We start from the raw sequence: 120,292 nt of genomic DNA, 5'->3' as shown, positions 1-120,292 counted from the left end.
CGTGCTGACATTGTGGCAGATGGGGGCCGTTTCCCTCAAGGCTAACACGACATCTTCGCCCCATTGACTGCATAAGCGCAATCTAAGAAATGGCTGTATTATCGCCCCTGCTGACCGCAGACCTGCGGTAGGGTCAGCAGTAGCCTTTAAGTCGCATCTATGCCCCCTACGTGTCGCACCCATCGTCGCATCTGTTCTTTCGCTTCTAGTACTGTACCAATCAACGCGCCGTCGTCACCATCAACATTGCCTTTGGGAGATGTTGAGGTTCCTCGTGTATCTTGTCGCCTTGAGCTCCGTGGAACCTGTTCGTGGCCGTTTTGCACCCCTAGGACCACGTGCAACACAGCAAGCATCTCACGCCCAGGAACAGATTTTCAGACGACAAGACGATGCATCTGCTTCTATCTGTGGATACACCGATGGCAATCCCAGTAAACCTCGAGGGGCTGGCCCTGGTTTCGTCTGCCTGGCGGATTCCGCCAACGGCTTATGGGGCTTTTGTCACCCTGGCGATTCAGCCGAACTTTGTCTTTTAGTCGGTATATGCGCTGATCAAGGCTCTTGTGCGTCTGGATGCGGCCAACTGTCTGATCAAACGGTTCGCCGTATTTCATGGTCGGTCTCTCTATAGCTTCAGACATACTGAGGGGCTCTTCTAATTAAAGTTTCCAGTGCATCCGACCAGTTCTGTTCCACTGCGCTCTTAATTGAGTCGGATCAGTCATTGTCATACATTGCCTGCGGAAGGGAGCCGAAAACCGAAAGCATCTTCGTGACACCGAACGACGCGGTCGCAACAACGACATCCACTGAACGCAGCGGACCTTTGGACAGTTCGACCCCAGATACACAGACTTCGATACCTCCATCTTCTACTACTACTGCACCTTCAAGCGCCAATGTCCTGTCCGGGGCTTCGTTGCCGCCGTCAACGTCAAATCCGACGCCCGATTCTTCCGAACACAAACCAAATAACATTGGGCCTATCGTGGGAGGAGTTTTAGGAGGGCTTACAGTGATCTGCTTGACCATTCTTGGCGTCTTCTTCATTCGACGAAAGCGTGGCGCTTCAAAAGAGAAAGTACAGCCATCTGGATACAGCTACGGTCCCCGGGATGAATTCGCACAGGAATCTGAATTGAGCATGGGAAACATGCGACACACGCGGAAGGCATATCAATGGGATAGCAGCCGTGGACCGGTTGAGATGTCTGGAGGTCATCATGTAAACATGGAGCCTGCCGAGCTTCCAGGAAGGGTCCACTGATGCCTACGTGCCCGATGGTAGAAGCAGGATGATGCATCGAGTCGCGGTGCGGTGCGATAGTAATGTTGGAGGCTGGTATATATTTTCTTATCGGTAGAGACGTAATGTAAAGAATGTGATGAGACCACGCGCGTGCTTAAAAGATACCACAGATGCATTTAGCTCTCCCGCCAAAAAAGGACCTCAACGTTCCACGACAACACCTGCTTGTTCATGCCCGATGCAATCAGTACCTAGCATACCGAATTTGCACTGACTTGAGGTGATATACGAATGCTGTCGGCGGGTCTGCGGGTGGCGGTGGGTCCTGACGCTAGTTGATTTCCCCGCCACCTCCAGCAGGCAGGCCTCAACAGACCCAGTCATTAGCTCCTGACAATCGCGTTTGCGAGAACATTGCACCTATGAAAGCGCCTACTCTTGTTACTTTCTCTGCAGTTGCGGTTAGTGATGAAAGACTTCGCAATGCGGATGGATTTGTTGTCTCGATCAACTCTTCATCGACGGTTCCGCTCGACTCATCGCTTCGCCTGCAACATATCTGCTAATTCACACACGACGTCTCGCAACCCAGTAAGAGAGTACACATCATCTGGCAGTTATACAAAACCGATGTCAGATTGCAAGCCTGAGAACCCAGAGTCTTCCTTCCCGATGTACAAGCCGATGGAAGATATCGAACCCTTCGAGCGTTACACTGTTGGAGACTACTATCCGGTACGAATCGGCGAGCGCTTCTGCTCGGCTCGCTATCACATTGTACATAAACTGGGTCATGGTTCTTATTCAACTATATGGCTAGCGCGTGACGAGATCCTAGCAAAGTATGTTGCTATCAAATTCTGTGTATCAGGGCTAGACCGTCCGTCCGAAAGTACCATCTTGAAGGCTTTGTGGGACGAGGGAAGACGCGGTGGCGAAGAACATATCGGTACTACGCTGTTTCCTGAACTTTTGGATGAATTCGAAGTGGAAGGTCCAGAGATACGTGGTACGAAGAGAAAGCACCGCTGTCTCGTCACGACACCTGCAATGATGAGCATTGCCGAAGCGCGAGACGCGTCCCCTTACCGTTATTTTCAGCTCCCAGTAGCTCGAGCGATAGCTGCTCAGATTATTCAGGCAGTCGCATTCATGCACTCTCGTGGGATAGTTCATGGAGGTGTGTGATGGAATAGTTAATGTGGGTAGATTATCAATTCGCTGACAGTGAATCTAGATCTACATGAAGCAAATATCCTTCTGCGCCTTCCCAATACCATCGATGATCTTCCCTCAGACCAACTATACGAAAGGTATGGACAACCCACGCTCGAAGAGGTAGAAAGGGTAGATGGACGCCCTCTGGATCATTGGGTGCCCGACAATGGTGTCGTACCAATCTGGCTTGGGGGCCGCGGTGACAAGCTCTCACTCGCCGACTCCCAGATCTTTTTAAACGACTTTGGCGAATCCTTCCAGCCAGGATCTCATGTGCGAAAATCTTCCCACACGCCCTTGATGCTAAGGCCTCCAGAGATACTGTTGGACCCAGTCTCGCAATTCTCGTTCCCTGCGGAATTATGGAGTCTCGGATGCGCAGTGTTCAGTATCATGGGTCAACGTCTCTTGTTTTATGAATGGTTCCCGAGTAACGACCAAGTCTTAGAGTATCAAGTCGCTGCTTTGGGACAGTTACCTCAAGACTTGTGGCTGAGATGGGCGAATCGCAGCCAGTATTTTGACGATCAACTGCGAAGCCTTAGAGGATTGGATTATCAGTCGTTGGAAGATCTTCTGGAGAAGTCAATACAAGAACCAAGAAACAAAAACAAGGTGGACGTGATGGACGAGGAGGAGAAGCAGTCATTTGTCAAGCTCATGAGATTGATGTTGGCATTTCGACCAGACGAACGACCTTCAGCGCAACAGGTTCTTGAGTCTCACTGGGTGCAAAATTGGGCTATACCAGCAATGGGCTTGATGGATGATGGCCTTGTGCACTGACAATCTCCATGGCCCGCCCGCCCTCTTGTTCAAACGATCTTCAGCTAAGAGAACTACTGGAAGCACCTGGTTTATCACCGATTGAAACATCAGGATTGCTATGTTTGTTTGGTATCTTGAACAAACACAGAAGCAGCTCATATATCATTGACACATCGGGCATTCAAGCTGCTGCACTTGCTTCCACTATACAACAGCATCTCAACATGACGAATACTAGTAGACCTAATCTTACAAACCAAGCCCTTCTCGACAAGATAGACAAGCTCCGAGAACTCAATGTCCGAGATCTTGAGTTACCCCAGCTTGTAGTAGTCGGAGACCAATCTTCCGGTAAAAGCTCAGTTCTAGAGAGTCTTACAGGTTTCGCATTCCCGCAAGGTGCCGGACTTTGCACACGATATGCGACGCAGATCTCTTGTCGCCGTCGGCCTGAGCAGAGCGTTTCGGTATCAATCATCCCCCGACCAAACGCAGATCCGGAACTCGTCGAGCGACTACGGAAGTTCCACGTTGAAGGAGATACGGTTACCGCCGATGTACTCGAAGAATGCTTCTCAGAGGCTAACCGACATATGGGGATCAGGATGTCTTCTGATGCCGGCGACTCTCAACTACAAGCGTTCAGCGAAGACATTCTCAAGATCGAGATCAACGGCCCGGACCAAGAGCACTTTACTGTGATTGATGTGCCTGGTATCTTCCGCGTCCCCAATCCTCCACTGACCACCGACAGTGACGTTACCTTGGTCCGCAACATGGTTGAGTCGTATATGCGAAATAGCCGGACTATCATCCTAGCGGTCTTGCCATGCAATGTCGACATCTCAACCCAAGAGATCCTCAAGATGGCCGAAGTTGCAGATCCAGAAGGTGTTCGAACAATGGGTGTGCTCACTAAGCCTGATCTAGTGCTGGAGACCGCAACTCGCGATACCATCAAAGAACTTGTTTTGGGTGGGCGGAACAGGCTGCGTCTGGGCTACTGCATGGTCAAGAATCGCGGCGCCGACGATCGCGCATCTACCCTCACAGATCGACTGGAGCAAGAGAAGCGCTTCTTCTCCAAGCCGGAGTGGAGGTCTTTGTTGACTACAGAAAGGTGTGGCGTGGGCTCGCTCAAGACCCGTCTTAGCAACCTACTAACAAACATCACAAAACGAGAACTACCAAACGTCAGATCTGATGTTCTCGGCCAACTGGCAGCCTTCCGAGAGCAACTGGATGGGTTAGGGCCTGCACGTACTGACGAGACATCTCAGCGTACGTACCTAGGAAATCTCTCGACGAAATTCCAAACCATCACTCAAAATGCCCTGAATGGCTCCTACGACGGCAACCATGTCTTCACAGCACAGCCAAGTCTGAAGCTCATAACTGCCGTGACAAAGATGAATGAGGCCTTCTCCAACGAATTCTGGCATAAGGGTCACAAACGAACGACATCCTCCACATCTGGTGTAGATGAGGAAGAGAAGGCTTACGAGCTTGGAAAGAGAGAGGAAGACGCCGCGCTAGTGCAAGCTACACTTGAAGACTATCCTGAGCTATGCGACATAGTTGAGATGGAGGATTACGAGTGCCCAGAGCCGATCGCTTCTGACGAAGACCCCATTGCCAAGCATATTGAGCGCGTCTATCAAGAGAACCGAGGACCAGAGCTGGGCACGTTCTCAGGTACCATACTGGCTATGATCTTCAAGGAACAGTCGGAGAAGTGGCCGCAACTCGTCCAGGCTCATGTCAGCAAATCCATCATTCTGGTGCACGACTACATAGCCAAGCTCCTTGCCCACGTCTGTCCCGACAAGGAGATCTGTGACCTGCTATGGGATCATCTCATCATGGATGCAGTACGCAAAGCATATGTACGAGCTATGAAGCAGGCTCAATTTCTGCTGCGAATCGAGCGAGAAGGGAAGCCATCAACGTACAACCATTACTTTAGCTCAGAGGTGCAAAAGAAGCGGTTAGCTCGTTTAGACGCTGATATCGAAGAGAAGTTCCCTCACGAGGATGGCGCCGAACCTCAGCTCGTATCGACCACTAACCTGCGAAATCTGGTCATAGACAAAGACAACGTGCAGCAAGTGCGCGAAGACATTCTTGACGTCCTTACTAGCTACTACAAGGTCTCACGAAAGCGCTTTGTTGACGTGATTTGTCGGCAAGCTATCGGTCACTTTCTTCTTGAGGGTGAAGAGAGCCCCCTCAGGGTCTTCTCTCCTGAGATGGTGTTTGGTTTGGGAGTCGAGCAGCTGGAGTTGATAGCTGGGGAAGATGCGGGTACGAGGGAACGGCGATCGATGCTAGAGTCTGAGGTCAGAAGCTTGGAGGCTGCGATGAAATTGCTAAGAATTTGAGGACTCCTCATCTACGGGGAAAGTGGACTGCCACCTCCACGAAATACATGCAAAAAAAGCTGATAGGACTACATTGTCTTTAAACTCTCTCAAACTTGTGTTGTTGTAGTAATGTAGACTTCAGCGTACCTGTTCAACTTTTCCGTTGTATAAGATGAGTAGGCGAATATGATGGTTGGCTTATAGACGCAGGAGAGGGCAGACGATCAACCGTAAGTGCCGATTTGCCATCGCCACCAGAGATCGCAGCGCTCACCAGGGCTATCAAGACACATACGCGGAATGCGCCACCTCTCTACATCCCTGGGATATTGGAGTCGCCATCAACATGGCCGGCTACGAATGCCATCGTCGACGCCCTGTGGGCAGAGGCGTCACATGATGAATGCAGAATCACCTTACCGTCGACCCCTACAGTAGGACTAGATATGCGCCCGGATTACCTGGTGAAGCCGTTCGGGTCGCCGGAAGATCCGCTGATGGTCATGAGCTCTTACCCGACAAGCGACCCGACAAGTTCACTTCACATGTCGTATGGGACACTGAACGACATGTCTAACAAGTCCATCGCTGTGCTATTGATCAAACTCGGATACAACGTCGCCAATGTTCGCACAACCGGCGTGTTCATGGTGGACGTCTTCTCCCGACGCCTCGACAGAAAGCGGATGATTGGTCTCTCTGAAAAGGTCCTAGACAGCGTACCCAGCCAGCTTCGCCTTTATTGGCAGACTTTCGCGTTTATCTGTCTCGACAAATCCACCGCTCCAGTTCTCTTGTTAGCAGGAGGGACAGCGTTCCGGGACTACTGCCAGTATCTAAAAGAGCGAGGCAGGACAGCAAAGGTCCTATATCTGTCCGGCACCCAACGCTACAAAGCAGAAATCCCGGCAGCAATGCTAGAGTACTACGACAACAGCCCAACTACAGTTCGTCGTATCGCCATCATCACGTTCCACCCCGAGCGCTTCGCAAGAGAAAAGAGTAATACAAAGTCAAGCCGAGACGACGACATGGCGATCCGCGAACGCCTAATTGATTATGCCCTAATCATTCTATACGGGCAGCCCAACGTCCAGGGATTCCTCTCCACATGCGCATATCACTTCAACCTCCGTTCAGGAGCGCTCGTACGAAAGGACATCATCGCCAAAGGAGGGAGCGCCCTGTCCTCATATCTCAAGCTACCCCTAGTGCTTTATGATCCGCTGGACACATTCCGTATCTCCATGAAGACGCTTCAGAGGCCATTGTCGAAAGACGCCATTGCGAGGATAAGTGTGCTTATCATGGATGCCGATGAGGCACTCAATTGGCTCGACCGCCCAGAACTCCAAGCCATCTATGGGCCATACGTCGCAACCTACAAGGCGTCTGTCATCCAGACAGAGGATATGAGAGTAAGGCGGGGTCTGAACCAGGTAGAGAGAGTCGAAGGCAGGCACAAGAGTGAAGATCGGCGTAAGAGTCTAAGAAAGGCCTTGGACGACGAATTTGGACCGCCAGCTAAGCGGCACCAGAGCGTTTTCGAGCAAGACCAACGGCGACGACTGTACACTCAGACATTCTGAGATTAGCAACATTTTTGGGGGAAATAGAAAGACCAACACACGGGGATGTACAGGACCGCAAGCACCAATTCGAACGAGAAGGTGTGCTTCGTATTGGGGTATCATAGTAGAATGTGAAATGGCAAGACTGCGGCTCACGCAGCTTCTTTGCCCTCATCTGCGACGGTCGAATTGTCCTCCACTTCAGTCCCTCCGTCCTTGAACAGCTCCTGGCCCAGCTCTTCCAGAAACTTCTCCGCCTGCCCTTTGCTCCTCTTCTCCTGTATGGCCCTCTTCTTTTCTCTGACCATGGCTTTTCTCTTCTCCACGGCCTCTTTGCGCTCCTGCCTTACGCGCTCAGTATCTTCCCTGTCCTTCTCAATCCGTCTCATCTGTTCTTGCCGTTCCTCCTCGTCCTTGGAAAAGTTGAAGAAGCCCATGCCGCGCTGCCTGACCTCGGCTCTGCCGTCAAAGTGTACCTCGGGTGGCGGCGTAAGTTCTTTGTCGCGCTTGGCGGCTAGGTCAGCCATTTGCTGGGCGATGGTCTCGTCGGGGTTGAAGGCATGTGTTTGTACGGTGTCGCCGAAGATGATGTTGGTGGGCATGCTGGGCCGCGCGGTGAAGCGGTCGGGTTCGTCGGCGGCGAGGGTGCGCTTTCGACGCTCTTCGCGGGCAGCTTCTGCACGTGTGCCCTTTCGCGTTCGCCCAAACTCGTCCGTATATTCTACAAGTTCCTCCTCTTCGTCCTCTTCCGACTCGGATGAGCTGGCGTGTTCCGCCTCGCCCTTTTCCTGTTGCTCAGCCCATTTGCGGTCAAAGTCGACGCCGTATTTGTCGTCGAGATCTTCCACATCGCCGCGCTTCAAGGCATCATACAAGCGCGCCTTCTCTTCCATGCGCCGCTTCGTGCGCTTCCATGCGACTTCATCTTCGCCCTTCTCCTCGGTTGTGCGCCCGCGGTGCTTCTGTGTGAAGTCGGTGTCTTCCAGGTCCTTCAGTGCGCGCTTCTTGACGTTCTTGTTGTGTGTCTTGAAGATGTCTTCCTTCTGTGGCCGTGCGCGGCCCGCGGTGGGCTTGTTCGGTTCCGTCGAAGAGTTCTTGATGAGGTTGGAGAGGGTCGAGGAGAAGGCGAGGCTGCTCGAGCTGGAGATTTCTTTCGCCTTTGCGCGTCCCTTGGGCCGCACGCCATAGAGATGGGCGTCTTTGGAGGACATGGTGGGGTTGGGGATGAAAGTCGGTTTGGGTGATGACAGTCGCGTGCTGAGCGCGTAGGCGCGGCGGCGATGTTCGGAGCTCTGAGCTTGTTGCGTCACTAACCTCAGGAGCTACCCCACCTGGCTAACATTTGATTCACCAACCCCACATCGCAGTACCTTTGAGAGCCGCACCGTGATTTCCGCGAGCCGCAGTCTTTCTCTTTTCAAGTCTGGATATCCTCCCATTGTGTCCTGAGAGCTGACACAAACGTCACGTCCTCAGCATCAAGATTCGCACAATCAATTGACTACAACAAACAAACATGCCTCTACCTCGTCAAGTATTCATCGCCGTTATCGGTACGCGCAACAATCTTCCCACATACATGCTTCATACTAACAATTACAGGTGCTGGTGGCGTAGGCAAAGCCTTCCTCTCCCAACTATCTGCCCTCTCTAAACGTCTCTCCCAATCGCCCTCGTCGCCGTATTACCTCTCCCTCATCTGGCTCAGCACCTCGAAGAAAGCTGTCTACCACGCCGACTACAAATCCCTTTCCAACTGGGAATCCGAGCTCCAAAACACTTCCAACCCCACATTGCCGCTCCCACAACTCTGCGAGTATCTACAGAAAGCGCCTGGCAAGGTGGTTCTCGTCGACAACACCAGCAACCAGGACGTTGCGGATAGCTACCCTGCTTTCTTGAAGAAGGGAATCAGCATTGTTACGCCAAACAAGAAAGCTTTCTCAGGAAGCTATGGCCTGTGGACACAGATCTTTGATGCCGCGAGCAACGGAAATGGTGCTGGTGGCTACGTCTTCCACGAGTCGTCCGTCGGCGCGGGACTGCCTGTTATCTCCACACTGAAGGATCTGGTCGAGACCGGAGACGAAGTCACAAAGATTGAGGGCGTTTTCAGCGGAACCATGAGTTTCCTCTTCAACTCTTTCCAGCCTCTCGGCGGTGGAGGTGGAAACTTCTCAGCTGAGGTAACATCAGCCAAAGAGAAGGGTTACACTGAGCCCGACGCTCGCGACGATTTGAATGGACTAGACGTCGCTCGAAAGCTTACCATTCTCGCCCGTCTCGCTGGCCTAAAGGTCGAATCGCCAACATCATTCCCCGTTCAGTCTCTCATCCCCAAGGAGCTCGAGTCGTGCTCATCCGGCGACGAGTTCCTCGAGAAACTCCCACAATACGACGACCAAATGGAGAAGCTTAAGGCAGAGGCAGAGAAGGAAGGCAAGGTCATCCGATTTGTAGGAAGCGTCGACGTACCAAACAACAAGGTCAAGGTCGGATTGGAGAAGTTCGACACAAGCCACCCTATTGCGGCACTCAAGGGAAGCGACAACATCATCGCATTCTACACAAAGCGATATGGCGACAACCCGCTCATCATCCAGGGTGCCGGTGCTGGCGGCGAGGTCACTGCCATGGGTGTAACAGCGGACCTGGTCAAGGTACTTCGGTTACTACACTGAGTAGTCTTCACATAAACTAAAAAACGAATACAATGATCCGTTACTACCACAAAGCTTGTCTATCCAGAGCGGCTACAGTAACATCGTACACTAGCAATCGTCTTGCCGGTTGTACGTTAAAATCACAGTCTTTGGTTTCATATGCTTTTGCGTTGCACCGAGCGTCATGATCGTCGCTCCCCGTTGATGCCGAACTGTATTTCTCTGCCGATCAAAACCCAACCGACAAAATCCCTTGATGCGAACCCCTCACTCGGCGAGAGTGATGTGCAGTGATGGAACCTTCCAGCTGGCAGGTTGATCTCTGCGCTTCAATTGCTTGGTCTGCCAAATTGCTTGTTTCGCGACACTGGTGCGAAGCTTATGTGTTGATATTGAAGGCTTGTCAATGTGTGACGTTGGCGTAGAGGCTGTGCACATTGTCCCTGCGTGTCGTGCGTCGAATATAGGTACTGTTGTCTCTCCTTACTCGTGAGGCAAAGCTGTCGAAATTGATCAGGTGCGATGCGACATTTCTTTGGCTCTGTCGTTACGGCTCTGCTGATCTCCACGCCTGATACTTTCCACTCACTATAGTGCTTGATCAAAATTGTAGTCATATGATCGCAAGTGTACCACAATGTCGAGACATATGACTTGGTCTGTGAAGTAAGGTACAAACTTGAGTAGCAGCAGATCTTCAAGCGCGATGATGATATTTATCACCCAAACCATCGATGCCCTGCAGCACGAGAAGATCAAGCACGCTGATCTCAGGCTTGGTGTGCTTGTTCCTCTTGGGGCAGGTTTATTTCCCCTTCACATCACTTAGGGTTCATGGACTTCTCCGGCAGCTGAAGATCTGCAGACGTTACTCATGGCGCAAACCAGATTTCGAGTAAGCAACAAACTTTGTGACATTGTCCATGCACTTGTCACGAGAGCTTGGACACGACATTCGGCGAGAAAGGGATCCTTCACCGACGGCAAACTGAGATTTTGGCCACGACAACGAAAAGCTCGCTTTTTCTCCATCTTGGTGGGGAGAAAATGGCTAGCTTGGCGGACAGAGCGGAATATACGGTGTAATAGTATATGCCTGCATGGCTTGGCGGGGTGGAAAGGGTGTCATGGTGCACTTAGTGTACATGCCTGCATGCGCTGGTGGGTATCGATATCGCGTAGCTCCAAGCAGCGGTGACGCGTCTGTACGTGCCAGAGCGCAAGGTCTAGATTGCTTTGCGAAGCACCTGCATGGGAGCGGAAGTGTGGCACGCAGGTGTGGCACAGATTCGTAACCATGCATGGGTGTGGCAGGCAATCTGGTAACATCCGTCAGTAAGGGTGCTTGAAACACTTGCAACACTCGAGAGATGGGTAAATGCGCGATGCACGTAATTGTTTGCAAACATATGTGAATTTTGTAACAAACTAGCTTCTAGAACACTCTTGAGTCATTCGTAAGTCATAGCAACAGCAAGCGAGAAAGAAAGCGACGAAGCGCCTGCCGCTTATGACGCACAAACGTTTTGCTGCCCAACGCCAGACAACCCCGGTAATTCCAAACCAAAATGGAAGCAAACGCAGGTTGCCCTTGCCCTCTTCGTGTTCGCCTGAAGTACTCCCTGTCGTTTTTACGTGAGAACGCCGCGGCCGAAATGAGTGCGCAAGAGTACCCGTCGCCGGGGCACGTTCGCGTGCGCAGAATGCAAGAGCAGAGTGGGTATCCGAAGTAAGAGAGAGATGAGAGAAACAGGCCAAAACGCGCTAGGCGAGGTTGAGGAAAACAGATACATGAAGTGAAGAGTGGAGTTTCGGCAGTCGTCGTGAGGAGCTGAGAAGTTCGGCTCCAGAGACCAGACAGGTGTGGCTGATGGCCTGCACGGTCCGCGGAGTGCATGATCATGGCATGTGATTGCCGTTCGGGCCGAGGAAAACGTGGCTAAGTGGATCAATGGGGAAGCGACTCCTCACTTCAGCCACAGCCTAGACTCGGACGCGATGCGGACTACCAAGAGCTGAGGTGGGTTGTGTAGGTACTGACGTGGCTAAGGAAAGCGCAATATTGACGGTCCGTTCATCTGAAGATGGTGGAGATGCGCTTGGTGCGTTGCCGGACACGCGAGAGCATGTTGGCTTTGTAGGGCTCAGCCGACATGGAGATGGACGAGTGTCGCATGCTTGCGCGGTCGTTGCTTGATGTGTCGCTTGGGCTGGTCGCGCTGCTGCTCTCGGCGTCGTCTTCTCGTACAGCGGGGTAGGGCTGGTCAGCCGAGGGGAAGAAGTAGGCGTCGAGTCGGGAGTTCATTGCGCGGTTCTTCTCAGAGGCGGCTGTGACCAAGCTGCTCTTGCTGCCTACGCTGGTCGCACTGTCGGTTCGGGTGATGTTGTCGAGGCGGATGTCCCGGCGGGCTGCGTTCAGAGACGTCGAGTGTGCGCGTGCGAGGCCTGAGAGGGATCCGACAGGTGGTGCTGGTCCGTCGCCGATGAGCTTGTACTCAAACTCGGAGACGTGGCCGTGGCAGTAGGGACAGTGGTCGCACTTGACTTCCCAGCCGGAGATTCCCAACTTCTTGCCGCATGTGGAGAGGTTGCTGGAGGGGCTGCATGGGCGCACCAAGTGGTACCAGCGGTGCTGGCACGGAAGGACCGTGACGCAGAGTTCGGCGACGCACATTGTATTGTTTTCAAGTGATGTCGAGGTAGATTCGTTTTCGGGGTGTGGTTCCGGGAAACGTTGCGGGTGATGGCGACGTCGTGGTGGGAGACGTGGTGTCGGTCTTGGAGGTGACGGGCGGGATGCAGTCACGAGGTCAAAACGGGTGGCAATCTGGGGTAGACGCTAGTGGCCACTAGTGAATAGGTGGTAGTGAAGCGGTAGTGGTAGAGTGCTGGCGTAGATGGAGTCTGCGGTGATGTCCAGAGAAGCGGCGGGTCCGATTATAAGGGCAGGAGGGCCGTGGAGTGGAGATTGACAGTGTAGGATGCCGTGCGCCAAGGTTTGATGGCTGATTGGGACGCGCGTGGTCGATCACCCCTTACCTACTTGTTTAGGGAATGGCGGGCGGGGAACGACAAGTGCGGCGGAGTTTAGAGCGGGCAAGCGCGATGGGGGACGACAGGTGCGGCGAAAAGCAACGGTGTTATGTAGACTCAGCCCAGGCCGGAACTTGGTGGAATGACGATGGGGTCGGTGCCGGCGGCTTGGTAAGGTTGCTTACTGCAGCGAGGAGACGGACGAGCAAGGCAGCCGGGCGATGAGTCAGGACAGCTGCGGCAGGGTGGTGATCAGGTCAGGCTGATCTAGCTGGTAGCTGGCACTGGTGTTTCTGAGTAAACCTTGGAATGGTACGACGACGTGGACTGCTAGGGAGACGCCATAGTATTTAACACAACGGACCACTCTGCTGGGCGGCGGAGGCGGCAGGGGTCGAGGGTTCCAGCTTCTAGCGCGCAGAGGATTGACCAGGTGTGCCCAAGCCCAGCAACGCCCGTGATGCCAAACAAGGCGACTCCTTCATGTCCGTCGCGGCACCGGGACACAAACGCGGGCTCTGGCACTAACGGCGGACCAAGAGAGTTTGCAAGCAGATCCGTGCCAGCCTGCTGGATCCGTGTGCTATCGACTCTCACCGCTCTCAGATAACGAGGTGCGCCGTCCGCCATGAGAGCCCTTCCAGTGCCTTCACCACGCAGCGTGTCGGAACCCATTGGCGCTGGACCCCTGTGCCACCCTTTGCGACAATGACAATCATAGAAATCTGCCCTGACACGACGGCGCTCAGACGCTCTGCTAATCAGCGCCGCGACAAGGGGGTTGCTATTTTGCCAAAAGCCATCTCCTGCCCTCCATGCCCAAACTTTCGCTGCACTGTGCTACACTATGGAGACTTCCAAGGCTATCGGACCGGTAGCGAGCGGAACATATTGAATCCCAGGTCAGCGCTGGCGGGTGAGCATGCGCATCGCCCGTACAGGCATGGCCGGAATGCGCTTCAGATGAAGTCATGCCTCGTGGTCTCTCATGTACTCCACTTTCCGCTGCCATTTTTCACCCGTCATCACCAGATCGCAATCAAAATGGTAAAAGTCAACACTGTGCTTTGCGAAGCAAAAGTCCCCTCGCTCCGCTTGAGCAGGTGCCGTTTTCTCCCGCCCTGCAGCCCGAAATCAGCTGTTTATGCGAAGAAGCAACCAAAAAGTACACGGCACTTATCTCGGACTCTTACCACGGTGTGTAACACAGACGTCAACAGTGGCCCCATGCTGGGATGCCGCTCGCGTGCATCGTGATTGACTAGAAAGGCGGCTACACATGCACCTCTCCGGTAAGACATGCTCTATCACAGGCTGCACAGCAGTACCCTGGCCGTGGGTGCATAGTAGCAAGCCTCCGATAGTGCCATCAATCAGACAAGTCCCGTATGCAGCAGGATACCCGTTACGCAGCGCAGCGCGCTAGCACATCAGCCCTGTCGGTTGATCTTCATCCCTTCATCTATCCTCCCGCCCACGGGCCTGCGAAAACTTCTGCTACCCGAATCAATTCAGGCACTCATATTACATGCCGCCCAAAGGGGTGGGAATTCACAGGAACGCCAGATCAGAGCTAAATTGTCAGTGTGTCAGAACCCATGACAGGAGCGCCCTAATCGAATCGGCCCACCAGCACAGCCTCAACGCCTTTATGCATCAGCTCGCCTCGCGATTCGCTCCGCTCCTCTCACGCGTCTCTCACGCCCCTTGGCACCAACTAGTCCTCTTGGCCCCGGCTTGGCTCAGGTTCGATCTTCGTCCACACACGACCCCGCTTCATGACCAACTCCAACATCCGCCTAGTATCACGCGGTCTGGTATTATCGTAGGCCCATACAAAAGCTACCAAGATTGCGCCACACGTTCTGCTTAGCCAAATAGTGCTTCCGCAACTGCGAGGCATTTCTTGACCTATCGCAAATGCTTGACAAGCGTCTGCCCAGGCTATCGTGTAACTCTCACAGGCCCAGCAAGACAACAATGGTTCCAACCCCGTGGTTATGACACCTTTCCAAGCTTTCAGCACGACTCCATGGTGCCGGCGATCCTGTTGGCGGTTCCAGCGCATGGCACTGGTGCCAGCACAGATACACAAGCCACGCGACACAGATAGTATGGCTTGAGTCTGATCGTGATGGAGTCCGATGCGCCTCTGCTCGGCGCTGTCGCAGTGCCAGTTTGACTTTGAATGACGATTCCTAGGGTTGACAACGTCCCATGCATTCTAAGCATGACTGAGACCGGCAGTGTTCCCTTCTCCTCTGACCCGCTCTACGGAGCGATCCGGAAGCGCGTCAGGTTAGCAATCATTGTAAGTAACAAAAGGAACACCATGAGATTCAAGTCTATTTCCGCATGTATTCACAATTCTTTGAAGTGGTCAATGACAAGCTCAATGACTGAATATTCCCCATACCCACAAAATGCGGCAGATCCACTAATGCTAGGCACACCCCTCCTGCGTGCTCTGCTCGCCTTACTGAACCCTGTGTCCTGGAAAAATCATCAATTGTGAGTACAGGGTACTTTCGCTCCGGCAAGTCTCGCGAACCCTTTCACACTGAGTACCTACTCACACTTCCTAGCGGCCTCCAGTGTGACGTATCTCCAATGACGCACATAGAGAGCGCTAGCACACCAGACTACGATGCCACTACATTGATGAAGTCTCGTCACGTAACTGGGAAGCCGTGCTCTCTATTCTTACGGTTTCTTCTTTCACTATAAACAAGGGCATTCGGCAATAACGTGGCTGTCAAGCCACAATCACATGCCGGTTCAGATCCGTAAAGAGTAAGCTCATTGCTTGGCTGTGCTTTAGCGCCACTCTCCAGCTGTGGTGTGGTTGCTTCGTCCGGTGTCTGTGGAGAAGCAGTGAGGGGCTTAGTCCAAGAGTGGAGTTTTGCTTGCGCAGTGGGCCACAGTTCTATATGATCATCATTCCCGATCCTTCCGGTATTGTTGCACACCGATCGATGACGGTCGAAACTGGACATGCTTCTTTCTCGGGCATACGCTGCATCAACTAAAGCGTTTGGGTACTCTACAGACCGAGCCAGACTCCAACAATCGTGCCAACCATTGATGCGAACACAGCCCTGCCACTCCATCCAATGGCTCTCTCGGCACTAGACTCGTCATCCTGAGCATCATCCCCATCCTGAGAGTCTTCTCCATCCTGTGGACCGAATTTCTCGTCAAGCACCGCTTTGGCACTTCTCGGAGCCCGACTTCCGTCCTGCACCTTCCCAGGTTTCAAACATACGACTTTTGCATGAACGCTGCGACCGGTCATACGGTTGGTGACGGGAGTGGTGGGATAGAAGTGTAGGATGTCCACAATAGGAAAGTTCAGTGCCACGTCGTAGTCGGTGTGAATAGGGAACCTATTACCCCAACCACTGCTCAGATTGCGGTCGTCGCAGGTAGGTACGGTAAAATCCTCAGTGTAGGTTTCGTTGTCATACTTGGCCCATTCCCGTATGCGGACGTGGTCAGAGGCGTTGAATGGTGCAGTGTCTATAAGCGCCATTAGTTAGATCTCTGCCCTCTTTGTTGCCACGAATTCAGGACTTACCAACTGTCACAGCTTCGGCCAACATGCCTTCACATTCGGAAGGTATTTTGTGGGTGATAGTGTTGCAATCCTGAGATCCCCACACCATCCCTGTACTTGAGTACCAAGCCTGGAGAGCTTGCACACATTCTTCTCCAAGCATCGTCTTACAATCCCCATTGTCATCTTGCGCCCTCTCCAAAACTTGTCTGCTAAACGTCAGATTCGAGCTGGTGAAGTCCTGCAACGGGACAACGTTGTGGCAGAAACCCATCCGATTGCCCAAACGTTCTGTATCCGATTCACCAACGTCGAACCATAGAACGGATTGAGTGTCGTTCTCGCTGATTCCACCTCCAGGCCAGATGTAAGGCCCGATATAAGATGAGATCTGCCAATTGATCCCGTTGTCTTCGGAGAACAACGGCACTAATTCGCTTCCGAGCCAGGACATGCTTAGAGCAGTTGTGTTGTGGGTGACGGAGGCATTGTATGCGAGGCCATCGGAGAGATCATCGCATGTCAAGGACTCGGGGTCAGAATCAGAAGACGATTGTGCGTACGCTGTCGTGCCTAGCACAGAAGCAAGGACTAGGTGTTTCATACGAGGAAGCATGTTGGATGGACGTCGTGGAGAACTCGTTAGGGGTTTTTTTCTTCTCAGGCTGTAGAGCCATAGCAGTCGGGGTGACCGCCTCTTTCTTTATACCGCTCCAGTCATCATCACCCTGCCACATTCAGTCAACTCACAGTATAGAACCATGACATCACATCCGATTTGCCGTGGTGGCGGTTAGGCATCCTACATACCGACGACAGAGTCCTTGGCAAATGAAACCACAACACCAGACATACACATTGATCCGCGAATTCGGCATCGTTTGTAAAATGTACTACACGAGTCAGCCATACAGAGCATGCGATGCCTCCTTCCGAAGCCAATATAGGCAGGATACTGCATTAGTGTTCCTGCTTAAAATACACCACAAAAGAACGCCTGAGCCGAGATCCGAAACATGCGGCACCCGGGCGTGTGATCAACAACCACCACGAAAGACGGGGAAAGACCTGGAGGTGCTATAGCGTGTAATCTTCCTCAGCCTTCCTAATGGAGTGTCAAGGTGCGAACTGAATAGTAGTTATATATCTATCATATGGTGTGGTATCAGAGCATATACCTCAGCAAGTCTGCTCCTTCTGTAATCATGCATGCGATCCTATATAATGTACAATGAACTAGCCGATATGTTCAGCGCATGCGATTATACTCGCACTCAGGATGGTATAGACAAGCGTTTCTCCGACCGCTTCCAAAAAAAGTCTATTTCTTCGATGCTTTGCCCTGATATTCGATGTCGTACTGAAAGAACGAATCCCATATGCTTCCCTTCCTTGCGAGCGGCGACTTTCGAGAGTCACTAAGAGGACTTCTCAGATCGCCTTGACTTCCTAGTCTGCTTTTGACGGGAGATGTATCCGATCGTGTATTCGATGGGCCTGATATGGAGGTCTTGCGGAGGGATTGGAGCTGGGCGATGGATGACTGCGTAGTGTTAGCGATGTAAGCAAAGGTCATGGTTCGGGGAGCTTAGATTTACAGAAAGCGAAAACCTAAGGTCCCCATAGTAGGTCGCGCACATTGCCCCCATTTCCATCGTCCGCAGACTTGTCTACGCCGTTCGTTGACGACTCCCTGAGATGGCTAGGACCATGTGTGCCAGCTGGGCTCGCGCCCCGTGTTGCTGTCGCAGAGTTTGGGTTCGAGTCGGGTCGTTCAGCTGGCGAGAGCGCTTCAGCCGAATTGTGACGGCCAACTAGGGGCGCGCTCTTCTTGCTTGTCCCACTGCTGCGGCGACTGTCGAGTGATTTCCCAAGTTGAGTTGCCGGGTCCATGGAGGACTTCTTCTTGGCTTTCTGCATCTCGCCCAGTCCGGTTTCTAGGCTGCTCTTCACCGTGACTGCACCTTTAATACCTGGGGTGCCTGGAGCCATCGCCTTCTCTTCGGTCGCCTCCAGCAGGTACCATCGTAATCCGTCGGATAGATCGAAAGGATTGTCGTCTTCGAATGAAATGGCATTGCTAGAGGCGACAGATCGACCATCTAACGATGCTCGAGTTGCACCATCCATCGTCTTGGAAAGGTCGACAACGCGCTCCTCCACCTTCGAAATGCGCGCCACAAGCCACTCTTTCCCTCCCAATCTATGCGTGTCCTGCTCGCGGAGGAAGAAATGTGGTGCGCCAACGTTGAAGGCAGCCCAAGGGCGATGGGCATTGTTGCGGGTCGGCAAGAAGAGTGCAAGGTCGCCTTCCTTGAAGGAGCGATAGGCGATCTTGTCGTGCGAGTCAGCCTGGAAGCGATGGGCCTTGTCGCGATATGCCCGGGCTTCTTTCTGCCACTTTCGTGCAGTGTGCTCCATATCACGCATCCGCTTCGCAACAGCGTCGCTAAAGATTTCAGTGTTGAAGAGCTCGAGCTTCTGAATAAGTTCCTGATATCGCTGATCTTCTTCCTCTGGGCTTGTAGATTCGGTCCACTGAAGGAAGTGAAGATCTCCGACGTCTTCCAAGAAACGCTTGAGTGGAGTGGGCGAGGGCGTTGTTGTACTTCGACTAAGTCCTGCACTAGTGTCTGTCATAATGGTGCTATTCCCAAGTCTAGACGCTCGCTGGAGGATCATTTCACCGTGCTCATGAGTGATGACGAATCCAAGTGTCTCGACTAGACGGATCAGACGCTCATGCTGCGTGTATAGCCGTTCACTAAGGTCCTTCGCCCGATGCATACGCTGGTGGGTACGGGACGAGTCCGCTTCCTCAAGCTTGCGGAGTTTTTTCTCTACGCGCATAAGCTCGACATCGAGGCTGTTGGCGTGCGAGCTCTTTTCTGCGAGCTCGGTTTGAAGACGACCAACCTTGGCCTCTTCCTCCTCAACGCGCTTCCTGAGAGCTTCGGAGCCGGTCTCGCCTTCAGCAAACTTGGCGCGGAGGCTATGTAGATGCTCTCGTTCCTCCTCAAGTTCTGCAGTGATAGAAGTGACACGGGCCTTCTCCACGTCAAGCTCTTCGCGGACAGCTGCAACTTCCTTCTCGTGTTCGGCAAGCTTGGTGTTGAAGTCTTGTTCTTGCTCTTCGATCCTAGCATGGGCATTTTCGTTGTCTGACTTTGCCATCGCCACAGCCTGTTCTAGCTCTTTTTGGTGGTTGAGTGATCGCGCTGCAAGATCTTCAAGTTGTGCGACAAGCATAGCGTGATCGTCCGGTACGTTGGTACCTGGCGACAGGTGGTTGAAGGTTGCTGTCAACGAGTCAAACTCCTGCGTCTTGACTGCTGAGCGCTCACGGAGCTCCGCTTGAAGAGCTTCGATGCGCTTATCTGCTTGTTTACTCTGTTCGGCAGCATCTTTGCGGGTTGTTTCGAGTTGCGAAACCAGCTCCTGGACTCTGGCATCTACACCTGTTCGCTCATTATCCCGACTGCCTAGGACGCGATCAAGTTCATCTTCGGCTTCTTCGATCTTGGCCTTGCATGCGCGGATCTCGTCTTCGAGCGATTTGCGTTCGTCGGCAAATTCTTTTTGTTGCGCTCGCATGTTTTCCATGATGTTGTTCTTGGTTGACATGGCCTCCTCAAACTGGCGTTGCTGATCTGCATCATCGTCTCTCCGTGCTTGCGCATCGCTCTCAAGTTTGGCACGAGCCTCTTTCTCCGCCGCGAGCTGTTGTTCAAGGCGAAGAATACGACGCTTGTCTTCTTGTCCTGTATTCGCCGAGTAGCGCCTGGAAGAGATCGAAGAGCGACGGGATAGCTCTTCTTGGGGTCTCGGTGAAGCGACTTCTGCTGTTGGCGTCGCGGGGTCGGTTGGGTCAGGTATACCGAATGAGGGAGGCGCGCCACCTATTGAGAGTCTGTTGGCCGTACTCTGGCGATGTACCAGATCCTCCAATCGTCGCACCCGGCTCCTGTAGCCTTTCAGCTCCTCCTCGAGCTTTGCATTGCCCTCTTTGAGTACACGTAACTCATCATCGCCTCGCATCATAAGCTGAGAGCCTCTGCCGAAAGCTGGCTCATGAACACTACCCATCTTGAAGTTCTTCGCGCGTTTGATCTGCTGCTTTGTAGGTCGGTCAAGATCTTTGATAGCTTGGGCAAATAATTCGGCTTCCGATTGCTGTCCATCCAGTCTCTGCAAGTCCTGGAGGTAATCTTGGAGCTCTTCTCGAGTGACCATCGGCCAGACGGTCTTTTCAGGTTGCACATTCAGCTCGAATCCTAATGAGCCACCTTGCAAGGCTTCGAGGTTTACAACATCTGATATTGGCTTCAGCCATCGCTTGCGCCGACGCTCTTCCTCTTCCTGAAAAGTTGCCATTTCCTCAGCAAGCGAGGATGTATCCTTCTCCATCCTTTCGGTCCACTCCCGTCTTCGGACGGCTTCGACTAGCAGTGTACCGTATACATAAGGCAGCCGACCGACGAGGGAAATGAGCTCAAAGGCAGCGACACCATCGTCTGGGATACTGATTTGCTCAAGTTGCGCACCGACGCTCGCAATGACCGATTCGATGTTTGCGATACCCTGCATGCTCTCGACCGAGTTCCTGATGGCAGCGTTCTTCTGCTCCACCGCCCGTCGCACGAGATCGCTCATCTCCACGCTGTATTCTTGTATGGCCGGTAGAAAGTTTCGCGTATGAAGCAAGGCCATTTTGGACACCTGCGCGACCGACTTCGGGTTTGCTTCTAGCCCCATGACGTGTTCAAAGTCCGACTCGACCTTCTTAACGACGGCATCGATCTCGTTGTACAGGCGCGTGGGCTCTTCGGAATCATCAGCCATGGAACGGCTCTGGCTTTGGCCGACGGCGCTCAGGAGTTGGTTGTAATCTGTCTCGATATTCTCTAGCTGCATGCGCATCTTATCCATGTGTTTGCCAAATGCCTCCCGAACGCGCTTGCTTGTTGATGTAGCCTTTTTGATCGCTTCGACGTCGAGGAACTCTTGGAGGGTCTTGCGGACAAGAGTACTACTGGGAATGCTCTGGGGAGATCTCATCTCCTTGGCCAAGAAGCGCGCGAAGTTCAAGGTAGCAGGCACCGTTCCCAGCTGCTCAAAGTCGGCGTCAAGCCGCCGGATGTTGTCCCCGGCTTCCTTCTCGACCCCATCGTACCATTCCCTTGCTGCCTTGTACTTCTGGTCCAAGCCCTTGATGTGCGCATCGTGGTTCCCGACGGCGACCTGGGTTGCTCTCTCGATGGTGGCTTGTTCGGCAAAGTGCTTCGAGGCGATCTGGGACATGGAGAGCGACCTTTCGAGCAGGCCAAAAGCCCAGTCGCGGCGGGCCTGGAAGAGGGCCTGCCATGCTCCGAGGTCGGTGTTCTTCGCAAGGTGGTTCGGCGCATCGTTGGGTTGGAAGGCATCGGGCAGTGGTGTGGAGGATATGGCAGCCTGCGGGTTGTTGGAGAGTTCGCGACTGAAGACGAATATCTCTTTCTGTGGCACAAGTATTAGTGTGTGTCCTACAAATCCCACAGTAGACGCGTACCTCAGTTAAGAGCGCTTGGAGCTTGACGTGTTTGCCCTGTGTTGTGAGTAAGACCTGTTGCTCGGGCGCTATCTCCGTTGCCTTCGAGATCCAGTGCTTGAGCGCATCGACTGTAGTAAAGGCGACGGGATCAGCGTCGAGGCGCTGGCCCGTATGAGCTACAGCGATCTGTAGCGACATTCGGCCTTGCCCTCCGCTTGGTGGAGTTGTGTCGAAACTGTGCGAGAGCGGATTCGAGGCTTGGAAAGTTGAGGCGTGAGCACATGCGTACCAGATACCGCCAAGGAGGGTTAATGCAGGGATCGGCGCATGGGCCCCGCGAGGCTGCATCATAGCAGTCACCTAGAGGAACCATCGCGTGCCGTCAGGTGAACACGGTCTCGGTCGCAAACTTGAATCTACGTCAACACCGTCTGCTAGCATTATGGCCGCCCAAGGGGATGTTGACATGGCAGACGCGACGACAAAAACACAAGATCCAAGCGACTACGCGGACTTGCTACAAACGAACCATAGCGACGCGTTCGCGTTTTCAGATACCGAGGAGCTAGCCCTACAGCTCTACGATCAGCTCAAGGAACTTGAGCTGCAGCAAAGCCTGCTACAAGCACAACAATCAGGCACGTCTCGCACATGGTATGGCACAGCATCTTCGTATATTAATCGCCTTCTGTAGTACACGCGCATGACTTTGCATCACTTCCAGATGACCTGCTGGAGGAGCGCCTGACTATTGCGCAGCGCGAGGCTATGGAAGCGAGGGCAGAGTACGAGATAAGAAACAAAATCACACACAATGTTCTAGTAATGGATCCCGTTCTGAAAGCCGTTCATGGCGGCGAACAGACTCCATTCGCCGAGAAGTGAGTTCCTGGGCAGATCGCTCTGAATCATGGTCTGATGTTGTGTAGGCGCATACTGCCGCTGGTGACCGAGAACGATGCTGTTTCCATGATCCATGGCTCACTGACGTCGAAGCTTGCTTCTACGAATAAATCTCTGAGTGTGGCCGAACAGAACAACATTGTCGCAAATCAAAAGAACCGAGAGCTTGCGCAGACCATGCTTGCTCTGGCCGAAGAAATGAAGGCGCAGTCGGTGCAGGACATTGAAGATCCGCAATTACGTCAACGCGTCGATGCGGTCGATAAGGAGCTCAAGGACTCGCGACGGAGGGTGAGGACGTTGAAAGGTATATTGTCAGCCATGATCGTGGGTAGCGGGATCAACTGGGCTGCGGACGAGGGTCTGACAGAGCTCGTCATGGAGGATGAGGACGATTGAGTGCCATCCATCCATTCGTCTGCTGCTGCGACTGTGGATGGATGCGAGCTGTATCTGAGAGCAGCCGTATGTACACATTTAATGACTTGTTGAGGCGGTTGCATGCTGCTGCACGATCTTGCGCTTCGTGATGTTTGTTGATGATAAACGTCATGGCTGATGCGAGAGCGGTGATGCCCAACGTCGTGCGTCCTATTTACATAGATGCAGATGGAACTTCTTCAGTAAGATGAGGGCCTGACAGCTATGGGTCACGTCGGGAGGGTACGCGAAAGTCTGTAGCCCTCGGTGGCTTTTGAAAGGGCGAGTCTGAGCGTCTGCTCCGCTGTTAGGGGCTTGAGAGGCCGATGGCCGAACACGTCCGCCACGATTCCAACGTGATAAGCAGCCAGGGGGAACAAAGAGTGTTTCTTGAGGCAAGTGGACGAGCAGTATTGTAGCAGTGTCTCGCATTAGCCTAGCGACCGCTTCCGTGCTCGGTCGGGCGAAAGTGCAGAGCCAGACCGCTGTGGCCGGAAGCGGGTGCAGAGGCCGCCGCCCATCACCATAGCGTGCCCAGCTATGACAGAAGGCCAGAGTCACGGCTTGTGCGGCAGAGTCTGCGACCAGACGTAGGCTGACATGTAACTCTGCTGCACTGGGCTTGCTCAGAACACCAAACGGGCTGCAGGCGGATGCTCTGAGGGGTGGGCAGGTTGGGCGACGGGGACTGGATGCTGGGTGCTCTGGTGCTCGGGGAAGAACATCAGCCAGCCGCGCTATGAATGATAACGTCAAGGGCCGCTTCTGATGGATGCGTCCAACGAATGGTAGACCGTGTGCTTCTGCGTGCAATCTAACCAAACTTGAAACTCGCCAGGAAAGAACGAAGGGCAGCGCCTCCGCGCCCAGGGATGCGCCGTGTAGCCCGCAGCAGTGCGAGCACCTCGGAGCATACCTGGGCGACACCGACACGTCTGCTAGAGACTGGACGGCAGTGCGAGTAGCAAAAAAGCGACAATGGAGCTGTCCACAATCGCTGGCATCTGCATCGGCGCATGCGGTGAGGGAGCGCAGCATCGGCTGGGTGGAGGAGGGGTCGTGGTCCGGGTGCGTGTGCTATGGCAGTAGCAAAACAAGCGTGCCTGCCTCGTTCGCACCTTAGGTAAGCGGGCCTTGTTTGTTGGGGGAGGGCGCGCCTTCCCTCTCACAAAATGTGCTGCTGAGCCCTCACCCAATTCCTCCCCTAACAAATCCGCCGCCCATACAACTTTCGCCCGCAAAGACGTTTGGTGAGTCCGCCTGCATTTTGACGAAGTCGCAACATCACCAGCACCACTTTTCGCAACCACACCCTTTTTCCACGCGTTTCCCCGGTCCAATTGGCCCAACCAGGACTCTCCCAGCCTTCTTTCTTCCGTCTTCTGAACGTCATTGCCTTCAGTCGATTCTTCATCGCCGTCGCCAGCACCCACTGCCACGCGCATACTGACCGCAAAACAGACCTCAGTCAACACTTCCAATTTACTCCCATCTAGCTGCTTCTGTAAGTACCCACACCTTCTCTTACCCGAAAATCGCGCATCATCGCGTTGTGTTGTGGTGTTTTGCGACCGCGTCACCTCACGCGCATAGCAGCGCTGCACCACCATTACCCACTCACCACAACACTACTCCGTTTGCAGGCGAAGACACTAGCTGTGGCCTATACTCGCATTCTCAATCTCACCAGCAGCCATTGTGCCTTCCTGCCACGCTACTCTTACCTACTCGCTGCTTGCAACCCCAACAGCAGCTAACAAGGAACCACAGCCATATACACCACTCAACCACCACTATGCCCAAGGAGAAGACCACCCGCAAGGCCGCGCCTAAGTCCAAGGCTGACGGCGGCAAGAAGAAGAAGGGTAAGCAGCTCACGTGCATCTGCAGACGCGGGTACTGACTCCAGCAGACCCCAACGCGCCCAAGCGTGGTCTTTCCGCATACATGTTCTTCGCCAACGAGCAGCGCGAGAAGGTCCGTGAGGACAACCCCGGTATCAAGTTCGGTACGTTTGCGCTCTTTCTCCATCTTTGACTCCCCTCTAACATTGAACAGGCGAGGTCGGCAAGGTTCTTGGCGAGAAGTGGAAGGCCCTGAACGAGAAGCAGCGCACTCCCTACGAGGCCAAGGCTGCCGCCGATAAGAAGCGGTACGAGGAGGAGAAGGCCGCCTACCAGGTATGTTCATGCATGTACTTCGAATTGATGATAAGTTGACTAACCATCACCAGAACGCCGAGGAAGAAGAGGAGGAGTCCGAGTAGAGGCAATCGCCTCATTCGTGCTTCCACCAACAGCGTTGAAGATGTCTTGTCATGGGCGGCTCGGGCTACCAAGCCTGTCTCGATTTCATTTGTGATCTTCCTACTTCTTAATGGGTTCGTTATCTCTCGCGGAGGAAGGTCTTCGGCTAGCCAATCTGTGGTTCATTTCGAAAAGGACGCTGGCGGTCAGTGCAAACCACGCTGATGGCGGGCGGTCATGATGTTTGGGCGTCTTCCCCTCGACGTCGTGAAAGGAACATCACGAAGCTCATGACCAAGTCTATGTACACTAGCAATTGCGGTATGGAAAGTCTTTGCTGCTTCTACAATGTTCCTTCTGTTGTGTGACCGTGATGTCGATGCGATCAGGCTTGGGCGTAGCACTACGCATGCTGATGGTAGCTCAGGTCCCAGCTCAGCCCCTGACGTTGAAGTTTGTGTCTTGCCTGCTGTCAAAAGTAGGCCATGACGGCGTGATAGAGACCCTTCCGTTCGTAGCAACCGGAAGTTGGCCCTCTAGCGACAGGTCTTTGACGTTTACTCACACCGCCGAACCGGGTGCCCGCATCCACGGTAGGGGTTGTTTCCCTGGCTTCACAACCACACTTTCACGAACCCCACCCCTTCAATCCACTCACTCTATCTCAAGTCGCCTATATAATGTCTCTAACTCGTTCCTAGTCCATCAATCGATCATTGCATCAAAGCGCCGTTGGGCTAGTGGTATGCTATCGCCTTCCCATCGTACATCGGACGACGGACCAGGCGGGGATCACGGGTGTAGGATGCCAAACCATTCATCAATTCGAATCTTACCGCTAACATTGAACAGTCAAACCCCGTACGGCGCATTGCTTTCTTTTTGCCGCTCCCCTACGGAAGGTGGGGTGTGTTTTTTGCTGGGGTGTCGCGTGGCAGTGAAGGTTTAGTGATGCAGAAGGAAGGTAGGTGATGTCATTCTGGGAGGCATTGGGAAGGTGCAGGCGATTACTCTCTTGTTGGGAAACAAAGCCCTGAAGTGTGCTCAGGTATGCTCACTGGTGAATGCAAGATGCGCGTGAGGCCCTGGTCTACGGTCTAGAGAACGTAGCTGGATGAAACTGGAGGCTGGTATAACTCTTCGACTTTAGTAAATAATGGACATTGTCTGGGTATGATTTGAACGCCTAGCTTTGCCGCCTCCTGACAGCAGAAACACATAGATCAGGGTAGGTACGGAGCAGTCCAACCACATCGTTACCACCCATCTCTTTCTCCCACCTTTTGAAAAGATCTCCATTGACGTGAAAAGCACTCTATGCGAATGCGCAAGGACTACTCTCTTTGTAAAACCACCATCACACCCATCATGCCTAACATGACCTGCTTCAGCCATGGATGCTCGCTCAACAGGATGGTAACGTATCCAACGAATGGTATGAAGCCGACGACGCTTCCGATGACATCTTCTTTGCGGTTCAGGAAGGATTGGCCGGCGGCGTAGAGTTCGGTGTCGTCCGCGAGGTTGTTGTCGCCCTTGGTCAGGAGGCGGAGCGGTGTTTTGCTAGTAGTTGGGTCAGCATGAGCTTTGTGGTAACGTCTGAAAACCTGCGAGCTGATCTTGACTCGTACGACCCTCATGGAGAACCTCAGTCACAGCGAAAGGAAAAGAGCGCGACTCACCCTCCTCCATATCTCCTCACAACGCGATGCACGATCGGGATGTCTTTGCCCTTGACGTTGTACACCACAATTTCGCCCACTTGTGTATCTGCCCCCCGGTTCCACAGGAACAGCAGATCTCCTCGTTGGAATGCAGGCTCCATGGATCCTGACAGAACGACGACAATGGGCGAGGGCGAGTCGGAGACCACGGACAGTCCTTTCCACATCATGAAGGCGGTTGACAGGACGAGCGCGAAGTTCAGGACTTGTGCGGCGAGTTGCCGCGGCTGCATATTCGCAAGGCCCAACATAGCTGCGGATCGGGAATGCTGATGCGAAGGTTGGAGGTAGAGGTGCGCTCGTTGATCGTGGAGTGGGACGTGGGGCGCGCGACCGGGTCGTAAACTCGCGTCTTGAGAATATGAATTCACCGCAGGCGTATTCGGGGATATGTGTAGGGGTGGGCGGCGCGGCGACTTGCGCGTCGGGGAATTCGTGGTCGAGATGTTGAAGCCAGATGTCCTTGGCTTCGCTGTTGCGGGCAGCTTAGTCAACCTCCGAGATGTGAGCTATGAACTCCGCATCCCTCTCTGCTACTTGACCATAACAACACACGACACTTTCAAATAGCGGCACACGACTCATAAGCCCTAGCCTCATCATGTTTCGGTCTGATAATGGTTATGAGGGACTTGTCGCGCGTGAGGGTCTGTTTTCGTCTTTCACCTGGCATGATGGCCCTCACCGAAGCCCACCTTTACCCTGGGAACGTATCCACACGATGTCTAGTTATGTCAGGCTTCGTTTTGACGCTCACATACAACACTGCTCAATTCTTCCTCCTCCCAATAGGTTGAAATTCGATCTACAGCTGTCACACAACTGTCGCTCACCAGCTCTCATTCCTATCTGTCACTCCCCAAACAAACGACCCCACATCACATAATCAAGGCCATCACGATGCGGCTATCGCCAGGCGATATGGTGCAGTATAGGACTCCTGGTTTATTCTTCCCGCTATGGCCGGCGGTCATTTGCGACGACAATATGGCACCGGGGGACGTGTTGGGAACTCGTCCACATGGGAAATCAACTCTGGTCTTACTGATGGGCGAGGATCTGGTCTTGTAAGAAACTTGAAGCTTGAACAATGTCTTGACCCTGCTAACTCGACAAGTCGCTGGGCGCATGCCGCAGACATGAGGGAGTACGACCCTTTCACGCCCTACACGCACGAAGAGGTTATCGAAATCACGCCAGGACTTGGTGATGCATATGAGATGGCGAGCAAAGCACTTGATGAGCATATGGGCATTGATCAATGGCGAAAGCAACTGATGAATCTAGCCAACGAGGCTTCGGGCTCGGACACTAACATGAACGACTCGGGCGATGATTCAGACTCAGATCCAGAAATGAGACAGGCTCTCCGGCAGAGCCGCAAAGAATTCTATGGTAATCGGTCGAAAGGGCGAATTGCGAACAGCTTCTCACATCCACCGACTTCATCACAGTCGCCATCAAAACCTGCGCGGTTCCCAGCCAATCGTCGCGTTTCTGTCGTCTCCGGCTCCAGCAGAGCTCCAGATACGATCTTGAATGCATGGGAAGCACCGTCGAGACCTGCCGCCAGCTCATCGCAGCCCTCAAGAGACCATGGACAACTTCAGGCCGTACCATCCCCACAAGATCGGTTGAATATGCGCAGAGACACGCCAATAGACCTAACGGACGACAGCAGCGCCCATAACTCGACTGAGGTAAGAACGGCCGAATCGAGACAGAGACACTTTCAACAGATAGGCTTCCTCGACCATCAGCTCGGTGGCGTGGGACGTGGTCGGAAAGAACCAATCAGCGATACCATTGAGGGTGAGCTGTGAGTTTCCTATCAATCTCTCATACCCTCTCAGCTAACAGAATCTAGTTCCGAAAGCAAGGAATTCGTACAAGTATTGGTCGGGCCTGACCAAGAAGTCTACAACCTGCAAATATCGTGTCTGTGGGACCGTCCATACTTCAGAGACTCCAAGCAGGGCCTCCTCCTGATCGACCACAATGACGCCGGGATGTGGGAGCTCAAACACCCTGCTCTTGTCGACATCAACCCGGAAGATTTCACATTCATCGCAGAATATCTAGAAAGTGATGGATTTGGTCATCGGAACCCGCAAGAGGGTGAGGAAACGAACGAAGCCTTTGCACAATGTGTTGCAGCATGGATCACCGCGGAAAAGTTAGGCATGTGGGACATGCTGGAACATGTCGCTGAGAAGCTGAAGGGCATACAACCAGGGATGTTGGAAGTCTTGGTATTCTGTCGACATGTTTATGCAGAAGACGCAACCTCCCTTTCCCAGGACGATGTCAGGGACTACTTGGCCGTATACATTGTGGAGCATTGGTGGACATATTGGGGGGACGATCACCTGAGACCAAACTTCATGGAGCTGCTGCAACAGTTCCCACAGCTGGATAGAGACGTTAACGAGCGAAGGGGACCGGTGTTGGAAGAACGCATTGATCAGAGTCAAGATTACAGCGATGCTGACATGGACTGAATATGTCATGGCTCATCTGGTTGTTCTTCCGGTGTACTTATTTTGCTTTCAAAAAGTTCAGTTATGTTTTTTCTTCTAGGTTGAGAGGGCGAGGAACAAGTCCCTTATTATCTTCATCATTGTACTTGGAAAAGCTATTCCAGTCCTGAGAATGTCTCGCCAGAAGCCTCTTTTACATCCTTTATCCAACAGACAAGTCGAATGATAGCCCAGCTTCAATCGCAGCATCTGAACAGTGCAAAGAACAACTCAGTCGGAGTCGCTTTCGAACTCCGGAACATTTGGATCTAGGCGAATGTGGTCAGTATGCCGTCTTGTTTGTCGCCTGCTCATCGCGCAGATACATACCTCGAAGCGCCATGTACTCCAACGTACCACCAGCCTTCTCCGCAAGATTATCCCTCACCAGCGTCAAATCCTCTTCCGAGAGCAGCGTATCTGTGTCTGCCATATCTATCGAGAGGCGAATGGCCTGATTACCCGGGCCGAGTCTCGATACAAAATCCAGGAGACCATCCATGGTGAATTTGGATATGCCGGAAATAGTAACGGTGCGCAAGTTTGGCAAGCTGGCTAGGTGAGGAAGCACGATGTCGTTGAGCTCCAGGCCGCTTACGTACAAATCCTCCAGCATTGTGAGCTCAGCGAGAATGGTGACGAGATGTTCATCCCGCAGCACCTCCGGAAGGATGAGGTGCAGATCTCGCAGCTCTGTCAATTGCTTTAAAGAGTCCACAAGAGTATCTAGATCGTCTCGAAACATGCCATCGGTATCGCCACTCAGAAAGAGCACCCGCAGAGAAGACTGCTGGTGTACAAGAGCCTGATGGAAGGTCTTGTGATCTTTTAGTGTGTACGAGTCTATCTCCAAGCTGCTGAGTTGTATCTTCTCTTCCAGCAGTACGGGCGTGATGAGTGCGGCTCCGGATTGCATTTTCGAGAAGCTGAGGCGTTGTAGATCTGAACATTTGCGTAACCAGGCAGTCGTCTCGAGGAAGACGTCATGTTCTGTCGCTTCCAAGTCTACAGTACCATGGATGTCCTCAATGCGCAGCGTTCTTAAAGCTGTACATCCTTGTAGTAGCGACAGATGCGGTATCGACTCGTTCGAAACGCACAGTCTCAGATCCTCTAATGAACTTCCATGGTGATTGAGAGCTAGTAGTGACTCGGCGCCGGCTTTGACGTCGCTGATGGTTTGGAGTGTTTGGAGCGTGTTCGGTCGCATGGAGGAGAGGAATTTGGCGAACTTGTGATCATTGTCTTCTGAGACCCAGGTATAGATCATAAGAGATTTGAACTGCGGACAGTGGTCGTAGATAGATGCATGAACCAGTTCGTCTTCTAGCGGCTTTCCGTCCCACAGCTCAAGGCTCTGTAGTCGAGGAAGCCGGGGCGTCCATCGTACCAGAGCACCAGGCTGGACTAGTATAGTTAGCTCATATCCGAATGTTGAGAGGAAGGATGTACTTACGTTCACCGCTGATGATCTCCAGGGTTGGGGTATGCTGTGTGACCACTGCACCACGTTAGTATCGTACTGAACAGCTTCGCGCATTTATCAAACCTTCACCAATCGCGTCGATGATATCCGCTGTCTTTATCCGAGTATACTTTCTGCCTTTGATGTTCGTCCCTGTCTCAGTCTTCTCGAACTGCTTCAACGGCCCGGAGAAGAATTGCCTATATTACAATCAGAGTTGGTGGTGTCTGACATCGAAGCTGTACTGACTTGGAAACTTTCGCACGGAATTGGTCGTCATCGAGGAGATATCCCAGATCCCGAAAGTCTAGCGATTTGATATAACGGCAGTATGGGAACAGTGTGACATCGAGTGCAGATGCGACAATTGATCGCCAAAGAATGGACCTAAATATGGGTGTACGGAGTCAATGTTTGCCTCATACAGTTCGCACGATAAAGGTTGCGTACCATTTTTGGATCGTGAGAAGCTTGGTGGCAGCTGGTAAGCCATAGAGATCTTCTCCTCCACCTCGAACAGGGGCGAGATGATGAGATCTAACGATTGTGTCAGTTAATTGACGATAAAGTAGCGAGGCCACTGCGACATACTTGTACAGATGAGTTAATGCAGGTACGGCGAGAGCACGGCTGGCGCAAGCACAGTTGAAGAGTGTGTCGAACTGTTCTTGATTCGCAAGCTCTTCGCATAGGAGATGCAGAATATCATCAGGCAGCGCTGACTGAGTCATTTTGTTTGCACTAACGAGGGCTGATATCGTGCTCCTAAGAAAGGTGAATAGATGGGCGCCCATGAGAGTAGGCGCGATGATGTCAATGCGCTAGCGCGTGTTTGACGCGCTCTTCCCGCTTTCGGTCGCCGGGGCTCGTCGCGATTCCACACAAACATCCTGCGACAATGCGAGCAGTCGCGCGAAGACAAAATGGTTGTCCTCAACTTCACCCTGACGCCCGAGGCAGCGTCTAAGGTTCACGATCTACTTGTTTGCCTCGGCAAGTTCAGCGAGACTGTAGCCATTGAAGCGCGTCGCGAAAAGGTAGGTTTGCCGCTCTTCCTTCTAGTCAGTCCGGCATCTCATACCTCCTGCGTCAGTTCACGTTTACCGCTCTCAACTCTTCCAAATCCGCATACGCCGCCATAACATTAGACGGTCGACAATTTTTCGCCAGCTATGAATGTGTGCCGACTTATGGCGGTCCTGACGGCCGCTTCACGTGCAGTATGTACACCAAAGCGCTCTTGTCGGTCTTCAAAAGTCGCTTGTACGACCCGCTAGGGCGTGATGGTGCGATCGATCGCTGTGAAGTCAGCGTGCAAGAGCGAGAAACTGAGGCGCAATGTCGATTCATCGTCAAGATGATCTGCAACCAGGGCGTCATCAAGACCTACAAGCTCACATATGAAGCCGTGGACGTCATGCATGCACTGTTCGATCGCAACGCGGCGAAAAACAGGTGGAGCATGCACTCCGGGGCTATGAAGGAGTACGCTGAATATTTTGGTACCAAGACCGAAATGCTCGATATCTTTGCGAGTGAAGACGGACGCTGCGTATTTAAGAGCTACACAGAAAAGATCTCGAACGGGAAGGAAATCCTGAAGCATCCACTTGTCACAGCCGTCGCAGTCAATACTTCCGACTTCGAGGAATTTACTGTGCAGGCGGGTATGCACATCATCATCAACGTCAAGGATTTCAAGGCAATAGTCGTCCATGCAGACACAATGAAGACAAGCTTAAAGGCCTTTTACTCCCAGCCAGCGCGACCACTCCAGTTCAGCTATGGAAGCGATGGGCTGCTCTGCGAGTTTACGCTAATGACTTCTGGCAACCACACCGCCGCTCCATCTGCGCCAACACCTGCGACGCACGCAATGAGCAGCAGACAAACCTCTCGCACGACCTCAACCACAGCTGCGGAGCGTGGACATAGTCGCAGCTTCCGATCTAATATGCCACCGCCTGTGCAACCAGCATCGCGACGCGATGCCTCTGGCCGAGTGCGGAATCCAGGATCTCGTCAAGTCTCGGCACTGCAAGCACAACCTGTCCGTGACGATTCGGAAAGCCTCTTCGTACCGGAGGATGAGGACGCAGCCTGGGCGCCGGTAGACTATGATAAGGAAGAGACTCTGGGATGGGACGCGAATGCCAACAACGATGCTGCAGCTTTTCCAACATTCACGGACAGTGGTGGTGTGTCGAAGACGAACAAGGCGGACAGCAATGAAGTGTTTGAGCCTACGCAACGTGTATCGCAGATCAAAGGACTGTGGTAGTCGCCTGACACTGACGACCGCATATTGCACGAAGTGGCTGTTCAAGGCCCAAAGCAAGTTCCAGCTGTCGCAATGGGTATACATTCGCATCTCCGATGCCAGCGGCTTATCAGATCTTATGCACCGTCTCAACTAGTGTATCTCCTGTCTTTCCGCAAGATCATGGAGGCTATCAACTCTGAGACTTGTGGCAAGGTTGCAATGGAGCCGTTAAGATTAAACTGCCGGAAGTGTGGTACTCCGAGGGAGGAAATGTTTGTTAACCTTCGCGCACACATCACAGCATTATTGCTGTTTCGCACATAATGTCACAAATGAGAGAAGTCGCAAGTATAATGTACTAGTTCACTAGACTGGTCGATTGAACGGGACGCTGAACATCCTGAAGAACACGTGCATGAACTACAGCTATCCAACTGCATCATACACAGATGTGTAGTACGCTTTAGAAGAGGCAAAGAAGAAAGATGCATCGAAATGGTTTCCTCTGTTGCGCGATGAGGCACATGGTACTCTTGGGGTTCGTGATGGCGATGGTGGCTTGATACCTGCGGGTCGGCGTGGCCGGTCCATGAGATGCTTGCTTGTTTACAGAAGCGACTCAATGTGCTCAGACTTTTACGTTACTGAAGATGCCTGGCAAGGCTTCTTCTGCTTACGCTGATCTACCGAATTGTCAATATTAGGAAATGGATTCCTTCAAAGCTGACCTAGGTATAATTGATAGAACACTGGATATCATCCAGGATGTCAAAGGCAGCACGCGCACAGGTGTACGAATTTGTGCAACCTTCCACAGCGTCGGCTGCGCAGCTTCCACGGCCTGCGACAGCATCAAAGGTGCGAGTCGATGACGTGGATCTCGCGTACGCGTATTTGCGGATGGTGGGGCTCCAGGGTTGTCTAGAGAAAACGATGTAGGGGATCTTACCATGTTATATCCAGACGATAGTGAAGCAACGCCTGCATACTCTTCTCGACCGACAATGGCACCCAGACGCATTCTAGTAATCGCTGGCTCGGACAGTTCGGGTGGGGCGTACGTACGCGTGCATGCATCCGCCCTTCATCAGCCACACACCACTAACCATGCTGCCACGCCAACAGCGGACTAGAAGCAGATCAGAAGGTCATTGCAGCGCATGGCTGTTATGCTATGACGGCTACGACTGCTTTGACAGCCCAGAACACACTAGGCGTCCAGGACATCCACCATACCCCGCCGGACTTTGTGCGGAAGCAGATCGATGCTGTCTGTGAAGATGTGGGCGTGGATGTGGTCAAGACAGGTATGATGACATTCAGAGAGACACCATTCTTTGGTGAATGTGCTGATAAGATACAGGCATGCTTGCATCTGCTGAGACCATTATGGTCGCTGCGGATGCTTTGAAGAGACATGAGATCAACACCAGTATCGTTGATCCTGTACGTCTCAGATTTCATTCTAGATCCCTTTATATGAACCAAAACGAGCTCCGTGCTGTGCTGACTACTTGAACAGGTAATGGTGTCAACATCTGGCTCACAGCTCCTTCCCGAATCAGCCATCGAAACCCTGATTCAACACCTTCTGCCTCACACGACGCTTCTCACACCAAACCTTCCTGAGGCTCGCTTGCTTCTCCAAACGGCCGGGTACGATATTCCTGATCCGAAGAATGTTGATGACATCGTCTCGATGGCGCAGCATGTCCGGTCACTAGGACCCAAATGGGTGTTACTGAAGGGGGGCCATTTACCATTGACCCACGGCCGGGTAGTCAGCACGCACGACAGCGAGAGGGAAGTCGTCTTGAACATCCTCGTGGGTGAGACTGGAGTCACAATGCTAGAGAGCCCGTATCTGCAGTCGAGGAACACGCATGGGACAGGGTGTTCATTAGCATCCGCTATTGCGTGTAATCTGGCGGAGGGAATGTCGATGGCCAAGGCGGTCAAGAAGGCCAATCTGTACGTTGAAGCAGGCATCAAGACAGCTGTCGATATGGGAGGGGGAAGCGGCCCCATCAACCATTTCCACTCGATGTACATGCTGCCTTTCACGCCAGGCAACTTTATTAGCTATCTGCTCGACCGAGAAGACGTGCAGAAGCCGTGGAAGGAATATACCCAACACGAGTTCGTGCAGAGTATGGGCGCTGGGACATTGCCAGTGGAGAAGTTCATGTACTACCTTGTGCAGGACTACCTCTTCTTAGTAAGTATATGTTGAAACATATTCATTTCCCGTGTAGAAGAGAGTAACTGACTAGTAGGAAGGTCCAATTTGCAAGAGCGAACGCGCTGTCTGCATACAAATCTAGCAATCTGAGAGACATTGGGTACTCCGTGCAACAAGTCGTCACCCTCCAGGAAGAGATCAAGCTGCACATCGACTTCTGTAAAGAGTACGGACTATCGGAGGCCGACATCATCGAAGAAGAAGAGGACCAGGCCACCACGGCATACACCCGTTATGTGCTCGACATCGGCCTGTCGCAAGACTATCTTGCTCTGCAGATTGCGCTTTTGCCTTGTCTCATCGGTTACGGCATTATTGCCAAACGTCTCTACGAAGATCCCAGCACCGTGAGGGTGGGAAGCAAGTACTGGAAGTGGATTGAGCAGTATGTGGCAGAAGAGTACAGGGAAGCGATGATGAGGGGCAGTGAGCTGGTAGAGAAGCATGCCGAGGGACTGAGTCCGAGCCGGGTGGAAGAGCTGGCCAAAATCTTCATACACGCTACAAATGTGAGTGCTAGGCTGAATATGACAGTCGGTAACATGCTAATGCTGTATAGATGGAGAAGGGGTTCTGGGACATGGGCCTCAGAGCTGGTGATGGGCCAAGGTGAGAACCAGGGCACAGGACTGTATCCTATCTGATGGGAAAGCATCGGGTTGTCTCGTCATCGGTATACTTTCACATTGTCGCATTGCTTCGAGAAGTAGGCACTAGGCGTGCAATATGCGGGTCGCAATGGAAAATGCTTCGCAATCACCCAGATGCAAGGCCCACAGTGGCGACATAGTCTTCGGTTTTCGTGGTGGCTTCCCCGGGCTGATAACGGCAAGCTCCGCCCTTACCCAACTGGGCGAGACCCTGGTGCTAGCGGCGCTAGCGTCTCAAAAAATGTGCAAGCGCAACAGAGGCAAGGCAACTTTTCCTGTCGCGCTCTGCCCTCTGACTTCCTCTCACCCCAACTCGCAACTCTACAATTTGTGCTTCTTTTATCGCACAACACGCGACACTTTTACAGTCGCTCTACTGCAACTAATATCTTCTCGTAGTCTCCAGACTTCGACCCACGCTCCCTTACTCGATCGGTTCCCCCTTGACGCCAGTCTCTACAACACACTCTCACATCATGTCTTCCTACGGCGGCGGTTACGGCGGCGGCGGCGGTGGATACGGCGGCGGCGGTCGCGGTGGTGACCGTGGCTACTCGAACGGGTACGAAAACAGCAACGCTGGATATGGGTCTTACAACAACTCGACAAGCCATTATGCATCGTACGGGTAGGACGATACACCCCCTTCACACGGGAACGGCATCACAGTCGTGGTTCTTGGACAGCCCTCCATCTGCTACCATTCTTTCTCTCCATTCTGCGCGCAGTCTGAGTTCGATCGTCCTGTCAGGCTGTCTCACAGTCGAAGCGGGCGGTCGCTTACTCGATGCGACAACGTAGAAGCCCCCTTCTGTCACTCATCTCATCTCAGCGACATCTGCTAACATCTATCTAGTGGCGGCGGCTACGGCGGCGGTGGTGGTGGCTACTCCGGCGGCGGTGGTGGCTACGGTGGAGGAGGTGGTGGTTATGGCGGTGGCGGCGGCGGCTTTGGCGGTGGTCGCGACGGCGGCGACCGCATGTCGCAACTCGGCCAGGGCCTGAAGCAGCAATCATGGGGTATGTTCCATTGTCTCGTATAGGCTCCGCGCAACACTAACGCTTTCCAGATCTCGACACGATGCCCAAGTTCGAGAAGTCCTTCTACAAGGAGGATCCCGCTGTTACTGCTCGCTCAGCAGCCGAGGTTGCCGAATACCGCAAGGAGCACCAGATGACCGTCAAGGGCGAGAACATTCCCAAGCCCGTCACAACCTTCGACGAGGCTGGCTTCCCATCATACGTGATGAACGAGGTCAAGGCCCAGGGTTTCGCCAAGCCCACCGCTATCCAGGCTCAGGGTTGGCCCATGGCTCTCTCTGGTCGCGACGTTGTTGGTGTTGCCGAGACCGGTTCCGGAAAGACGTTGACCTACTGTCTTCCTGCCATCGTTCACATCAACGCTCAGCCTCTCCTCGCCCCCGGCGATGGCCCCATCGTCCTCATTCTCGCGCCCACTCGTGAGCTTGCTGTCCAGATTCAGCAAGAGATCAGCAAGTTCGGAAAGTCCTCGCGCATCCGAAACACCTGCGTCTACGGAGGTGTTCCAAAGGGTCCCCAGATCCGTGACCTTGCGCGCGGTGTTGAGGTGTGCATTGCCACCCCTGGACGTCTCATCGACATGTTGGAGGCTGGAAAGACCAACCTTCGCCGTGTTACCTACCTGGTTCTCGACGAGGCCGACCGCATGCTTGACATGGGTTTCGAGCCTCAAATCCGCAAGATCATCGGACAGATTCGCCCTGACCGTCAAACCTGCATGTGGTCCGCTACATGGCCCAAGGAAGTTCGCCAGCTTGCTGCCGACTACCAGAAGGACTGGATCCAGGTCAACATTGGTTCCATGGATCTCTCTGCCAACCACCGCATTCAACAGATCGTCGAGGTCTGCACAGAGTTCGAGAAGCGTGACCGCATGGCCAAGCACCTCGAGACCATCATGAGCGACAAGGACAACAAGATCCTCATCTTCACAGGTACCAAGCGCGTTGCTGACGAGATCACCCGATTCCTTCGTCAGGACGGCTGGCCGGCGCTTTGTAAGTTAAACCGCATGTCATGAACTGATCACCGCTAACTCATCTCCAGCTATTCACGGCGACAAGCAGCAGAACGAGCGTGATTGGGTCTTGAACGAATTCAAGACGGGCAAGAGCCCCATCATGGTTGCCACCGACGTGGCTTCCCGTGGTATCGGTATGATTGCAAACCCCCAACACTCCCCCCTCCTCACCTCCCCAACTATTATTATGCGTGAACTGCCATTGTGCTCTGCTTAGGTCGTCTTGTGCGCTCGTTACACTCGCTCCCATGACATCGTCCAGGGCTTGCCTCTCTCGAATCTGATCCCCAGGGATCCTTGGTTACGCTGGCGAAGCTTTCAGTCTTCGCTATCTTCTGTTTCTGGTATTACCAAGGTATTACTGAAGCAAGCTGCTTGAGATATCTGACTTACACAAGTCGCACTCTCTTCCAAGGGTTTCTGGACCAGGAGACATCCACAGCCTTCCCACTGGACTTGATGCCGTGACATTCGTTGTAGCGCACAGAGACGGTTGCATGCAACATACTGCAGCTTCACGCGATCCAATCATGATCGTCGTTTGCTCGTTCCTTTCATCAGTCACTAACCTTTGCTCTTCAAGATGTCCGCAACATTACTCACGTGTTCAACTATGACTACCCGAACAACTCGGAGGACTATGTCCACCGCATTGGTCGTACTGGTCGTGCTGGCGCTAACGGTACTGCCATCACCCTCTTCACCACAGACAGTATGTATCTTCGACCCTACTCTGCACACCATTCACTAACTGATTCATCAGACTCCAAGCAAGCTCGTGATCTCGTCCAGATTCTCACAGAGTCCAAGCAGCAGATTGATCCTCGTCTGCACGAGATGGCCCGCTACGGTGGCGGCGGTGGTGGTGGTGGTCGCTGGGGAGGTGGCCGCGGCCGTGGTGGAGGCCGTGGCGGAGGCCGTGGTGGTAGGTGGTAGAAGTCCCTTCGACACCGAGCGAGATCTAACGCCCATCTCAGGCTGGACCGGAGGTAACAGCGATCCCATCCGCAACAGCCGCTGGTGATCACTTTATCCATCGCACTTGCTTATTCACATTGTCAGAACGATGAGCACCCTTTCTCCAACCTGCTATCGGCGTTGGAGGCAATCGTTTCGGACTTGCTTCATCTTTCATCCCATTTCTCGTGCGACGGAAAGCCGCTGTACCTGCTCAGGTTCTGTCGTACCCTGATACCCCATGGACAGAGCTTTGATCTTCATGCATGGACACGATTTCAGTATGGTAGCATGGTTCTTCTACATTAGACTGGCATTGTTTTGTTTTCCTCTATTGAGGTTGCGCCTATTCAGCAATCCCTTGCATGATGGCGCTGGTGGCGTTTATGTCCAGAAAAAGTTTCTGTAACTGTAATAGCGATATAGAATACACGTACTGCGTTTTTTACTATGATATCCGCTTCATCTGACTGTCTTGCCTTGCCTTGTGCTGGATCCATAATGTAATCCTGTAGTTGACTGATGAGCTGTTATAGCCAGACGACTCGACACGTCGCTTATACCTCTCGCTATCGACGCGCAAACGCTGAACATTACCTACACCCTTTAAACAAGTCCGCCGCCTAATTAAGGCTGTTTGTTTTCATCAGCATAATGGCGGCTGCAACATCCTGTTTGTCAAAGTGGCCGCATGTGATCTGGACGCAGGATCTGTCGGTCACATCTAATGTCTGGTGGAACCTCTGCGAAGAGGTGAGTACAGGCCGATCCATCAGCAGTCTCATGTCGATCTCGTAAGAGAGGAGATAAGGTATAATTCTATTGCAACAGCGAATTGAAGTTCTTCTAGAGGAAGACAAGGACTACATGTTATCAGAATAAAGGGAAATAGATAGAGCACGATTGTCAAGAGCGCAACATGCACATAGAGAACGACTATGTATTCCGACTAGATATGTTAGCTACACAGAAGGGTGGATAGCGCGACTCGGGGGTGTCTGCCTTCGCGCCATCCTGTGTGTTCGTTTTTGCCATTCGATGTCATTGCAGGCTGGTATCGTAGGGGTACATATTGATGTGGTGCTATCAAAGTATATGGATTCAGGTAGCTGTTATAACAATACGGTTGAGCACAATGTCTTGATTGTTTTTATGACTTTGTCGTATAATCTAATAAAGATTGAGACGGTACATTGTATCAGGCATACACTGGAGACATCGTCGGTCTATCATTGTAAACAAGAACTCATACATATTGCTGTTGTGCTCATATACAGAAGCTTGTGCCTTACAGGCATACATATGCTTTAGAGCATCCAAGAAGACGGGTATGTATGCAGCGGCATCTGATTCTGTATCATCCTTCATGAAAAAAGAACATGAAAACTTCATCTAGAGAGGCGATATATGTCTGTTACCTTGACATGATATGAAACCAAATGTTCGCATCGTCAACTACTCCAGATTCTATCAAAACAATGTTTGGTCGCAGTATTACTAAGGCGTTATTCATGTTATATATGTCCTTTCTCACAGTGCGATCTTCCGCCTGAGGACTGTATTCTCACCGGCTTTTTATGCCGATAAGCAGTGTCTATCCGGAACACGAGCAGACCCGTTGCCCTCTTTAAGCCATCACCGTGAACCCTTCGACTGCGCTCGAAAAGATTTGGAATTGCGTCCACGGTTCATGACGCGGCAGCTGCTGCGGGAATGAGGTTCATGGTGAAATACATGCGCACTCCTCACTGTTCCCTTGGGACACTGGTCATTATCTTCGGCTCGGGGTTGCCTTCGGATACGGGGTCGTGAACAGCGATGCACAGCCTCAACGTGGCCTTAGCCCCACTGCGACTGCCTGATACCTCTACTCATTAGTCGTCGGTGTCTGGTACGCATCACTTTATTGTGGAGCTACAAAGAAGTTTCTGGACTCATGTGTCGTGCTTCAGGATGTAGAAGTAAGGACTTCTGGTCGTTTGATGAGCAAGACACAATAAAGTGGTAGCGAGAAAACACGACTGACGTACCAGAACATCGTTCACCCAACACACCACCTTGTGGCCAGAGGGTGAAGGCTAGAACAACATCTCTTGCTTGAGCGCTCGTGAAGACCGGAATGAATATTGCGAATGGAAAGAATAGCCACGATAGACAACGAAGCTTGAGGAGGCTGGGAGGTGCCACTGTCTGCATCATAAACTCATATGTATGCAGGGTCTAAGGCAGAACCGCTCACTCACTCACGCTGACGATTACACCAAATCCCTGGAAGTACTACATTTTGGATGCCCGTGGGCAGACTTAACCCCCTGAATTGCCCATAGGAAGGCGTTGATGATAGACATTCCTGGGCCTTCAAGCGACGCATGCGATCTTTGATCCGAGCCGCACGCATTTTCCAGTAAAAACAATCGATCGTATAGTAAGTATAGTTGTGAGATTTGAAACGTATACATGACGAAAGTTTCTGGGAAGAGTGAACACGGTGGGACAGATAATGATGAGTACGCGTGTACGTACATAACATAACTGTCGGTTCGAGCTGCCCAACAATCATATCGACCGAACTAGTCGCTTGGTAAGAGAGACCACGGTAGTACTATCGAGAGATAATATAGAGCTAATATGGAAACGCTCAGGTGGATGAAAGAAAGACGGAACGCTCGGTGCTTCCTCGCTGTAGGATAGACGCCTTCCCGGGGCGTCCCGAATGACGACTACCTAAAGACTGGATCCGCACTATCTAGGCAACCGTGTCGATACATGATATGACGATACATCTATTCCAACTTGTACCTTGGGCTAGGTGAGGAAAGAATAATCAGGACACTTGAGTGGTTTCGACCTCTATGGACTGGTCCATAGCACCGTACCTGATGATACCCCAAGTGAGAGATGTCGTAAAGAATAGAGCCGAGACAGAGTAGAAGCCAAGATCGCGACGAGGCAGATTGCGCATGAAGATGATGGCAGGGAGCAGCCGCTGACCGGACAGTGATCGCTGCGATGGCGCAAGACGCGATCATTTTCAAGGAGCGGATGATCCGCTCATGCGGGAGGAACGCGACGGACGGACTACAAGTGTAGACGTCTTTCTAGGTGATCGATATGATCCATGGAAGCGAAAGCAAATCTTGAGAAGCGGTTGCCCATACCCCACATCTGACTGTGAGTCGCGGTCTAAGTTCGGTGTCGTGCAGTAGCGGGATCGATTGCAACGTCAGAGTGCAGTAAATTACTCGCTGTCTGACACTGGGGCGTCACGCACCAGATGTTACAACGCCAAGAAAGCAATCTGACTAACACGCCTTCGCCCAGCAGGTGTCTCCCGGTGCAGCCGGGTATGGACATCATCATCGTCGTCGTATTGGTGACAAGACTTCCAGGTTTTCCGCGGAAACAGCTACCCACGGAAGGTAGCCCGACTGCAGATGACCGTCACGAGGCGAGCACGGCGATGTCCATTGAGGGTTTCGTTGGATTGTTCGAGATTGCTGTGGATGTGCCCTGCAATAATTACCGCAAGGTAGGACTGTCCCGAGGTTCACCAGATCTGGAATGTGTCTTATGGCTGATCTTTTCGTTTGAACTCCGCACAATCGAGGCCCATGAAGATCAGCAAGGCCATAGGGAGTAAAGGTTGGGCATCCCTGCCACCGAGACCAAGACTCAAGCGCCGCAAGAGACGGCTGCTGCTACGATGGCAACACCAACAGCAGGGAATATGTGGCTCAACAAAGCCAAAGGCCCATGACGCAGCTCGCTTTCGTGTTCTTTCATGCAAAAGGCATTTGCACGAACTGTAGTTCGGGCAGTGGGTGACAGGTCGCCGGCCACTAACTACGTACTGGAACGCATGAGCCTTGTGCTGAACCAGAAAATTGCATCTTGGAACTAGATCGCGCTATTGCCCGGCGAATTGGCGGCCCAGCTTTAGACTCCGTTTCATCGTGCACATTTGTAAACTAACACACAACAAGCTTTATCGATTTTCGACGGGGACTCGACATGTTCCAAGTACGGGGGGCTGGGGACAGTCGTCAGAAACCTTCGCGCCAACTTGTAGCGGGTAGATGCCGACAGACATGCATCTCATGACTGCGTTTTCATGGGTTGGAAAGGACCGACCCTGTGGCCTGGCCATCGGATACAGTGCTCCCACAAAGTGTGTCGGATGCCTTTCTTGACTCGGGGTCGGGAAGATTTGCAGAGAGCGGAATGTGGAGAAAGTCGGAACAGTCGAACAGTGAACATGTCCGTTCGAAGCAGCGCTCAGATCCGCTAACGCATCGTAGTCATGGGCGGAGGAGGTAGGGAAAGAACAGACGAGCAAGAGAGACCTGGAGCAAATGCAGGTGACGACTGGGATGAGGCACAGCGTGCAGGCCAAGCTCACGCCATGTCGCATCGAGACAAGGAGGCAGAGACGATCTGCGGGCTCCAACGTCGGCCATTCTTCGGTGGCTCTGGGTGCAGCTCCCGCGGGCAACTAAGTAGGGTTGTTGAAGAAGCATTATTTGTCAAGGAAGATCGTGATTCGGGTGCACCTACATTACCAAACGGGGTGGGCCATGATTCCGCAGAAACCGGAGTGCTGGCATGCGCATGGCCGTTGTCAATGCCGTAGATGGTGTGTCGGGTAATACGGCCAATGGTTTAGTATGGGCCTTCCAAACAAAAGTGGGTTGGGAAATGCAGAACTATGTCATGACCAAGGTTTCGATGTTGCAGACGAGGAGCATCGCGAAGAACAGTGGACGTGGTCCAGAGCAGGCCAAGGCGAATCGGGGAGATTAGGGGACATGTTTACAGTTGTGATGAGAGGAAGTTGCAAAAGCGCGGGTTACTGAAGAAGGAAGGAGCTACAGGGCGTTGTGCGACCCCGGGAGCAGCGTGATCCGGAGTTCGCACCGACGTCGCACACAGCATCATACACACGCCTAGCTATTGACGTGCATGTGTGCATTTCACCACCACCACCATGGCCACGCACGTCTACTTCGCCATAGTACCTTAGCACCTGGCAGACTGAAATCACCTGATGATCAGGCTAGTGCAAGCTCATGGAAGCCGACCCCTAGACTGCTGGTGGGTTGCAGTGGGGAGAGACTGTGCAGAATTGCAGAAGTCCAAGGTTTCTGTAACAAGGGTATCATGCATCCAGGCCCATGACTACAGCGCTGCAGGTGGCATGTGGAAGTCGCCTCCGCTACCTCAATTTATGGACGGAAGGTATCCCGCTGGGCTGCGCGCAATGCCGCGTGTCAGTTAACGAGAGATGCGAAGATTTTCGGACACGGGCAGTTGATGCGTGTGTGTATGTGTGTATGTGTGTATGTGTGTGCATCAAGATGCAGCAGTGACATTGGTTTGACAGTTACCAAGATTCCTGGCCGGCCTTGAAGTCGGCCAGTATGGTACCCGCCCGCATACTGTGACCTGTGGTTTGGGTAGACTCTGTGCTTTCGCCAACCTCCTCCGCCATGACTGAAAAAATATCGCTCACCTGGCTTGAACATCTCCGTACTGTTCCAGCCACGTGAGAGCAGTGCGGCGGATCTATTCAACCGAAGACGTGGAACAGCCACAGACCCACTTCGTGTTGTGGGCAGGGGCGCCCTTGTAGTGTCACCCGCTCGCCCAACTTCCACCAGCAGATGAGAGCGTTCCTGGATACGAGGAGTGCCAGACATTAGCCGTCGCTAAGAATACGTCCTCTATCACACTTGCAAGCGGCTGAGTACTGCGCGGCATGTAGTGTCCTCACCGTCATCTTTTGACACGGCGAATCCCGGTTCTGTTTCAAGGGCATCGGCTGGGGCACTTTGACGGTGGTGCTGGGATGGACTCGAGAAACGCCTTAATGCTGCAGTTATCACGCTAGAACATTGTGTATGGAGGTAGAAGCACCAAGAGTCTGAAGTCGACATAGTCTACTCGCGGCGTGGTGTTCGCGCTGTGATCGAGATTACCTCCCGCTCCCGTTCGACGGCGTGTGTGCGATAGTTAGCGGCTTCTGCTCGTATGATCCTGGGTCCGATCACTCTTGGTTGTGTATGTCCAATCACGTCAAATGTGGACGAGCAGCGCATATTCTATTGGGGGCACAGAACAATCCGCATTGTAACCGCCATTTCCACAACAATCATGTTGAAAACATCGATGACGAGCACACGGAGCGGGCGATTGCAGGGAGGGCCGTGGGCATGCGAGAAGTGGCTGGGGCCAGGGCTCATCGGATGCGGACAACCGAATCAGGCATACAGCGTTCAAGATTGAATAGGACATGTCTCGGAGATGTTCATTGTTGTTCACGGGGCGCACGACTGTTTTTGATGAGTAGTGGAGATGCGGTAGGCCACGTCGCTGATGCAATGCGATGTGATGGACATGACGAGGACGGCGGCAGTCGACAGTGCTGCACGGCTGCCGAGACTCGCACACTGCAGCGTGCAGAAGCAAAGATACACGAAGAGCCAGGGCCCACTTTTCGCAAGCTGACAGCAGCGAGATACAGTGCTAGCCGACGTTTTCGTGCGCTCGAGGCCAAGCAGACGCAAGAAAATAGTAAGGTCGGAATATACGCCCGATAACGTGGGTAGACGCAGCAATCTTGGGTCTGCTGACGGACGTGCAAGGGTCAAACATCATCATGGAAAAAGTCACGCTCCCAGATGCACTGATGTGCTGAGATTTGATGCTGCGAAAGCGGAAATAAGAGCGAGAGCAGAGGGGGGGGCATTTCAAACAGCTGCAGCGTCGTGCCTATCATGGCAGCCGCGGCGCGAGGATAAACTCTCGGGCTGATACCGCTGGTGTGGGCAATCGTGTCAGTTGATGACGACTATCCGTGACGGACAAGTCAGCTCGCCGTCAGCGAAAAGGCGGGATGGACGGAAGCCAGGGATTGGCTGCGTGTATTGCTGGACCCGCGATGCGATGCTCGTCAAGATTGCGAGAGGCATGGCAGAGCTCTCATTTTCGCAGCAGGCCATACGAGAGACAGCGATGACGGCCACGGACCGAAGAGTCGGCGGCGGGTAATCGAGGCAAGTTGCTTTTCACCCTCACACACCGCACTGGAGACGTCGGTTGGGGGTTCGCTCTCGTTGACGCATTGGGCATTATTGCCGCTCCTCGAGGTCTGTGCCGTGTCCAATATTCGCATGCAGACAGACGTTTTGCAGGCCGCTCTTGCCGAGGCCCGCAATTGCCCGGCCGTGTGGTGAGGGTGTCGTGGGCAGAACTTTTGGGCGGCGGCGGCGATGCTGGAGAGAGCAGCTGCGCAGGTGTTATGTGAAGTGTCGTGTATAGCTCGAGGCTCCCCTAACGTGGTTTGGGTACTAGGCCTTGCGCGACTGTACCATGCCGCCATTAGCGCGGCGGGCTAGCTTTCAGCCTCAAGACATGGCCGCCTCTTCTTTGCACGTCTCGCGACAGCACCACGAGGACGCGCGCGGCGGCGACGACATGGGCAGAAGCCGAGGCTGGCTGCCGGGGCTGCTGAGGCCTGCAGCGCGCAAACGGGTGCAAAGGGCGGTCAGTACGTCAGGTTAGTCAGCGGCGAAGGGCCCGTGCCCATGCTGTCGGACTATTTTTCTCACTAGTGGCTGCCACTCTGGTGTCTAACCAGCTTCTGCGTTAGCCCTCACTCTAGCCTACATCGCGAATCTCACCCAGCTCATCCATCATCACCAGCGCGACCGGTACCTGGCTCTAACGCTGCCGTCACCGGCGATAGCTCGCGACCCCAGGCACACCAAGTCGCACGCCTCAGCGCTGCTACACGTGCAACTGCCACCAGCAAGACGATCGCCGCTCTCCCGGCGCGTTCGTCACTAAGGCACCCCACAGCGCTGCCCATACGCACCAGCTGTCCTGCCTGTCCTGCCACGCCGCGAGTCACTTGGGCCCGTAAGAGACGGCACCAGATCGCCCACCCTTGACGGTCCACTTCCGTGGAGCAGGTGCGCGCGCTTCCGACAACATCCTCTGCTCTCGTGCCGGGACTGCGCTGCCTCGACTGTAGACTTGCACGGAAGCCCGCTGTCCGGCCAGGAGGTGATCGCTCGGCTCGCTCGGCCTAGTTGAGCTTTCTGGGAATCGAGAGTGCTGCGAGAACCAGAGTCTGAGCGAAACCTTCAGTCATCGATTTCCCAACGGGCCGACTGTGTTTCTTGCCCCATCAGTGGCTGCGGAGCCAGTCAGCGACGCGCATCCACCGCAGCCCTTTCTGTGGCCGCCTACGCACCCTTTCACCCTCGGCGAACAAGCTCACCCCAACCCGGTTTCTTCGTCACTAGCGCCACTTCTACACGGACCCGCACGCCCCTCCTGCCCACCCTCGAGCGCTCAGCGTCCCACACTCTGCTGCGAGCGCCATCCCAACCTTGTCCTAGCCACTCAACCCAGAACAGTAACCATTCCCATTGTCACGGCTCGGCTTTACCGACTAGACTGGCCCCCCTGTATTCGCCGCTACGGCCGTCCGTTACCTCATCTGGTGTGCTAAGGCCTCCTGGGTAAGCCGTCAGTCCCTCCAGGCCGATCCATTGGTGGCCAATCCACGTCGCGCGCCACCCAGTCTAAAAGGCCTTTAGGTCGCGCTGTCACTAGCTGTGTTCCAAATTCACTCTCGCCCCAGCAGACCCGCAGCGCAAGCTCGTCAACCACTAGCACCGATTGTGTAACCTTTGCGTTGCACTTCACTCTGCACCGCGCCAACTGCTCCGCGATTCGAGAGATCTCTGCCCGCTAACCTGCTCCCCTGCCCCGGTGTCCTCGAGCTTGCGCCTTCCGTGCGTTATCTTTTCGACGGTGCATATTTGCCGAACTGCTTGTCCTCCATCTGGGCGTCGTGGAAACCACACCGTCTGCAAATCATCCGCGTTTAACTTCCACGCTACCCACGGCCTGACCACATTGCTTCTCCGGTTTTCTGGCTGTGCTTCTCTTGGCTCGACTGAGGCTACGTCTTTATACGCCCTAGCTGCCTGTCTTCCACAGACCGCGGCAAATCATCCGAAGACGGTTTGCGACGGACATATCTCTGCAGCCATCCCTCCTCGTGGGCGCACGCATCCAACCATCCAACCTCAGCTTAGAGCCTAGCTACCTTCGACACCTCGCCAATCTACACAGTCTATGGACGCACGGCAAGCAGACTACCCGCAGTCAGGTTTGAGCTCGCCCTACCCAACCTTTCCTGAATCAGCTTCTGAGGGAACCTCTGCAGATCAAGCATCTGCTGCGCAATACCCTCCCCCGGGACCAGATCCTCGCTCCTCCAACCTCACCCCCAATTCAGACTACAGTCTGAATCCTTCGTCGGCTCGATCAGGGTCGTTTCCGGATTACATTCAACGTTCGTATCAACCCGGCGCTCAAGGGCAAGCACCCGGTGGTATGGCGCAACAACAGAGTCCGTCAATGCCTCTCCCAGATGGTCAAGCAAATGGCCATCAATCACCACAACAACTCAAGTCTGACTCGGATGTTCCTATAGATCCATCAATCGCCGCGCAGACGAGCCCAACATATGCAAGCCACCAGCAGCAGTACTCGCCTTACACACCTCACCACGACATGCAGCATTACCCAGGGCAGCCCCAAACTCCCATGGGGTACCCTTCGCGACCTGAATGGGCAGGCCACTACCCTCAGCCAGGTATGCACTACGGGCATCCTGCGACTTCTGGGCCACCTGCGCCTGCAATGGTCTCTCCAGTTCAGCGACCACCCACTGTAAGTAAATCTAGCTTCGCATTTCAACCAGCTAGCCGGCACGCGTCGCATGCGCTTGTTGTCGCGCTACTCGTTTGTCACAACGTGGTCGAACCCTTAAACTGACCATCACAATTAGGGCGGACATCCGCTATCCACAGTATACTCATTTGTACCCATTCCTGGCGCACAACAACATAAGCGACCACGTCGGCGCTATGAAGAAATTGAACGCATGTACAAATGCGGTTGGAATGGTTGCGAGAAAGCATATGGTACTCTGAATCATTTGAATGCGCACGTCACAATGCAATCGCACGGCGCAAAGCGCACTCCTGAAGGTATGTTCTTTCCATTTCATGGTACATCAATTGCTGTTGTAGTTGTGGCCCTTGCAAAACTAGTGCGCTAGGTTGGCCCTTGGGATCGTGCTGGCGCAGCGCCATAATGGTCGTGTCCCCGCTGCACTGGGTAGCTTCTCATGACGGAAGCTAATAGCTGTCGACCCATGCCTAATTCTCTTGGCGTCTTAACACTCCTGATATACGATGCTAACTTCACCTTACAGAGTTCAAAGAAATCCGAAAAGAATGGAAAGCAAAGAAGAAGGAGGAAGAGGCTGCACGCAAAGCCGACGAAGAGCGACACCGCGCCGACGTGCAGCAGCGCGCTCACGAAGGAGGCGCTCCTGAAGCGCCTGTCTATGGACAGATGCGACAGGCGGTCGGCGTCCCTGGTCAACCTCCTCAACATCCCCAACTTCCTCCCATCGGGTACCAACCTGCAGCCTCTGGCAACAGCACTGCTCCTCAGTACGGCACGCAGAGTCCAGGTCTCCCCGAGGGCATGGCTCAGTATGCCACCCCCAACAGCAATGCGTACAACAGTCCAAATAGTAACAACAGCAGTTACCCCCAGTCGCCCTACGGACAAAACCCGCAAATGTACCAGCAGAACCACTAGGAACGTCCTGCCAGTCCAGAAGCCGACCCCTTCGATGACCTGTTTAAAGACGATTAAGATGGTCAAGATTCAGGTATACCAAAAGCGCACTCGCTTGCTCCGTCGCATAGAGCAAGCGAGTCTTGACGACTCTCCTTACGGTGGTTCTTTGCCTATATGTTGCGAGCCTATGCAACAGTTTCAGCATCTTTCCTATGGGGCGGTGCTTGCATTTCCATTTGGTGGCGGCTGTATGTTTCTAATTGGTTGTGTTCACAACGGAGGTTACTTCAGCACCGATGCTCGGTCTGAAAATGGTCTAACGATCGATGTCGGGGAGTTGCTACAATGTCTCGAGAGATACCATGAAAGTGAGGGCGAGGATAGCTGTTCGAACATACGTTATGCAGGTTGCGTTATCGGTTTTCCTCTCATCTTCCATCACTTCAAGAGGCTTTCCAAAATCCCGAAGACAGACCTGTTCATATTGGGGGCTAGAACCATTGCATGCAAAAAGGCGTTTGAAACAAGAAACAATCTACCTATTACTCTTCATCTGATCGCTCATTTGCTCTCATGTTTCGCTTATCGTGTGATCTTCTTGGGAACATCGCTGGGCATCATTGGAGCCTCTGTTTCCGCTTTCGTGTCCTCGCACAGGCAACGTGGAACAAACCAATGTGAAGTTGACTCTGGGTCACCATGATACTACCCGTCGGCTTTTGCCTCCAACTCCGGTATCGTGTACTTCACACGATGTATAGTCGCATGATCAGACGGTTCCGCTTGAAGCTAATCAAAGGGTGCGGAAAGATGACGCTGTGACTGAAGCGTACCGTTCCCCAACCAAGACATTGCCGTGTACGTCTATATCACGTCGTGCCTTGTACTGCACTGTCGCCGTACTTGCCCGACTGTCTGCATGTCTCGTTTAGTTCATGATTGATGCGAAGGCGCTCCATGGCCAGACCAGATTGTTTTGGACGTATTCAAGACATCTCAGCGTCTGTGCGTGTTTCAAGGCTCAGCATAGATAGATGGGACTTACAGGACGTGCCTCGCTTCTCTACACTCCAAGGCTCTAGCACCACATGCATGTCCATGCCCTCGCAGCGGTGATCAGCTCCTCACTCTATCACTCGCATGCCTGCCGCCACGTACGCACACACACTGCAAGACCACTGAACTGCCCGAGCATCCCTCCGTCTCGGATTCAGATCGCATCGAGGCATCAGACCACAAATGCTCAAAAACTGACCGCGAATTTCTCAAGTGTCACCTCACTCGAGTACACGACTTATTCTGCTGGCTCCGACCTGCGTGCTGATTCGCCCGGGGCAGGGGTGTCATGTAGAATAATCTGAACGCGAGCAGCCAATCGATTGCACATGGCCATGTCGCAACATAGTTGGAGGCAGGTTGTATTACGCCGGTGATGACGCATAGCACACATACCACAATGAGGAGGGCAGGCTCGTATTCAGGGTCAATGGAAAGTACCGCCTGGGTTCGACTGAGTTCTGAGGCACACTCTTCGTATCGAATAGGGAAGGAGCGGAATGTGGGTGGGAATGGCACAAGGAATTATGGCTGCATGATGGTTGTATAGTCAAAATATATTAATTGCATGCCGATATGACACTCGACATTTGCATGCGAGAATAGCGACACAAGCGGAAGCTCGGTGTGTCGATGGGAAGTGTATGCGTGTGGTCGTCTCGCGTGCAGTAAGTGTGCCTGTGGGTGATTTTGTGTAACGAGAGACAGCCGCCGTGAGCGCTGATAGGACGGCGAGAGTGCATATTCGCTGTTCAATATTACCGAGAATAAGAGGGGAGGGGCGTATGGCCTGTTACTCCGTGTCATCGATTACGATTGCACGAAGCAATCCTCGGATCACTTTTGCTTGGTCATGCGAGCGTTCGCGCCCTGACGAACGGTCCGCTGGGGGCAGGAGAGATGCATTCGATGAATGGCTGGCGAAGTTTCCCACACACTCTTCTCCACTCATGAAAAAAGCAAGCTCTATCTTGGAGAACGGTGGCGCATGGACTGTTTCCTGCCGCGGCACGCTGGGTCAAAGATTCCGATGGTGATCGTGTTGGGCAATGTCATCCGAATGCGCATGAGTGATGACGCCTCTGTCTGGGTCCCTCACCGGCAAACCGCCGCGCCAAAGGAAAGAAAATTCTGCAGCAAATTGCCAGGATGAGCGACTCAACAAAGAAGCTGGGCATAGGCGACGTCGATGATTATCGCAGCGACTTCCGCAGACGATGCACATCGAGATGCGTACATTGAACGCGAAGCCGACTAGGAATTACCATCGACACGCTAGCATCTTGCAAAGGCGCATCTGCACGATCGCCGTCTAGTGGCACATCAGACCGTTGTCCGATCAAACTACGCTGATGCTCCGAGCGCTGGCCCTTGGGTTGCTTTCTGGGCGCGCCGTTGCAAAGGGCACTGGGGTAGCGGGCTTGCAAGCTAGCCAGGGGAGTGGCAGGCGCTGGCTGGCGTGGCAGACATTAACGGCGCCGCCAGTCCATGACTGACGGCGGAAACTAGCAGGATGGTGTGCATGCGCTCGCTGTGCTACTGTCGCTGGTTAAGGCATGGACGTGTCAAGGGCTGGGTAGCACATGTTACACAGCAGTAGCCTGGGCTGAAGGATTCGGTCCCGATGCCACGAGGGGACGAGGGTCCTGGATGTGGGCGTGCATCTACTGGCGCTGTGCCACCGTTGGATCTTTGTTCGTCAGACAACGCGTCAAGGCAAATGAGCATGCCGGTCTACCAATCGTGAGGTTGCAGATGCACACGATAGACCGTTCAGGTCATAAACGGTGGCCGCAGACGGATCTGTCTTGTGCACCGCTTCCAAGCACCCACAACAACAGCAACCACCTCACACGCAGCACAGGCACAGCAGTCTCGCCTCGTACAGGACACAAGCAACAGCGGCGCAGATTCCCGTCCATACAATGCCAGCGTCGCCTCACACGAAACTAATCACGCAATCCTCCCTGCAACAGATGCCAGACGTACGGGCCCTGTAGCACCTAAACAGCCGACTACCAGGCTTACCTACATGATGGCCCTTTTGAACCCTGATCCCGCCACGTCGGGCTCTGCTGTGAAAGGGCAAATTCTCTGGTGCTCGGTGTGCATGTTCATCTCACCGATGATGATGCTGGACGAGCATTACTTGTGTATGATATCGACGAACGTCTGATGTTGCCAGATTTCAGCAGTGTTAGTAAACAAAGCGAAAACATCGGCCGAGACGCATGTGTATTCAATGGGCGGTATTGCGCTAGCACCAGACCCTGCCGTACGCCAGACATTATGCGACAGTGTTAGTTTGCTTGCTTGCTAGGTCGCTGGGGTTAGAAGGGAAGGATCAAAGTAAGCCCTATGATGGTGGTGCGCCTGGCTGGCTCTGGCTCCCGCGATATAGCGTTGATTCGGCTCCAGAGGCTCGGAGGCGCGTAGTGTAGGTTCAGCCTTGTTGGCGGTAGGCATGGTTTGCTGCTAGAGGGGCGCGGGAAGTCTGACCTAGGCTGGGTTGCTTCTTCGCGTGCGGAGTGGACGTGCTGGAGGCGGCGCGGTTCATAGCGGCATACCAGACCTGCTAATGTGCTAACGCCGTCTTGAGTAGCACGCGAGTACACAGATGAGGCTCCTCTTCGGTACGGGCGATCCGGTCTCGGGTCATCACGTGCTGGCGTGTTCGGCCCGGAGATGGGGCGCTACCGAGTGGGCAACTTTTCCAGACTAGAACATGCCACGCCATTTGTCCATAACGAACCGCTCTCTCGACCTGATGCTGAACTGCCGTGCCTGTCTTTGGCGATGCATACAGGCGCTCGATGTCCCGGCCACCAATGCGCACCGCCTCCGTCGTAGCGGAAATTTACTCCTCCACCCGAACCAGCAACGGCTGCTATCCTCCCACGGTGCCACCAACGCGGAGAGTGAGGGGTTGACCGTTTCGCGCGAAACAGGGGGATTCAACCGGGATGGAGAGGACCACTTCAAGAAGTCGGCCTTCGCGGCGAACCGGAAGAGGAGGGAAACTACAGCGCTGCGACAGTCGTCGGCACGCCAGCCAGACGACGAGACACCCAATCTAGCGAGGCTCGGCCGGCGAGACCCGTCCATGTCTGATAGCGACTGGAACAGGAGGAAAAGAGAGCTGCGTCACTTGCAGGATCCGCTGGAGCTGGCGACGTTTGTGAGGAACGAATTGAAGAAAGACAGAGTGGAAGAGATGCTGCAGTTGGTGCGCATGGCGAGCCACTCCATGCAGTGCATTGTCAGCTGGAACCACATCATTGACCACTACCTGGCCAAAGAGAGGGTCAATGATGCGATCAAGGTCTACAACGATGTACGCATAGCCTGCGCGAAGACATGAGGGGTAATGCTGACTTGCCACAGATGAAGAAGCGCGCGCAATTCCCAGACTCCTACACGTACACGATTCTTCTCAGAGGCCTCTCGTGGAATGCGCATACATCCGGCGTTCTTAGCAAAGCCCTCTCCATCTACCACTCGCTCTCCGCACCGAATTCCCGAGTCGAGCCATCGATCATGCACACGAATGCTGCGCTGAGAGTGTGTGCAAGAGCAGGAGATATGGATGCCTTGTGGGGTGTGGCTGGGAAGATACCAGAGAACGGGCCAGCAGCAGCCAATGCCATCACATACATCACCATACTCAACGCTATACGGCAAAATCTGCTGATAGATGCGCCCAAAGGAGAGAGCGAGGAGGAGACGGCGGCAAGGAAAGAGCGCGGCATCATGGAGGGGCGGCGCATGTGGGAAGATATCGTTGGGAGATGGCGACGTGCAGATCTGGCTATTGATGAAGAGCTCGTCTGTGCGATGGGAAGATTGCTATTGATCGGCAGTCGACCGCGAGACTGGGACGACGTGCTCTCCTTAGTGGAGCAGACAATGGACATACCTCGACTTGTTCCTCGATTAGGCTCAGTCGAGCGACAAAGTGCTGGCCTTCCACGCGTGCGAGCACCAAACGTACCGAAACAATACCGTATCGATGACGACCATCTCTCTCCAGATAACGCCCCAACGCGTGGTGACGAGTTCCTTGCTCTGACGCCTCAAGGCGTCGGCAGTGCAGTATCAAATCCTCTCATCTACGTTCGACCGGGCAACAACACGCTTTCCTTGGTCCAAGAAGCATGCCAAAAGATTGTGGCGAACAAGGCCGCGCAGGAATACTGGGACCTCTTGACCGACCCAACAACGTACAAGATCACTGCTGATGTGAACAACCTCAACATGCGTCTGCGCAATCTCCGTCAGAATCGTGCCTCTAGTGCTGCAGTGCTGCTCTTGCAACAAGACATGATGGACAAGGGTATCACGCCCCCGCCTGGTACATTCAGAATCGCAATGAGTACATGCGTTCGCGACAAGAACAACCACAACTCGCTCAAAAATGGAGGTCAGATCTTGCAGATGATGTCCAAGATCTTGGAAGACGCAGATCCCAAGACCGTCACCATGTATGCTGGACTTGCAGTCTCATTTCCATTGGCTACAGGCGCGGATTTTATCGATGCACTCACTCTACTTGACCCCCTCGTGAAGAACATCCGTCTTCAACTGACCATTGGTGCTGGACAGACGAACTATGGGCGTCGCGGCCCGCAATACTTGAAGGGCGAAGCGAGACAAGACGCCATTGATGCGCTGAAGAAAATACAGGGCGTATACGATAAGCTACTGTTTTCGAAACTTATTGCTGAGGAGTCAAAGAGTCCGTTTGAAAAAGAGAGAGCCAGGCTCTCCGCGTTCATCCAGAGGGTTATGTTCAAGGGTGGGCAGGCGAATGCAGTGCGTGGAGAGCCACCTGAAGAGGCCGATCCACACGGATATCTGCAAAATGAAGACGGGCAAAGCGAGCAAGGCGATGAACGACCGTCGTGGAAGAAGGAATGGACAAGGCCACTAGAGAGACCTTCGCGGCCAGCCATGCCAGCAAAGCCATTCGAGCGAAAGAGGAGACCCCGGTCATTTAAGGTTGATGAAACGGGAGAGCTACGGGATATGTAGGCTACGACAATAACGAGGCGTTTCCTCTTAGCAAGAGCATTCTACACTTTTCTTGTACAGTATCATTGTATCCTCTAGTTGAAATACATAGCTCCTAAGACACTGCGGCTTTCTCATCGCTTCAGGACCATTCTTTTGTACTAGGGAGTTGCTTTCTTCTAACATTGATCTCTCCCACAATACCTAGGTATGATTAAGCTGGCACGTGCACGTCCCAAAACTACTCGAACCTCCGCGCTTCGCCGCACGCCCTCGGCTTCTCACCACCATCGCTCGCACACCAGTCCACACCCGATCACCTACTTTTGAAGCCAAGCCCTACAAAATGGGTAACGACGGTGGCTCGATTCCCAAGCGCAGCGAACTCGTTAAAGAAGCCGCCAAAGCGCTCACAACCGCTCAAATCAAGGAGGCGCAAACCGAACACCAAGAATACGCCTGGTCCACCGATCCTCTTACGCGCAAACCTCTCGCTCGTCCTGTGGTTTCAGATGCAGCTGGCGTTTTGTACAACAAGGACTCCATTATTGAGTTTCTTCTGAAGGACGACGAGGATGCAGAGAAGGCGGAGATGAAGAAGGTTGGGGGTGTGAAAGATTCAGAACTGGGCACGTTCGGGGATAGAGTTAAGGGGCTGAAAGATGTCGTGGAGGTGAAGTTTGAAATCGAGGAGAAAGATGGTGGTGAGGTGCAGAAGACTTTGGGAGAGAAGTGGAAGTGCCCGATCACAGGCGAGAGGCTAGGACCGGGGAGCAAAGCCGTCTATGTTGTTCCTTGCGGACATGCATTTGCGGGAAGTGTCGTCAAGGAAGTTGCTGAGAGGGCGTGTTTGGCAGTACGTACCAATTGGACTTTTGAACCTGAGGCGCGATGACTGACCTACTTCCAGTGTAACGAACCGTACGCAGAGAACGACATCATACCTATCCTACCTACCGCGGCGACCGATATCGCACGATTGAACCTGCGTATGAAGACCTTGAAGGAAAAAAGCCTGACACATGCGCTCAAGAAAGCACCCGGCAGCAAGAAGAAGCGGAAACACGGCGATGCATCTGCCGCCGAGAACGGCACTGCGAAACCAACATTATCAGACGAAGATAAAAAGGCAAAGAAGGAGGCTGCAGCAAAATCTACAACAACGGCGAATGACGGCATCAAGAACTCTGCCACAGCCTCATTGACGCGAAAAGTCCTTGAAGAGCAGGAAGAGCGCAACAAAAAGAGGAAGATGGCTCAGAATGACAACGTGAACAGTCTGTTCAACAAGAAGGAGCACAAGGCATCGGCAGGAAATAGTGCGGATTATATGACGAGGGGGTTCAGCATTGGGAAGAAGTGAGCTGATCATCGTGGAGAGGCAGACATCCAGGGTGCTTTTGGCAGGCACATGATGGCACTGAGGGTGTGTCGATAGAACAACAGTAAATACATGATACCCTGCGATGAAAAATCGCAACCTTTACATCTGGTCCTTGACCACGGAAGCTGATCCTGTTTTGGCTGAAGCGAGAAGACGGGCACATCAACTCAAGGTTCTCAAGGTGATGTGCAGTAATGAAGCCAAATATCTACGGTTACGAGTCGTTTAAACCCATGACGGAGTGTTTATTACAACGAAGTGTTTTTAATAATATGTCTTATGAAGCTATTACTAGAACCCCTTTCATTCTTGTGGCGATTCTTTTGTGCTCACTGGTGGCAGAAAGAACGCTTCACGATAGTACCTCGCCTCCTCAATGCTCTCCAGAATGTCTGCACGTGCTTCATGCAACATCTTCTTTCGTGGTATCTTCTTCAAAGTAGCTTTGGGTGCCCATCTACGAGCAGCCTCCTTGATGCTGCTGACGTCCATGATCCGGTAATGAAGGTAGTCGGTGACAACCTTGTAGGGCTGCTTGACGAGGAAAGACTTGTCGGCGTGTACAGAGCTCCCAGAAAGCAAAGCAGTGCGGCGTTCAGGTACGAATTTCTTGATGTAGGCAAGTAGCCCTTCTGCTGCTTCTTCGGCAGTGGTGGTGGAATCGATGCAGGCTTGAGTCAGACCCGACTGACCGTGATGGCTAGTACACCATTCGCCCATAATATCGAGCTGCTCCTTGTCGTGATGTATTACGGCTTCATAGCCAGTTTCGTCAAGGATGTTGAGGTCTGCATCAGTGACGAATGCGGCGAGAGACATGATGGTGTCATTGTCAGTGTTCAGGCCGGTCATCTAACAGGGTCAACGAAATACTGCAACAAATCTCGATCAAGCCTACCTCACAGTCTATCCAGACCAGAGGGGCTTTAGAGACTGTCGCCATGATGATGGTGGGGTGTTGAAGGGGCATTGTAGCGGGCAAGTAATAGATTGTACGAATTCGGGTAGTGGCTTGGCGCGCTTAATTGACTGTCCGTCGCGTCGCGTGCACGGTACTAGCGCGTCGCTCCTGCACTTTAACCTGTCGTCCCGCCAGCCCTCCAAACACGCCCACGAAAGCACCCGATACCCCAATTTCTTCACTTCGCCTTTTGCTCGCATACCCTATACGTTATAATTCATCATGTCGCGTGTAGGGAAGAAGACTGGCGCTGCCCTACTAGCCGAATTGCGAGCGAACCGCGCGGCGGGCAAGACGCGTTTGTCCACATACGAAGTCGCCGAAGAGGAGCAATTGTACGACGAGGTCGACGAAGAGGGGTACAAGAAGATTGTGCGGGGAAGACTGGATAAAGATGACTTCGTCGTCGGCGACGAGGGCGAGGGATACGTTGATGACGGCAGAGAAGAGTGGGATGACGGACAGGGTCAATACCACTATGCTGCCACGGATAGCGAAGAAGACGACGAGCGGCCCGCCAAGGGCAAGGCTGGTATGGTGTCAATCATCAAGCGTACGCACGACTTACAGCTAACGCGTGATAGCCAAGCGGAAACGCGAAGAAGACGAGGAGAAGCGAAAAAAGATCGACAATGGCATCAGCAAGTACTTCAGTGCGAAGAACGCTGCAAAGGCACCTAAAGCAAAGGTATAATACTGTAATACATCACCCCACCCAATCTCAATGCTAATGCACCCAGCCTGTTGCCACCGCCGCCGACAAGGACTTCATGGAGGACCTGTTAGGCGAGATGAACACAAACCCCGTCCGCTTATCCACGAACCGAATGCGACCCGTCAAAACAGAGGCACGCCGAAAAACACGCGTACTTTCACCTCCTATCTCGGAGAACCGACCGGCTCCGACTACAAGGCGAAGCAATGATTCAGACGCACACATGCCAGATACACCACCGGCAACGAATGCATACGTCGACGATGACGACCTCCCCGTACTCGACGATGATCAGCCTATGAGCGACCTCCCACTACAATCGTCACCTGTCGCCAAAGCCGTAGAACGAAGAGCACAGCCTGCGATCAAACAAGAAGAAGACGAAGATGACCTCATGGAGGTTGCTCAACCCACGACACATCTTGGTGTGCCAATCACCAGTGTCAACATGGCGGGTAGGCGACCGATAGCAAAGCTCAAGAAAGAAGACTATCCCACACCCGCCAGCTCGTCGCCCGTTGCACCTTCTTCAGCACCTGTCGATGCTTCTTCCTGGAACGACGTTACAAGCAAGCTCAACGTTATGAGCAGCCCCGCTCCAGCGACCACTGGCATGGGCAAGATACAACCACAGGACGCGGTGGAAGAGGATGGTAGCTTACGCATGTTCTGGATTGACTACACCGAAATCAACGGTAGCTTGTGTCTATTCGGCAAGGTCAAGGACAAGAAGTCGGGCAACTACGTCAGTTGCTTTGTGAAGGTCGATAACATCCTCCGAAAGCTATATTTCCTACCCCGTGAATACCGTCACATCAGAGGGGTAACCACCGACGAAGAGGTTGGCCTGAGCGATGTATCAGACGAGGTTGACTCTATTATGAGCAAGCACCGCGTAAATCTACACAAGATTAAGCCGTGTACTAGGAAGTACGCCTTCGAGTTGCCCGACATACCAAAGGAAGCCGACTACCTGAAGCTCCTTTATGGATACGACAAAATGCCACTATCCTCTGATCTAAAGGGTGAAACATTTTCTCACGTCTTCGGAACCAACACATCCCTTTTCGAGCAGTTCGTGCTCTGGAAGAACGTCATGGGACCGTGCTGGCTCAAGATTGATGCTCCCGACTTTGGTTCTGTTGCAAACGCTTCTTGGTGTAAGCTTGAAGTTGCAGTCAGCAAGCCCAACAACATAACAGTCGTCAGTGCGTCGGACAATCTTGACGCACCCCCAATGACACTCATGAGTCTCTCCCTACGGACTACTTTCAACGCGAAGGACAACAAGCAAGAGATCTTGGTCGCCAGTGCTATGATCTACGACAACTTCTCCTTGACCGACACGACACCCGTGGACCAGATGCAGTGCAAGAGCTTCACCATTATGCGGCCGAACGGCGCAGCTTTCCCAGTAGGCTTTGACAAAGAAGTGGAGAAGGTTAAGGGCAACATGTACATGAAGAAGACTGAGCAGGAACTTCTGAGCCTGCTGATGGCGATGTTCCAGCGGCACGACCCGGACGTCCTCGTCGGACATCGCTTGGACGACGTGGATTACAGCGTTTTGCTAAGCCGTCTGCGTGAAAAGAAGACACCGGGATGGCACCGCATTGGGCGACTCAAGAGAAGCGACTGGCCCAAGAGCATGGGCAAGGGCGGCGGAAGTTTCTTCGCTGAGAAGCAACTAGCTTCTGGCCGCTTGCTGTGTGACCTGGCTAATGATCTCGGAAAGTCTCTGATGCCCAAGTGTCAATCGTGGAGTCTTGAGGAGATGGTCCAGCTTGGGCTCAACAAGCGACGTGAAGAGCTCGACAACGAGGCCGCGCTCAAGACTTGGGCGACGACGAAGGAGGGTCTCCTCAACTACATCAAGCACTGCCAAGCCGACGCCTACTTCATCGCTGCGATCTCGATAAAGGTGCAAATGCTTCCACTCACCAAGGTTCTCACCAACTTGGCGGGTAACTCCTGGGCCCGAACACTGAGTGGAACTCGTGCCGAACGTAACGAGTACATTTTGCTCCACGAGTTCCACAAGAACAAGTACATTTGCCCGGATAAACAGTGGGGCAAGAGCAAAGTAAAGGCCGAGGAAGAAGCAGCCGAGGGCGAAGAAGGTGCGGATGCCAAAAAGAAGGACAAGTTTAAAGGTGGTCTTGTCTTCGAGCCCGAGAAGGGTCTCTACGACAAGTTTATTCTGGTCATGGACTTCAACTCCCTTTACCCCAGTATCATCCAGGAGTTCAACATTTGCTTCACCACCGTCGAACGATCAGATCTCTCGGAAGATGACGACAAGGTGCCCGAAGTCCCCACAAACCAAGACCAAGGTATCCTACCGCGCCTTATTGCTACACTCGTCTCACGACGTCGCGAGGTGAAGAAGCTCATGAAGGCCAAGGATGCCACTCCAGATGAGTTGGCAACTTGGGACATCAAGCAAATGGCTCTGAAGCTCACTGCCAACTCTATGTACGGATGTTTGGGATACACCAAGTCTCGATTCTACGCTCGACCACTCGCTATGCTCACGACATACAAGGGTCGTGAGATTCTCCGCAAAACCAAGGACATGGCCGAGGAGAAGGCATTGCGCGTCATCTATGGTGACACTGATTCCGTCATGATCAACACAAACGTCGATAACATTCAGGATGCGCTGAAGCTGGGCAACGAGTTCAAGAAAGAGGTCAACGACAGCTACAAGCTTTTGGAGATCGACATCGACAACGTCTTCCGCCGTATCCTGCTGCATGCGAAGAAGAAATATGCTGCCATTAACATGGTCCCTGTCGATGGCAAGTACATCGAGAAACTCGAAGTCAAAGGTCTCGACATGAGGCGCAGGGAGTACTGTGCTCTGTCCAAGGAGACATCAACGTAAGTTCTCCAGCCTACGGAGGTATATATAACGGCGTACTAACAATGCTATAGGGAATTGCTCAACTTCCTACTTAGTGGTGAAGATCCTGAAGTAGTCGTTGAGAAGATCCACAACCACCTTCGCGAGCTGAGCAAACAGATGCGCGAGTACGCCGTTCCAGCTCGCAAGTACACCATCTACACGCAGCTCGGAAAGAACCCCAAGGAGTACCCCAACGGTAACTCGATGCCCTCTGTCCAAGTCGCACTTCGCCTTCAAGCCAAGGGTAAACACGTCAAGGCCAAAGATGTCATGAGCTTCATCATCACAGGTGAATCATCTGGCTCGGCCGAGAGCGCAGCAAAGAACGCATATCCCGTTGACGAAGTTTTGAAAACCGACAGTGAGCTGAAGCCCGACATTGACTACTACCTCCACAAGCAAATTCTGCCACCAGTGGAGCGTCTCTGCGCGCCCATCAGCGGAACAAACATCACTCTCCTCGCAGCGTGTCTTGGCCTTGACACATCCAAATACCGTGTGAGTACCGTTTCAGGAGGCGCACAACAAGACACCGAAATCCACCCTCTGGAGTCACAGATCCCAGACTCTGTGCGCTTCCAATCATGTTCGCCGCTTTGGCTCCGCTGCCGAGGATGTACGACAGTATTCCCATTCCAAGGCCTCTCTTCGACATCACCAACGTCGGTATCGTTGCAGACCATCTCGCACAGTGGTATACAATGTCCTGCTGAAGGCTGTGGGAAGATACTACAGAACATCAGTGTAGTGGCTCAGCTCGAATCCTCCATCCGCCAAGTTCTCGCTTCCTACTACGCAGGTCACGTTGTATGCGACGATCCCCAGTGCTCAAACCGGACGCGAAGTATATCCGTCTATGGACACCGGTGTCTTGGTCCAAAGGGACTCGCTCGAGATTGCTTGGGCAAAATGACCTACGAGATCAAGGAGCGCGACGTCTGGAACCAGCTGTTATACTACCAATCCTTGTTCGACGTCGACCGTGTTGGTAAAATGGATGGTGGTGTCAAGACGGAAGACATGGAGAGGAAGGAGAAGATCAAGGTACTGGCTGAAGTCAACAGAGAGAGATTTGGCACGCTGAAAGGTGTGGTGGAGCGGTGGTTGGAGAGGAATGGAAGGCAGTGGGTGCAGATGGATAGCCTGTTTTCTTTTGCGCTTAAGGCATAGGCGGTTTGGTTTCGCAAAGGCGTAGCATAGGCGATGCATGATCGTCCGGGCGCGCCGTGGGGTTCATCTGGTTCTGGATCATGACGGTGTTTTGCATATAGTGTTGACGTTCTTGAATGTAGCTTTTGAACATGATATCTGGAAAATGCTGTATTGCTTGGGTATATGTATTACTTGTATTATAAATTACATCGCTTTTCGTTCACGATCAGATGTCGCTTGAACCAACGCACTGAAAGGTACTGATCATACAGTGGCAATGCCTTGGGGTACTCCGTCGTTATGCGCACCCTTCTGCCCAGCGCCCTTCAGGGCCTCGCGACAAGCTTCGTGGAAGACAGTAATGAATCGATGAATGTCGTGGAATGAGTTGTATAGTGGGGCAGGCGCAACGCGCAGAACGTCAGGCTTCCTTTCGTCAACAACGACACCACGCTCTTCGATGTAGTGTTGGACTTGATCCAATAACCCCGGGTTAAGAAGTACACTCAGCTGCGCGCCTCGTTCAGCCGGGTTTGCGGGTGTGATTATCTTATATGGTGGCTCTCCTCCATCGTACTTCAGGAGGCGTGCCTCGAGGTATGCGGTCAGTTTAAGGCTACGTTGACGTAGCGCATCCATGTTTGTCAACGCAAAGACGTCTGTCGATGCCATGACGGAAGTCATATCCAGTGCGCTGGGATTGCTGAGTTGAAATCCGCTTGCACCAGCAATGGGAACAAATTTGTTTTCCATTCGAAATCGACTGCTCTTATCGCTTCCCCACCAGCCGCTCAGCCGTGGTCGATAGGCGAGCTCGGTATCGTTACTGACTACGCCGTTTGTGCCGTCTGTTCGAGATGTAGACACTTGCTCCACCCTTCCGTGCCTCTCGTGTACGAAGAGTCCACCGATGACTCCTGGACCACCATTCATGTATTTGTAGTTACACCACGCTGCGAAGTCTACGTTCCAGTCGTGTAGCTTCAGCGGGACGTTTCCAGCTGCATGCGCTAGATCCCAGCCCACTGTAATACCCAGTGATCGGCAGTGACGCGTTATGAGTTCTATATCGAAGAACTGGCCCGAGTAGAACTGAATACCAGGTAACAACACTAGTGCGGTTGTAGGCGCGTGGTGTGATATGACGGAGAGGATGTGTTCGTTGGAGAGGTAGGGTGAGGAGGCCGAGGGCGGGTCGATGGTAACAAGCGCAGATGGATCGAGGTTGTGGTGGGCGATCTGAGAAAGAGCTGCGTACTACAAGAAGTCATTAATTACCAAGCGCTGATAGCATGTATGCATCAACCTACATGATCGCTGGGAAACGCCTTGCCCTCGATGATGATCTTGTATCTGTCCTTGGTCGGTCGATAGAAACTTGCCATAAGCAAATGCAGGTTTGCAGTCAATGTCTCCATTACGACGACTTCGGTAGGCAGTGCACCGACTATTTTCGCGGTTTCTTGTTTTATCGCATCATCAATGTGTAGCCATGGCGGCAGGCCTCCTTCGTAATCGGTAAAGTGACCGAATACGCCCTTAGATGCCCAAGTATCAAGGTAGCGATTCACATATTCCTTGGTCCTCCGAGGCTGCAGTCCCAAGGAGTTGCCGCAGAAGTATATGGACTCTTCACCGTCGTCTTCGCGCGTGTTCGCAGGTTTTCCGTTCTGCTGAAACCCGAACTTCCTGTTCCTTAGGTCGCCCTTTGTCGGAATCACGAATTCGTCCCTCAACTTGCTCAGGTCATCTTTCTTATCTTCCTTTTTCGCAAAGTCGTCGGTGCACAGTTCCGCCTGTGGAATAGCGAGATAAGGGTTGTGGTGTTTGGGCATGGCAGCTGGTGATGAAAGAAGAGTTAGCGGGATTCGGACAAGACAAAGCTTGTGCAGAGATGCTGTAGCACTATCATTGAGGCTTCAGGGACGATAAGTAGATAGCTTGAGCGGGTAAGGCTGGAACAGTCTGGTGCTCGTACGATGGATGGTGGCGGCGGCACAAGGTGGGGTTTGTGCCTGACTCAGCGGGTCTAGAACCCCGAGTGTGAGGGCACGTCTGATTGGATCCCGTCGGGCGTGACATTCCTAGCTATGACCTCAGACTCGCGGTCCTTCATCGCGACAGCGCCATCCACATCCTCGATATCGCGATAATGGCCTCCCCTTCAACCATGTGCGCGTCGTGCCTGCGGATAGCAAGACAAACAACGACACGGCGGCCGGCCCAACCTATCGCCGCCGCAGCTCAATCAATGCGAGCGTACAGCAGAGCAGCACCGCACGCCACTTCGCCATCGCTATTCCTCGACTTTCTTGCGCCATCATCTCCACGAGGGACTTCAAGACTTGTCCCAGTACAAGGTTTAGCATTCTCACAACCACAACACATACCACGACGAGCCCTCGCCACATCATCCGACGCCTCCACCGCAAAGCCCGCCCGCGCGATCCAAAACCCACGCACCGACGATTCCGGCAACCCCATGCTGATCTCGATAGCACCCCGTGCATCGAACCGGCTTCAGAAGATCTCCTCGGGCGATAACAATCCGAACCTCGCATTGCGCGTAAGCATCGAGAGCGGCGGATGCCACGGCTTCCAGTACCTCATGGACTTGACCGACCTATCCAAGAACCCGGCGACAGAGGAAGATACCATATTTGAGGGAGAGAAGGGAGAGAAGATCGTTATCGATGAGTCGAGTCTGGAGCTGTTGAATGGAAGCACGGTGGACTATACCATGGAGTTGATCGGGAGCCAGTTCAAGATCACTGGCATACCAGGGGCGACGAGTAGTTGTGGGTGCGGGACGAGCTTTGATATCAAGATGTAGATTATACCCAGGCAGTTAGATTTACACTGGTCAGTGTTTTACATGGAACTGGTCTCGTAATATGCATGGAGTAACCCGGTTTCTCCGTAGGTAACCTATCTTGACTACCTTCTGCACGCTCCCCATGCAGCGATCGTCCTTCACACAAATTGCGGAGTCAAAACGCCCCGCGTTTCTTTCGGTCGTTCGAAGTGGTCGCTCGCAGGGTCAGATTCAAAGTCACGTACGTGATAGGCTGCGGGCGCGGTGGTTTCGCCCGTGCGTTTGTTGGTCCAGCGGCAATGTGGTTGGTGGTGTTTGCATGGGGCACGAATACCAAACGCGTTGGGCAGACCTCGCGACTTCCTTTACTCGAAACCTTTCTCCTCCGTCTTCTTGCTCCGTCCTCCACGTGCGTTCTCTGTGGAATTACATTATGCGAGACCCCGCCCCTCTCAAGACGACGATGTCAATACAGTCAGCACTGCCTTTGCTGGAGCTTGATCATTTCGACACCTCCGACATTCGGCTCGAAGAAGAGATAGCGATTCGTGTCAATGACGTTGATTTCGTCTTGATTGAGCATTGTCAAGTAATCACAGCATTCTCTTCCTTGCCGCAATCGCGCGCTAAACATCACAGAACTTCCTTAGTTTCGATCACAACACTCTAACGTTGGTTCTCGTTTGTGTCGTCGAACCAGGACATGTTATATCGAAATCCACTCTCGAGAGGCTGCGAACCGAAAGGCTCCAAAAAGACGATGTCTTTCAGCCGGTTTTTACCAACACTGTTGTCTTCTATGGCGCGAATCAGGATGAGGTAGAGTTTAAGGAAGATGCTTTGGAGGCACTAGCTACATGGGGTACCAAAACGTGGAGCTTCGTTCCAGGAACAAACCATGGGCTTGTGCGGACCGGCCCGTACGTATACGTTCATGGGCGAACATGGCAGCCTTGGAGAGTATACAGCGACTTTAACGGTACATTCATGTGTACATTCAAGCCAGGGTCTGAGAGTACTGGAAGATAAGCGCTTCTCACATCTTCTATCATCAAAAACTAACTGCGCTTACTCTAGTCAAAGTCGACGAACCAAAGGCTGGACTCAATGGAAGAGTCCTGGTACCATCACGATGCTACTTCAATCCGAGCAGTGCCCGCCCTCTTGATGGTGCAAGAATCAGCGTCAAGGACAACATTGATATCGCTGGCCACAAGACCACCCTATGCAATCGTGCCTGGGAAGATTTATACCCACCCAGATCCAAACACGCAGATTGCGTCCAGACTCTGGTGGACGCTGGGGCTATCATCGTTGGGAAAACCAAGCTGCAAGCAATGATCATGCGGGAGGAGCCACTAGAGTGTGTGGAGTTCGCAGCACCGTTTAATCCTCGGGGCGACGGCTACCAAGTCCCTTCCGGAAGCAGTCATGGGAGCGCTGCAGGCATAGCATCATATGACTGGCTGGACTTTTCGCTTGGTTCGGACAGTAAGTGGTTCGCAGTCGCTACATCTTCTCGCGCCGCTATAATATATGGCTGCTATCACCCTATCGGTAAACTGACATTGATGTAGCAAACGGAAGTGGACGGAAGCCAGCGTCATACAATGGATGCTTCTCGATCCGACCCTCCACAGGCATTCTAAGTACCAACGGAGTCATCGGACAGTTCAAGTAAGTTAGCAAGACTAATGACTGCTTGCACCGACTGACAGACGTCCTTGTCTTTTAGCAAGTTCGATATGCCCGTATTCTTTGGTCGAGATGTATCAAAGTTCGCAGACTTCATATCAGTATGGTATGGGAGTTCACCCGTGCTTCGACAACCTTCAAATGTCAGTCCTAGTTACATATCTTCTACTCAAACATACTTTGCTGATGCAAGGCTAGACGAGGTTCAGGATTCTGTATTCCCGAGACTACCTTCCCACTTCCAACATGGCGCAATCTTCGCTTATCGACAATTTCGTCACGGGCTTAGAGTACGCTTTGGGAACTACAAGGACCATCATCTCCTTAGCAGATCAGTGGAGGCTAGAGTGCCCAGATGGAAACGATAATGCCGATCTAGCGGAATATCTTCGACTTGTACGTACTCTTCGTACCTCAACACCAAAACTAGCTTTACTAAATCATTAGCAGACCGGAAGTTACCCGTACTACCATGATTCGTATCACAATCTACACGATTTCCGTAAGCTCTACGAGGAAAAACACGGAAAGCCGCCTTTCGTACACAGAGCGATGCATTGGCAATGGTAGGTGATATCTTATTCGACACATAGCTTTGCTTCACACTAACCGTCGACTGACAGGGATGTGTCGAAGAAGATTACAGTAGAAGAGCGAGACTTCTACTGGCGACGCTCTGAGCTTTACCGAAAGTGGCTTCTAGACAGGGTCTTTGATACAGATAACAAAGACTGCATCACCATCATGGTATTTCCGATCGAAGAGGGAAGACCCAACTATCGCGACGCGGTGCTGCCGTAAGTAAGACAGATATGCTGCCAGGACTCCACTCACTTACGTACAAATAGACCTTACGCCATTCTCAGCGGGTATTCGTCGTTGAACATGTCTCCTATGCTACGCGCTCCGGAACTCACTGCAATAGGTAATGCGTCGCCGAGCACGTGTGTTACATGTACTGATACTACTGCAGTGGGCGAGATCACGTATCATTCGACCGTTACTCAACGTGAAGAGCCTATGCCGGTGGCGGCATCGATCATAGGAGCTCCAGGTAAGCTATCGATAGAGCACCAAATTGTCCGCATGCCCGGTCTCTGACTCTGCAAGGAACCGATCTCGTCCTGGCCCGATTAGTGCAGAAAGGCTTGGAAGCCAGAAATTTGCCGATCAGAGTGAAGACGGGCCGGTCAGTATATTGAAAAGGGTAGCTATGTGGATGGAAAAGTGGAAAAATTGTTTCCGTCGAGAGAAAGTGCACACATTGGAAACTTCTTATTGATCGAAAATTGTAGTAAACTCCGTGCTTCTCTACTGAGAAAGTACCAGGACAGCAAACCTTCAAGACCATGTGCCAAATCTCAGGATCACTTCAGGCTTACAACCACCTTCCTTGCCGAAACACCCTTCTTCTGTATCTCCAAAGCTCCTTGGATGGCTTCTAGACCCTCTCCAGCAATGCTAGGTTCGGGAGCTGCTCTGAATCGGCCAGTCGCGAGTGCCTCAGGCAGGAAGTCAGCATACACGGCTTCGCCGACAGGGGAATGCGCCACCGATCCGTACACGAAACTTGTCTTGATACCTCGCAACTGTGACTTGATGATGATAGAGATCATCGAAGTGGTGAAGCTCCAGACAATCTGCAGTGCGACAAATCGCTTCGGTTGAGCCGGGATTGGATAGGTCGCCATCGCAATACGCTTATTGCCTTTACATTTACCCATGACGTCTAGACAATGGAAAACTGCGTTCTCTCCAATAGACATGGCTCCCGCGCATTCTTTCCCTTCCATGGCCCCGACGATCTTGTCGACTGTAGAGGGGTCGTTGTAGTCGAAGACTTTGCTAGCACCGAGGGATCTCATGAGATCGAAGTTCTTTGGCGAAGATGTTGTTATGACTTCGTATCCAGCGGAAACAGCGAGTTGGATAGCGTTGCAGCCTACGCTAGTCGAGCCTCCCCAGACAAGGACCGTCTTTCTGGTCGGTTTCGGGTGAAGTTGAGGATATTGCAGACCGAGCTGATCCTTCTCGAACAGCCCTGCTGCAGCGGTAGTGCAAGCCAGAGGTATCACTGCAGCAGATTCAAATGACAAGCTGTCTGGAATAGACGATGTGTTCCTTTCCAGGAGAACGGGAAACAGCTGGAATGCTCCGTATGCCGCGCTGTTGATCTTCTTGTCTGTACTGTGCGCCTGACCTAGAACACGGTCTCCTACTTTGAACCGTACCACTTTGCTGCCGATCTGAACCACTTCGCCAGCGACATCAAAGCCGAAAACAAAAGGATATTTGATCCAACCGAACGCCATACTGGTGCCCTGGTCTTGCAAAACCCAATCCACGGGATTGATCGCCACTGCACGATTCTTGACGATAACTTCATCGGGCCCAGGAGTAGAAAATGGCGCTTCCGAGACTTCCATGCGTTGCTTCGGTGCTGGCATCCATGCTGCGAGATTGGTAGGCATCGTGTAGAAGATGAGGACTCGGAGAAGTGACTAGATGTGCGTTCTCAAGATATTGAATGATGATAAAGTTTGAAGTATCTTTCTTTGCAGCATTCTCAACATCTAGATTCCTTTCCATCTTATACTTCTACCAGCTCCTGGACTTGATGCCTGCTTGCAATGCAATCTCGTGGACGCGGAGCATTGCACCAATCAGAGGCCAGCGGACGTCCGTTTGGGCCCACATTTAAGCCACCTGCCGTCCGTAGGCTTACTTCGATTACTCTGACGCACACGACCCCAATAGGAAGAATGTGCGATTTAGTGTAAACGCTCTGGTAAGATACGGCCCATGTATATAGCCGCCGACCAAAGTTCCTCCGTGCGTATCGTGCTTATGTTGCCACCAAGATCACTACCTATGGTCAGCATGTCCTAAACACTTCATCATCTCCTAAGTACGCCTGAAGCAAACCAGAGAGATGACAAATTCGCCTATTTCCTCGGAACGACTGTTAGAGAGAATGAGAGGTCGGGAGAAGGCCCAGCTATCCTGTGATTTCTGCAGGAAGAGAAAGTAAGGAAGTGATTTACCTTATTACCAAGACACCTAACAAGAAATGTCTAGACTTCGATGTGATCGAAATAAGCCTTGCGGGAGCTGCATTCGACTAGGGAAAGTGGCAGGGTGCAGCTTCCCTCTACCCCAACTTCCGCGAGCTCCACAAAAAGACAGACCGATAGAGAGCGCCACGCGAAAGGCGTTCGAGGAACGAATTGATCAGCTGGAGTCGCTCGTCCGGTCTTTGCTTGACAAACAAGAAAAACTCCCTGATGCTCGGATGCCGGGGAATCTGGCGACCCACGAGACTACAGAAACCGTCGCCGCGGTGGATCCTCTCGTCTATGAAGCTGGACGGATAAACCTCAACGACCATCAGTCTTCATACGTCGAGAGTGACCACTGGAAAGCCATCCTGGATGAGATCAGTGACCTGAAAGACATGGTACAGGAACAAGTTGAAGAACCACAACATACTGAGCCAACACTCCCTGGAAACGACCTGTTTCTTCTCCAAACATACCCAGTTACAAAAATGGATATCGTCGCTGCGATTCCGCCCCGCATAATTGTCGATAGCATGATCTCGAAATACTTCAAATGGGCGGACATGCCCGTCTCACTTGTCATTCACCGCAAGGTCTTTATCAAACAATACGAAGCGTTTTGGGAAGATCCGCTTTCGACGTCAACCATGTGGCTGACTATATTATACGGCATGATGTATACAGTAGCCTATTGTACGCTATTCATGAACGGCGGTGCGGCCTCGTTGGACGAGACGACAGCAGCCGAATATCACAGACTGATCATCATCTCACGAGAGAAGATGATACAATGTCTTAGGCTAGGTACCTACATGAAGGGCGTACCGCATACCATCGAGGCCTTACTGGCTTTCCTTCAGACCGAATACGTTCAAGGCGAAGACACACAACAAAGCTGTTGGCAATTGACGGGCGTCATAATACGCGTAGCGCTCAAGATGGGCTACCACCGCGATGGCTCGCATTTCCCGCAAATGAGTGTCTACGAGGCCGAAATGCGCAGGCGTACTTGGTATATCCTCACACAATTTGACATTGCTTCAGCTTCTGAGGTCGGTCTTCCGCGAATCATTAAAGAAACTCAATGCGACACCGCTGAGCCGCGCAATCTCCTGGATGATGACTTTGACGATACCTCCACCGTCTTACCGACTGCAAGGTCGCAGAGCGAGCACACACTGTCTCAGTTCCTAGTATACAAGAGCAGGATCGTCTCCGTCTACGGAATGATCTGCGATTTTACGACGTCATCGAAGCAGCGAGATTACGCCGAGGCAATGCGCTTAGATACGCTACTCAACAAAGCGTATGCCCAGAAGCCTTCCATACTAAAGTTGAAGCCTATGCAACAATCCATCTTAGACGGCGCAGAACTCATCACTCGTCGTCTATATATAGCGATGTCGTACCACCACGCGCAGATTACCCTCCACCGCAAGTTCATCATCCTTGCAAAGACGAATAGCAAATACCAGCTGTCCCATTCGACATGCATAAGCGCAGCATTGACAATGTTGCGGCTGCAAGCAGAATTATTCGAACAGTGCCAGCCAGGCCGTATGCTAAATACTGATCGATGGAAGATCCTTTCCTTGATCCAATCCGAGTTCCTGCTGGCCACAACAGTCCTGTGTCTCAATTTGAATGATGATATGAAGAAAGGGCTGGTCGGGGAAGAAGTGGCGCAGAAAAGCGTGGAAGCACTCAAGAGTTCGAGAAGTGTGTGTGAACAGCAACAGGGCTTCTCGAAAGAAGCGCAAACGGCCGTGAGAGCGGTAAATGCTGTTCTGGGTAAATTGGGGAGGGACCCGAAAACAGACACCGATGAAGGTGATCTGGCAGGTGGAGAACATGGACAGTCTTTCTTTTCATTCTCGGGAGACATCACTTCTGGCCCTAATCCGCTGGCATTTGAGGATGCCTCGCAAACGCAGCTTTCTCACAACATACCGGATGAACTTTTTGGCACAGCTTTTGACGAATTCTTGGTGATGGATCAAGAATTAGACGGATGGCTTCAGGTTTGAGATGAGGTTGATACATTACAAAGTCGGTCATCGCCTATCTCATAACTTCGGTAATATAGTATAGTCTTTTCCAGCTCTTCGAGAGCCCTACATCATATCTGTCGAATCGATGTACACCTAATCTTACACTGCATTCGCTTGGCTGCCTTGTTCGTCCTTCGGTTCTTCGTCAACGCCAAGACTTTCCATGGTGCCTTTTGGAGCGTCTTCAGGTTTTGGCTCAGACTGGGCGGGCGGCTGCTCTACAACTTCGTCAAAGATTCCACCTTCGGGCTCTGTGCCTTGGCCAATGGCCTTTAGTATTCTCCATGCCCTCCTGAACTCGTCTCTGATAGCAACGATACCACGGTGAGTGACGGTCCTTGCGACATTGTGATCGGTCTCGAACGGATCTTCGATTGCGAACAGATACCGATTCGTAACCTTTTTTTCCGCCGTGATTTTGGTTGTCGCGCTCACCCAGCCCTTGCTTTGCTTCGACAAGATTCCGCCAGGCGTCCGAAGGGACAGGACTTCGTTGGTCCAGTAGAATTGCGGGGGCTTGGGTCCATAGCCGTACCCGGATAGAGAAGCGTAGTACTGGAAGAATCCGCGTAGCAATTCACCGACAGACTGTGTGTTCTGTGAAAGGCGACCGGCTTGCGCGGCCTGGATGATCTCCGGCTCGTTGCGCCAAAAGCGGACCTGATAACCTGCTATAGTCGTGTTCTTGAAGAACTGCTCTAGAGCTACTGTGTCGCTCGGGAGCGGGACGGCGAGTTGGAGATTTGGACACACCGGTGGTTGGGCGACATTGACCAGATAATGCAGTACCATAAGTACCCATCCGTATGAAGAGAGAGTGCCAGAGTATGCGCTGTTGACTTTTCGTCGCTTGGCCCATGACTTAACGAAGAGAACCATTGGCCGTACACGAGGGTCAGTTAGGGAGTAGCATCGAAGCATATGAGTGTTATGGATACCGAGTGGGTTTTCGAAGTTGATGTCACACTGAATACCGCAGCCCGTCTTTGGAAAGTCGAGGGGACCGACTACCTTCTCTCGCATCCAATGTTTCTCAGGGCGGTGATGCTGATCTTTCTTAGCCTTTTCATCGGTTCCGTTGCTGACACTGTCTTCTGACTTGGTGGCCGACGTAATGGAGGTTTCCTGGGCGGTCTCAACTTTTGCAGGAGCTTTTTGCCGTTTCTTGGTAGTTGCCGCAGCACCTAGTGTAGGGAAGTCGTCACCAAAGTTAGGGCTGTCTGACTGCGCAGTAAGCTCTGAAGCTTTTGCTCCATCAACATCTACCAGCGGCTTTGGCGGTGGGGTAGCCTCTTGTGGCTTGTCTGAAGGGTACATCTCCTCTTTCGGAAGCTCTTCCCACTTCTGGCGTTCCTCGGCGAGAGCATTATACAAGGTCTCGGTTGGCGTCTGGCATATCTTTAGAATTGGTACTCTCGTCCTTGTGAGTAGACGGCCACCCAGCTTGGCGTCGAGAACTGCCCGTTCCAGCAAACGCGGGATGCCACGATCAATGGCAATATCACTAGCCCTCGCTGGATCTTTCCATGTTGGCACTACTGCCAGATCCATGTCTGAGCCGGGCATACCAAAGCCGGAAGCTAAGCTGCCAAAGCCTACCAAGGAGATAGTCGAGATATCACCAGAGTAGCCGCTGGCAAAAGCTTCTTGCATGATGGTTTCCAGGTGCTTTCGGAAGTCTTCTTTGGCCTCCGACTCGGATCTGGACATCTCCACCTTCGGAATCTCGGCTGCTGCAATTGCGTCCAAGTGTTTGACTTGGGCCATGGAGTTCTCTCGTGGTTGATTCATCGGTGGTCGAGGAGGATATTGACCTTGTGGACGGGGACGCTGTGTCGATGCTGGACCTACCGGGATTTGGCCTGGCAGTGCGAAATGATCATGAGGCCGTTGCATGATTCTAGGGGGCTGTGTGCGTGATGTACCATCAGCGTTCAGATTTTGTTGTTGATGGGGCCGCCCTCGCCCCCGTGAGTGATACTGTCGATTGTCTACCTGTGGGCCGTTTTGAGAGACATTTGGGCCTTGCTGGTCTGGGAAGTTTCGCGGAGGTTGTTGATATCGCTGGTTGGAAGCAAACCCTCTTCCACCCCCTCGGACTGGCGCCGTGTTGGCAGAGGCGTGGGCGCGCCATCCTTGAGCTTGATCTGGAGTAGGACCTGGAGTTGTGTGGTTCTGACCGTTGCTGTTGAAATTGTTGACGGTATCGTGTAAACCTCCACGACCTCGGCCACGACCTCTTCCTTGGCCTCGTCCGCGTCCACGGTGTGCTGACGGGGCGTCTTGACCAGACTGTCCACCGGCCATGCTAACGTTGCCGAGGATCATATTGCGCAATTGATTCTCGAGCCCAGTGGGCTGTGATGCATTTTCCTGCTCCATGATGTCGGATTAGTTTGAAACCGTTGGCGGTGTAAGCAAGTAGTGGAGTGTGTATCCGGTTTGACGAAGTCCGGCAGTGAAAGAGGGGCAGGGAAGAGATCTTATTAGGCCAAACTCGTATTCAGAGGAAGTGATTCTGGCTTTTTAAGTTGTGGATGTTTCCTATGACTTTGGTTGGTGTGGCGCGTGGCAGTTCTGGCGATTACTATGGGAGGAAGCGATTGGAGGCCCCAGTTGATGGATCTTATAGGAAGACTATTCACACCAGGCAACCATGGGTGAATGTCTTGTCTAGTCAAAGCGATCAGGCCTCGGAAGGATTTGGATTAAACGTCCACGGTGGCTCTTGTGCAAGGGATTGCTGGAAGTGCGCGATTCCTATGGTGGCTCATTCCTGGCGCAGCAACCGTGGAAGCGATGACGAACTGGATCGGGCAGTCGCTGAGTGGTGGCACTGTTTGGGAAGGCGGAGACGGCCTTCGCTGGAAACGGGCTTGGCGCGCTAAGACACTAGCGTGGAGCTGTGACGTTCGCGCGCGACACAGGCCGAAGTTGAAGGAACTCCCTGGGACAAAGGTGACTGCGTCTCCCCACCCTCACTATCGTCTGCCCATCGCCTCTCGCTCGTGCCCCCATCCCACCGCTGCCTCCGACATGAACGGCAACATGAACGGGAACCCGCCGCCCGCCAGCGCGCCCGCTGCGCCCGTCGCCGCCAATGGCCAGCAGCCGCCTGTTCGTCGCCGTCGCCCACGTCCGCAGGCCGATGTCCTGCGCAAGCCCCGCCGCCCACTACAGAACATCACGAGGCCCATGGTCTCGTTGTCGCAAATGAACGAGGCCAAGAAGCCCGTCGCCGGGCCCGCAAGCGATGGCACGCAGTCCAAAGACGCGTTGCGACATGAGTTCATTGCTCAAGGCGCCAGCAGCTTCCCACTTATCGTAAGCCGCAAGGACTTGAAAGAGCTGCGACACCATGTCATGCGTCTGCAGAGCAAGACGCACGTCGACATCACCGACGACAACCAGTTCAAGACGCCCATCAAGCTCCACCGCCGAGATCCCCGCGCGCCTCCAAGCGGCATGGGCTCCACGTACGAAGAGGAAGACACGAAGGAGGACATGGAAGAAATGAAGGAGCGGGAGCGCATCGAGCTGCAGAAGGAGGAGCGTCGCAAGGTTCGCGAGGAGAACCAAGCCAAGATCGCCCCTACTGGCATGAAGAAGCCACCTGCCTTCCACAAGAAGACGGAGCAGAAGTACCGGCCCGATGATACTCCAGAGGCAAAGAAGCGACAACTTCTGCGCTACGAGGAGACACTGCCATGGCACTTGGAGGACTTCGAGAACAAACAGACGTGGGTCGGCACCTACGAGTCGGAGCTGTCAGAAACACATGTCATGCTGTCGACCACCCGCCCCGGCGACCCCAGTACAGCAATCCAGATGGCCCCTATGGAGCGCTGGTATCGGTTCAACGTCAAGGGCAAGGTCAAGACTGGCGGCGATGATCTCGATAAGATCCTGGCTAAGGTTGAGAGAGGCGGCGGACCCAAGTTTTTCGCCGAACTCGAAGAGCGTCAGAAGCAGCGTGTCAACGCAGAGAACAATGCGAAGATGTGGAGTGGAGTCCGTACCCGTGTCGGCGGCGGTGCAGACGACGAAGGCAGGATCAAGCGCGAGCGCCCCGACGACGACGCAACCGGATTTGTTAAGCGCGAAGCTGACGCGGACGACATCGACTTTAACCTTGAGGAAGACTTTGCCGACGACGAAGAGGGTCTGAATGGTCTCTTTGAAGGTGAAGAGCAGGACGTCAAAGAAGCCGCAGAAAAGCTCAAGCGAGACCAACTGCAGGCTGCTCTATGGGATCGCCCCGATGAACTTGCCATTGCGATCAAGGAAGAACAAGAGCGGAAGGAGGCTGAGGAGAGGAGGATCCAGGAAAAGGGCACCCGAAAAGCCCTAGTCAAACGCGAAAAACAATATGACTACCTCGACAGCGATCCAGAGAACCCGTACATCACCGAAAGTGAGTCCGACACCGACTCCGAGACGGAGCGTCAACAGGCCAAGGAAGAGGCAGAGAAGAAGGCAGCCGAGCAGAATGGCAAGGCACCGGAAGCTGGTAACGTCCCCTCTGGTGCATCTACCAAGGGCACCAATACCCCCTCGGGGAACCACAAGTCTGGCGAGAGCAAGAGCAAGAAGAGGCCAGGCTCACCCAACCTCTCAGAAGCTAGCGGCAACGAGTCCTCGCGCAAGAAGCACAAGAAGAAGCATGACAAGCTGGCTGATGGATCCCGGAAGTCGTCCCTTGCTAATCTCAAGGGCGCAGGGTCTGGTAGCGACAGCGAGATGACTGACGCCGGCAAGAAGCGGAAGAAGGACAAGAAGGACAAAAACCGCATCATGATTGGCGCTTCTCCGAGCGGCACTCCTGGTGCTAGCCGTGCAGGCAGTCCTACAGCCAGTGGCAGCCGCGCAGGTAGTCCCTCTGCAGCCTCATCACGGCCTTCCCTACCATCTGCCAAGGAGATTTACGAATCGTTGCCACCCCAAGGCATGAACATTCAGAATCTCATTGTCAAGTTCAAGGGTCGTGTTGACAAGACCAACACGCAGGTCTTCATCAAGCTCGTCAAGGCGGTGTCTAGCTTCGACAAGGCCAAGAGCTGGCTTACCCCTCTGGAGAAGATGCCCTCCGAGGAGCACATTAACGCATTCATGAATGCGTCAAACGCACCGAAACCTGCGTAGTCTGAGACCGCATGTGGTCAACACGAGAGCGAATGCGATATCCAGCCGGTCCCTTGGTAAATTGCATTAGCGTAGGGGACGAGGGCAAAGGCCAGTAATGAGGAGATACTCGGGCACTACTTGCTCGGGTTTATCAGTACATAATACATGAATCGCAGAACATGGATTATTCTATGCATGTAGCGTTCTGTGATACGCCGTTGAGGCTATACTATCATTAGGCATAAACTCAAATCCTCTACCAAAACTCATGCTTTTGACTCTCTAACCCCACCTTCTTCAATACACTTCTCACTGCCATCGCCGTCTCTCAACGGACTCTCGTGCCCCTCTTCTGCAGCAACTTCCGCTAATACCTTCTCATTAGCATGAACGCCCACTTCTTCATCTTTCGCCACATTTCTCCCATGCATTTCTTTATCCGCCGTCTTGCCATCAGCACTATCCTTGTCCTTCTTGATCATGCTCCAGCCACCCCTCCACCCAACCCACCTCTCTTCCCATGGACCCCTAGCAATGATGACAAGAAGCGCTGCGGAGATAAAACCTACGCTAGCACTCCCGCTCCCAATCCAACCCGCAGCAGCATAAATATGGTTCCCGGCCGCCGTACCGATGAGTTGACCGCAAAACGTAGCAACCATGAAAGCAGTGTTCACTCCGTTGCGCCGCTTAGGCTCGACGGAGTAGATGCTAGAACGATTCGCGATCTGCGCAGTCTGGTTGCCGAAATCCATCAATAGGGCTTGAAGGACGGGACCTGCGACCGTAAAGGTTCCAGTATAGGTGCCGAGACATATACCAATGAGAGAGCATGTGAGGCCAAAAAGCACGGAGAAATGTGGTACGAAGCGGTCGGTAACTGTACGCGCGTAGATGGGGGAGATGAGCATGCCTGCTATGCCTATCAGACCGAAGAGACCGATTGTCAGGGATGAGTAGTTGTATGGGTCGCCGGCGAGGAGGAATGTCAGCGTTGTCCAAAACGATGTAAATGGCGCTGAGCAGAAGAGACCTGCTAGACATGCCTGGACGAGAACGGGGTGGCGGAACAGCATTTTGACAATGTCGAGTAGGATTCTGAAGTAATTCATGCCGGGGTTGGTCGCTGGGTAATCTGGCATGAAGAGCCAGAGCAGGACGAAAATGATGTACTGGAGGGCAAACGCCATCCAGTATACTGCGCGCCAGGTAACAAAGTTTGAGATCGTTCCAGAGAGGACGCGGGCAACGAGCACGCCGAGCATGAGGCCGGAGACGACGATGGACAGGGCTGCTGCGCGGCGTGATGGAGGAGCTAGGTCGCCCACGAGCGGGAGCATGAGTTGTGGCGTCACTGTTGTTACCGCCACGATGAAGGATATGGCCGTGAACGTGCCGAGGTCGGATGTCAGACATAGTCCTAGCCTGTTCCATTGTCAGCAATCTTCTTTCAGCATGCCTCGGATTTCAACGTGACATACCACAATGTCGCAGTGAATCCTACTAAACCACATACGAAAGGTCGTCGAGGCAACAAGTCTCCCAACGGACACAGAAAGAGTAGTCCAGCGGCATAGCCAGCTTGCATGACAGTAGGAATCTGTGCGACTTGCTCATAGCGCACGCCGAAGTCTGCAGCTAGTAGATTGAGGATGGGGTGGTTGTAGTAAAGGTTTGCGACTGTAAAGCCCGCGGCAAAGGCGAATAGAACGTTCACTGGGATGATGGTAATCAGCTGGAATCCTGCATGGTGTTCATCGAGGAGAGCTCTGAGGAGCTGCATCGTGAGGTAGGCTTTGTTCAAACCGAACTATGATATGAAATTTCGCATAAAGACGTACTGCTCATAGAGAATTGCGGTGGTTTATCCGGATCCCAGCGACAGTTCGGCGGCGTCCACGTCAAGATTGTGTAAATTCTTCTCCATATTGACTGCTTCTCTTCTTCCTGCTCTATTATGCCTGTATTCCGCTCTATTCCTTTTCGTGGTGGACGACCCGTTGGTGATGAGGCTGCTGTCTGCACTGCACTTTTGTCGGTGGCTGGTACCATACCTCGGCCCCCACCATCTTTTAAGTCGACCGTTGACATAATTCGGCTTACGTCACACACATGATATACTTCCAATAAGCTATCCAACAAGAAACGACGATACAAGCAGTAGCGGCGCGAAGCGTAGTACAGAAATAAGGATGTAGAAGTAAAGCAGATAAGATGCAGAAGAATCGAGGTACTGAGAATCGATGACGGGATCCTTCCTATTTCGACCAAGTTTGGCAAAGATCCATAATTGAGGAGCCGAGAATAGTTTTGAGCGAGGCTGTTATCCCCGGTATCACCGCCAATCAGATCTACCACGCTATCTGGATGTAGGGCATGACTACGGTTTTGCGACTTGAGAATATTGTTGGCATTGCGTCGCATATGCATCTCCCGTCTAGACAATGTCAACAATCTTCTCGTCTTCATCGTCTTCGGCATTTTCCAATTCCATCAGCTTCCCGCTACCACCTGCACTAGCCATGTCTGGTATATCCTCCTCTTCGCCTTCTTCTTTGCGCATGATGACCTGGACCACACGGTCACATGCTTCTTGGACTGATTCGTCATCGACATGCATGTGGCACTCTCTGACAATCGGGTAGACTTTGACGCGCCTCAGCACCTCTCTGCTTTCTTGCGTTGTACTCAGTAAAAGCAGCGTCTCAAGATGAGTCTTGATGATTTCGTGATCCTTCTCGCGCTCCTTGTCCGGCTCAAGGAGTTGTAGCTCATCCAGCATGCCCTCTGTGTCGTCATCTGCGTACTCTTCTGGGCCCATGAGGGGTAGAAGGATGTATGGAAGTAGGTTTGCACCGATAGATGGAGGTGGGAGATTCGGGTCGGGCGATAGATTCGATAGTAGCACGGGATGCGAAGGGACGTGGAAAGCGACGTTCTTAATCGCCGAAGCTACGCCAAGGCGGCGGATGTGCGAGGCGTGGTCTGTGAAGACCTGGATCTTGGTGATAGGGATTACGTTATCGTCGTGCTCTTGCGGTGTGGTGAGGTATTCGCGACCCTTGGGAAACTTGGCTAGATCGGCGAAGAAGTACGAAAGGTAGTCAAAATCTGCGTTCTTGTTATACGCGCCCTCTGCGCCCTTGACGAAGCAGTCCATGAGCTGATCCATAGCCCACGTTGACTTGGACAGTTCTTTTGGTATGTCGCGCTTCAACTCTAAGACGCGCTGTAGCGAGTCGTCCTTTGCCATGTTGGCGAGGAGCATTGCGATCTCGTTGGCGTTGGGCTCTTTTGAGTTCTGCAGCAAGTCAGCCCTTGACAGTCCTTGGCTGTATACAGGGGGAACTGACATACGGTTATCCGCGATAAGAGCGTCTCGAGGAAGTCGTCGTCCTTTGCCAGCGCCTTCTGGACCTCGGCGTCGGCGGAGACATTGATGAGGATGGTCAGGGCGTTCTTCGCTATGGGCGCATAGTCCTTGACGAGTAGCTTCAGGTCCCTAATAGGCTCTAGTTGGTTGCGCTTCCATAGGGAGACGTTCGCCTGTGAGTATCCGACAAGGTGGTCGGCCGCTGCATAGTGTGAGCTGTGTTCGGTGGTGGGGTGGAGGGGCTCGTCTGACCAGTCTGCCTGATCTGCGTGTTGCCGTGGTGCAGAAATTCCACAAGCTGGAAGCGGAGTATTAGCTGACGATGAACCCGAAAGTCTCGAGTACTTGGCTTCTTACCTCTTCTAATTCTGACGGCATCGTGGCTATGGCTGGCTTCGCGTGACTGTCGTGCGCCATGACGAAGGCCCAACTTTTTCTCGGCTGCACATCTCGCTTATCGATAAGCCTAGCGCGCGTCCCGCATCTTCGCTGCGCGTTGTCGCGAGCTGCATGCCCGGCCACTGCAGCGACGTGATACCCGCTGATTGCTTCATCTAATGCATATTGCCCTGCCTATTCTTAACAAGAATGACCTGACCCCGTCATCGTCTTTCGATCCCCAAGCCCTTGGACGCTTACCACCACAGCCACAGCTCCGTTGGAAGCTCGGCCTTAGTTCGGGTAACTCAGCACATTACCCAGCGACCAAGTCTTGTAATCAGGCCATCTTGCACAGTGTGCGTCCTGGTAAATTGTGCGATAAGCTGCCAGTGCGATGCCTGAGCCAGAATTGTCTTGGTGCTAGGGCGGCTGCGTGCACCGCGACTCTGCAGCGTGCGAGCCCTCTTACCGCCGAAAGCTTGGTGGCTTCAAGCCCCATCCCCACCAAACGCTGTTACGCCAGAACAGACCTTCATCCGCCAGCGCTGCATGATCAAAGCCCGCGACACTATGAAAATATATTCATGAGTTCAATTCCGGCTACAAGAATAATGAAGAATCACGCCCTGACTTTCGTGCTGTCAAAGGGCAGGTACGACAACAGACATCCCTCCCACAGCATTCATGATGCACACCGAAAGTGGCATGTTGGCAAAGGTTTTGAGCGCTCGAAATAGATCGACGACTCGCAGCGGGCCGCCGGACTGGCCACTTGTCACATGCATATGCTACCCCGACGCAGGGCAGGCACATACCGTCTACCAATCATCGCCAGATAGGCATTCTCACATCGCAAGCTAGTGCGGCGGGGAGTGTAGCGAGTGAACAGCGTTGGCGCTTACAGCAACCAGCAGCCAACCACCCAAAATATAACCGCCGCTCATCAATTCTGAGTAGCGCCGAGCCTTACACACATCTTGATTGGGCCCATCTGACCACCACCTGGCTGAGAAGAGGGTTTTCCTGCATGGGAAGTCGTCTTTGTACCGCTATTGCCCTGGCTGCATGCCACGGCTCTTCCGATGGCTCGGAGTGCCTCGCAGAATGCTCGTCTTATAGTCGTTATCCCCAGATTACCCGAGACGTCGTACTCCCGGTGTTGCTGTTCTCAGTCTTTGTTCTCTTCTCTACACAGCCGGTATCTGTTGTTTGGTCCCGCCAGTTATTTCGGGGTACCATTTATCAAAAGAGTAGGATATCAAGCACTCATTATGGCTGGACCAGCATTCCAATTATTTCCTCCTCCTCGTGCTCCAAGACAGACGAGTCCCAGTCCGCGACCATCTCCTCACCCAAAGCCAGCCAGTCAAGAACCATTAGCAACAGAGAGTGCCGTAAGCGCCAAAACACCTGTTGATCTCCACGGACTTCTCATCCAAGTCAACTCTGTGCCAGTATCACCCTCCAACCCAATGGCGCCCCCGCCGGCCATCGCGGCCCCGCCAAGAGCACATATCCCCAGTCCACAGGCTACGACAACGCCAATGTCAAATACAACGAGTCGGCCATACTTTGAACCACCGCCTCAGCAAACTGCGTCCCCACAACTTGGACGGCAAGAAAGCTTTTACCGTGTACAAGAACGTCATGGCCATGATCAAATCGACGACCAGCAACGCACCGCCAGCCCAGATCCTGCTCGCGCGATTTCACCAGCTTTCTCCGAGGCTCAGACTCTGGTCCGAGCAAATAGCTCTGCTACAAGATGCATGTCACCGCAAGAAGAGATTCCGATGCGGTCAATGTTCCCAGTTTATGATCCCACAGTCCCTCTTGGACGTCAACCATATCAGCCAACCCAAGCGTCGCCCACACAGATACCTCGAACCCAGATCAGTCGTTCACCCTACTCTTCCGAGTCGTATATTCCTCACAACAACGTTCGCTCGAGCGGCTCGACAGCTCCTCCACCACCAAAGCCCTTCTTCACGCCATCCAACCTTCTTGACAATCTCTGGCTAGCCACTAATGGACAAGAACAGCCCAGTGTGCAGATGTATACCCTGCGAATGCATCGAGCAACAGCCTCAAACCCGACGGTCACCTTTGGTACAACGCCATCGTTACCGTTTTACTCTGTAGCACAGTCAAACCTTGCAGGTAACCACGAAGTACCCAGCATCATGAACGAGCTGCTCATTCAACGACATCACCCCACCCAGCCGCGAGTCTTACCTATTGCTCATCTCGATCTTATCGCGCCTCCGTCACTAGACAATGGAGCGTTTAGCCCACAACAGCAAGAGGATACCACCCTTCTTACTAGCATATACCCAAAGCTGGCCGCTCTTCAGGCGCTTGATGCTGCTGCTAACTCTCCTGCTGCCTCGCGTATTGCGCTTTCAGACCCGGGCGCTCAGTCGCCCGCTGCACAGCGTCTGGCTGAAGATGTTCTAGCTGGTACTGCGCAACGTGAGTGCTGCGCTCTTGCCTGGACGAGGGACAACCCTCAACAACAAGCAAATCCTTGGGCGCAACATATGCCATCGGAGGGTTCATATCAGCTCCATCATCCAACATTGGGCACTTTCCCCATCTCCCTGGAAGGTGACTGTTCTGTCATCAATGCTCCTTCGACGAGACCCATCACGGCGTTTTACGGGCACAACATGCCCATGACACCACAAAGTACCGGACGCAAGCCAGCCTGCATCACTGTGCTAAACCCATACGTTCTCTCTCCAACGACCCCCCGGACAAACGCGTTCTCTCCGCTACCACCACCTCCGCGATTCGATGGCACGAGACCAGTATCTATGACACCTTCTGAGATGTCTGTTGGCCAACTTCCTACGACCACCGACGCTACTGCCGATGATGCCATGCTCGCACGTCTTGACTTCGCAAACGACGCTCTCATTCTCAACCTTGGTGCCCTGACACGTTTTGGCAATCCCTTCTTGGTTGATGTTCTTACATCAACGCTTCTCGCAGTCGCAGTAGCGGAAGCTACACGCGGCCGCAAAACACGCAATCGAAGCCAAGAAAACTTCGAGCCACCACCACCAAGCTTCACCCTGAACCACCAGAAGGAAGACACAGCAAAAGCCTTCAAAGACTCTTTTGTCGAGGGCTTCCAGGGCATCGGTGGGAAGTCGCGCCCGCCACTCTCGGGTAAAGGACTGAAGAAGTTTGCTTCTAGCCTGAAGAGTACAACAACTCGTAGCGATAGTGCGATGGGAAGTTTCGACAAGGACATTGAGTTGGGCGAGTGGTACGGACAAGACAAGCACACGAAAGCGAAAGCCACAAAATCGGAGAAGAAGGCGAAGAAAGCGAATGCTGATGACGAAAGCAAACTACCGCTGGTCGCACGTACAGTCATAACTGTGTTGACGTTTGCGTTCAAGGCCGTGGTGTTCATACTGAAGATTGCGTTCAAGATTGTTGCGGGTGTCGTCGTCATGATCACGCGGAATTTCAGCAAATTATAGGCGTCGGCAAAAGGGCGGGCTGTTTCTCACGACTGATGGCTTCGGGATCTTTTTCTTACTGCATGATACCATTCTTACTACATTCGCTGGATACCACTTAGGCCGCGCTGCACGCGTGGCGCATAGTAAATTAATTTCACACGCACGATTATCACGTAACGTCAATTGCTTGAGCTGGTCATCGAAAAACCAATGTGAAGTTGTGATCTGTTGACTATGGGTTTGATGGTGGTTCTGACATGTGGACCAAAGCCCTGGTTGGACGAACTTAAGAAGAAGAAACCAAGTCCAGAGCCCGCATCGTATCTACCAGCGCAGTTATGCAGCACCGACCATCATGTACTCCTCGCTCTCCGCCTCGTCCATGAGATCGTCCAGGATGTTGTCAGCATTCCGGTGTATATAGCTCATGGGACCTTCACCACCCTTCAAGTGCAAAACGCTTCCGGGCAACAGGTCTCTGGCCTTGTGAGCCATGGCGACGGGACAGTTCTGGTCGTCCTGACCATGCCACAAGGTAAGCGGTACTCCATTCTCTCCAACGTATAGATGTCCAAGCTCAAAGCCCCAGTCGCTGCCGCTCAATTTGGCTTCCCAGCTTGCGCCTTCGCTTCCCTGGTGGAACGATTCTCTAGTCATGGCTACGTAGATGGGCCAGTTGGTGGTGTCGTGGATAGCTTCTTGGTCGGCGGGGTGACGGCTCCGGATCTCCTTGGCAATGATGTCCTCGAGGACTTTCGGGTCGTCATCGCGACTTGGCTTACCGATGGTGCTCTCGAACAGCGTGGTGGTCAGCCCGTTGACCCACGGCGCTGCCCAGAGGACGATGCGCGAAGGCAGCAACATGCCAGCTGTGCCGAACTTGACTGGATAGAGACCGCTGACGATGCTGGCTCCCAGCAGACGGTCCCTCGACACCTCCTTGACGCAAGCCAGTGCATAGGGCGCGCCTCCCGATACGCCCAGTACGTAGAAGTTGTGGATCTTGAGGTGATCTGCCAGGGCGAGCACGTCGTTAGGCCAGTCGAGGATGCGACGATTGATCTGGAAGGTCGACTGGCCGCTGCCAGGACGGTCGGGCGCGATAATACGGACGTTGTGTAGGGCGCAGGCCGAGTGCCATAGCTTGCCTTCGTAGCGCGAGGATTGGCAGCCATGCATGAAGACTATCGTCTTCTGTGGCATCGGGCTGCCGTAGATGGCGTAGGAGAGGGTCCGGCCATCTTTGAGCTTCATGCGCTCATTCTCCTGCTGCATCGTATGCGTTGGGCTTCGTGTTTGGTCGCGAGGGTTGCTGAGTTGTTCGTTGCAACTTCTACGGGGGATGGAGGGGCGCGCAAGGCCACATTGCCTTCGCCGCCTGGGGTAAGCGCGACCGGCAGCGCATGGTGAAGGTTGTTTGCCTTGAGGGATATACCAGCAGATCGACGATACGGGTGAGTTGTGCAGAGCGGGGGATACCACGGGGTGAGCTTTGTTTAGGCCTCGCTAAGCTGCACTACGGCTGTGACGGGCAAGGCCTCCGAACATCTCGCCTACTAGTCCTGACTTCACATGCGTCTCCAAACATATTACACCAACATCGTTTAGATCAGCGACTCTAACTACTGCGTGGACGTGTAATCCCATCAAGGATGGTGTCCAGGTCACCTGCGCCCTCGCAGCCGGATAGCCGCGCCTTTGCTTACATCCCCACTCACGCCACGCAGACGAAAACGAGTCAAGAAAGAAGCATTACAAGGCCACCAAGAACTCCATCCAACAATCCAAATACCCATTGCATCCCAATTTCCTGAAGCGCCAATGCTGCTACTACTTCCTCTTCATGTAGAGGGGGCGAAGCAGAGCCTTGACAAAGCCGTCCTCCTTAGCCAGATCCAGAGGGAAGATGCGGCTCTTCAGCGTATATGCACGGAAGAGCTTGTAGTTCTTGAAGACAATGACATCGTAGCGCTCGGGATTGTCTAGATGGTCCAGGATGTTGAAGATGTTGACATAGACGCGTGAAAGAGCCTACGAGGATACGTCAGCAGAGCTATGCGACTGTGGAAAAAAAGCGTAACCTTTTTGCACTGTGTTATAGAAGGCGGTACAGGTTCGATCTTGACATCACGACACAGCTTCTGCCAATTTTCTAGTTTCGACTTGTCAGGGCCGTAGTGTCGAGACACCTCGAAGTCAACGACCTCCGCGCGACGACGCTTCGCCTCGCTCTTGGACCAACCTTGGTGGATCGAAAGCTTGCTGAGTTTCGCTATGAGATCGTCCTCAGGGTCTGGGACAAATCCATTAAACTTTTCTTGCGAGAAATAGTCACGAACTTCATCAGAGGAACCGTCGTCGCTTGGAGGAGGAGTGCTACGGTCGCTCGAGGAAGGAGAAGCAGTTGTCCCAGCTTCAGGTACAATGGAGACGCCTCCCTCTGTTCAATGTGAGCACATCGCTATTGCTTGTTTATGTACGCTACTCACTAGCGCGACTTCCGCGAACCATCTTGCAGGGTCAGTAGTGCGCGGAACTGCGGCAGTCGCCAATAGTGCCCAGGTGGTTTCCGGAGTACGCGCTACACTAACCAAGAGCGACGTTGGGACTGTTGTGCACACCAAGAAAAGAAACGGCTGGAAAGTGTAAATACAATGTTTACGTGTCGCCAAGCGGCGGCTGACTCATACAAATAAGCAACTATCTTTTAGTCCCATTTTCCCGTTGCACGGATCTGGTGTTGTAACCCCTGATATTGCTTCTGTTTGCAAGTGCAATTACGGCCCACGCGGATTACTCCGGCCTCCATCACAACTTCCTTAACAACGCCTTGATGAAACCATCTTCCTTCGCCTTCTTCAAAGGAAACACCCTTTTCGGACATGTGTACGCTCGGAACTTGGAGTAGTTTTGGAATCGGATCACTTCCACGCCGATATTACGATGGTCGATAAGGTTGATCAAATTCACCAGGACGCCTCGGCTGCCAAGCACCTACCCACGGTTAGCAGCAGACTTTGTATCGCTCACAACTCTCCTTACCTGTCTACACTGTGTTATACTGTCTGGTGGATCGCTGATGTGCACCTCACGACATAGCCTCTGCCAGATCTCTAGCTTTGTTGTATTCGTTCCATATGCATAGCCGAATTCCTCCTCCTGGCATTCAGCCCAACGCCTCTGTTTCAGTCTGTTGCCCCAGCTGCGTTGTGCTGCTAGACGCTCGAAATTGCTTCTGATTCCGACCGTTGGATCGTGTACGAAATTTTCGAATTGCTGGAACCATGCGCCGCCCTGGTTTGGGGTATCGGTATGAGCATTAACGTCCGCGTCAGTATGGTTTGGCGCCGCTGAGACCGCCTGCAAACTGGTCCACTGCTTCCTTCGAAGCTTATCACCCCAGTTGCGCTGTGAGGTGAGACGATCAAAGTTACTTCTGGTGCTGGCACTTGTGTCGTATACGAAGGGTGCAAACTTCTGGAACCATACGGCGACCTGATTTGTGTCCTGGGCAGTCGAACTGTTTGGGTTCGCCGCAGAGGCTGCGGTGTCTAAACAGGTCAGTTAGAGTTTGTAGCGTAAGATTTCGAAAGAGTCTACTCACGGGCGCGGCCGGTATGATGACCGGACATGTTGGATAGTCTAGTAAGTGAGGTTCTAGGGCGGTGGAAATAACCCAGGACTCCTTAAATCGATACGTGGGTGCATATGGGAAGCTGCAGCAAACCGAGATGAGCAGACAATCGGACCATTGAGGACGTGGAAGACCCGAGATCCCTGGCGCCACGTCGGCAACGAGCTGGAGTATTCTACTGACATACTCTACATGCATTGTCTTATCGATTTCGACCATACTGGTCGTGGCCCAGAGCTGTCACTATCGAATGGATTTCGATTGCATTGAGTGCCCAGGTGGTTGCTGCACGGTGGAGCAACTGCGCCGCATGCAAGCATATGCACGACGGAGAGTGAAGGCAAGGAGAAGCGCTGAATTACCGTGAGCAGCTACTGACTACTACCTAGTAACAAATGTCTTTGAGCAAACTCGGCATCGCACGGCACTATACAGCCACACGAGACGCTCCAATTTACTCCTGAAAGAAAAGAGCTATCCAATGCGTCTTGAACGCACATGACATCACACCAAGCCATACCAAAACGCCAGCGTGACTAGCTAGCTACCCTCATGTTGAAGGTTGCGGATGGTCCGACTCATTGCGCTGGGTCAATATCTCCTTGAGGAATATAGGCAAGAAGGTATCCGCCATCGCCTTCTCGGTTGGATACGTACGACCCTTTAGGGTATACTTTTTGAAGTCGTCGAAATCGTCGAAGACATTGACTTTGGCGCCAGTCCTCTGTGAGTCAAGCAGATCGTATATGTTGACCAAGACTTCTGCAAGTACCTGGATATGTGTCAGTAATTGAGTGTTTTGACAATGAGGAGAGTAACATACTTCCATGCAGCCAGGAATAGTAGTGGGGATCGGGTTCATGCTGCAAAGACGACAAAACTCCTGCCAATGTTCTAGGTTGTCCAGTTCACTACCAATGTGCGCCTCCCAATCAGCATTGAAGATCTCAATGCGATGGCTGCGACTCTCCTCGCGAGTCCAGTTCATGTGTTTGGAGAGGCGCCAGAACTCGCGATTGAAGCTCGCCTTAGGTTTGGGCACAAAACCATCGAATTGGGACCAGATAGATACCTCGCGGAGACCGGCTTCATCATCGCCGCCAGCGTTCGGAATCGATGAAGGGGTACCTGCACTACCAGGGATGATAACCGAAGGTGTAATAGCAGTAGTGGCTAGGTTCTCGTGGATGGTATCAGCAACGGTGATAGCAAGAGTGCTTAGGCCCTTAAGAACGACATCAGAAGCGGTGCTAGCGGAAGCGGTTGCGTCTTCGTCGTTGAGATCGGAGGCGGTATCAGCAGCGGAAGCGTCAATAGCTAAGAGCCATTAGTACTGTGTATAAACATACGCAACGAACTTACCAGGAGACCTCGATGTGTATTCTTCTCCGAAGCACTCCTCCCAACGGGTACACCAGGTCTGCTCTCCTTCAACCCAATTAAGCAACTTTGCAAGTACGCGGAACTGGCTCTTGGGTGCATCGTGAATGTTGAGCATGAAGACGCTGCCGGCGGCCCATGTACGGAACAGTGCCTGCTGGGAATCTGAGGCGAGTACTTCTAACGCCATGCTGAGCGTAGTTCGTTGTCGTGTTGACTTTTCTTGATGAGTGCGGGTTGCGTTGTGAGGTAGCAGAGGTTAGCTTTATCCTATGCTGTCAAAAAGAGATAAGACGCCTGCCAAAAGCGTACTTACGGGTTGCGTTAACGGTGAAGGATAAGCGACACGTTGAGGATTGGTGAACGGTGAAGTCACGCATTTGGCATAATAAGAACGCTAGAAGCCTCCACACAAAAGGTACCATTACTCTAGAACGCGATAAGGTTTCGAGTTTATTTCCATTGGTTAGATAAGGAGACGGCAAATATGCGGCGACCTGATAACGTTCAGTCGCCGCTCTAACTACACTGGTTCGGCCGTACACCGCTGCAAGCACTATCTTATCCCAAAATTCGGATGTACCATGAAATGCCTAGATGCGAGAAGCCACACGCATGCCTGATTACCCTTGCAAATCCAAATAGATCATTGCAATTACAATTTGGACAGCAGAGCAGCCATGCAGCCTTCACCAGCCTTAGCACATTGCCTCGGAAAGGTGCCCTTCTTGCGGACGCTTTGACGAAGCTCGCGGAGAGTCTTGTATGTGATGACCTTGATCTCCGGATTGCGCATGTGGTCGATAACGCTGTAAAGGTTGACTTTGAGAGGCCGAAGCGCCTATAAATTGTCAGTGGCATGCTTTTGTGTGGGCTCATAGATGATGTGCTTACGTTCTTCGCCTGGGTAACAGTCAAAGGGATCTGCTTGACGCCCATCTCCTGACATAGGAACTGGTAATATTCAAGCTTGTCAACGTCGTCCCCACCCCAGTAGAACTCAACCTCGCTAGTGAGCAGCTCGACTAGGTGCTGGCGTTTGATACGTCCCACCCAACCTTTGGTGCGAGCTAAACGTTCGAACTCTGACTGAAAGGACGCATCTGGGCGGTGCACGAAGTTGGTGTATTCACTCCACGCTGGGTTTTCGTCCAACTCTAGCGATGAAGCCTCTGACTCAGCATCGCTGTGTTCTGAAGCCGTGTCCGGGATCTCAACGCCCCCAGAAATTTCCTCCAGGGACTTGACCGTATCAAGAGACAGTACGCTGTTTTGTAAGTCGGTGCTATCCGAGACTTCTGGGTTCGGTGGAGGTTGTGGGCTGGTGGAAAGACCTTCGGCTTCGTGTGACTGGTCGCTGTTGATCGACCTCACACTTTCGAAAGAATTCGCCGACGTACGTGAGATGACCGAGAAAGACGACGTATCGGAACCAATAGAGAGACTTCGCATGCGGTCTGTGAGGTCGATCCCACCAGTTTGAGCAGTCACTTTCTTGACTGCAGTGCTATCGGTTGTTGTTGACTTGTCTGATGCCATGCATTAGTAATGGTTTGCTGGACACCGCCTTTCCGACTTCCTCGCATCATCAAGGAAACATCATCAAACATGCATTATGCGGAGCGAGCTGAACTTACGACGAACTCCCCAAGTATATGTCTCATCGAAACACGCTTCCCAGTGATGACACCATTCGGTATCTCCGCCGGTCCATCCCTTTGCCTTTGCCAGGCGCGCGAACTCGGCCTTGGGTGAATTGTTGTCATCAACGACATGATTGGTGTCCTTGGCCCATTCTTTTAGAAGCAGTTTCTGGGCTTCGGCGGTCATTTTAACAGAAGCAGAAGATAGCGCGCTGATACAGCTACCGTCCGCTCCTATCGCAATGGTCTTGAAGTGTGCACGGGTTGTTGGCGGAATGGTGGGGTTGGGCTCAAAAGTGAGTAAGAGACAACAGCGGGAAGGGGTGCGAAGCACTCGTCAAGTAGTTGGGGGAGGCAGCTGTGTGGGTAATGGAGGGGCTGCAGCGGAATTCTCCCAGGGTTTCGCATACGCGCTCACACGTGGTTGCGAACCTTGGGATCCGCTTTCGGTTAGCGTTTGATGCCGGATTTCGGCCTATTCGCGCCAAGCAGAGCGTTTGCAAGGCACACTCATCACTGCATTCCAGTGAATGCTTTGACAGATCGCACAATACTAAAGACGCATTGATATGGTAATTGCTCCTGCTGTAACATCATTGTTTACTAAGATGCCGAGTCCATCCAAGATGTCCGCCAGTGCTTACATGCCGAGATACATCCGAGCCACATCGCCTACATGCGTGTTCTGCCGCGCAATGCAGCGAACTTCCTAAGACGCGACTTCGAGCCTCAAATTGACTTCTTCATCGCCCGCTTATCATTTCGTATGCGCTCCTTCTCGTCCACTGTCGCGTTCTCCCCATCTCATTTTAGACGCTCGTCTGAAAGGTGGCATCAGATACCTCTTGAGCCTTGCGTCGATTTGTAGCTGCTCGAGTCCGTCCGCGACTGTCGACAAGCGCAGCAGACTTCTCGGTGACAACTCTGGTAGCTGGAAGCTCGTAGGAATCGTCGCTGTCATTCGCGCTGCCGTCCGCACTGTCGTACACGGAACCCTCTAATTCTTCATCTGCTGTATCTTCCGCTTCCTCATCATCATCTTTCCCTTCAACCTCGATTTCTTTCTTGACCTCGCCAACCTTTTCAAACTCCTCGTAGGCTTCAAAGTCTGAATCGACACAATTCTTAGCTAGAGCCTTCATTGCTGCCTCTTTGCGAGCGCGGTCGAGTGTGATCTTGAGTGGTTTAATGGGAAAGCCCTTCGGTTGGCGCAGCTGGAGATCATTTCTACGGAGGCGAGCCTTGGGAGTACCGAGGTCCCAATCCGTCTTTAGGAGGATGGGCATTACGAGAGTGCTATTGATATTCTTAGCTTGGTCTGTCTGGTATCTTGTGAACACACGCTTACCCATTCGGCGCGGGTCCATCGGAGGGTACGGCAGGGTCTGAGAGCGCTGCGCCTGAGTCGATACGAGGCTCTTCATACGCCTTCTTTGGTGCTACTTTGACACGAGCCATGTTGAAAGATGCCGAGATGTTTAGGTAAAGTGGGAAGCTGATGTGCTGACGTGCGTTGCTGGGTATTGTCGCAACAGTGGAGTAGGAGCACAGAAGGGAACGAAAGGTAGAGCAGCCTAGCGAGCGGATACACAATTAATTTCACGTCACGCTAGCTGAGCTAAGACGTCCTAGATTGAGCGTTGTAGTCAAAGTGAAAGTGAACGTGGAAGTTGGCGCAGCCGTTTGGTACCAAAGTCATATTGAGCAGACTCGGGATAAGGAAACGAGGGTGACGCACGGTGCGACAATGCGGAGAATTTACCCAAGTAATGGGAACGGGAAGTGCATATGCTCAGTCTTTAAAATATTTGTTGAGTCCGTGGTGAGTTGGGAACGTGGCGCCCGTTACATGCACGACGCGGTGGTCGGGGAAAGCACCCTCAAGCTGGGCTCTTAGGCAAGAACAATTTCCACATCTTGCTGCGCGGACTGCGCTACTTTTCATGACATGAACGTATCCCCTATCGTCCTGGATGTGTCCGGTCGATCGCTGAAGTCGGGTTGAAGGGAAAACCGGTGGCCACATCCTCTGGTAGCGTTGACGAGTGATATAGCCGAGAAGAACCTAAGAATATCATCTGATCTATATTAGCTCAACGATCCTGAGTAGAAATGTATAGTTCACCATGGGTGCTCTGCACAATGACTAGTGACACTCCACATGGCTCTCGACCCCATGTGAAGCTCATCGGCTTTGCTGTTCCTCATGGGGCAAGGCAGTACCTCCATCTGCAAAACGTCATCGGACGTGTGATTTCAATAAGAGCAAGAGGATATGAATGGACTTTACTCGAGAATGCAGTTGCGCAGATGTGCAGCGCAAGCGCGTTGAGGCGCAACGCGTGAGACACGCGGATCATTTCCTCATTCGACATGGCTCCACTCGGCGCGGCGAATGAAGCAGCCATCACGCCGGCAATGGAGAATACACGATACAGTGTGTGATGTGCAACGAGATCCACGTTCTTAACGTAATTACCATAATTGTTCAGCAGTACCTAGTTTGAAGCTGATAGCTCCATGAACTCTAGACTGAGGGGCCATAACAAGACCATGTGTAACCACCAGAACCAGATATCGATGTGTTAGCTCTGCATATACTAATACCTCCCACCCTCTAAACGTTATCCATACCTAGCTCTCTACCCTTACCCCTCGCCAGGTTTTCAGAAACAGATCACGGTACAGATACTGCTTCCACTCACGTTGCGCTAGTGTGAAGGCGTTCTGAGCGAACTTATAGCCTAGTCTTGCTGCCTCGTAGCTGCGAGGCTACGCGTGCGAGCTAGGATTAAATACGTAGAAGCAATGTCTAGGACTAGTGATGTCATCAGTGTCGATGCCATAGTTCCGCTAATACCTATTTAAGATGTTAGCTAAGCTGTGCTAAACAGCGCATTGCGGGTAATAGAACAGCTTATTAGCATAGTAGCAGCGAATAGAGTTTTTAGAGCTAACTTGCGTAGTAGACCTATAGATAGAATAACAGGTATGCTTAATAATAAAGCAGTGCTGTGTTATTATTTAGATTAAAGTAAGAGCTGCGTAGCATTATTGTGTAAAGAGGCTATTTAAGAATCTAGCAAGAAAAGAGCTAGCAAAGTTTGCTTAGCAAATACATTCGCTAATAATATTTGCGTAATATACGCGCTAGATATTAAGCGTTTGCAATTTACTAGTGCCTTTAAGTAGTATTCTTCTATACCTTCTACTTATTCTATAATTAGTTATTAAGATAGTAGTATAAAGTGTCTTTTATCTTAATATATATAGTATAAGATATATATTCTATTTTACGCGCTTTTCTACTATTAATACTAAGATAGTAGTATAGTTTTAATAGTAAGTACTACGTAACGTTTATAAGAGTACTTAAGTAACTACTAATAAAAGTTATAATAATATTTAGCTAAGAATTACTTTAGTACTATAGTTTATTTATATAATACTTATTTATAGATATAAGATATAAAAGAGTAGAGATTAAGATTTATTATTATCTATATATTATTTTTTAGCATTTATATATATATACTTATTAGTAAGTATCTAGTGTACTTTCTACACTATAGTCTAATAACACTCTAGTTAATACTTCTAATTAAGTAGATACGTAAACTCTTCTATATCTATAAAATTAGTAAGAAGTTTCTATATTATATTTTAGCTACTACCTATCTTATAAATAGAAAAACTACTACTTAGAATAGTATAATCTAGCGTAATAAAGCTAGTATAAAGTTATTTAGTAAGTAAGCTAACTCTACTAGTATACGCCTTCTTCTTATTAATTACTAAGTTCTTTTAGTGCTATTTGCGTTAATAATATATTAGACTAATATTATTAGATAGAACTACTAGTAGAGAACTATATAAGTTATAGCCTTTATCTTCTAATATATTAAATAAGAAAAGCTTTTAAATAGAATAAGTATTTAAGCGCTAGAATTTAGGTAAAGTAAGACTTAAACTATAGAATATACCTTTTTAGTTTTATATAAAAAAATAGAGTAGTACTAATAGTATATCTTATAGTAGATTATATAGAAAGTATAGCGTATATCTATATATATAAAATGTATTTTATTTATCTTTAGTCTAATAATACTAATAGAACCTAAAGTTACTTATAGAATAATTCTAAGATAGTATAATAATAAGTCTAGATATAGTATAAGTACACTATAATAAGATAGCTCTAAAGAATTTACTATATATCTACTTCTATACTTATAGCTAAGTCTACCTTTAGTATAATAGCTAGACTTAGTTAGGTAGTGCAACTAGTAGATTATAGTAATATAAATTATCTTATAGAAAGTAATAATCTAGCTTCTAAGTAGAATAGTTCTATATAATAATATTAAAGACCTCTTTAATCTAATAACTAAAGAGATCTATTATAAAATAGTATTTTAGATTAATATCTTTAAAAGTGTTATATTTACTTATTATAGTGTAAAAGTGTATAAGTATATTCTTTTCTAGTATAAAAAAGAACTTAGATAAAGAAATTCTAGTACTATAATTCTAGTAGGTAAACTAGTAAAAGAGAAAGTTAAATCTAAAAGTAATTAATATAAAAGAGTTTATTGCGTCTAGAAGCATAGAAATAAATAGAAGATAAATTATTATATTATAAGCTTACTTAGAAAGCTCTCTTAAGTAGTAAAGCTTTAGAGAGCTTATCTTAATCTATACTAGTATAATTACGTGCTATACTCTTAAGAAGTATCTAAAGGTGCGTTCTATAATATACCTTTTAAGTAGCCTATAAAAGTAAGCTACATAGTTATAATAAGCTCTCTTATTATAGCTAAGAACGCTAATTATATACTTATTAGAGCATGCGTAGCACTAAGAGCTTACTTAGCGTACGCGCGCTAATTATAATATTACTAAAAATTATTTAATTAGCTAAACGCTCTTTACCTCTTATCTAAAATAAGAGTAAGTATCTCTAATTTTTATTAGTACGCTTACTAACTTTAGTAGCATACTCTATTATACTAATTAAACTAAGTATACTTCTTTATATCTATTTCTAAGCTCTATAGTATTATATTAAATAAGAATAAGTATAAGTATAAGAATAGCTACTCTTCTAAGAATAAGTAGTTTAGTTCTAGCTCTATAAGCGCTTCTAAAGTAACTTTTTTAAGCTCTAGTTACATAAGCGCGTTAAAGGCTAAGCTATTAAGCTCTAATACCTCTAACTTCTCTAAGTACTTAGCTACTCTCTCTAAGGTAGAGAATTATAAGCACTTAAATAAGCTTTATAGTATTTCTAAAAGCTCTTTTAAGCGTAGTTTTTCTAGTAAGAAGTAGAGCTCTAGTTTTATAAGTACTTCTACTTCTACCTATAACTTATTTACTACTCTAACTTACGCTTCTAAGAAATCTAATCTATTTACTAAGTATAGTAATATAGTTACTTAAGAGTAGGCTAATAATATTTTATATTATAATAAGCGCGCTACCTAGAAGTACGCTAATAAGTAGTATACTTATAACCTTAAAGCTAAGAATAAAGTAGAGTAAGAGTATTATAACTAGATTACTTATAAGTATTATATTACTAGTTAAGCTATAGAAAATAAGCAGCGTTTATATTATAAGCGTAATAAGTAAGTTAAGCGTAACTTAGAGCGTAGTAATAAGAATTCTAAAGCTAAGGTAATTACTAAAACTAAGTGCTTTAAGTCTAAGAATAAGTACTTTATTAATAAGTAGTATACTAAGTAAGAACGCTTTAAGATTCTACTTCTAAGAGCTATTAAGCTTTATTAAAAGATAGTTCTAAAGAAAGTAATTTACTAAGCGTAGTAGTTTACTAATTCTATTAGCGTAATAAAAAAGTATAATAATAAGTAAGCTAGTAAAACTACCTAGAAAGAGTATACTAACTATAATTCTAACGTTACTACGCTCTCTTAGAAGCTTTCTAGTAATTTCTATAAGTAGCCTTCTAAGGTTACTATTATAGTTTCTAGTTCTTTAGCTACTAGTAATACTTATTCTAATATTCTATTTCTAGATTCTTTAAGTTCTAAGAGCTCTACTTCTAAGAATTTTACTACTATCTCTTCTAACGCTTCTAAGCTTTCTACTAAAGCCTTAGATAAGCTCTTTATTTCTTAAGAGAGTAGTATAGTTTATAATACTTTATCTTTCTCTAGCTCTACTTCTAAAAAGAGATATTTTTTTATTATTATAAGTAGTATAAAAAGCTCTCTTTTTAATCTAAAGCTCTCTATCTAGTCTAATAGTTTAGATATTACTAATTCTTCTAATAAGTATAATAATAAGAAGTATAATAGTAAAAAGTATACGCTTAATAAAGATTCTAATAATAAAGATAATAGAGCTTTAGTAACTAAGTCTGTATATAAGCGTAGCTCTAAGAAGCCTATTTTTATTACTACTAGTAAGCTTTATAAGATAGTATACCTCTAATACTCTTAGTCTATAAGTACTAGAAAGGCTACTAACTCTTTTTATAAAAACTATATAAGTATTAATAAAAGTAAGAAGTCTAAGCGCTATCTTACTAGTACTATTAGTAATTATAGATATAATAATATATACGTATACTTTTTTTTAAGCTTAAGAAGCTTTACTAACTCTTTTTTAGATCTAAGTATATAAAGAAAGTTACTAAGCGTATAGTTAATTAGTTTTGTACTATAGAGTAGAACCTAAAGACTAGTTATTTACTTAATATTAAGAACTTTTACTTTTATAAGCTTATTTATAACTATAATACTACTTTTAAGTAGTACTTTAAGTATAGCTATATAATCTAGAAGCGTAGTAAGAAGTAGAGCTTTAATACCTTAAAGGTAGAGCGTAATACTAATAAGTTTAAGAATACTTCTAGTATTAAGTAGTCTTAATTTAACTTTAATAATAAGACTAATAACACTTCTACTTCTAAGTAGCGCTCTTCTAGTAAGTTTTATTCTAGTACTCTAACTTCTTAGTACTAATAAGCTTTATAGAACTTTATCTAGTAGTTAAGTAAATTAACTATAACAAAACTATAAATAATAGTATAGCGCTCTCTAATAATAATAATAGAAAAGCGTTTTCTAAAACTATTACTAATAATACTATTATAGTTACTTATAAGAGTATTACTACTAAGCTTAGTTACGTATTTACGTTTATAAAGAAAGTTATACTCTCTTAGTTTTTTACCTTAGAGTTTAAGTATCTCTAAGCTTATAAGAATACTACTAATAACTAGTAGTACTTTTTTAACTTTATACTTAGATAACTAAAGAAGTATTACTCTAATTATAGTTCTAAGTATATACTTTCTTATTTTACTACGCTTTTTAGAGCGTATACTTTAATAAAAGCCTTTTCTAATAAGTAGTTTTCTATAGGCTTATAAAAGAGGCTACGCTTAAAATACACTTTCTACTACTTTCTAAGAAAAGTAGCTAAAAACTCTTTTGTACTTTATAAGCTTTATAATACTACTAATAATTTAATATTTTTTATATTTAACTACTTCTTAAAGTAGGTAAATTACTAAACTAATAGATTTTTAGTAAGTCTATTAGCTAGTATACTCTTAGTCTCTAGGTACTTAACTCTAAAAGACTCTTTAGCATGCTTTTACCTTAGCTATATATTTTAGATATTAATATATCTAAGGCGTATTATTATACACTTATTAGCGCTAACTACTAAGTATATAGTCTACTAGTTATTATAGAAAATTATCTACACTACTTCTAAGGTAAGTATAAGCTTCTAAAATAGCCTCTTAAGAGCTATTACTTCTTTACTAATATACTTAAGAGTAAGAAGCTTTGCTTTTATAGTTAAAGTTATTATAGTTACTTATTATACTACTTTCTAAATAATAGTACTTCTAAAGAGTATAATAAGGTAGCTTTATAAAGAGCGTCTAGTCTTTAGATTATCTATAAAAGAAGCGTTACTATAAATTATAAGCTCTACTCTAGAGTACGCTCTATAGTAGATAGCCTAATAGTAAGTCTTATATAAGTATATAATTGCTTAGTTAACTACTTTAATATACTTTTTACTTAGATTTATAAAAAAGTGTAAAAGCTTTAAAATAGTATATACTATATTAGGCTATAGTATAATAGCTATGTAGAGTAGTAATCTAATACGCTCTTAGTAGTTTTTAACTACTTTCTTATCTACTTTACTTATTAACTTTATAAGCTCTTAGCTTAGAAGTAGTATAGTAGAGCTTAAAGAAGTGCTTTCTAAGTTAAACTTCTTAGTAAGCTTATCTAAATACTTATTATATACAAGTGTTATAGTATAAGTAGCGTAATTACGTAATACTCTTACTTCTAAAAACTATTTAACTAGGCCTTTCTCTTCTAGGTTATATACTACTTTTATTATATTAGCAACTTATAAAGCTTTTTAATAAGTAGTATAGTAATATATAAGTAGTATATTATTAATATAGAAGAGTAGAAGAATCTTTCTTTATTTATTAAAGAAGAGATAAGGCTTTTCTTTAGAAGTAATAAGACTTGCTTTTCTTACTATACATAAGAGCTCTTTATACTAAAGTAGTAGAAAGTTCTTTAGTTTATAGAGAGTACGCTTAAGCTTTATACACTTACTAGGCTTTTTAAAGCTATCTAGTATATTATATACTATAACTAGCTAGTGCTCTTAGTGCGTATAAAGAAATGCTTCTATAATATTAAACTAGAGAATTTCTAAGTTAAACTTAGCTACTATTACTATTACTATTCTAAAAGAGTATAAAGTAAGTATTACTATATACGTAAAGTATATAGAATTAATTACTTATAGATTTTCTCTTACTACTATATAAGCTTTATACTTAATAAAGTAGCTATTCTAATTAATCTTATATATAAATACCTACTTTAGTAGAAGTAGGCGCTCTTATACTAAGAAGTACTTAATCTTCTTCTAGGTACCTACTCTATAAAGTATATTAATCTCTTTTTTATAGGCTTTATAGAAGAGCTTACTATATAGATAATTACTAAGATTCTTATACTTCTTTAGAAGCTAAGGTAGTTAATTATAGTATACGTATTTAGATAGCTTGTGCTTCTATAGAAGTATATTACCTAAGATTATAGCTACTATAATTAAGTAGACTATTATAAGCTTTTTCTAGTTTTCTTCTACTTTATATAAGTATTAGAGAAGACTATTTAGAAGGTTATTATTTTATATACTATTCTATAGATTATATAGTAAATAAACTTTTAGTTCTTTTACTTCTAGGCCTTTATATTACTCTCTAATTCTAGAGCTTAATTATATTAGTTTTTTATAATTACGCCTCTAGCGTGTTAGTCTAGAAGTAGGTAGTAGTTCTATTTTACCTTATTCTAGAGAAGTTCTAAACGTAGAGCGTATATAGAAATATAGTATACTTAGTAGTACTTTATTTTAATAAGCACTATATACTTTATTTTAATAAAAGCTCTCTATATTAGAAAGCTGTTTATTACTTAGTACTAGTAAGCGCTCTTCTCTAGTTTAGTGTACTTTCTAAGTATTACTATTATACTTCTAACTAGACCTTATAGTCTAGTATACTCTAGGCTCTAGTATTTACTCTAGAGTAAATAGGCTAGTATGCTTTTAAGAGTCTACATAAATTTCTAGTAGTTAGCTAGCTAAGCTTTCTATCTATATAGAAGATATATTATATACTACTTATTAATTAGGCTAGCTAGCCTATTTAATAGCAAGCTATAATATACTACTTTCTAGCTTCTAGATAGAGTTTTTAGAAGTATACTAGTCTTATATTTTACTTACTATAGCGTAGAGCTAGTTAAAGATATCTTTATATACTTCTTTTATATTATATAGCTTATTCTTATATAAAAGATTAATAATATACGTAAGCTCTTCTACTAAGTGCTTCTAGCTACTTTTAGCGCTACTTTTATAGAAAAGCTTTTTATTAAAGCTTACATTTCTTATTATAATTATTTAATTAAGCTTTAGAACTTATATTCTATAAATATTAGATACTCTATATTCTACTAAGTATCTAATATAGCCTTTTAGTATAACTTTAAAGTTACGTTTATCTTATCTAGCTACTTACTCTTTATTAAGTAGATAAGCTTTATAGCTATAGGCGTAAATAGTACTCTAATCTAGATAAAGGTTAGCTATAATAGTATAGACCTTCTTACTATACTCTATATACTATACGTTAAGTATAGTATTAGGTACTAAGAGATTATAAGTATATAATAGACTTATATTATATAGCTAGGTTACTACTTCTATAATATTTAGCTAGAGCTTTTTAGAGAGATTTATACTAACTCTTATTTTAATAGACTTAGTAATTATTTTCTAACTTACTCTCTCTACTTCTCTATTTAGTTTATAAGTATAGATAGAGGTACGCTCTATAATAATACTTTACTCTTTAGCCTATATCTTAAAGTGTAACTTACCTCTTTAAGGTAGCGTTATAATATTATTATCTTAGATAATAATATAAATATTAAGCTTATACTAAGCTATAAGAAAGCTTATAAAGTTATAAAAGACTCTTATAATTTTTATAAGTATTTTAGCTTAGAGAGTATATTAATAGATCTTGCTACTATAATTATCTTTAAGTACTATAATCTAGAGCTCTCTATTATAACTAGTAGAAAAGTTAAAAAAATTCTATAAGATCTTCTAATAAAGTCTTAGAGCTTTCTTATATAGTTATCTAAAGATACACTATCTTATATAAGTAATAGCGTAATACTTATACTTACTTTAGCTTATTCTCTTAATACGTATATTATGTATATTCTTAATAAGAGCTTAGAGCGCTTTTAGACTTAGATAGCCTACTCTTATATACTAAAGCTTCTCTATATTAGACTAAGAAAGGCTTTTTTAGAATTATTATAAGCGCTAGTTATTAGTTACACTTATTATAGTTAGATAAAACTTTAAAGAATTATATTTAATAAATGTAAGCTTATACTTTCTCTTAAGCTTTACTAGTATAAAGTTATTAGTAAGTGTTTCTATATAAAGCGTTAAGTCTAACTTTAGGTACTATAGTCTAGCTTTATTAAGAGCTACTTCTAAGATAATATTAATATAGAAACTCTCTATAAGCGCTATACTTATTAGAATAAGGTTTTTTATATATAGTCTTCTTTTTCTAGTTAAAGCGTTTCTAATTCTTTATATACTATATCTAAGTACCTAAAAGAAAAAGCTTTCTACTTTTATAGTATAGAATTTATATACTTTTATAAAGGTCTTTAGCTTAAGTAAAGATATATTATTAATAAGATATACTACTACTTTATTATCTAAGATAGTACTTATAGAGAGTAGGTAGATGTTAAAGTCTATAGTAGAGTATATACTACTAATACTTAGCTAACTTATAATAAAAGTAGAGTTAATAAGTATTACCTAAATTAACTCTAAGTAGATAAAGTTTAGGCTTTTAATCTATACTTACTATAAAGTAGTCTATTTCTTCTTATTAAGAGCTCTTTGTAGACTATTATACTTTAAGTTTCTAAGCTTAGTAGTAATCTTAGCCTTAGCTTTATTAAAAAGCTTTAGAGATTTACCTATAAGCGCTGTTTCTAAACACTTATATATAGTAGTAGACTACTTATAGTACTATCTATATAGGTAATTCTTTTTAGGCTTCTAAAATAAGTTATTTTTACTAAAAGCTTATTATAGTACTTCTATAATAGTAAATATACTACCTCTACTAGTAGAGTAAGTAGTATACTTTTAGATTAGCGTAGTAAAAATCTTTAATACTTATTTAAAAGTAACTTAAGTTCTACTAATAGTAAGAGCTTTAATAAGGTTCTACTATATAAAGCGCTTCTATTCTAGAGTAAGTCTAACACTAATTACTTCTAAATAGTTCTAGATAGTAAGCGTATTATTAACTTTAGTAAGTTTATATACTTTAGCTTAGGCTAGAATATAGAGGTATTTCTATTACTAGCGCTTAGCGTTAATATATTCTTATTACGCTTTCTAGAGGTGTGCTTTATACTATAAGCGTATAAGATTCTTAGTATAGTTCTTCTCTAGAAAAAGTGTAAACTTAAGATATTTAATAAGTACTTATAACGTAGCTTCTTTCTCTATAAAGATAGAGAGTATAGTAGAAGCTAGAAGCTTTAAGCTAATAGTTTAATTAATCTAGTTCTAAAGATACTTTATATAAGTGCTCTTTAACTACTATTCTATTACTTATACTTTATACTTTATAATAGATAGGTTATACTTATTAGTGTAGAGCTTATTAACTAAAGCGTTTTATATAATTACTACTAGCTCTAGAGTAGTTAGAATACTTATCTAGATAGAAGTAGCTATTTTAGTATTAAAGTTAACGTTAGCCTAAATTTCTTTACTTAGAGTATAGAATTTAAACTAGATAAACTACTTAAGCTAATACGCTAAGTTAGTAAGTGTAAAAGCTTTTATAGAGATTATTATTAAGTTACTTATTATAAGTAATAGAGTAGTGCTTTTATAGAAGCGCAAAGATTAGTAATAGAATTAGTATTACTATACTCTATTAAACGCCTTGCGTCTTAAGTATATAAATATAGAACTATATTATCTTCTTAAAGCGCTAGGCTTATAACTATTATATCTAGAAGTATAGAAATAAATAGAAGATAAATTATTATATTATAAGCTTACTTAGAAAGCTCTCTTAAGTAGTAAAGCTTTAGAGAGCTTATCTTAATCTATACTAGTATAATTACATACTATGCTCTTAAGAAGTATCTAGAAGTGTATTCTATAACAGAGTTTTATATATATAAATAATATACTACTTAAAGAGATTAAAATACTAGCTAATTCTACTATTATCTCTAGTTCTAGTAATACTAACTTTTGTTAGCTTACTTCTATAGGCGTAATTCTAACTATTATATTTATATTATATAAATACTTAACGCTTTAGCTTCTTTTACTTAGTTCTAAGAATAAGCTTAAAGTTAGCTAGCTAAGATTAGTAGTAGATAAAGTTAAAGTTTATAAGTAGAGAATAATTCTATCTTCTAGTGTTGCGTACGCATTAGAATATCTCTATAGTATATTTATATACTATAAAGTAAGATATAGTTTCTAATAGCTTTAAATTATAGTTATTCTAAATTATCTATAGTCTCTAACTACTAAAGTAAACGCCTAACTAGAGATTAATATAATTAGTTCTATTATAAGTATATAGCTAAATATAAGTTAACATATCTAGAAGGTAGATAATAGGTATTATATAGAGAGTATTACATAGACTTAGATTACTATATACTAAACTTAAAATAAGTAACTTATATAAAATATTTATAGCTATAAGATAGTTTTTATTCTTTTTATTATATAGTAACCTAATATATAAGTTAGAGATTAAGTTAATAAAACTTATATTACTAGCGTGTACGTAGATAAATAAAGAAACCTATACTCTCTATTTTAATATAGTTATATAGATTTACTTATTAGCTTTTTTTAAATCTCTACTCTTTATATTAAAAAGAATAAGCTATAAGTAGTTATTAGGTATATTATATCTTACTTACTTCTCTAACTTCTAGAATCTATTAGCGTACCTATAGATATATAGAAACTTATTTACTAATAGTGCGCTATTAGCGCGCGTAAACTCTATAAAATAAATAATCTAGAGAATATACTTAAGCTCTATAAATAGAGCGTTTTTAACTTTAGTGTCTTAGTTTTAAAGTATAGAAGTAGAGTTATTATCTATTATAGCTATAAGTAGGTTAGATATATAAGTAGAGCTTTATTAGAGTTAATAGAAAGAGTATAGCTATAGGCTATTTAATACAAAGAGTAGAAGAAACTACTAGTTATTTCTGTTATAGCTCTAGAGAGTCTATACTAAGTCTATTCTCTATCTAGATACTATATAAGTAATACTTTAAGGTTTCTAGCTTAGTAAAATAAACTATTTATAATATATACTCTATTTTCTCTTTTACTTAGTTTAAGCTAGTAAATATATTATAGTGTATAGACTTCTATAATTATAGAGTTATTACTAAAAGTAGATTAAAGTAATCTATAAATAATGCCTAGAAAGCTCTTTAATAGATTTACTTCTTTTAGATAAGTAGTTTTAGTTATAACTAGAACGTTTATATATAATTAGTAGATTACTACTAAAATACGCTATAGCTTATTACGTTATATAGTAAGTATCTATATCTAGATAGCTACTAACTCTAACTCTAACGTATTACTTTATATTATAACACTTTTAACTCTATAACTAACTTACTAATAAATGTACTTATTCTATACGCTTATAATATAATTTCTTATAACTAGACTATTCTTTTTATACTTAGTAATTCTATAGATACTATCTATATAATTATTATTATAAAGAATATATTCTAGGTAGTATAGATACTTTTGCGTAAAGTGTATAACTTACTAATAGATATAATATATAGACTAGTAAGTAATAGAGTTATATACGCTATCTTATAACTAATACATTAATCTATCTAAAATAGCTATATAGTAGTTAAGAATAAACTTAGTTTCTCTATTATTAACGCTGCTTTAATAGCATTTATAAATCTAATAGAATATCTATAGCTAATAAGTAATAAGCTTTTATTCTTAGTTCTTAGCTTAGATATAGTCTATTACTAGAGTACTAAAGTACTTCTAGTTATAGTAAAGAATAATGCAGGAAACCTAACGTATTTAGAAGTAATTTTATAACTATAGAGTACTTATAGACTAGCTAAAAGCTTTAAGATTAAAATATAATAAAGGTATATTAATAAGCTATCTCTAGATAAAAGGTCTAGATATATTAAGGTAGGTTTAAATAGCGTAATAAGTAGTAGAGAAACTAGTTTAAGTTATATAAAGAGAGATAATAGTAATAAAAAAAAGAATATTAATAAGGTAGATTAGAGTATAAAGCTATAATTAGAGAATAGTAACGCTTTTATATTAGGTAAAGTAAGAGTTAGTACTAGTTAAGCGCGTAGTGTTAATATAGCTATAGATATTAATAAGATAGATAATATAGTATTAAATAGTAGAAGTGTAGTAGATAAGATAAATAAAAAGAATAATAAGATAGACTTAAGAGATAAATATAAGGTTATAGAAGCGCTAGTCTAGCTTAGATATTAGTAAGCTACTATTAGTAGATAGTAGTGTAATAGATAGAGTAAGCTAAGACCTATTATAGACAGGCTCTTTAACTATAACTATTACTTACACTAGAAACTAGGTATTTATAAAATACTTACTAAATTTTATTACGCAAAATAAGAATAGAAAATATAGACTTAGTAGCTTAGCTCTAAGCTTTTTACTATTTATAATCTACTTAGATAATTATAAGTAGGCTGTAAAGGCCTTATATCTTATACCTAGGTACTTATTCTATATATATATATATATATATATACTATTACTTATAATACTAAATTTATAAAATTAAATATACAAAACCTAAATAGAAGATAATATTATTATAGGTTTATTACGCCTAGCTTCTAAGATTAGTAAATAAACTATTATAGGCCTTACTACTAAAATATAAAATAAAATCTATACTATATTATAGATTTCTATATATCTAAATAACGTCTACTTTAAGTAATTAAAAGTAAGATACTATTCTAGGCTATATAAGCTATAGAATGCTATAGTAAGAAAGTTAGTAATCTTTAAGATAATAACTAATAGTAATAACTACTATAGAATAGCTATAATAATATTAATAGAAATCTAGAGATATTAGATAAATTATAGTAGTGTTAATAGTGCTATTAAATAATAGAGTTAGTTAAATACTAGATACATAATATTAGACTATAATTAAGTATATTATTCTAAAAAGACTAGAGACAAATCGCTACTAAGCTATAATAGTAATTCTAAGGTATTTATACCTATAGCTAAGTTAGCCTAGGCTCTTATAGGCTAGAGCCTAATATTATCTTCTCTTTTAGAGTAAATTACTCTTAATTTAACTCTAAGTGTACGTAATAGGTAGAAGAGAGTAAGTAAGGCCTAGAATAGACTATTCTAGTCTATAATAGCTTATACTAGGTATTTATAAGTAGAATGCGCCTATAGAAGATAGAAATCTTAGTAGAAAAATCTAGTAATCTAGAAGATTGCGAAATTACGTATAGACGCGTTTTTCTGCGCTAGTAGCGCTAGCGTAAAGCTATACGCCTAGGCTATTTCTAGCTAGTTAGATTTCTCTTTTCTATTCTCTACCTCTTAATTACTCTATAATAGTAAGTATTAGCTTTTTTTACCTATTATTTCTAGAATTCTAAAAAAGTCTAAAGTAACTTATTATAGCCTATTTTAGAGTATAATAGAGTAGTTTAGCCTAAATTAGAAGTTTTTAGCGTAAATTATACTAAATTACTACTAACTAGCTTCTAGTACTTTAACTAAGACTATTAATACGCACTTTATACTAATTTACTCTCTTTCTACCTATATCTACTTATTATACCTTACATTACTCTATTTTAAGCTTTAATAGCCTCTTTTACCTTAACTTAACTATAGTTAGTAATAATTAAATTACTATAAGCTACTTCTACGTGCCTAGGCTTCTTAAGATTAGTTATACGCTATATACTAGTTACCTATAGTTATAGAAGCTTAATAAGCCTTATACATTTAACTACTATAGCTATACTTTTCTAGTTCTTAAGACTAAGAAAGAGCGTGCTGTCTTTACTAGTATAATTAAAAAGGTTACTAGCGTACTATTTAGAGATGCTATTACCTAAACTATTTTATGTAGCTAGTATTAGGCTATAAATAAGTAGTGCTTTACTATAAGTACTTATTTTACTCTCTTCTAGCTACTATTACTTTCTATTAGCCTCTATAAAGCTAATATATAGTAAATAGCTCTAAAATAGGTAGTTTTAGTCTATTTTAGCCTATTTTAGGCCTTTTTACGCTAATACTAACTAATATAGCCTCTAGAGAATTTTATTAACTTAGAAACTATGTATAAGATTATCTACTAATTATTAGTTAACTAGAAGCTTATTAGTAAGAAGCCTATTATTCTATATTCTTAAGCCTTTAATAATACCTTAACGCCTACTCTACTAGCTATAGAAGACTTTAAGCGTAGTAACTTACACTACTTAAAAATAGACTTAGTAGAAGAGTATAAGAGCGTCTATAATAATATTATTAAGTAAGTTTTAACTTATATTAGCCTATTTTAGCCTAGTCTAGCGTTTTATAAGCTTTTCTATTTCTTTTAGAGTTAGTAAGGCCTTTATAGAGTTTAAAAGAGCTAAGTTAACCTATAATAGTCTATTCTAGACTATTTTAACTAACTTTAGTAGTAACTACTTCTCTAATTAGAAGTACTTATAATTTTATTCTAGCGCACTTTATAGCTATACTACTACTAAGTCTAGTACACGCTCTAATAATAAGACTAAAGCTAAGACTATAGTTACTAGCTTTACTAATAGTACTTTTTATATATCTAAGAAGAGAGCTAATAAGGTTACTAGTGCGCTTAACGCTAGATTACTATTTAAGTAATTAGTAAGTTCTAAAATACTCTCTTCTAGACTCTTATAGCTCTAATTAGCTTTTTATAAGTTACTAGTAGCTACTTTACCTCTATTTACCTTCTTTTAGCCTTTTATAGCCTATTTTAGCTTATACTAATTTTTTTTATAGTATTCTACTTTAAAGCCTACTAAGTAAGCTATTATTTTTATAGTTAAAGATCTATAAAACACTATTTAAGAACTTTAAGTAGAGCTTACTTTCTAGCTAAAGAGTAATAAGGCTGCTACTAAGAAGAGCTAGCTTAAGAAGTAGATTAAAAGTAAGAAAGATAAAATTAAGTACTTTAGAGCTAGTGTTCTCTAAGTTACTCTTAAATAACTTCTAATAGTTCTTTATAGTTTATTTTAGCCTATTCTAGAGTAATATAAGCTCTTCTAGTATATTTAGGTAGAGTTTAATAGAGTTTACGTAGAATTAGTTTAGACTAAGTAGTACTAGTCTACTTTAGGCTATTATAGGCTATTATAGTATAGTTAGAAGCTCTTAAGTAATACTTAGGTTAGAATTTCTCTATAAATATAAAAGTCTTTTATAGTAGTTAAGGTTATTTATCTATATAAATTTACCTAAAGTATAATATCTTATTCTTTAAAACTAATTATAAGGTCTAAAGAACTAATAACTCTATGCTAGAAAGAGTTAGAGTAAAATAGCCTATACTAGGCTCTTTTAGACTATTAGAGACTATTCTAGTCTAAAGTACTATTAAATACTCTAAAAAACTTTATGTAAAGAAAAAAAGTAAAGGTATACTTTAGTTTACACTAGAATAGCCTATTATAGCTTAACTTAACTTATTTCTCTTCTTTATAAGGCTATCTATAGTATTACTTCTTAGGCTAGGCCTTTAAAGATTTTCTACGCTATTATATTCTCTTCTTATTCTAAAACTTTTATAGCGTATTAGCTAAGATATTTAGGCTTAGTTTCTATAAGTTTTCTTTTTCTAGGTATCTAACTTATTTAATTAAGTACTTCTATTAGTTATTCTTATTACGCTATCTTTTAATAATGCGTTCTACTTTATATATATTATTACTAAATTCTCTTAAAGTATTTTACTTAGGCGCTTTAAAGTATAGAATAGTACCTTTTAGATTAAAAGGCTCTAAAAGTAATATATAGAATACTAGATAGATACTATTAAGTTCTAAAAGGTTAACCTAGAAGACTAAGAGGCTAATCTAGTCTATAATCTTTCTAGGTCTAAGAAACTTCTAATCTAGCTTTTTTTTTAGGTAAGTACTTCTAATATATTAGTTAGAGACTAGAACTTAGTCTTCTACCTTAAAGAGTATTAGCGCGTAGTACTTATTAGCATACTCTTTCTAGTAAGTATTTACTACCTTAATCTTCTTATAGTACTCTTACTATAGTTTAATTACTTATTTAGTAAGGCTAGCTTTTATAGAGCTTTCTCTTTTACTAAGAGCTAAATTAAACTAATCTACTCTATAAAAGTGCCTTCTATAGTAGACTTAGAAAAGAGTAACTCTAGTAGTAGAGTAAATACTATTATTATACGTAAACTCTCTAATAGATATCTAGCGCGCCTAATTATTCTATTCTAGAGAGTAATAGTAGTAAAAGTACTACTTTAAGGTCTAGTTCTACCTTTTAGTCTAGCTATTAGTCTAAGAATAGAAAGTAGAAGTAAGAACTCTTTTAGTATTAATATAGTAAAGAAAAGAATTCTAATACTTAGAGTTTATTAAAGAGCCTTAATCTAAGATAATACGCTTTAGTACGCTATAAAGCTAGATAACTTTATATATCTAGGCCTATACTAGGTTAGTACTATTCTAATTAGTCTATACTAGCACGTAATAGGCTATTTTAGTTAATCTATCTATAATAACTAGTATAGCGTTATACTTTATGCTAGAAACTATACTAGGTAGTAGTTCTATAATAAAGTCTATTATTACTTTCTTTTAAAAGTAGTTAAGTATTAGAAGAGGCTATAGTAGGCTATAAAGCCTATATCTTATAAAAGTAGACTTTTTATATATAAAGTAATTCTTATAGTATTATTCTATATTCTTATATATACTCTTCTAAAAGTAGCGCCTTTATAGCTTTTCTAGAGTACGTCTTACTCTAAAGTAGCTTACTAGAGAGTTATTATAATATTCTTAGAGAGCTTATAACTTCTCTTTAGTAGTTACTAGCGTTCTTACTACGTAATAGCGCGTTTTAGCTCTATCTAGGCTAGACTAGTTAACTTTAGACTTAGACTTATCTAAAGTACTTAAAAAAGCGTAATCTATCTTATTACGCTTCTCTAGAGTCTAGAGCTCTAGTATAGTATATCTACTAGCTTAGTTAAAGCTCTCTAGACTCTTAGTAAAGTCTTATTATTTCTTAGTACGCTTAGTAAAGCGCGTTTATACTATAGCTACTAAAAGAGAGGTTCTATTACTATTAGTTATAAGATCTCTTATAGACTAGATAAAAGCTTTATTATACTTCTAAGTAGATTTCTAGGCTTCTACTATATAGTTAGAGTAGTAAGAAGGCCTATCTATAGAGTTAGTAGACTCTACCTTATAGTAAATATTAAAATTAAACTTAGATAGTATAATATAAGATCTAATCTATTAATAGTTAAGAGTTTTAGTCTCTATAAACTATTTTAGGTTCTAATAGTTAGTCTAGAAGTTAAAGTGTACACCCTCTAGATATTAGCGCTAATACTCTAGGCTCTTAACTATTATAAGTAGCTTCTAGTTATATATATTATAATTATACTCTACTATAATAAGCTTATATAAAAAGAAGTTAACTAAACACTATTAGTACTTTCTAGCTCTATTTAGTATATATTAGCTTAATATACCTATAATTACGCTACTTAAGGCGTTTACCTTAGCTTTAGTCTTTCTATCTTACTTAAAGTAAGTTAAGATAGAAATACTTAGAAAAGAGTCTTTTAGCTTCTAAAAAGCTTCTTTAGCTTTTTTATTAAGGTTAAGAACCTAACTCTTTTTCTTTTACTAAGTATAGCTACTCTTAGCTACTTCTAGCTTCTTTTAGATTAGTTTAGTTAATAGTAGAGTAAGTTAGAAGAATCTAGTAATAAACTACTTATAGTAGTTTATAAAGCTAATAAATATCTAAATCTTACGCACTATGCGTAGTTTAGGCTATTCTTAGATTATCTTAATTCTATTCTTATTAATTTATATTCTCTTAGAAGAAACTATATATCTAAGATACTTAGTACGCTAAATATACTACTTACACTTTAGAAGCTTTAAAAATAGCTTTGTATTACGTAATCTACGCAAGACTTCTTTAATATAGCTTTTATACTTCTCTTTAGTATTAAAGAAAATAAAAATATTATCTAAGTATATAATATAGGTTATATTAATTAATCTTATAAAAACTTAATAGATATAAGCCTAGAACTACGTAGAAGCGTTTATAAGGCTAAAAGATATTATAGTATACTTAAAACTACTATATCTTATATAGAAGGTAGTTTTCTACTTATTACTTTTCTTAATATATACTTTATAGTAAGCCTCTTTTATATTAAGTTTAGTATAGAATTTAGCGCTAGCTAATCTTTCTAGAGACTTTATAATAAGTAGTAAAGAGTACTAATTCTTAATAGTAACCTTATTAAGGCCTCTATAGTTAATGTATAGGCGTATACTACTATCTTTCTTCTTAGTAAAGAGTATAGGCGCCTTTACTAGAAACTTACTATACCTAATCTACTCTTATACTAAGTATTTATCTAAATACTTATATAAGAGCTCTAACTCTATTTTAGAGAGGTTATATAATAGCTAGTAGAGCGCTATAGTTCTAAGTAGTAGATTAATAGCTAAGTCTTATAGACTATAGTTAGTAAGAACTCTTAAGTTATCTTCTAACTTAAGATGTATAAACTTAGTATATTATAAAAGCAAACTACTCTCTTTAGCCTCTTCTAGGCTAGACTAGAGTATTAAAGTAATAAGATAGCTATATATATCTACTATAGAGTTGCGTATAGTTTTCTTAAACTTCTTAGCCTCTTCTAGCGCAATCTTTCTATAGATAGTTCTATTCTTAGACTTAGTGCTCTAAAAGAGTAGCCTCTATATAGAGTAGCTAATCTTTAGATAATATACATTTATCTAAGATAGATCTAAGTATATCTAATACTTATAAACTTCTATAATAATATATAGAATATTCTAGGTCTCTTATTTTCTATAAGAATCTACTACCTTTATAGTTACTATAGTAGTACTATAAATCTTTAATTCTTTACTATTTACTCTATTTGCTAATAGCTTAGATAGAGAGTAAACTAGTAAGCCTTACTTTATAGTAAGCAACGCTAAAATAAGATTTAACTAGAAACTTCTATCTACTAGAGCTTTAATAGGCTCTAATTAGCTAAGTAATATCTTTACTATTAGTAGCTTTACTAGCTTAGAGTAAAGCGCGTTATAAAAGAGTTCTAAGTTCTAGAATACTAGGTCTAGAGTAATATAGGCAGCTAAGAAGAACTCTAGCTTCTCTACCTACTACCTTTTTCTAATCTCTAACTAGATAAGCTCTTAGAGTCTCTCTTAGACTTTAGATAGTCTCTTTAGAAGTATCTAGTTTTATTATACCTCTAATAAGTTATATTAGAGTCTTTTAGACTATTTTAGTCTAATTTAGCTAGTTATAAGTTAGATTTTACTAAACTAGCCTTCTTAGCCTTTTTCTAAGTCTAAGAAGGCCCTAAAAAAAAGTTCTAGACCTAATAGCTATAGAATTTATTCTTATAAGCTAGATACTTAGAAAGCGTAGTAGTACGCTTTATCTTACTCTAATAGTAGTAAGCTAAGGTATTAAGCTTAGAGACTATATTATAGTCTTCTAAGTCTTAAAGTAAGAGTTTTTTCTAAATATTAAAAAAAAAGGCGCTTATAAAGTCTATGCAGCGCTACTCTTTAGTATAGTTACTTAGTTTACTCTAAAGTATATTAAGGTAGGCTAAAAGAGAGTTAGAATTCTAATCTAGTCTTTATTTAGTCTATTTAAGCCTATTATAAGCTATAAAATATTATAATAACTTAGAACTAAGCGTATTAAGTATAACTATCTTAAGTTTCTTCTAGGTAAGTATCTAAAACGTCTTAAGTCTTATATAGTTCTAAAAGTAGGTATTCTAAGTAGAGTAAGTAGTTTTGTCTAGAAACTTTATAGTAAAGTCTACCTTCTAAGTACTTATAAAGAAGGTAGAGAGCGCTTCTCTAAAAATAGCTTTATAATTATATATCTAGTAGTTATACTATAAGTAGTTACGCGTAGTAAATATCTTTAGGTTCTTAGAGCGTAGAGCTTCTAAGTTTAACTAAAGCTTATCTCTTAGAGCTAAGATATAGTAGGTAACATTCTCTTTAAAAGCTAAGTAGTTACTTATAAGTATCTTGCGCTTTAATTCTCTAAGATAGGCTACATCTTAATAAGTACGCTCTAATTATTTCTACTTACGTAACTTCTTAAGTTTATAGGTTAAGATAGCTTATTTATCTTTACTTTTAGTAGTAGTAGCTTATAAAAGTCTAGTTAGCTCTAAAATAAGCTCTAATAGCGCGTTACTGTCTCTAATAATTAAGGCTAAGTTAGTAATATCTAAAAAGGCTTCTAATAGGTCTATAAGTTTCTTAGTAGATAGTATTACTACTTCTAGAGATATAGAAGCTAATTTTCTCTAGTTATTATCTATTACGCGTAAGAATAGTGTAGCTTACTTACTACTACGTTATATTACACTAAAGAGACCTACTTTAGAGCTTATTATGTCTAAATAGCGTATATAAGAGTATTAGATAAAAGAGTAATTTAAATATTAAATAATAGAGTTAGTTAAATACTAGATATATAATATTAGACTATAATTAGGTATATTATTCTAAAAAGACTAGAGATAAATTGCTACTAAGCTATAATAGCGATTCTAAGGTATTTATGCCTATAGCTAAGTTAGCCTAGGCTCTTATAGGCTAGAGCCTAATAAGTGCTTTTATAAATACTAATATCTAGAGAATCTCTTATATACGTAAACGTATTCTAGCTATTATAGTAAATTAGTAAAGTTAAGATATTTTTTAGAGAACTAGGTAGACGCAGCTATATATATAGGTTAAGAATTCTTAGTACTTATACTATATAACCTTATATAGAAGATTCTAGTTTATAAAATTATATCTATATATACCTAGGTAGATAATATAATCTTATAGCTTTTACTACTTTATAGTTAACTATTACTCTCTTTTACGTAAGTAACTTTAATATAGCTAAGAATAAACTCTATATATTTATACGTATACTACCTAGATAGTAAAGATATCTAGGTAGTTAACCTTAGAACTCTTACACTAACTACTTATTCTACGCGCTGCCTCTACAAACCTTAGTACCTATTATTATACTTTCTACTTAAGACTATATTAGGTATATCTTACGTAAGAAAGAGTAACACTTATAATATAAATATCTATAAAAATATCTATTCTAAGTATAGTAAGCTTTTATATTATCTTTAAGAGGCTATTAGGTAGTATACTAGATAGAGCTTTCTAACTTCTAGAAAATAGCTATACGCTATAGTATATAAGAGTTAGTATAATATAAAATAGCTTTATAAGTAGACTACTAATCTAGATACCTTATATAACGTAATATACTATCTAGATAGTTATTTTACTTTTTTAATAAAGTACTTCTTAAATCTAAACTTTATACTACCTATAAAGATAGAGACTAAATTAACGTAGCTATAACCTAAGAAGATATATATAGCTATAGTAAAGTTTCTTATAAATTAAAAGATTACTTTAGAATAGATAGTAGAGTAGACTAAGAATAATAAAAAGTTGTACGCTAAGATTAAAGTCTAGTATACCTAGATACTATAGATAATTTCTTAGGTAGATAGATTACGTAAGTAGTATAGATAAGCTAGTTTAAATATATCTATAGAACTACTAGGTTTGTTTTATACGCTTTACCTTTATTTTTATAATATAATTAGCTTATATATTACTTATATAGGTATCTAGCTATATAACTAAAGCTTATAGTTTTATACTAAATAAGATAGACGCTAGAGAAGAGTATATATAGAAAAAAGTTAAGATAACTAATTAGTTCTATATATTTAGACTTTAGCTAGATCTAATAAATAACTATATTTACGCCTTAGTATTAGTTAACGCTAGATATAGCTCTAAGATATATTTTTAATTATCTCTAATATATAACACTAATAGTTATTACGTATATATAGTATTAATATAAGAAGAATAGTATACGTAAGAAGAGTTAGATAAAAGTAATATAACTACTTAATACTTCTAAGTCTTTGCTATATATTCTAATACTAGTATAGTAGATATAGAGAAAATAGAAGCTTAAGTTCTAAGAATTTTAAGTAAAGCTAGAGAGATGTAGGTGTTTAAATGTAATAGTAATTATATTAATAATGCTTAATTATTAATAGTAGAAATTTACTATCTAAAAGTAGAAGTATAGTAGTTAAGAGCGTAGGTTATAGAATTAGAATAGCTAGTTAAAGTTAAGGTAACTAGAAAGAGAAAGTAGAGTAGTTTAGAATAAGTATAAGGCTTTTTATATATCTATATAATAATAAAATATAAGTAAAGCTATTAATTTAGTATCTAGATACTATAAACTATACTTTTCTCTCTTAGGTAAGTAGTAATTAAAATAGTATAAAAAAGAGTATATTAGATTAGTAGTGTACTATTATATATAATAGTCTCTCTAAATATTCTAAGATCTTTCTAAGATTAGCTATTACTTTCTTTAAACTACCTATATCTCTATTCTATATCTATAACTAATCTTCTAGTTATTACTCTAGTCTACTATTATATATTACCTATAATTCTTTTAAATTCTTTATACTTTCTTTACTAGATACTATTTAACTTAACCTAATCTATAGATAGTAGCTATCTACTTAGAGCTACGTAGACTCTAAAAGTGTTTAACTTAATATTATTAAGTAGGTCTTATATAACTATTCTTGTTATAGTAATACTAATAAGCTTTAGACTTAGTATAGATATCTCTTCTTATAGCTAATTATTAGAGGTAGATACTAACTACTACTATTTAGTAACTTTATACTAAGTGTTTTAAAGATAAAAGAGTATATAGTTAGTTTTATATATATTATTATATAATATATTAAGAAGTATATTAAGTAAGGTATAATACTTCTCTAGTGTATAGTAAGTAAAGACTATAGTAATTTTACTTATAAGATACTTAGTTTTAGAGTTACTACTAGAGTTAATAAATTCTAATATTACCTAGAGCTATAACCTATAACGTAGAGCTAAATCTATAGAAAGGTTCTAAGTAAAGTAGTTCTCTAGCTTATATATAAGCTTTTTAACATTAACTAAGAAGTTATAATAGATATTAGTAGAGTAATAGGTAAAGTAGTAGTAGTGTAATAATTAGAGTAGAAATAGCTAGTATAATATCTAGTTAATAGTTAGTATATTCTAGTAATCTATATTAGCTACGTGTACTTATCTAAGAAACTTTATCTAGAAGACTATCTATAAAAGACTATAGAGGTAACTAAATATTAAGATTATAGTATATTATATTAGACACTAGCGTTCTTATAGTTAGAATATCTACTTTTCTAGATAAAGCGTAACTATATTATATACTATCTTAGTATTATTATACTCTAGCTATAATTAATAATCTAAGTAGAGCTAATATCTATAGAATAGGTAGCTAACGTAGATACCTAAGGTATTAGATATAATGTAGGTCTTGTATAACTTCTAGAGTTCTTAGATATATAGAATTTATATTAGATATAGTAAAAAGTTAAGCTATAGAAATAATAGAGATTAAGTAAGTAGAGTAAAGAAGAAAATAAGAAGAAAATTCTTAGAATACTTAGTATATTATAGCTAAAATAGAGAAGTAATATTAAGGCTTAAAAGTAGTAAGATATATTAAGTACTAATATAGAATCTTATAGTCTTTTATAATTACTATATATCTTAGTATTAAATTATACTTATACTAAAGACGTACGTAATATAAAGCACTAGAGTAATATAGCTAAATACTAAAATATATTATAAGCTAGTTTAGAACTTTTAATTAGCTTAAGAACGTACTATTAATATATTATTATAATAACACTATGTATATATCTCTCTAGCTTTGTTTTCTATATTATATCTATATACTATATAAGAAAAGACTATAATATCTAAAGTTAGCTTATACTTAATAATATAGCTATACTATAGACTTACTAATACTTTATAAATAAGCTAACGCAAAGATCTATCTATAAAGTACTAAATCTAAGCTAGATAATAACTAATAATAGTAATAAGGTTAGTTATAATAATAACTATAGTAAGTATATAGATTTCTTTACTTAGAAGAATTACTTATATACTAGCTTTATATTACATAAAACTAAGAGAAATAGCTAAGATAGAGTATAGATAATTACTAATATAGCAAAGCACTAGAGTAACTTTATAAGCTTTACGTAAAAGGTTTTTAGTATTCTTAAAGAATAAAGTAACGCTACTAGTAGTAGAATCTCTAATCTAAGAAGCTATAAATTACTTAGTGTATTATGTAAGTTACTATATTATATTAGTAATACTTAGAAGAAAGAGAATTATTAGAATATATATAGAAAGTCTAAACTAGAAAATAATATTATATATTAGCGTAGTCTTATACTCTTCTATAAATACTAACTTAACTATATAGAAAGCTATACTAATATAGTAATCTACTTAGTTTAAAAGCTCTATAAAGTAGATAATAGTATCTATAGACCTATATCTTACTATAAGTAGATTAATAATATTATTTCTAAAAAAGAGGAGTAAAGAAGTAGTAATAATATAGTAGTAAGTAATTATTATAACTATAATAGGCTAGAAGAGGTAGTTTAATAAGAGGTAACGTAATAGTAGTAGAGTTTAATTTATAGTATCTAGTAAAAGTAAATCTAGATAGCTTTTTGTAATTCTTATAAAATCTAATTACTTATCTTTTATTACCTTTATCTAAATACTAGTAACTTAGTCTTATATAGCTATAAGTGTTAGAGTATCTAGATAAGTCTAGATATATATATCTAATAGATTTAACTATTTACCTATATTACTTAAAAGTAAATTAAGTCTCTTATAGGTTCTATTCTACTTCTATAGCTTAGACCTAAGAAAGCCTATAGCGTTATTAGTAGATATTTCTATAGTAATAAGTAATTATTATATAGTAGTAAAAGCCTTAGTTAAGCTTTAATTATCTTTTATTATAAAACTTAGTAGCTATTATATAATAATACTCTATAACGTTTCTATAAGTAGATTACTTCTTTACTAATTATAGACCTTTACTACTATATAAAGGTTAGATCTAGCTACTTTAGTAGAAGTAAGGCTATAGTCTATTATACGTAAGATAGTAATATATATATCTAATACTTAGAATAGATATTAATAAATTAGATATATTATTAAGTATAGTAGAGTTTTATAGTCTTTAGCTAACTAGTTAAGCTAAGGCGTAAGGTTACTTAATTCTTATAAAAGAATAGCTATATATAGCTTTATATCTATAATATAGATAATAGCTTTATTTAGAGAAGTGTATATAACTATAGTAAGAGGTGCGTTATAAACGCTCTAAATATAGAATTTAGTAGCGCGTATATACTCTATTATAG

The 120,292-nt window shown here is 46.9% G+C and overlaps 33 protein-coding genes across 33 annotated transcripts; 16 read left to right on the top strand and 17 right to left on the bottom strand.

The window, feature by feature from the left end:
• Window positions 1–3,462: 3,462 nt before the first annotated feature.
• Window positions 3,463–7,190, top strand: J4E87_003843 (uncharacterized protein; the record flags this gene model as incomplete). The annotated part of the gene is made up of 2 exons (XM_049375468.1): window positions 3,463–5,577; window positions 5,817–7,190. The coding sequence occupies 2 exons, from the start codon at window positions 3,463–3,465 to the stop codon at window positions 7,188–7,190; spliced, it is 3,489 nt and encodes a 1,162-aa protein (XP_049234453.1).
• A 134-nt stretch (window positions 7,191–7,324) lies between these two features.
• On the bottom strand, window positions 7,325–8,383 carry J4E87_003842 (uncharacterized protein; the record flags this gene model as incomplete). Its single annotated transcript, XM_049375467.1, has 1 exon — window positions 7,325–8,383. The coding sequence occupies one exon, from the start codon at window positions 8,381–8,383 to the stop codon at window positions 7,325–7,327; it is 1,059 nt and encodes a 352-aa protein (XP_049234452.1).
• Window positions 8,384–8,688: 305 nt separating this feature from the next.
• On the top strand, window positions 8,689–9,853 carry J4E87_003841 (uncharacterized protein; the record flags this gene model as incomplete). Its single annotated transcript, XM_049375466.1, has 2 exons — window positions 8,689–8,725; window positions 8,775–9,853. 2 exons carry the CDS (start codon window positions 8,689–8,691, stop codon window positions 9,851–9,853), a joined length of 1,116 nt encoding a protein of 371 aa, XP_049234451.1.
• A 2,056-nt stretch (window positions 9,854–11,909) lies between these two features.
• J4E87_003840 (uncharacterized protein) lies at window positions 11,910–12,509 on the bottom strand (the record flags this gene model as incomplete). The annotated part of the gene is made up of 1 exon (XM_049375465.1): window positions 11,910–12,509. The coding sequence occupies one exon, from the start codon at window positions 12,507–12,509 to the stop codon at window positions 11,910–11,912; it is 600 nt and encodes a 199-aa protein (XP_049234450.1).
• A 3,402-nt stretch (window positions 12,510–15,911) lies between these two features.
• J4E87_003839 (uncharacterized protein) lies at window positions 15,912–16,604 on the bottom strand (the record flags this gene model as incomplete). The annotated part of the gene is made up of 3 exons (XM_049375464.1): window positions 15,912–16,387; window positions 16,446–16,554; window positions 16,596–16,604. The coding sequence occupies 3 exons, from the start codon at window positions 16,602–16,604 to the stop codon at window positions 15,912–15,914; spliced, it is 594 nt and encodes a 197-aa protein (XP_049234449.1).
• Window positions 16,605–17,745: 1,141 nt separating this feature from the next.
• J4E87_003838 (uncharacterized protein) lies at window positions 17,746–22,152 on the bottom strand (the record flags this gene model as incomplete). Its single annotated transcript, XM_049375463.1, has 3 exons — window positions 17,746–17,967; window positions 18,063–21,920; window positions 21,973–22,152. 3 exons carry the CDS (start codon window positions 22,150–22,152, stop codon window positions 17,746–17,748), a joined length of 4,260 nt encoding a protein of 1,419 aa, XP_049234448.1.
• A 627-nt stretch (window positions 22,153–22,779) lies between these two features.
• Window positions 22,780–23,256, top strand: J4E87_003837 (uncharacterized protein; the record flags this gene model as incomplete). The annotated part of the gene is made up of 2 exons (XM_049375462.1): window positions 22,780–22,835; window positions 22,884–23,256. The coding sequence occupies 2 exons, from the start codon at window positions 22,780–22,782 to the stop codon at window positions 23,254–23,256; spliced, it is 429 nt and encodes a 142-aa protein (XP_049234447.1).
• Window positions 23,257–25,072: 1,816 nt separating this feature from the next.
• On the top strand, window positions 25,073–25,543 carry NHP6 (Non-histone chromosomal protein 6; the record flags this gene model as incomplete). Its single annotated transcript, XM_049375461.1, has 4 exons — window positions 25,073–25,142; window positions 25,190–25,285; window positions 25,336–25,457; window positions 25,511–25,543. 4 exons carry the CDS (start codon window positions 25,073–25,075, stop codon window positions 25,541–25,543), a joined length of 321 nt encoding a protein of 106 aa, XP_049234446.1.
• A 1,314-nt stretch (window positions 25,544–26,857) lies between these two features.
• On the bottom strand, window positions 26,858–27,498 carry SEC11 (Signal peptidase complex catalytic subunit; the record flags this gene model as incomplete). Its single annotated transcript, XM_049375460.1, has 2 exons — window positions 26,858–27,086; window positions 27,206–27,498. 2 exons carry the CDS (start codon window positions 27,496–27,498, stop codon window positions 26,858–26,860), a joined length of 522 nt encoding a protein of 173 aa, XP_049234445.1.
• A 708-nt stretch (window positions 27,499–28,206) lies between these two features.
• J4E87_003834 (uncharacterized protein) lies at window positions 28,207–29,748 on the top strand (the record flags this gene model as incomplete). The annotated part of the gene is made up of 2 exons (XM_049375459.1): window positions 28,207–29,066; window positions 29,115–29,748. The coding sequence occupies 2 exons, from the start codon at window positions 28,207–28,209 to the stop codon at window positions 29,746–29,748; spliced, it is 1,494 nt and encodes a 497-aa protein (XP_049234444.1).
• Window positions 29,749–29,997: 249 nt separating this feature from the next.
• J4E87_003833 (uncharacterized protein) lies at window positions 29,998–31,962 on the bottom strand (the record flags this gene model as incomplete). Its single annotated transcript, XM_049375458.1, has 7 exons — window positions 29,998–30,035; window positions 30,097–31,173; window positions 31,223–31,267; window positions 31,316–31,431; window positions 31,481–31,618; window positions 31,682–31,768; window positions 31,823–31,962. The coding sequence occupies 7 exons, from the start codon at window positions 31,960–31,962 to the stop codon at window positions 29,998–30,000; spliced, it is 1,641 nt and encodes a 546-aa protein (XP_049234443.1).
• Window positions 31,963–32,154: 192 nt separating this feature from the next.
• Window positions 32,155–33,512, top strand: J4E87_003832 (uncharacterized protein; the record flags this gene model as incomplete). The annotated part of the gene is made up of 2 exons (XM_049375457.1): window positions 32,155–32,268; window positions 32,325–33,512. 2 exons carry the CDS (start codon window positions 32,155–32,157, stop codon window positions 33,510–33,512), a joined length of 1,302 nt encoding a protein of 433 aa, XP_049234442.1.
• Window positions 33,513–34,498: 986 nt separating this feature from the next.
• J4E87_003831 (uncharacterized protein) lies at window positions 34,499–39,472 on the top strand (the record flags this gene model as incomplete). Its single annotated transcript, XM_049375456.1, has 13 exons — window positions 34,499–34,551; window positions 34,620–34,801; window positions 34,858–34,940; window positions 35,017–35,712; window positions 35,775–36,245; window positions 36,296–36,345; window positions 36,793–36,948; window positions 37,243–37,406; window positions 37,457–38,425; window positions 38,475–38,582; window positions 39,032–39,160; window positions 39,212–39,373; window positions 39,426–39,472. 13 exons carry the CDS (start codon window positions 34,499–34,501, stop codon window positions 39,470–39,472), a joined length of 3,270 nt encoding a protein of 1,089 aa, XP_049234441.1.
• Window positions 39,473–48,552: 9,080 nt separating this feature from the next.
• J4E87_003830 (uncharacterized protein) lies at window positions 48,553–50,094 on the top strand (the record flags this gene model as incomplete). Its single annotated transcript, XM_049375455.1, has 3 exons — window positions 48,553–49,152; window positions 49,271–49,472; window positions 49,700–50,094. 3 exons carry the CDS (start codon window positions 48,553–48,555, stop codon window positions 50,092–50,094), a joined length of 1,197 nt encoding a protein of 398 aa, XP_049234440.1.
• A 3,763-nt stretch (window positions 50,095–53,857) lies between these two features.
• J4E87_003829 (uncharacterized protein) lies at window positions 53,858–56,163 on the top strand (the record flags this gene model as incomplete). The annotated part of the gene is made up of 2 exons (XM_049375454.1): window positions 53,858–54,466; window positions 54,517–56,163. The coding sequence occupies 2 exons, from the start codon at window positions 53,858–53,860 to the stop codon at window positions 56,161–56,163; spliced, it is 2,256 nt and encodes a 751-aa protein (XP_049234439.1).
• Window positions 56,164–56,488: 325 nt separating this feature from the next.
• J4E87_003828 (uncharacterized protein) lies at window positions 56,489–57,505 on the top strand (the record flags this gene model as incomplete). The annotated part of the gene is made up of 2 exons (XM_049375453.1): window positions 56,489–56,998; window positions 57,053–57,505. The coding sequence occupies 2 exons, from the start codon at window positions 56,489–56,491 to the stop codon at window positions 57,503–57,505; spliced, it is 963 nt and encodes a 320-aa protein (XP_049234438.1).
• A 324-nt stretch (window positions 57,506–57,829) lies between these two features.
• On the bottom strand, window positions 57,830–58,469 carry J4E87_003827 (uncharacterized protein; the record flags this gene model as incomplete). The annotated part of the gene is made up of 2 exons (XM_049375452.1): window positions 57,830–58,378; window positions 58,425–58,469. 2 exons carry the CDS (start codon window positions 58,467–58,469, stop codon window positions 57,830–57,832), a joined length of 594 nt encoding a protein of 197 aa, XP_049234437.1.
• Window positions 58,470–58,709: 240 nt separating this feature from the next.
• Window positions 58,710–63,280, top strand: J4E87_003826 (uncharacterized protein; the record flags this gene model as incomplete). The annotated part of the gene is made up of 4 exons (XM_049375451.1): window positions 58,710–59,019; window positions 59,072–59,175; window positions 59,228–62,085; window positions 62,140–63,280. The coding sequence occupies 4 exons, from the start codon at window positions 58,710–58,712 to the stop codon at window positions 63,278–63,280; spliced, it is 4,413 nt and encodes a 1,470-aa protein (XP_049234436.1).
• Window positions 63,281–63,526: 246 nt separating this feature from the next.
• On the bottom strand, window positions 63,527–65,097 carry BNA51 (Kynureninase 1; the record flags this gene model as incomplete). Its single annotated transcript, XM_049375450.1, has 2 exons — window positions 63,527–64,519; window positions 64,573–65,097. 2 exons carry the CDS (start codon window positions 65,095–65,097, stop codon window positions 63,527–63,529), a joined length of 1,518 nt encoding a protein of 505 aa, XP_049234435.1.
• Window positions 65,098–65,414: 317 nt separating this feature from the next.
• Window positions 65,415–66,095, top strand: J4E87_003824 (uncharacterized protein; the record flags this gene model as incomplete). The annotated part of the gene is made up of 1 exon (XM_049375449.1): window positions 65,415–66,095. The coding sequence occupies one exon, from the start codon at window positions 65,415–65,417 to the stop codon at window positions 66,093–66,095; it is 681 nt and encodes a 226-aa protein (XP_049234434.1).
• Window positions 66,096–68,018: 1,923 nt separating this feature from the next.
• On the top strand, window positions 68,019–68,475 carry J4E87_003823 (uncharacterized protein; the record flags this gene model as incomplete). The annotated part of the gene is made up of 2 exons (XM_049375448.1): window positions 68,019–68,168; window positions 68,422–68,475. 2 exons carry the CDS (start codon window positions 68,019–68,021, stop codon window positions 68,473–68,475), a joined length of 204 nt encoding a protein of 67 aa, XP_049234433.1.
• Window positions 68,476–69,139: 664 nt separating this feature from the next.
• On the bottom strand, window positions 69,140–70,243 carry J4E87_003822 (uncharacterized protein; the record flags this gene model as incomplete). The annotated part of the gene is made up of 1 exon (XM_049375447.1): window positions 69,140–70,243. The coding sequence occupies one exon, from the start codon at window positions 70,241–70,243 to the stop codon at window positions 69,140–69,142; it is 1,104 nt and encodes a 367-aa protein (XP_049234432.1).
• An 821-nt stretch (window positions 70,244–71,064) lies between these two features.
• On the top strand, window positions 71,065–72,858 carry J4E87_003821 (uncharacterized protein; the record flags this gene model as incomplete). The annotated part of the gene is made up of 1 exon (XM_049375446.1): window positions 71,065–72,858. The coding sequence occupies one exon, from the start codon at window positions 71,065–71,067 to the stop codon at window positions 72,856–72,858; it is 1,794 nt and encodes a 597-aa protein (XP_049234431.1).
• Window positions 72,859–72,981: 123 nt separating this feature from the next.
• Window positions 72,982–75,264, bottom strand: J4E87_003820 (uncharacterized protein; the record flags this gene model as incomplete). The annotated part of the gene is made up of 1 exon (XM_049375445.1): window positions 72,982–75,264. One exon carries the CDS (start codon window positions 75,262–75,264, stop codon window positions 72,982–72,984), a length of 2,283 nt encoding a protein of 760 aa, XP_049234430.1.
• A 654-nt stretch (window positions 75,265–75,918) lies between these two features.
• On the top strand, window positions 75,919–78,024 carry J4E87_003819 (uncharacterized protein; the record flags this gene model as incomplete). The annotated part of the gene is made up of 1 exon (XM_049375444.1): window positions 75,919–78,024. The coding sequence occupies one exon, from the start codon at window positions 75,919–75,921 to the stop codon at window positions 78,022–78,024; it is 2,106 nt and encodes a 701-aa protein (XP_049234429.1).
• Window positions 78,025–78,272: 248 nt separating this feature from the next.
• Window positions 78,273–79,854, bottom strand: J4E87_003818 (uncharacterized protein; the record flags this gene model as incomplete). The annotated part of the gene is made up of 3 exons (XM_049375443.1): window positions 78,273–79,431; window positions 79,488–79,749; window positions 79,848–79,854. The coding sequence occupies 3 exons, from the start codon at window positions 79,852–79,854 to the stop codon at window positions 78,273–78,275; spliced, it is 1,428 nt and encodes a 475-aa protein (XP_049234428.1).
• Window positions 79,855–80,443: 589 nt separating this feature from the next.
• J4E87_003817 (uncharacterized protein) lies at window positions 80,444–81,757 on the bottom strand (the record flags this gene model as incomplete). Its single annotated transcript, XM_049375442.1, has 4 exons — window positions 80,444–81,307; window positions 81,364–81,581; window positions 81,632–81,677; window positions 81,737–81,757. The coding sequence occupies 4 exons, from the start codon at window positions 81,755–81,757 to the stop codon at window positions 80,444–80,446; spliced, it is 1,149 nt and encodes a 382-aa protein (XP_049234427.1).
• Window positions 81,758–83,232: 1,475 nt separating this feature from the next.
• J4E87_003816 (uncharacterized protein) lies at window positions 83,233–85,254 on the top strand (the record flags this gene model as incomplete). The annotated part of the gene is made up of 1 exon (XM_049375441.1): window positions 83,233–85,254. The coding sequence occupies one exon, from the start codon at window positions 83,233–83,235 to the stop codon at window positions 85,252–85,254; it is 2,022 nt and encodes a 673-aa protein (XP_049234426.1).
• A 318-nt stretch (window positions 85,255–85,572) lies between these two features.
• On the bottom strand, window positions 85,573–86,511 carry J4E87_003815 (uncharacterized protein; the record flags this gene model as incomplete). Its single annotated transcript, XM_049375440.1, has 1 exon — window positions 85,573–86,511. The coding sequence occupies one exon, from the start codon at window positions 86,509–86,511 to the stop codon at window positions 85,573–85,575; it is 939 nt and encodes a 312-aa protein (XP_049234425.1).
• A 555-nt stretch (window positions 86,512–87,066) lies between these two features.
• Window positions 87,067–88,868, bottom strand: J4E87_003814 (uncharacterized protein; the record flags this gene model as incomplete). Its single annotated transcript, XM_049375439.1, has 5 exons — window positions 87,067–87,267; window positions 87,348–87,676; window positions 87,726–87,747; window positions 88,279–88,787; window positions 88,841–88,868. 5 exons carry the CDS (start codon window positions 88,866–88,868, stop codon window positions 87,067–87,069), a joined length of 1,089 nt encoding a protein of 362 aa, XP_049234424.1.
• A 552-nt stretch (window positions 88,869–89,420) lies between these two features.
• J4E87_003813 (uncharacterized protein) lies at window positions 89,421–90,440 on the bottom strand (the record flags this gene model as incomplete). Its single annotated transcript, XM_049375438.1, has 3 exons — window positions 89,421–89,642; window positions 89,694–90,187; window positions 90,233–90,440. The coding sequence occupies 3 exons, from the start codon at window positions 90,438–90,440 to the stop codon at window positions 89,421–89,423; spliced, it is 924 nt and encodes a 307-aa protein (XP_049234423.1).
• A 465-nt stretch (window positions 90,441–90,905) lies between these two features.
• J4E87_003812 (uncharacterized protein) lies at window positions 90,906–91,789 on the bottom strand (the record flags this gene model as incomplete). The annotated part of the gene is made up of 2 exons (XM_049375437.1): window positions 90,906–91,091; window positions 91,145–91,789. The coding sequence occupies 2 exons, from the start codon at window positions 91,787–91,789 to the stop codon at window positions 90,906–90,908; spliced, it is 831 nt and encodes a 276-aa protein (XP_049234422.1).
• A 913-nt stretch (window positions 91,790–92,702) lies between these two features.
• On the bottom strand, window positions 92,703–93,351 carry J4E87_003811 (uncharacterized protein; the record flags this gene model as incomplete). The annotated part of the gene is made up of 2 exons (XM_049375436.1): window positions 92,703–93,189; window positions 93,242–93,351. 2 exons carry the CDS (start codon window positions 93,349–93,351, stop codon window positions 92,703–92,705), a joined length of 597 nt encoding a protein of 198 aa, XP_049234421.1.
• Window positions 93,352–120,292: the final 26,941 nt, after the last annotated feature.

This window comes from Alternaria ethzedia, assembly GCF_023757985.1.
Source record: "Alternaria ethzedia strain BMP 0044 chromosome Unknown scaffold_7, whole genome shotgun sequence".
In the NCBI taxonomy this organism is placed as follows: domain Eukaryota; kingdom Fungi; phylum Ascomycota; class Dothideomycetes; order Pleosporales; family Pleosporaceae; genus Alternaria; species Alternaria ethzedia.
The sequence above is the reverse complement of the archived record's forward strand: the minus strand, read 5'-3'. Positions and strand labels throughout refer to the sequence as shown.